Here is a 143,430-nt window from a genome sequence, read left to right as displayed (position 1 = left end):
CCCCCTCTAAAAAATTCCTCCCTAAGAGGAAGGGAAGACTAACCAGCTTGCATACTGCTAATTGAAGAGACAAAACCAGCAAACTTTGATGTTAGTTAAACAGGCAGTGATAATGACAGCAAATAAAGGGCATGATGAGATACGATGCATTAAAGGCAATGATACAAATGAAGCTATATTATACACAACAAGAACAGAGACAGCCTAATACCACAAACTGAGTTTGTGAGCATGCTCAGTTAATAACACTGCTAAGCACTGTCAGGTGTCTCAAGTATGACAGCTTACCATGAAGAGGAAAAAGTTTAAACAATGGTTGGATCATTTTATTTAAGTGTCAATGAAGAGAATTAGGCTGGGTTCTTAGTTAAGTGCACATAATTAAGGTGATGTAAAAACTTCCAGAATTAAGAGCTTAGTGAGACAGTCTTGATTACTTTACAATTAGGCAGATTTGAAGCAAAAGACCAAGGTGCTGTCATATGCAAAGAAGTTAAGAGCCGAGAGTTCAAACTGTACACAACAACTTTGCCTTGATCATAGCTACAGAATGTCTGTGTTAGCTCTCACAAAACGCAATCCATTCATCGAGAAACCACTGCAACACAAGCCAGTGCCCCATGCTTCTCACCACAGCCAAACAACACATGCACTCCACACAGCACCCTCACCAGAAGTCTCTTCTCCGTTATGTTTGACAAAGCAAAGTACAGGTTTACTCTATACTGCAAGTTAGCTCTTCCAACAGGCAATGTTTTATTTTCTTAGAGGGTTAAGGAAAAGAATATTTAGATCTCAGGTTTTTCTAGCTGGGAAGATTCCAACAAGGCCAACCCACTGGTGGTGGAAATGTTACCTGTCATCAAGAAAAAGCTGACCATGAGATGACTCCATGAAGATGGAATCTTCTAAGGAGCTGACGGCGTGCACCTGGTGAGTAACACTGCCTTCGTCGTCTGCTAACAGCATGGCACCCCACTCAGCTACACGGGCTTTTAACCTTTCACACACATGCACACGGTTGGCAGTGCAGGACTCACGAAAGAACGGGACTTAAAATAACATCTCTCAAGTAAACATCCTACATGTATTTTGGGTTGCTTTTCTATAAGATTGAATCTTATGATTTCTATATTTAAAATATATGCATTACATAAATAATTGCTGAGTTAAAAACACTCTATGTACTCTTAAAACATTCATACTCTGAACAAGGAAACCTGAAGCTGCTACATGCATCCCTACATATCCCTAGGAGGCTGGTCTTAGTATGAGACACTGAGAAAAACCCTTCAAACTACTACCATAAGCATTGCCTGACAACATAGGGTAACCACAGTAAGTCACTCAACTGATGTTCACAATTATTAGTCATGAAGTTATATGCTTAGAATTTCAGAATGTTGAAAAGTACTCTCCATGAAAAAAAATGACTCCAATATTCCAACCTGTTAGATCATCAAGGATCCATACTGAGATGAACAGAATTTGCATTTCCCATAAGGAGAGAGATGATTTAAAGCAGTGACTCTCAACCTGTGGGTCTCAACCCCTCAGAGGGAGGTGTGTTCAATGAGCCTTTCACAGGGTCGCCTAAGACCATCGCGAAACAGAAATTTACGTTACGATTCATAACAGTAGCAAAATTCCAGTTATGAAGTAACAACGAAAATAACTTTGTGGTTTGGGGGAGTCACCATAGAAGGAACTGTATTAAAGGGTTGCATGCAGCATTAGGAAGGTTGAGAACCACTCATAAATAGCACAGGCTGAAAGTGTATCAGAGCTTTTGTTTCAACTTGGAGTGTCTATTTTGTGGGTAATACTAGGGAATAACCTAGGGCCTTGTACACTGCATCACTGAGCTACATCCCCAGGTCTACTTTTTTATTTCCTGGCAGGGATTTGTGACGTTGCTGAGGCTGGCCTTGAGCCTGTCCTCCCACCTCTGCCTCCCAGGGCTGGATCACAGGCAGGAGGCACTGTGTCCAGACAGTTTGCTTTTGTGTTGGAGTTTTCTCCTCTAGTCTTCAATACACAGGTCCAGAGACGTTAGCCATGTCCGAACAATTAGTTCTGTCAGCATGACTTCTCATGAGCAGTCCTTAAATGAGCATGTGCTTTACAAAGCTCCGAGTGTCTGTCATTTTCAAAATGATTACTTGTGGGGGTAGGGAACGGGGCAGGGCAGTGCCTCGGCATCCATGTGGAGGTCAGAGGCCAATATGGAGTCAGGTCTCTTCTTCTATTTGGTAGATCCCAGGGACTAAACTCAGATCGTCATGCTTAAGTGGAGAGTGCCTTTACCCACTGGGTCATCTTGCTGGCCCTCTGTATTTGAGACAAGGTCTAATTCTGCCCCAGTTTTCTGAGTTTGGGATTTGGAGTGTGTGCCAACCACAGCCAGATTTCTTTTTGTTATATTTGTTGCGTTTTTAAACAGTTTATTAGACTGTTTTGGTTTTTTGGGACTATGTTTCTCTCTGTAGCCTTGGCAGTCCTGGAACTCACTCTGTAGACCAGGCTGACCTCGAACTCATGAGATCTGCCTGCCTCTGCCTAAATGCTAGGATTAAAGGCGTGCACCACCACTGGCCGTCCATATTGATTAGATTTTTTAAAATGTGTTTTGCCAGGGGCTAGAGAGATGACTCAGAGGTTAAGAAGATTGTCCTTAGAGGTCAGAAGGAGGGTATCATTATATAGGATCTTCTGGAATTAGAGTTCCAGATGGTTGTGAACCATGATGTGGGTACTGGGAATCAAACCTGGTCCTCCTCAAGAGCAACAATTGCTTTTAACCACTGAGCCAGCTCTCCAGTCCATCTGTTATACTTCCAGTATTACTTTAATATTCTCCTGTGACTTCTTAGAAAGGAAGCTGAAGTTTCAATCTTCATTCCTTTCATCTTTCCATTGACTCTTTCTAACTATAACTCACAGGAAACGAATGCACTAACAAAAGTGATAATTCTAATTTTGCAACTCCACTTGTGTATCTCAGGGATGAACCTTGAAGAAAATATTCTTCCGATAACTGTAATGCATGAATTTTTTTTTTTTTTTTTTTTTTTTCTGAGACAGGGTTTCTCTGTGTAGTTTTGCGCCTTTCCTGGAACTCCCTTTGGAGACCAGGCTGGCCTCGAACTCACAGAGATCCACCTGGTTCTGCCTCCCGAGTGATGGGATTAAAGGCGTGCGCCACCAATGCCCGGCCCATGCATGAATTCTTTGAGTTCTTAGGACACACAAGTATTATATACAGCCTTTCCCTTTTCCTAATTACATATTTCAAGTTGAAAACTACACCAAGGTTATCAAACTACAATCAACTTCTGTTTCTAAATACTCTACAAAACAAACAAACAAACAAACAAACAAACAAAAAAACGGTTTCTGAACCTCCTTGTTTCAATTCTCCAAGTGTTTTTACCTGATATTTCCTACATTACGTAATAATAATGCCATTATTGCTACCAGTTTGTTATTCTGATTTCAGTGTGTGTGTGTGTGTGTGTGTGTGTGTGTGTGTGTCTGTGTGTCTGTGTGTCTGTGTGTCTGTGTCTGTCTGTCTGTAATGCCAGGGATCAAAGCCTGGCCTCATACATGTGAAGCAAGCACTCTAACATTGACCTACAATTCTGGCCCTGCTAGTACAATTCTCCTAACGAATAGAAGGCATGAAATATTTAACAAGAAGTTTCTGAGGAGAGATTAAGAAATCAGTGCACAGCACCCAGTAGAGATGCACTGGGACAGAAATCATCAGCAAGCTGTTAACTGAGCATGCCTAATATTGACATACTATGGAAAAGAGTGTTGCTATGCACCAGTGTCAAGAAATGCATTCCCAAGTAGTAAGAACTCAAGTTCATAGATGACTTAGATACACAGCAAATGTGTAAAAAAAGAGCAAATCAGGCAAACTCAACCTTGTCATATTCTTTAACATATGAACCAAATGGAAAATAATCTGAAATCCTAATCATCAGCAGCTGACTGAGAATCTGTAACACAAGTTCTTGAGTAATCTTAAATTTAACTATAGGAGCTAAAGGAATGGCTCAGCAGGTAAGAACACAGGTTGCTCTTCCAGAGGATCTGAGTTCAAGTCCTAGCACCCACATGGAGGCTTACAACCATCTATAACTGTAGTTCTAGAGGATGACACCCTCTTCTGGCCTTCTCAGGCATCAAGGATGTACATGGTGGTGTACATACACACATGCAGGCAAAAGTCTCATATACATAAAATAAGATAAATTAAAAAAAAAAAAATGAACCTCACCTATGTGTTAGAGATTCAAAGACCTATCCTTAAAGACATATAAGCAAAGTAGATGATGCATACAAGTCACTAAAACAGGATTTCTCTGTACACATTACTTTACTACAGCATAATATTCTAAGAGCATTTAGAGTCCTGGTATTTATGATCCTATGAACAGATCCTTTTCAAAAGACAATTCTATGAAAAAGCAATTCCTTTTGGTCTGACAAAGAATAAAGTCCATTCTTTCAAAAGGACTAAATAAAGTAACATGAATTCAAACTTTAGAAGGGAAGAAGTTGGGTGATTATCAAAGTAACAGACAAGTGAAGTAATCTATTAGTAAACAGCTTAAAATAAACACCACATATAATTAGTTTTAAAATGTATTAAAAATACAATGGGGACAATGTCTATCCACACATCTTTTTTTTTGAATTGTTTTTTTGTTTGTTTGTTTTTTCCTGGAGCTGAGGACCGAAACCAGGGCCTTGTGCTTGCTAGGCAAACCCTCTACCACTGAGCTAAACCCCCAACCCTCCTATCCATATATCTTTTTTTGTTTGTTTGTTTGCTTGTTTTTCGAGACAGGGTTTCCCTGTGTAGCTTTGCGCCTGTCCTGGATCTCACTTGGTAGCCCAGGCTGGCCTCGAACTCACAGAGATCCGCCTGGCTCTGCCTCCCAAGTGCTGGGATTAAAGGTGTGCGCCACCACTGTCGGCTTATCCATATATCTTTAAGTCAGCAAATAGCATGAATTATGCATGTAGCTATTCACCAAACCTGAATAAATAATTTATATGGCTAATGCAATTAAAATGGAACGGGAAAAAAAAAAAAAAAAAACCAACCTAAAACCAAACAAAGCACCAAAGAAAATGGCACCAAAATAGTGAATTGTAAAGTAAACAATTATGATTAAATTGTAAGTTAGGAAAAGTGGGAAGATTACATACAGAAACCTTGCTTTGAAAGAGATTAAGACTATTTAAGAAGGGAGAAAGAACATGACCAAAATACACTGTATGAAAAATGTACAAGATGACCAAAAATCACTAAATAGCACAGGTGACTGAATGGAAAGAATACCTAAAGGACAGATCAACTCCCCAGCACTCTCCTATACATTAACTCCTATAGCATTACCATATAAAGCAGGAGTGTTCTGAATTAGAATAATAGGTACTAAGTAAGGACCTCTGAAGGAGCAGGCAGTGCTCTCTTAACCTCCGAGCCATCTCTCCAGCCCAATCTGACTATGTTATTATCCCTCAAATGTGTATTTCAGTTCATTCAATTCTTGTTATTCATCGTTGTTCTAAAGAAAAACACAAAACTATTCATATATAAAATATTGTCTCTATGCAGGCCTTGCTGTACTGGAATTATGTAAACAAGGCTGGCCTGGAACTCATAGGGATGCTCCTGCCTCTGCCTCTGGAGTGCTGGGATTAAAAGCAAGCGTCTGTGAGCCCACCACGTCTCACTTTCTTTAAATCAAACACTTCATGGAAAGTGAAAACCCTCCTCAGGAAATGAAGCTCAGTGAAAAGTCCTTCAATGACTTTTAATAAAGGAACTGGTCTTTTTCTGCTTACATTAATTATATTAATTAAGATTCGTTTAGCACTGCAAACCAATAGTGACCAATCCTCAAATTCTGTTAAAACCTGAGAAAATAGAGATGTTCCATTCTTGTCCACTGTCCAAATACTTTCTCTTGGGTAAGTAGTAAACTGTGGGGTGAAAAGCAGAGAAACTGCCACTCCTCGGGGGCCTTTTTTTCTGTCTATTTGTTTGTAACAGGATCTTGAACTTGTGGCAATCTCCTGCCTCAGCACTACACTATACTCTATTTGTCTCCATTTTCAGGGAACTTTATTTTAAAACTAGGACTGCAAAATGGCAGCTTATAAACAAGTTTTATCCTGGTAATTTCTAAAGTTTGTAATGGATATTTGCCAATTACCAGGAAATTTCATGTTGAATTTTGTTTTTGTTTTGGGGGGGTGTTGTTTGTTTGTTGAGATAAGATCTATCTCTCTATGTAGCCCTGGCTGTCCTGGAACTCACTCTGTAGACTGGCCTCAAACTCTGAGATCTACCTACCTGTGTCTCCCAAGTGCCTAGAATTAAATGTGTGTACCACTACACCTGGCTTTGTTTTGTTTTGTTTTCTCCTTGGTTTCTTGAGACAGGGTTTCTCTGTGTAGCCCTGGCTGTCCTGGAACTTGCTCTGTAGAACAGGATGGCCTCGAACTCACAGAGATCCTCCTTCTTCTGCCTCTGCCTCCTAAGTTCTGGGATCAAAGGCATGCGCCATAATCCTCTGGCTTTGTTTTAGCCCAGAAAGATTTAGAACTCATTCTGTAGCTCAAGTTGGCCTCAATCCCATAGTAATTCTCCTGCCTCAGCCTCCCTAGTGCTGGGATTAGAGACATGGGCCACCATACCAAGCACATGTCACATAAAAATGTTGATTCTTAATCTTTTATAGAGTCAGAAAGCCCTCCAACACCAGAACTACATGGCACAGGAACACAGCTGAACAGTAACTGCCTGTTATAGACAGACCTGTCTCAGCCACCATCTTTTCTCACACTTTCACATCACTCACCTAGAATTCTAGATCCTTAGGGAACGGAGTTTTGACCTCAACCCATCAACACTGCTTTCCTACAGCATTGTATACCTTGAAGAAATTTAGTACAGAACCCCTGAAGTTCAGTGCACTTCTACCCGATACATGGTGAAGCAGCAACCGAGATAAGGAAGGAGTCCTCTGAAACACACCCTGTTCTCCTCATCTCCCCGTTCTTGCTTACCAGATGTCAGTGATGAGCTGACACTGTTATTAAATTACTTCCCATTTTAGCAGATGTAACAGAAAAGGGCTGACTTGTTTGAGGATCGAAGTGTAGAGCAAGTACATTAATTTAAAGCATCTCCAAACTATCTCACCAGGAAACTGAATCAACCTCAGGGAAAATTGTCAGCAATGACACAGAAAATGAATCAGTCTGCTAGGATAGTGATTAAGAGCTTCTAGACCAGATAATGAATAGGTGGTTCATAATCAGTAATGAATGTAGGCCAAAATGGGTTCACCAAGAATAAGATATTAAACAGATGTCATTGCCTATTTAGTGGATAAAACAATCCATTGGTAAGTCAGGAGAATGCAATGAAAATTATACAGAGATTTCAGAAAAACCTTCCCTCAAACTCCTGATAGATAAGATACAATGTACACTAAGTAATAATATATGATTTATACTAGATAATATACTATTTATAATATGTAGTAATATGCAATGTATACTAGATAATACAATATACAATGTATAGTAGGTGAGAATGAATATTTTATTTTGATTCTTTGGTGCTAGGTTCTCAAAATGGAGTTCAGTTAAGCCTCAAACTTACTGGGTAAACTAGGCTGGCCTTAAACTGGAGATCCTCCTGCCTCAGCTTCCTGAGTACTGGTATTGCAGGTGTGTGCCACTGTTGTGGAATATTAACTAGGCAAAGATGTGTTACATTTGTTTATGCTGAGGAATATTACTTTTAACTATGTGTGTAGTGGGTAGCTGTTCTAAATATGACCCTGAATCACCGCCCCTAGTGAGGTAGCAAGTAACTGCTACAACTGCCTATGACCTTGAATTACATGCCCCTGGGATGTAGTCTCTCGGGGACCCTTAAGACCTGGGATGCACATACAAGGTGCTCTCTTCACTCCCTCATGGTTTGGATGCTGAGACTGACCAGGCAGATCTTGGACCAGGCAGATCAGTGTGGGACATAGCTCAGCTTTCCCAGACCCTATGATACATCTTCTGTGCCATAATAAGTTGTCCTCTAATAAATTCCTTTGCTCAGTAAATAGACTCTGAATTTCTCACATTAGATGTGAAGGTGTGTTACATTTGTTTCTGCTGCCTTTGTTAATGAAGTAAAGATGTACTACATCTGTTTGTGTTGCATTTGTTTAATTATGTAAACAAGTGTTGCATTTGTTTCACCTTGCCTGCCTAAGGCACCTGATTGGTCTAATAAAAAGCTGACTGGCCAACAGCTAGGCAGAGGAGGGATAGGTGGGGCTGGCAAGCAGAGACAATAAGTAGGAGGAATCTAGAGAGAGAGAAGGAGGAGAAGAGAATGATGGAGAAAGAGAGGGACATGCCTGGGGCCAGAAGCCAGGCAGCCATTAGCCAGCCAGCCATGGAGACAGCAGGAAAGCAAGAAAAGAAGAAAAGAGAAGAGAAGAGAAAAGAAGAGAGGAGGGGAGAGGGAGGGAGGGAGAGAGAGAGGAGAGGAGGGGGAGGGAGAGGGAGAGGGAGGAGGAAAGAGAGAGAGAAAGAAAAGAAAAGAAAAGAAAAGAAAGAAAGAAAGAAAGAAAGAAAGAAAGAAAGAAAGAAAGGGAAAAAGCTCCAAGGCAAACCATAGATAAAGAGAAACAGATTACAGGTGTATGCCCCCGCACACGGCTCAAGAACATTTTTTTCACTAGTTGAATTTTACATCACTCATTGACAGAGCTCCTATGGCTAGCTCACTTCTCTTTCTCTTCAGTCTCTGAGTAGTCGATATTATTTATCAGTAACTTAAAAACTAGAACACATTTAATCTATGCAATTCGCAACAACAAAATGACAGTTATATAATGGACAAATTATAACAATAATGTTTGAATGACTGAGCTAGAACAAATGGATTAAAAATAACATTTAGTAAAGAGATATGTGTACCTACATTTACATTTAAAATGTCAACTAAAATATTAAAACCACCATTAGAGAGGAAGGGGCATTTGCCTTAATAGTACTTCATATGAAGAAAAGATCCAATTTCAATTAACCCCAAGTTAATAATATATGTCAACAGTGGGATGGGGCTGATAAAAACTTTAGTCACACACTAGTCAGGTGCTGAACATGTGCACCTAATTTAAGTGAAAGCCAAAAGAAAATGGGGTGTTCTACCTGGAGAAGAGAAAATAAGGGAGACATGATGGTCATACTCGAGTATCGGAAGGATTGCTATGTTGATGGGGAGAGTGGTTATACGTTGTTCAAAAGGGCAGAACTTAAACTAACAGAGAGAAAGCTATAGGAAAAACATTTTAGCTAAAAAATTCAAAGCAAAAGCAAAGTCTCTGTCCAAAAAAGAAAGCCATAAGCAAATAGCTACCTCTCAGGAAGGCATGCAGGGAAGCATTCCAGAATCTTCCAAGTCTTAAGATTCCCAACATGAGAGCTCCTAGGTTTGTTTGGTTTGAAGTAGCCTTGCACTTCTGTCTGTCACCATGGTGGAGTTTGGTTACTCCTTTACAAATGCTCTCAAAGGACAGAGGCAGAGCAAGGTAAGTAATCCCTTCAAAGCAGAGCCTTCAGGGGACATTCTTATTTTGGAGCTGCTAGTGCACAAAGCCTCACTGAAACACTTACAGAATGCCTTCAAAACTAGCTTCCAACTCCAGGAGAACAGTCAGCATTTCACAGGCTCAGCTACTATGTTGGTGGTGACCATATACCATGATTATTTGATTCAGCCAGAGTCTAGCCAGGATATAGACATGGCTAGAGTATTCAAGGAAGGAACAATTAGCTAGACCATCTTAAACCAAATCTGTATTTAGCTTGACCATCTGTTTAATCAAGCCTGGCTCTTAATGATATTTAGATGACTTCAAAAACCAAATTCATCCTTAGATAGATACAAACTAACATTACGTAGGGCTTTTAAATAAAATAAAAAAAAAATCACTGATTTACAAAAGGGTAGCATGAGCAGAATGAAAATAAAGTTCACTGTTTTGAGAGAATGAATTCATCCCTTCCCCTTCACTTATATACTTACAAATACACTTATCAACTATGTCAGAGTTTAGCTTATTTTAAATGACTTCAGTAAGTGATCGGCCTGTTTGGAGTAAACAAAGCTAACAACCCTGGGGGAGGGGATTCAGAATACAGCACTGCAGCTCTTTTTTTCTTTTTCCATATTCCTTAAAGTCTTTAAGGTTGATTATTACTCTCATTTCCAGAAGCCATGTTCTTTCAAATAAACATTCCCCCAAAAGGAATACTGGAGTTATAAACGGTTTCAAGAAGAGAGAATCTGGTTCATATTAGTATGGTATGCATACAATTATCATAGGAACATGAACAATGTTTCTGATTTTGGATTGACATGTCTTTTCTTTACTATAAAAGTCCTACTAGTCTACAAATCACACCCAAAAGATCTATGTACATATTATCTTCTAAAATGGAACAGACAACTAACTTTCCTAGTGAAAAAGACTCAAAACCTTGTTTTATAGTTCCCAAAATAGACCTATTAATTTAAAAACCATTATTAATGATGATTACCAAACTAAACATTGTCACCACATTGAGACTTTCAGTGGGAGTTAGTAGGGGTCAGCTGCCTTGGTGCCTTTGTAGTGAGTAGCTGTATAATAAATAGTAATCCACTTTTTCTTTTGTATTTTAACAGAATGCCTGGTACCCAGTAAATAAAGTTAAGAACCTGTTAAGAACTGCAGTGAAGATTTTGTTCTTTACAGATTGCAGCAAGTCTGAGTTGAGGAAGTTCTGACAGATGCAAAATGTACACCTGTTGCAGGTGCACATACAGCGTAACCGGGCATGGCTGTGAAAACACACAGAAGGACAGGGTTGAGTTCTTTCTTATAAATATGGCACGAGTCGAGTGTGCCAACTTAAAAAAAAAGAAAGACTTAGGCATATGCAACACTCTTTGTAGAAAGGAAAAGGACAGTGTGGGGCATGCTAAAGTTGTGCAGAATTCCACATTTGCTGAAAACATAGTAAGTTGTAATAATTCTTCCTCCCTCCCTATAGAAAATCTAGGGAATATTAGCTATCACTTGAAAAGATGCTGGAGAGGGGAATGGAATCATTATTAGATGAGTTTTAGTGGAATAAATATGCACAGCTATAGATGGCACCCTCATCTAAATTAATAAAAATGAAACTTGAGTAAGCCATAGCGCCAACTGAAAGGACAAGGTTTGCTAGCATTGAATTACCACTCCCTTCTCTTCCTCCTCCCTCAGCATACACACATGCCTGAAAACCAGGAAGGAGAAGAGTCACAAAAACACAAAGTCAACAGACAAGTAGATTCAACCCTGAGAAGATATGAACAATATTGTCTTTAATTCACCAAGCACCCTGGCTCCCAAAGGAAATCGGAGTGCTTCATCAATTTGTACTACAAGAAATACAGGGTTAATTTCAGCTACAAAACACAGCAGCTATAAGTATGATGGATGAGACTCTGGTAAGGATGTAAAAATCTAGTGAGCCAATTGAATCCGTTATGAAATTGAAGGGTTTTCTGACTCCTTTCTGGTTGAATAAAGTGTCACTGGTTAGCACAGGCACATGGGGTGACCCATTTCACCTAAGCCCTGACTACAATGTGGGAACTTCCAATGATGCTCAGTGGTCAGACAAACAAAGCCATCACACCACCCACGATGAGGTACTGACTGGGAAGAGCACCATCTGATGAATTAAAGTCATCACTTCCTGTGACGTGTGATCATTTTTCGAGGCTTAGCTTGTGAGAGCTGATGAGACCACAGTACACAGTGGCATGGCTGTGGGCATTAGCAGCATCCCAACAGTGCCTAATTCCCAATATGAAGAAAAACAAGAATTTTGAGAATCAATGCTTAGGATATTTCTTTTTAAAACCTGGCTTGTGATGAGGAATTACATCACTGCTACCAAGACACTGCCAGCTGTCATACTGGAATCCATCTGTGATTTTATAAACTGAATCTGACTTCCACATCCACAAGGCTCCACCCACCAAAAAGGAGAGATGCAAAGTATGCTGAGCAACAGGGAGATGCTTCATGAGAAGTAGTTTGGTATCAATTACATAAGAAGTGTCTATGTATGTACATTTATCATATATACACACACACGAGTTAGCATGAAGTGCTGCAGAGATGCAGCTCCAGTCACACTGGCAGCTTCCTATGCAGCTGAAGAGGTACACTGAGGTTACAGAGACGGCACTCTATGGTACAGCTAGGCAGTGAGTCTGACCAAGCAGTGCGTTTCTAGATAGTTCTAAATACTAACAGCAAGGAAGGAGATCTGGCCACCCTATAAGAAAATGTAAACAAAATCCCACAGAATCATAAAGAAAAAGTAACTTACAAAGCAGTTTTTAGAAAGACCCAGATTTTTCTCAAATTCTCTATTCTATCAGTGCTGCCCATGTCTCGGGAGAGGCTGCCTCTGTAATGATCCTCTCTGTAGATAACATACATGAGAGTTTTAAAGCAAAGGTAAGACAGAAATAAGGTTTTTTAAATCTTATATTAAGACCTTTTGGAAGCTTCAGTCTTTGTTTACAACAATGTTTAATTATTACTGCTGTATTTGAGTATTGTATTGATTATACTTTATTCTAGTTTTCATGAAAAAAATTACTTCAAGGCTAAAAGAATAATAAACAGAATATGCTCTAAAGTCCTGAGAAACGCACTGCCTGAAAAGCTGTTTTGTTACAAAACAGAATTTATACAAATATACTGCTTGAGTAGGATGTCATTAAGATCATGCAACTTTAAGGCAGTCAGTGAACTATGAAGATAACCATAGTTATACGCATGTTCATATGCATGTATAGATATAATAAATGTACATAAAACGTGTGGCTATAATAATGCAAAATTTTATATAGTGGACAATCCATTTATAACCTTTTAGAGCACTTTAAAAAAGACAAATCCTGATTTCAAACATAAAATGTAAGTTCAATGTAAATTCTCAAAAGACTTTTAGAATTCTTCACACACCAACGCTCAATTAATCAACAGAAAAATTTAAAAATGAAATTGTGTTCATGTGGAAATGCCTTATAAGCATAAAGGAACAAGATGTCAACTCCATTTTATCATAGCAGGATTACTGTTCAATGCTGGGTGGTAGCTGTGCTTTATTATATTATCCTGTTAGGACAGCTGCAGCCTGCTCAAAAAACATACAAGTACTCTAGAAGCACTGTTGATATCATTTATGACACTCAAACCAAACTTGCAGTTGCTCATATTTGTCCCTTCTCATTACAAAGTTTCTTTCTGTTGCTGAACAATTGCTATGTGACAAAGATTCCCCATGGCTAATGGCATGCAATGTTACTGTGAACCATGCAACATGAAAATGAAGACAGAGCAAGTACTTACGGGTACATGGCCATTGTTGTCAATTTAACAAAGATATCCTTACTGGGTGCATCAGCAGTGTTGCAAGTGAAGGCTTGAGGTGGAGGCATTTTGTGTTTCCTGCAGAAATCAGTAGGTGAGATACTATGTTCTTGTTTAACTTCATGCAGGTCTGACTTTGCAGCTACAACTAAGCAGGGAATTCTGCTGTCCATAAAATGTTGCTATGGAATAAAAAAAAAAAAAATGAAATCAAATATTGATGGCAAGTTCAAAAATTACTTTTCTGGGTAGGTAACAAAACAGACCTCCCCTAATTCTCAAGAGTCACTGTCATTTTAACATGTCCAAATATATACTATTTTCTATACTGAAAAGTATCATTTTCTTTATATTGTCTCTAGACTTTCACAACATACATTTATATTTATACAGCTGCAGTTATGTTATACACAGCATTTAAAAATATAAGGCTGTATCATTTCTGCACTGTACAATGAAGACTACTGTTTTTAGTGTTTGCATAATGTTTCACAAGAGATTTATCTTTTCTAGAAAACCATTCTTCAACTGTTAGATATCTGGATTTTTCCTAAGTTTTTGATATTAAAAACAATACTAGGATACTTCTGCACATATAGCTTTCTCCTCCTTTGGACTCTTGTTGATACTGTCAAAGTGAATGATAAGTTTGCAAACCTGTGGTTTATTCTCTTGCTCTGGCTGTTATTCTTTGGGTAACTGGCAATATATACTTTCATTCCTAACAGCCAAGAAGAACTTCCATTAATGCAAAAGTTCTCAATCAAGAATACACACCAAAGTCACATATAGATAAAAACAGGTTACTACCTATGACTAGGACTTTATTAGTATAGAATGAAATGAGGATTTTTCAGGAATAGGGCACATAGATGTATATATTTAAAAAACCAACCAAACAACAACAAAAAAGCCCTCTGCAGTCTATTTTGTTGTGCTCTTCTGACTAGGAAACACCACACTGCAGATCCTTACAAACATATATAAAGTTATAATTAGTCATGGGCATAAGAACAAACCTTAAAAATCCTGGCACAGTATTCAAAGGATTTGGGATTAGTGACATCATATACCAGGCATACAACATCACAAATGATCTCAGTCTCAGTTAGAAATTCCGACTCTGAGATATCGTGCAGCTTGTGAAAAGAAAAAGATAACAGGAAACTAAGAATCATAATATTGACATAAAAATGACAAATTTCAAATAAAACATTAGGAAAGCTTGCATAGTCCAAAACATGGAAAATTATTTATAAAGAACAACATAAAAGTATTAATAGTCAGTAATGCCTCCTGAGTACTAATATTTAACACTATATGAGAAAAACAAACTCACAAAACCCTTATCAGAAAGAATGAAACATTATAATGTCATAAAATTTATAACATTTGTTTGATGTGATTATCTGAGAAACTATTTCCAAAAACAAAGCATGGATACACACACACACACACACATTTTTTTTTTCTTTTTGGTTTTTCGAGACAGGCAGGGTTTCTGTGTAGCCCTGGCTGTCCTGGAACTCACTCTGTAGACCAGGCTGGCTTTGAATTCAGAGGTCCATCTGCCTCTGCCTCCCACATGCTGGGATTAATAGCATGGCCACCACTATGGATGTTTTCTAATATTTGCTAGAAGCTCCCCATAGGAATCTAGCTGGGTTAGGAATCTGTTTCGTCACAGTTTATTGTGAACCAAGTCTGAAACTGAAACCACAGCACCCAAAGAAAGCACATAGCCTTTCTACTGTATTTCACCACTGTTTTTTTCCTCTTTTCTATATTCTATAATTTTCTATATTCCTCCCTGATAAACACATAAACTTAATTCAAGTATATATAAACCACCAAGCACCAGCATTGATTTCATACTAATTTCTAGCCAATAATATTAGAATTTAAAATTGATATTTTGAAGCAATTAGTTTATGGGGAAAAAAAAGCACTCAGGAGGCAGAGGCAAGTGGATCTCTGTGAGCTTGAGGCCAGCCAAGGATACAAAGTGAGACTCCATATCAAAAAATCCCAAACAAAACAAAAAACAAACAAAAGAGATTTATGTATTTGTGTATATGTGGGGGTGAAGTGGGTGTGAATGTTTGTACATGTGCATGAGGATGCCTGTAGAGACCAGAAGTGGGCACTGGATTCCCTAGAGCTGGAGTTACAGGTGGTCATGAACTTCTAGATGTAGGTGCTGGGAATCAAACTTGGATCCTCTGCAAGAGGAGTACATGGTCTAAACTGCTGAGCCATCTCTCTAGCAGTAAATTTCTAAAATCAAAATGGCAAAATAAAAAGGAAAGATTTTGTTTTGTTTTCCTTCTGAGTTTCTTTTTTTTTAATTTATATATTTTTATTGCTATTTTGCCTGTATGTATGCCTGTGTGGGGTATTGGATCCTGGAGTTACAGACAGTTATGAGCTGCCATGTGGGTGCTGGGAATTGAACCAGGGTCCTCTGGAAGAGCAGCCAGTGCTCTTAACTGTGAGCCCTCTCTCTGGCCTCCTGTCTGAGTTTCTTATTGTGGGGTAGCTAACATACAATTAAGTGCTAAATAGTTTTACTTTATGTATACCCATGTAATCATCACACAGAATCAATGGAATTAATTTGAGTAAACCAAAATGAAAAGTATCACATGCTGTGGGATGTTTTGTATGTCAAATGTGTTGCTCTGATTGGTTAATAAATAAACCACTGATTGGCCAGTGGCCAGGCAGGAAGTATAGGCGGAACAAGGAGAGAGGAGAATTCTGGGAGGTAGAAGGCTGAGGCAGAGAGACGCTGCCAGCTGCTGCCATGACAAGGGAGATGTAAGGTACCAGTAAGCCACGAGCCACATGGCAAAGTATAGACTAATAGAAACGGGTTAATTTAAGATAGAAGAAGTAGATAACAAGAAGCCTCCCATGGCCATACAGTTTGTAAGCAATATAAGTCTCTGTGTGTTTACTTGGTTGGGGTCTGAGTGGCTGTGAGACTGGCGGATGAGAAAGATTTGTCCTGTCTGTGAGCTAGGCAGGACCAGAAAAACTCCAGCTACATTCACACACATTCTACATACAGCCATTAAATGAAAGCTTATTTGTTTCAGACACATTTAAACATGTACCCAATACTTCAAGTATCCCAGAAGATCTTACCAACAAGTATTTCTCTTGTCCATATACATAGACAGTGTTAATTGCATAATAGGACTTATGATCATCACGGATTTTCTTCTGTCTCTAAAAACAGAACCAAAAATCTCAGTTAATAATAAAATATTAAAGTAATTTCATCTGCACATACCTTTGTCCTTGTGTGGGTGTATTAAAAACAAAAAGACATTCATCCCTCTCTGTATTGCTATTTATCAGTAAAAATGGGATATAGGTTTTATATTTCTTATTTCTAAGGGTCTTAGACAAAAGGTGCATTTATTTTGCATAAAGTAAAAACAGTAGCTGAAGAGGAAGTAAACAGGATTAGTGAGCACAGATTCTGGAGCCATCTGCTGGCAATTCTCATAGTACACTCTGGTCTCACATGAGAACCCTAAGTAAACAGTATTCTTAGTCATGGGAATAGTCAGGACTAAGTATCATCACTCCTTTGATACATGAACTTCTTTTTTTTTTTCCTTTTTTCTTTTTTTGAGCTGAGGATCGAACCCAGGGCCTCATGCTTGCTAGGCAAGCGCTTTACCACTGAGCTAAATCTCCAACACTGATACATGAACTTCATGCCACGCTCTGTTAGGTGCTTTCATGTGTGCAGTCATTGAATCTCTGATTTTCTAAGACAGCTAACACCAGTGAAGCAAGATAGATCTTCAACAGGATTACTGTTACTTTGTTTGTTAAAACACTCTCACTAAGTAGCTCAAACTGGCCTGGAATTAGCTATGTATCCAAGGCTAGCCTAAGACTCTAAATCCTGGGTGTGTACCTATTGTTACAGTTTAGATTGTACAGCACTAATATAAGTAGACCAATAACTTCTAATAATTACCTAAAAAGGATAATGCCCATAAAAATTTTTGTAAACTTATTATTATGAACATTTGATAGAAGAAATTATATTCTGACAATCCTCACCATTAGGTTTCTTCCAAGGAGAGCCTGAAGAACTCCGCTTTTCCCACAGCCTTTCACTCCAATTACATTACATCTGAACACATTTCTCTGAGTCTGTTTTTTCTGCAGGTCAATCTTTTTATCTCTCGTTACTAAAAAGAAAAACAAAAAACACAAACTTGTACCACTAAGACTCACTAAGCCTCTATTCAACTGTCTATAAAATTAGGTATTGGTGCACCTTTTAGAAATGTTTGATTTACAAACAAACATAATGCTGGGTGGTGGTGGTGCAAGCCTTTAATCCCACCAGATCTCTGAGTTGGAGCACGACAGCCAGAACTACACAGAGAAACCCTGTCTCGACAATACAACAAAAGAAAACAAGCCCGAGCTCTGCAATCAGTACAATAAGGCACCGCATTTCTTTCTTTGGGGGTAGGGTACGGTGGGGAGAGTTTGAGGCAGGATTCCATATCACCTAGACTGGCCTCCAGCTCTCTACTCACTGAGGATGACCTCACCCACATTTTTATCACTAGAGCACTACTGAATAGAAAGCCAAAGAACTCTATCCCTCTTGATAAATAATAAAAGAAATTGCCAAATTATGAGCAAAATGAATACAGACACAGAATGAGATGAGCTTATCTTCACTCTTTGTCATATTTGAATCTATTTTTTTCTTTTTTGGCCTCTTGATAACTTTGTTCGTATTTCTGAATCCCTTTTAAACATTTATATTAGTATATATTAATTGCTATAGTCATGGGTTTTGTTCTCACACATGTATATAGTGCACTGTGATGATATTCATCCTCCTATTTCCTTCTCATTTCTCCCCCACTCCTGCTAACCCTTTTCCTTTCCAACCAGTCTTTCATGTCTTTTTGTTTAATTGGTTTTTTATTTCATGTGCATTGGTGTTTTGCCTGCATGTATGTCTGTGTGAGGGTGTTGGGTCCCCTGGAATTAGAATTACAGACAGTTGTGAGCTGCCATGTAGGTGCTGGGAAATGAACCCAGGTCCTCTGGAATAGTAGTCAGTTCTCTCAACCACTGAGCCATCTCTCCAGCCCCATTTTCATGTTTTTATTTATTTATTTATTTTTTAATGGCCCATTAGTGTTGCTTTCAGAACACAAGGGGTTATTTACAGGGATTGGCATCTCACCACTTACCAGTGGGGCTACACCATTGAAGAAAATGTCTTCTTTCCTCAGCAACTATTAACTACATAGACATCCTTAGAGAAGGGTGAGGTCTTGTAAGCCCCCAAGAGCTTAAAAAATTATTTATGTGTAATGAGTGCTTTGCCTGCATATATGTATGTGTGTGCCTGGTGTCCATGGAGTTCAGAAGAGAATGCTGGATCCCCAGGAACAGTTACAGATGGCTCTGAGACACGTTGGGGGTGCTAAGGACCCAACAAGGATCTTCTGCAAGAAAAGTCAGATCTCTTTACCACTGAGCCATCTGCCCAGGTCCCTGTTTTTTATTGAGACAGGGGTCTTACATAGCATAAGCTAGACTCAAACTGGATCTGTAGCTGACAATGACCTTGAACTTGTGCTGGTATTACAGGTATGCACCACCATTCCCAGTTTATGCAGCACTAGGGATAAAACCCTCATGTACACTAGGCAAGCATTCTACCAACTGAGCTACACTCCCTTCCCCCTAAACTGGAGTTTAAAAAAAAAAAAATCATAGTCATGAGCTGAATGGCATCCATATATGCTTACCTGTAATGGCTGAAGCTTGAGACTCTTGTTCCGTCAGTATGGAATAGCCTAGATAGCCCAAATACTCCAGGCAACGCTGTACATCTAAGTAGGTTGTGAGCCTAAAACCAGGAAGTTTACAAGGCTTATGTCCTAAATGAACATTCATAAAAAAATTCCAATAACTTGAAAAAAAATTACCCACTGTTAGGTTTCAGATAATAATTGTCAGGCTGCTTTACTGTCTTATGTGTCCAACTATGACTCTGTGTGCATGTGTATGTATGTACATTAGTGTAAAAGTGCACGTGTGCAGGCTAGAGGACAATCTTTGGTACTGTTCCTCAGGAGCTGTCCACCTTATTTTTTGGAACAGTCTTTCACTAGTCTGAAACTCCACAAGAAAACTAAGCTGAAGGCCAGTGAGATTCAGGAATCGTCTGCCTGCCTCCACCTTCCCTGAGTGGAAGAAAAGGACATACCCTAAATCTCCTGTTTTATATGGGCTCTTAAAATAAAACTCAGGTCCTTCTAGTCACTTTCCAACTGAGCTATGTCCCTAGCCTCTCCAACCATAACTTTTCCTACACTGCCATTCCTGTAGTAAAACGGTAGGAAAATACGGGATAAAGGTGAATTCCTCTATTCCACCTGCCAGAGAAAGCAAGCCTGTGCAATGTGGTGCTGCGCAGACAGAGGCTGGTATAACCGACAGCACGGACAGACAGAGATATTATCTGCTTCCCAGGCTAACATAATGTCCTGCACACAATAACCAGACAAAAACTAAGCAGATATGAAAAGGTTTGACAAAACAGCAAAATATTCCTCCTGAGAGTACCTGAAATTGGTCCTTCTTATATACTTGGGGGATTGAAGTTTGGGATGTAGCTCAGTTGGTAGAATCCTTAGTTTGATCCCTAGCAGCACATAAAATGAGCATGAAATCCCAGGTATTTATGAGGTAAAGGCAGAGGATTGAGTTCAGGGTCAATCTCAGCAACATAGTAAGTTCCAGGCCAGCTTAGGATAGGTAAGGCCTAAACTTGGAAAAGGAGATATGGCTCAGCTGTTAAAGACTAGGCTCACAACTGAGAAAAAAAAAAAGTACAAAAGGGAAACAGTGGGAGGAAGGAGGGAGAGGGGATGGGAGAGAGGGGAAGGGAGGGAGGGAGGGTGGTGATACAGAGAAGAGGGAAAGAGAGAGAGAGGATGTTGAAAAGTCTGCCTCAGGGGCCCTTCCTGGAGGTGAAGCCTGATTTTCCTCAACATATCTACCTCTGCTATAGAAAGAAGTTTTTCTCAACAATGCTAAAGTAATGATGACATTTTGTAAGAACAGAGAATTCCCTAATGCTCTTAGCACAATGCCAACCTTGCCCTGAGTAGATTTTAGACACATCCTCATTAAGTTTTATAGAGAATTAATTAAAAATCATTTAAAACACAGAATGCCAACTCCAGTGCTTCTCTCCATTTGCTGAAATAGTAACAGCTCCAATTTTCTTATCAAACTAAAAGTCCAAAACTTAGTTTCATTTTGATATAATGCTATTATTTCCTACAACATCACGAGAAGAAAACAGGCCTTTCTTGAAAACCTTACGAAACCTCCATGGTTCATCTCAGAGGCACGCTGCTTAGAGGAAACTAGGAAGGAAGGATTGCTCAAACTTAACAGACACACAAAATGACAAGTCAACACTACCATAACGGAAAAGTAATTGTGACTCTAGAGCAAAGAGGTGAGCTCATACTCACGTCCACTGGGAAAGGAATCCCTGGTAGGTTATCCAGCCTCTTTCATTTGTGCAAACTGTGTTATTTACATCTGGTCCCCAAGGTATGTAAGGGAAAACTTTGAATAAATCTTTAAGTTCATCAGGTGACAAAGCACAGTCTCTGTCCTGAAGACACATAAGGAAGTATCATAACATTCAGATTCTGAGAGAAAAATCTCCAAACAAGCTACCTAGGATAGTAAAGCTATGCTTTGAGAACTTATGCCAGGCATGGTGCAACACACCTTTGATCCCAGCACTTGGGAGGCAGAGGCAATCGGATCTTTGTGAGTTCAAGGCCAGCCTGGTCTACAGAGTGAGTTCTAGAACAGCCAGGGATGCACAGGAAAATTGTCTCAAAATCAAATACGAACTTTTTTGTGTTTTTGTTTGTTTTTCATGACAGTGCTGGGATTAAAAGTGTGTGCTACTAGCACCTGACCTAAAATAAGAACTTTTATATATTTTATCAAGACAGTTCCTTGAGCTGGGCAGTGGTGGAATGCACTTTTAATCCCAGCACTCAAGAGGCAGAGGCAGGCAGATATTTGTGACTTCAAGGCCAGCTTAGTCTACAGATTGAGTTCTAGGACGGTCAAGGCTATTACACAGAGAAACCTTGTCTCGGGGGAAAAAAAAAAAAAAAAAAAAAAAAAAAAAATCAAACAAAAAAGACATTTCCTCACATTATGAAACAGTCTACTGGGAAACTAGACTTTTTCATCCTAAAAAATAAATAAAATAAAATCACTGAATTAAAAAGCTTAAAGTTTGGATGAGATATCAACACTGGGCAGCTCAAAGAATAAAGGAAAATCACCCATACAAAAATATTTGACTATGTACTTTAGAAAACTGCAGGCAAAGACTTACCAAATCATGTTTGTCAAAGGTGCTTTGGAGAAACAAATATGCATGATGATTTAATTCAGTAGTACAATCAGGAGGTATTTTTAGCCTGTTGATGAAAAAAATTTAAGAATAAATCATTAATCAAATATTAAAATTTAATCTGAGAAATAAATAAAAAATTGAAATTAGTATTTTTGTGGGATAATAGCATGAACAAAGAAATCTCCAAAGTCATATAAAAATTCTCAGGGAAAAGTCTCTCGGGTCGTTATGGCATTCCTCAAAAGAATCATTAATGTTTGTCCATTCCAAAAAGACATATGCACATTTTTCCTAAATATTATTGGGGCAGACTGAAATACCAAATTTACAAATTCCGATTACAGGATGGAATGTGGCTTAACTGGGAGATGCTTGTCTATGTACAAAGCCTCAGCTTGATCCCCAGAACTACATAAATGGGGGTGACAGCATATGTCCATAATCCAAGCACTCAAGAGGAGGCAGGAAGATCAAGCATTCAAGGGAATCTTTAGCCAGCCTGTACAGCAGACTCAGTCTCAAAACACGAAAGAAAAAACATTTTTTTAAAAAAGATTTATTTATTTATTATGTATAAAGGAGAGGGCGCCAGATCTCATTACAGATGGTTGTGAGCCACCATGTGGTTGCTGGGAATTGAACTCAGGACTTTTGGAAGAGCAGTTGGTGCTCTTAACCTCTGAGCCATCTCTCCAGCCCGAAAAAACACTTTTTAAATAACTTATTTATTCTTATTTTATGTATTTGGTGTTTTGCCTGCATGTATGACTATGTAAGGGTGTCAGATCCTCGAATTACAGACAGTTGTTAGCTGCCACATGGGTGCCGGGAATTGAACCCCAGACCTCTGGAAGAGCAGTCAGTGCTCTTAACTGCTGAGCCATCTCTCCAGCCCCCAACAAAAGAAAATTTAAAAAGGAGCCTGGAGTTGACTTAGCAGCTAAAAACACTTGCTGAGCAAGCCTGACAACTGAAATCTGAATCCATGATATCTATATTTAAAAAAACAAGGGCCAACCAGGTAGTGATTGTCTTTGGTCCCAGCACTCAGGAGGCAGAGGCAGGGGAACCTCTAAGTTTGAGGTTCCAGGATAGCCAGAGCTACACAGAGAAACCCTGTTTTGAAAACAACAGCTAGGCAGTTGATCCCAGCACTTGGGAGGCCGAGACAGGCAGATCTCTGTGAGTTCGAGGCCAGTCTGGTCTACAGAGTGAGTTCCAGGACAGGCACCAAAGCTATACAAAGAAAGAAACCCCGTCTCGAGAAAAAAAAAAAAAAAAAAAAGAAAATAACAACAATAATACAGGGGCCAAAAGATCTGTAATCCCCTGCTCACCCTAATTAACTAACTAACCAACCAACTAAACAAATAAATATACTAAAAAACCAAAAAATACATTTTAATAAAAAAAAAAAAAGTAGATGGCAAACACCAACACCTAAAGTTGTTCCTTGATCTCCAAACATGTAGCATGACACACACCTGCCACCATATATAAACATATACACACATATGACACACACACACAAATAAATAAATGATTATTAAAGGTAGGGCTGGGAGATATCTCAGTCAGTAAATGCTTGTCATAAAAACATGAGAACCTCAGCTCCACCCCCAGCACAAAGATTAAAAAGACAGTTGTTTTGGTTGTTATTTCCTTTGTGTATCCCTGGCTGTCCTGGAACTATCTCTTGTAGACCAGGCTGGCCTTGAACTCACAGAGATCCACTTGCCTCTGCCTCCCAAACACTAGAATTAAAGGCGAGCTTCACTACGACTAGTAGATTTTATACTTTCATCATTGAATTCTTACTCTATTATGTATAAACAAATGTACAGGTGGGTACAATATAATATGCAGAAAGAAGAATGGTCAGGATTAGGAGGTGAGGAAGGACTGAGTATAGGTAAAGAACAGAAAGGTTTTCTAGTTCTAAGTCTTCATGAATTTTTCATTTTTTAGTAGATTTTACACACACACACACACACACACACACACACACACACACACACACGATTTTTTTTTTTTTTTTTTCCAAGACAGAGTTTCTCTGTGTAACAGCCCTGGCTGTCCTGGAACTCACTCTGTAGCCCAGGCTGGCCTTGAATTCATAGAGATCCACTTGCCTCTGCCTCCCGAGTGCTGGGTTTAAAGGCATGTGCCACAATTGCCCAGCATGTAGATTATATTTTTATACATTTACAAAAGTATGCTCAGGGCTGGAGAGGTGGCTCAGCAGTTAAAAGCACTTGGCTGCTCTGCCAGAGATCCTGAGTTCAATTCCCAGCAACCACATAGTGGCTCACAATCATCTGTAATGGGATCTGGTGCCCTCTTCTGGTATGGATGAAAACAAAGCACTCATATACATAAAATACATGAATAAATAAATCTTAAAAAATATATATGAATTCTTAGGGGAGGCGGTGGTGATCCATTCCTTTAATCCCAGTACTCAGAAGGCAGATGCAGTCAGATCTCTGAGTTCAAGGCCAGCCTGATCTACTGAGTGAGTTCCATGACAGCCAAGGTTACACAGAGAAATCTGTCTCAAAAAACCAAACCAAAACAAAGAAAAAAAAATATATTCAATGGTGTAAGTCAAAACTATGGGCTTAATATTACTGGCAACATTGTAACGAGTTGAAATAATAACAGTTTTAACAAATGTCAAATGCAATCAATGAGTTAGTTGCTAGAAAGACAAAAACAAAACATCCTTCTTACTTTAGAATTTTTAAAAATTATTTTTGTTTATTTACTGCTTTGGAGTTTGTCATTTGTTCATTTGTTTTTAATACAGGAGGTCATAATTAAGACAAAGCTGGCCTGGAACTACACAGATCAAAATGACCATGGACTCTGTGAAGGGACACTAGCTCACTCCAGCATGTGGCCCTGGCAGGCCTTGCCCTTCTCCCCGCTTCCCTCTGCCTCACTGAAAACCGTTAGATTACATTCCTAAAGCTAGCCACCAAGGTCCTTCTAGCCTCCACTTCCTCCTCCTGAGGCGACTACCAAGGTCCAGCTATCAAAGTATTGAAGTCCCATCAGAAGCCCCCTTTGGCTCCCCTCATTAACATGCCCAATTAAAATTAGATACTCCATCCTAACATGGGTTTCCCCCTGTACCTTTATAAACCGCCATTTTCCTATGTTCCATGTCTGACCTCCTCTATCCAAAGGCAGTCCTTTGTCCTCTGGGACAAATACCCCTGCCCTTTCCCGTACTCTCTTCCCCTCCCCCTCTTCCTCCATCTCCTGTCTTTGTCTCTTATCTCTGCCCTTTTCCCCTAGGGGCAAACAAATACCTGTGCTGAGAACTTGGTCACTGGGGGTGCTGAGCTGACATTTTCCCTTTCGTTCTGAACACTGTCTCAGCCCCCGAGTGCTGGGATGAAAGGAGTACACCACCAAGTCTTACTGATTTTTATTTTCAGGTGTGCTCGCTGGTTTACAACAACTTGACACAATAGAGTTATTGGAGAGGAGGGAGCCTCAACTGAGAAAATGCTTCCATAAGATCAGGGTGTAGAATGGCCGGGTGGTGGTGGCGCACGCCTTTAACCCCAGCACCCGGAGGCAGAGCCAGGCGGATCTCTGTGAGTTCGAGGCCAGCCTGGGCTACCAAGTGAGTTCCAGGGAAGGTGCAAAGCTACACAGAGAAACCCTGTCTCGAAAAACCAAGAAGAAGAAGAAGACAAACAAACAGTTAAGAACAATGACTGTTCTTATATATGATCTAGGTTCCATTCCCAGCACCTATGTGGGCTGAACCCAACTGTCTGAAACTCCAGTTTCAATGGATTCAACACTCACTGCCCTCCATGGACACCAGGCACAACTGTGATGTACTTATTTACATGCAAACATTCATACACATGAAAAAAAATCTTTTTTTTTTTTTAAATATGGAACGCTTCATGAATTTGCATGTCATTCTTTGTGCAGGGGCCATGCTAATCTTCTCTGTATCGTTCCAATTTTAGTATATGTGCTGCCGAATCAAGCACGGAAAAAAAATCTTTTAAAAAATATTTCATCTCCCGGTGGTGGCGGCGGCGGTGGTGGCGGCACACCTTTAAACCAGGCACTCAGGAGAAAGAAGCAGGTGGATCTCAGTGAGTTCAAGGCCAGCTTGGTCTACAGAGTGAATTTCAGGACAGCCAGGGCTATGCACAGAGAAACCCTGTCCTGAAAAACCAATAAATAAGTAAATAAATTATTTTTTCATGTCCAAATAAACATTCTATTAAGGAATTATATTCATGGGGTTGGGGATTTAGCTCAGTGGTAGAGCGCTTGCCTAAAAAGCTCAAGGCCTGGGGTTCGATCCTCAGCTCCAAAAAAAGAAAGAAAAAAAAAAAAGGAATTATATTCATATAGCACTTTAATTATTTATTATTACTATGTATTACTGTGTATGTATGTTGAGTGTGGGTGGTGGAGGTCAGAAGACAATTTTGTGAAATCAGTTCTATCCTTTCAACTTTATGTGGCTTCTGGAGTTTGAACTCAAGTAAGCAGGCTTTCATGAGAAGCACCTGTATTTGCTGAGCTACCCTGCCATACTTTTAAAGAACTGTTTATTTGGGGCTAGAGAAATGGCTCAGAGGTTAAGAGCACTCTTCCAAAAGTCCTGAGTTCAAGTCCCAACAACCACATGGTGGCTCACAACCATCTGTAATGAAATCTGGTGCCCTCTTCTGGCCTGCAGGGATAAGTGCAAACAGAACACTGTATACATAATAATAAATAAATCTTAAAAAAAAAAAGTGTGGTGTGGCTCTTATGATCAGTGTTGCAGTACACAAGGAAATGATGATTCCATTTCCATTATATATGATATCAGTGGTGGGAACGCTGGGTCATACAAAACTTTACTCTTAGGTTTCTGAGGAACCTCCTTGTTATTTCCTCAATGATGTACTCATTTGTGCTGCCATTAACACTACATCAGGGTTCCCCCTCTCCTGCACTATTACTTATTTTTTTGGCTTTGTTATACTTAAAGCTCCTTAATTCTAAGGAATCATGTTCAAGTGGGAAGTGAACCACAAAGGGCCTTTACAGGACAAAGTGTGTGTCTATATGTGGGTTTGTGCACATAAATGCAGGAACCTGTAGAGGCCAGAAGAGAATGTAAGAATTCCATGGAGAAGGAGTTACAGGCAGTTATGAGCCACCTAATGTTAACTGCTGGGAACTGAACTCAGGTTCTCTGAAAGAGCAGCACCAGTTCTTAATCCCTGAGCCATCTCTCCGCCCTGAAAAGCCACTTCTTAAGACCCAATTATGATTTAATAAGCCCGGCAGTAGTGGCCTACATCTTTAATCCCAGCACTCTGGAGGCAGAGGCAGGTGGATCTCTGTGAGTTCGAAGACAGCCTGAGTTTCATTCTTTTGAGAAATGGTTTCTGACTGAACCTAGAGCAACTGTGGCAGTCAGCAAGCCCCGTGACACTCTTCCCTCCACCTCACCCCACCCTAGCCCTAGGGTTATAGGTATTTATGTCACCATACTCAACAATTTTTTTATATGAATGGATAGTTTGGCTTCATGTATGTCTATGCACCATGTGTATGTCTGGTGCCCATAGAGGTTAAAAGAGGGTATCAGATCCCCTAGAACTAGAATTAGAGCAGATGGTTGTGAGCCACCAGTGGGTACTGGGACTCAAACCAGGACCCTCTGGAAGAGCAGCCAGTGCTCCTACCTGAAAAGCCTTCACTCCAGCCCCCAACTATTACCCCTTTTTGTTTGTTTTTGGTTTTGTTTTTTTTGAGACAGGGTTTCTCTGTGTAACAGCCCTGGCTGTCCTATAACTCACTCTGTAGACCAGGCTGACCTTGAACTCACAGAGATCCAACTGCCTCTGCCTCCCAGGTGCTGGGATTAAAGGTGTGTGCCACCACCGCCTGGCTGGAGGTTCAATTCTTTTTTTTTTCTTTCAAAGATTTATTTATTATGTACACAGTGTTCTGCCTGCATGCCAGAAGAAGGCGCCAGATCTCATTACAGATGGTTGTGAGCCACCATGTGGTTGCAGGGAATTAACTCAGGACCTCTGGAAGAGCAGCCAGTGCTCTTAACCGCTGAGCCATCTCTCCAGACCTGGAGGTGCAATTCTTAAACAGAAAAATGTCGCCTTGAAGGTAATATATGACTAGAAGGTAAGAAAGAGAGGCCAGAAGATGTCAAGACCCAATTATGACAAACCATAATTCCCAAAAAGAGAGAAGAGGCACCCAAGACCAGGCAGTCTCTTCCGAGAGGGCATCACTGAACCCACATTTAAATACATAAGATTCAAACAGCATTACCAAAGGAAAATAACTACACATATATCAGTTGTTTAGGAAAAAATACTTAATGTGAACTAAAAACAAGCTATAGAAGTGAAGGGGAAGAAATAATAAAGAAGGGGAAATGTTCAATTTTTCTCATCTTTTGACTCTAAAACTATGATTACCCAATATCTTTTTTCCCTCTGTTCTCAATAAAAGTTTTTTTTTTTTTTTTTTAAGTTTTGCAAGGTTGAGTATGATGGTCTACACAGTGAGAACCCATCTTAAAACAACAACAACAAAAATTCCACTAAGTGAATACATTTAACTCCAGCATTTGGGAGGCAGAGGCAGGTGGATCTCTGTGAGCTGAAGGTCAGTCTGCTCTACAAAGTGAGCTGGTCTACAAAACAGCCAGAGCTGTTACACAGAGAAACCCTGTCTCAAAAAAAAAAAAAAAAAGAAAAGAAAAGTGCTTATTACGTCGTGTTATATTAAGTACTGGCTCTCAACTGTGGGTGATTTTGCTCATGAGAGGACATTTTGCTTGTCACAACTGGAAGAAGAGGTGTTACTGTCATTTAAGGTTCTGCTCACCATCCTGTAGTGGAGAGGACAAGGTAATATCCACAATACAGAATTTTCTGGCGGGCGTGGTAACACATGCCTTTAATCTCAGCACTTGGGAGACAGAGGCAGACTCAGGCAGATCTCTGAGTTCTAGGCTAACCTGGTCTACAGAGTGAGTTCCAGGACAGCCAGAGCTACATAATAGAGAGACTCGAAGAACTCTCTGGTCCAAAATGTTCAGAGTGCTTAAGTTGAGAAACTGCCTACAATTCTAATTAATCACAAGGCACTTAAAAACTATGCATAAATTAAACTTAAAGATACTTGGCAAGTGAAATAAATTAGAAAGCTGAGGTACATACAGGGGGAATAAATACTCAGGTGTCAGATCCAGATCATCATCATAACCAAATCGTCGAAGTACAGTCCACGTAGTCTCATGCCTCCCCCTCTGGATAAAAAGTGTATGTAAAAAGAGAAAACCTGAAATAAAGTAAATCAGTAAGTACAGTTGGTGTGAAGAGTTAACTGTGGCAGGTAGGAAAGCATACAACGTGAGCTGGATTTGTGAGAACTCATGTACTAGTTTCACACAGAGGAACAAGGGGTCCCGTGTGTCTGAAAGCTCATTCCAGACTCACTTCCCATAAACACCCAGCTCTGCAAGCGCAAGCAGTGGACAAAAGGAACAGTTACATCTCAAAGAGCACAATGACAGCGAGAGCTACATGTTGAAAACAAATGAGAACGGTGTGCCAGTCCCCTCGCTTACTTCTGTAACAGATAAGTCTGGGTTTTACTGCACCTTTTATTAAACCTAACTCTGCAATATACTCAACAAAGAACACTATAATTGGTAAATCTGACTCATATACCCAGTCCCTAGAAGTAATTTTTGCCTAAAGATGGCTTAAGAGTACTAAGATGTTTGTTACATCTCTATCTTTTCCTCATATGACTGTCTGCAGAGCTGATCTAACCAATTTCCCTACCTCTAATTTACACTGACAGTAAAGATAATAATCCCCCACCAATACTAACATTTCCTTAATGTATAAACAATGCTATTTGAAATAACATGTAGAAGGCCGGGAAATGAGCTAGAAATATGATTAATGAGTAAGGCCCTAGGTTAACACCCAGCACCTGGGGGAGAAAGTGATGAAGAATCCATTCCCTACCTCTCAGCGTCAACCCACTGTCAGCCACACCATCACTTAAGTGTTTTCTAACCACGTTCTTGACATCTTCCAGAGCTTGAGGAGCTAACGGAGTGTTGAAACAAATTCTCTAGTAAAAACATAAAATAAAATAAATTTAAAAACAAACCAGAATATAAATCCACAAATAATATAAAAGTGTTAATCTACAAAATCAAAGTGCTACAACCAAAAGAAACAAGTAAATGTTGTCTCTATTTCCTATTATTTAAGTGAAGTATGTTATGAAAGAAAGAAAATTATGTATGTCAAGAAAGAAACCTGCTTAGCAAGAGCAAGGCCCTGGGTTCGATCCTCGGGAAGGAAGGAAGGAAGGAAGGAAGGAAGGAAGGAAGGAAGGAAGGGAAGGAAGGGAAGGAAGGAAGGAAGGAAGGAAGGAAGGAAGGAAGGAAGGAAGGAAGGAAGAAAGAAAGAAAGAAAGAAAGAAAGAAAGAAAGAAAGAAAGAAAGAAAGAAAGGTGCAGCACTTCTCACTCTGTTTCAGAAATAAAGTCTCTGTGTGGTCACATAACATTCAAAAGTCACAGTGACTTCAGAGTTTGTCATTCTTTATACACCCACTGAATACCACAACCTCAAACTATCAAAAAGTCTCAGTTCCTAGGCATAATAGGCTTTTCATATTTTAGGATTTAATAGTTGGATGTAATAGTTTTACAGATAAGAGAACAGATTGCTTAGTGGCATACTGTTAATCTGAAGCTCAAGACAGTTACCTGAAAGAAGTTGAGTTCAGCATCATTCAGAGTGCCATCATTATCTTGATCAGATATTTTAAATATACGAGTGAGGGCTTTTATACAAGCTGGTTTCATCTATACAACAGCAAGAAAAGAAACAAAATAATTTAAAATATAATTTTCACAAATAATACTGAGAAAGCTTCTGATAATTTTTATTTAACATCAAAAACTGGTAACACAAAGAAATGAACTAAAGCCAACCATTTACATTTTTTATGTACAGAGGACGGAACCTATGGCTTTGAACTCAGAGATCCGTCTGCCTCTGCCTCCCAAGAACTGGGATTAAGGGTGTGTACCATCAAACCTGGAGGAAGATTACTGAAGTTTATTTAAACTTGGAGGTAGATTCATTCATATACCCTCTCTCAGAAAGAGTATGTCATATTCAATACAAAACTGCAATAATCTCCGTAAGGTCATTTTCAGTACATCTTTGTCATAAAGAGTACTTAATATATGTTTTACATTTAGTTCCTGGAGGTAGAGTCTTATGAACTCATTTGAATCAGAGAACAAGATGCAGGATGAAAAAGCATATTCATTCATTTATAATGTAATTCCCAGAATTATCCAGAGCTAAATGGTAATGGTAACAGTTGTGATTGTAATATGAAACTGAATTGTAGAATTTGGGGCTGGCAAAATGGCTTAGCCTGCCTATTAGCCCAATGACCTGAGTTAGCTCATCAGGACTAACACGGTGGAAAGAAGAGAACAAACTCTCAAATGCTATCCTCTGACCTCTATACTCACTCACACACATACACATGCAGACACACACACTTGTGTATGTATACACAAATAAGGGGGGGAGCCTTTAAAAGTCTTTAAAATTTTTATTTTTTTTTATTTTTAATTTTGTGTATTTGCCTGTGTATAAGTATATGCATTTGAGTGTGGGTGCTCTTAGAGGCCAGAGGTGTCAGATCCCCCTGCAGCTACATTTATAGGCAGTTGTGAAATACTACATGTGAGTGCTGGGCACTGAACTAGGTCCTCTGCAAGAATAGTACACACTCTTAACCTCTTAGCTACCTCTCTGGCCCCTAAAAGAATTCTTTTTTTGTCATTTTGTTTTGTTGAGACAGGATCTCTCTACATATCCCTGGTGGTCCTGGTACTCACTCTGTAGACCAGGCTGGCCTTGAACCCACAGAGATCCACCTACCTCTGCCTCCTCAGTGCTGTGAATAAAGTCATTTTTTGAGGCAAGCTCTCAAAAAAAAAAAATCTAGTAAAGCTTAGACTTAAAGCTTATACACATATAAAACAATGTGTAGTCTAAAAGTTGAAAATTTTGTGTGGTATTTTATTTATTAGATATACCTGAGAACTGAATAGCAGATGGCTTTATTCAGTGACTGAGGGAAGGGCAGGGGATCAGCAGATTAGCAGGACTATTACTAGGCCTAAGAACAGAGCAACAGTTAGAGACTCCAGAATAAAATAAGGTGGTAGTGGCACACATCTTCAACCCCAGCAATCTATGGTGAGTTCCAGGACAACCAGGGCTACACAGAGAAACCCTATCTAGGAAACACCAGTTTAAAGATAACTTTAAAAAACTTAAGGAATCATAAATTAAGAATAAAAATGAGAAACAATGGTCAGATTAAGGGATAACTCAAGACTAATTATTTTTCTGTCAAGACAACATAGGAGATATTTTAATATGCAAATCACAGATAACATGTGGTTTTTATTTACATAGCATGAATTCCCTTTTTACTGACAACATTTAAAATGTTAATGCAGTATCAAGTGAGTACAATTTTGTAATTTAGTCACTAAAGAAAATAGAATTCACTGGGTAGTGGTGGCACACACTTCTAATCCCAGCACTTGGGAGGCAGAGGCAGGTGGATCTCTGTGAGTCTGAGGCCAGTCTGGTCTACATTGTGAGTTCCAGGAAACCAGGGCTACACAGAGAAACCCTGTCTCAAGAGATTAAAAAAAAAAAAGGAAATAGAATTTGCAGGGAGGTGGTGTTATATTCCTGAGGTAGATGGATCTCTGAGTTTGAGGCTAGCCTGATCTACAGATAGAGTTCTAGGACAGCCAGGATTACTGAGAGAAATCCTGTCTTAAACAAACAAACAAACGAACGAACAAACAGAATTCTCCTGAAGGGATCGAATTTTACTAACGGGGTTCAAAGTTAGTGTTTTCTACTGGAAGATCAGCTTTAAATGCTTATCCATCACTGCTGATCTGCAATGAGATATCACATTGCCTCTTAAGATTTTTTTTTGTAGTGATCTGTTGTCAAATACTGATACACATACACACACACACACACACACACACACACACACACACACACACACCATGCTTTTGGTTTTTTTTTTTTCTTTCTTTGAGACAGGGTCTCTATATGTAGTCACTATGTAGACCAGGATGGCCTCAAACTCAGAGCTCCTCCTTTCTCGGCCTCCCTAGTGCTGGGATTAAAAGTGTGTGCCAGCACATCTAGCTGCAAAATAGGTTTTGTTGTTTTTTTTTTAAATTATCTTTATTTCTTTGGGAGGGGGAGCATGACAGTACCACAGCACATGCATGTAGGTCAGAGGACAAGCCGCAAAAGTGGTAGAGCACTTGCCTAGCATGCGCAAGGCCCTGGGTTCGATCCTCAGCTTAAAAAAAAAAAGTTGGTTCTCTCCTTCCAGCATGCAGGTCCCAGGAATTGACCTCAGGCTGACAGGCTTAGTGGCAAGGGCCTTTATGCACTGAGACATCTCACCAGCCCTACAAACATGACTTTAATTGGGAAAATCCATGACTTGGAAGGCATCTATAGAGTTGTATTAGACTCTTTCCTTGGCATCTTCCCCATCCCACCCCACCCCATATGACTACACTGCAGATTCATCAGTTCCAGTTAGAGATCTGGGAGAAAATCAACTACAGAATTAGGTGGACTATGAAATATGGAAATTTCCTTGAACTTGCATCAAAGCCTAAAAAACAATGCTGCAACTAAAGCCTGGGTTTATGAACTGTAAGTGCTTTGCTATTCAAAATCTCCTTGCCATTTGTCTTGTCCTGGAATAGGATGTGGCCCTTGGGAAGTGTCATAGCACACAGCGGTAAGTGGTTCACTAGGCAGCAGTGGGGCTGACAGTACTAAACTTCAGCACTGCTCAAACCACTCACAGCCACCACAGTATAAACAAACAATGGCTGGTAAGCCAATGTAATATAGTTTTGACATACCACAAAATACACTTCCTTTTCATTTTCTTCAATAATTAAAAATACACAAAATGCCAGGCGGTGGTGGTGCACGCCTTTAATCCCAGCACTAGGGAGGCAGAGCCAGGAGGATCTCTCTGAGTTCGAGGCCAGCCTGGTCTACAGAGCGAGATCCAGGAAAGGCTCAAAGCTACACAGAGAAACCCTGTCTCGAAAAACAAAAAACAAAAAAAAAAAAACAAAAAAACAAAAAAAAACAAAAAAAAACCCACAAAATGGCCAGGTGATGGTGGTGCGCGTTTTTTAGTCCCAGCACTCAGGAGGCAGAAACCAGCCTGGTCTACAGATAGAGTTCCAGGACAGGTTCCAAAGCTACACAGAGAAACCCTGTCTCAGAAAAAAAATACGTAAAATGTATTAATAGCTCATATGTTGTACAAAAGCCAAGTTTGGCTAGGGGGTCTCAATTTGCCAACTACTCAACAATATTATAAACTGCAAATTTTTATGTATCTTTAGATTTATTTCTATGTGTTTATCTGTCTACATGCCACATATATGTGAATACCTGAAAAAGACAAGGATTTGGACACTAGAATCCAAACTCAGGACTTCTGGAAGACAAAGAAATGCCCTTAACCACTGAGCCATCCTTCGAGCCCTCCAAAATTTTATTTCACTTTTAATCCTAGCATTGGGAAGGCAGAGGCAGGCAGATACTACAGAGTGAGTTCCAGGACAGAGAAAGCTACACAGTAAGATGGGGTGGGGGGAGATGACACATGACACCCTCAGGGTTGGAGAGTTGGCTCAGCAGTTAAGAGCACTTGTTGCTTTTACAGAGGACCCAGGTTTAATTCCCAGCACACCACACTGGCTCACAATGATTCAGTTACAAGGGATCTGACATCCTCTTCTAACCTTCTCAGGCACCACGTATGCACATGGTACACATACATACATGCAGGCAAAATACTCATACACATAAAATAATAAGTAAATCTAAAATTGTTTTTAAAAAATCCTCAATAAAAAATTAATGTAGGGCTGTAGAGATGGCTCAGAGGTTAAGAGCACTGGCTGCTCTTCCAGAGGTCCTGAGTTCTAGTCACAGCAACCACATGATGGCTCACAAACATCTATAATGAAATCTGGTGCCCTCTTCTGGCATCCAAGCATATATGCAGGCAGAACACAAGATATATAAATAAATCTTAAAAAGTAAAATGAAGCCAGGCAGTGGTGATACATGCCTTTAATCCCAGCATTTGGGAGGCAGAGGCAGGCAGATCTCAGTGAGTTCAAGGCCAGCCTGGTCTACAGAGTGAGTTCTAGGACAGGCTCCCACAAAGAAACCCTGTCTCAAAAAACTAAAATAAAGTAAAATAAAAATTAATCTAACTAAACAATGGGCACAGGTCCTTGAGAAGATATTTTGCCAAAGTAGATACATAAATGAGCATATAAAAAGTTGTTTAGGGGGCTGGAGTGATGGCTCAGTGGTTAAGAGCACTGACTGCTCTTCCAGTCAATTCCCAGTACCCACACAGTGGCTCACAGCTGTCTGTAACTCCACTTAACTCCAGGTCCGGGGGACATGATGACACCTTCACCTAGACATATATGAAGTGAAGGCAAAGCACCAATGCAAAGAAAATAAAAATAAATTTAAAAAAGATTTAAAAAATTGTTTAAAATCATTAGCCATCAGGGTAATATAAATTAAAATCACAATGAAATAAATGATATTTATTTTTTAAATTTATTATTATTTTTTTATTTTATGTGCATTGGTGTTTCGCCTTTATGTATGTCTGTGTGTGATGTGTGTGGCTGTCAGATCTTGTGAGTTAGACCGTTGTTAGCTACCATGTGGGTGCTAGGAATTGAACTCAGGTCCTCTGGAAGAGCAGTCAGTGCACTTAAATGATAATCCATCTCTCCAGCCTCTAAAGTGATATTTTCTAGGAAGACTATAATAAACCAAAAGAACAAAAGCATAAATGACTGCTGGCAAAGATGTAAATAAGTTGGAAATTTCATCTGGGTATGGCAGTGAATACCAGTAATCTTAACACTTGGGGAGAAAGGTAGGAGGATCAGAAGCTCTAGGTCATCGTCAGCTATACATCATACACACACACCCTGGGATACATGAGAATGAGAGGGTGAGGGGAGAAAGACAGAGCAAGAGACAGAGATGGAGTGCTGGCACACACCTTTAATTTCCCACTCTGGAGGCAGAGGCAGGTGGATTTCTGAATTCAAGGCCAGCCACATCTACAGAGTGAGATCCAGGAAGGCCAGAGCTACACAGAGAAACCCTGTCTTGGAAAATAAAACAAAAGAAAGCAAAACAAACAACAAAAATTGGATCTTTATACATGACAGGTGGGAATGGACAATATTTCCTGCCACTGTGGGAATACCTGGTAGTTCCTCCCTTAAACATACAATGGTCCTGTTACTCCGCAACACCACGGCTACACATAGATGGTAATGAATTGAAACCAGGTGTCTCAAGAAAAAAAAAAAAAACAACTTACATGTGAACAAGTTAACAACAGCCCATTCACAATAGTCAAAAGGAAGAAACTACTTCAGTAGTCGTCAAAAGATAAAGAAACAAAGAGCTGCTCCTTCCATATGATGATATTTTATTTATCTAGAAGAAATGAAATATTGATACACACTACAGCATGAGTGAACCTTGAACACAGTGCTGGTGAAAGAAGACAGAAAAGCCACTCACTGGTGCCTCCAGTCAGGAAGCATCCAGGAGGACAAAGAAAAGCCACTCATTGGTGCCTCCACTGTCAGGGACCACCCAGGAGGGACAAAGGGAGCTGAGGAATGATTGCTAATGGCCACAGGGTTTCTCTGGGGAAGTATATAAGGCAGGGGAGCTAGGTCAGAGGTAGGTCACTTTCTGAATATACTAAAACTCACTTAATTGTATGCATGAAAGAGGTGAGCTTTGTGTCATGTTATATTTTTTAAAATTGCAAAATTGTATTAGATTCTGGGTATTTCTTACCTATGAAAGTATATCCAGTCTACATCACATATACCCAGGACAAAAAATTATAAGAGGTCTGAGAATGTAGCTCAGGGGTAGCACATTCACTTACTATGCACAGAGACCTGAGATCAATTACTGACACCAAACAAACAAAATCACTACCCAGGTTTTTGCTTAGATTCACAGATTGTCAGGGCTGCTGTGATAGATGGATTAGTGGGTAAAGAATACTTGCTACCAAGCCTGACATCTGATCCAAACAGTGGAAAGAAAGAACTGATTTCCTCAAGCTGTCCTCTGACTTCTATGCACGCCATGGCATACACTCACCTCATAAAATAAATAAATAGAAAATGAAGGGAAAAGTTCACAGATTAATAGCTGCAAAGTAAGGAAACAATTGAGTCTTGGCTGTTCTGTGAGGGTCACCAGTGGCAGTGTCGCTGAACCAGAACGCTCAATTTAACAATTTAATAGGCAAAACAATTCTTTTTTTTTTTTTCTTTGGTTTTGGAGACAGGGTTTCTCAGTGTAATTTTGGTGCCTGTCCTGGATCTCGCTCTGTAGACCAGGAACTCACAGAGATCCGCCTGGCCCACAATTCAATTTCAATAGCTTCATCTTTATAAAAAGCTGAACATCACTATAGCCCATGACCACACCGCATCATTCAGGCCCACGGAACACAGCCTGGGGTTACCTCTTTCTCCTCTGGGCAGTACAGAGGCCCTGTAGGATGAAGAACAGCTTTCTGTGCATAATAAAACAGCTCTGATATATTCTTCAGGTTTTTTGCTGAACACTAAAAAAAAGTAAACAAATAAAAAATGAAAGTTTTCAATTTTATACTCTAAAATCAATTATGATAGCTAAAAACAATTTTTAAAGTGTCAATATAGGATATTCCTCTTTTGGACTCCCTTCCACTCCCAGGAGTTTGCTCTTTTTCTCTTACTACATCTACATCCATTTGGTTAGCAGAAAAAAGAAAGGCAGTAAGGTAAGAGTAAAGCTCCTTGATGAGACCAAAAAACGAGTTTTCCTTTGTAGACAGGGCCAACTTATAAAGAAACTTAGAGCTAATGAAGAAAACCTTTAAATTCTGTTTTATTTGGTTTCTATGACTTCACAAAGAACAGAAAATTTATTAGATTCCACATAATCCCCCCTTCCCATGAGACATACCTCCACACAGGTTTCTATTTCTGTATATTGGTTCATAATAGGAAGGATGGTCTCCATACTACTATATTCCACCAAATCAGATTTGTTCCCAACTAATATCAAAGGCAGCCTGAAATAGGGCATTAATGCAAGAAAGAAAATAAAAGATGTTAGATTTATATTTTCACCTACATCATTACCCATTCTAACTAAAAAGCTTAATCTTCCAAACGTAACTTGTCCACTATACTCTTGTTCAAGGCCCCCAGACAGTAGGTTCATTCAGTCAGTCAATGCCCGTTTATAGAGCACCTGTTTCAAGTTACACACTCTTCTAAGTATTAAGGGCATTAAGAAAAAAGTTCCTCGGGGCTAGAGAGATGGTTCAACGGTTAAGAGCACTGGCTGTTCTTCCAAAGGTTCAATTCCCAAAACCCCCATGATGTCTCACAACTGATTGTAACTACAGTTGCAGGAGACCTGACACCCTCACACAGACACACACATGCAGGCAAAACATCAGTGCACATAAAACAGAATAAAAAAGAAGAAAAAGGTGCCTCTCATTTGAACAGTGAAAACCAGAAAATGAGTAGTAACTAATTTCAAACTCAGTGTCATGAATGAACTAAACAGGGAGGCACAGGACAAAATAATGGGAGGGAGATGGTCTTAAAGTTTCTCTTCAGGGAATGGTGTTTGAGTCAAGGATTGAGGGACAAGATGAAAATCTGCCACATGGAGGGCAGGGAGAGTTGGCTGGGAAGAAAAGAAAGCATGAACATCCTGGTGGGGTCAGAGAAGAGGAAAAGCATGTCAGAATGGAGAGTGATAAACAAGGAAAAGGTAAGAAATGGGTTACACTGAGGATGAAAGGCCAGACACATTAAGACTTATACGCTGTGATAAGGAATGTAGGTTGTATCACTAGAATAAATGAGAAGCCAATGAAGAGCTATAAGCAGGGGCAATATCTGATCTAATCAATGAATTTATTTATTTTTTTTTTAGCATTACTATTTGAATGTATCTGATACCACTGAACTCAATACTTAAGTTTTTGTTTTGTTTTAGTTTTTTATGTGTATGAGTGTTTTGCCTGCATATGTATGTATGCTATGTGCATGCCTGGCACCCAAAGAGATTAGAAGAAGACATTGGATTCCCCTAGAACTAGAGTTACAGACAGCTGTAAGCCACCATGTGGGTGTTCAAAATCAAACCTGGATCTTCTGTAAGAGCAGCCAGTGTTCCGAACTGCTGAGCTATCATGTGAGTTCTCAGAATGTGATCTTCTATTTTTCAGAGATACATAGTGAAATACTTACAACTTGGTATGATGTCTGTTTGCTTCAAAATGGTCCCAATGGGGTACATAAACAAGACTGGTCCTGAATTAACTGTTGAAGCTAGGTGACACTACTGACACACACTCATACTCACTCATATTCATAATCTCTCTCTCTCTCTCTCTCTCTCTCTCTCTCTCTCTCTCTCTCTCTCTCTCTCTGTTTCAGGGTTTCTCTGTGTAGCCTTGGCTGTCCTGGACTTTGCTCTGTGGACAAGGCTGGCCTCGAACACACAGAATCTGCCTGCCTCTACCTCTCAAGTGCTGGGACTAAAGACCTATGCCATCATGCCCAGCTAGTCTCTCTTTCTTTATGTGTGAACTTTTTCATTAAGAAACAGCCTTGGCAAAACACAAGTTCAAGTGGATCAAAGACCTCAACATAAATCGTTACACTAAAATTGATAGAAGAGAAAATAGGAAGTACTCTTTAACATATTGGCACAAGAGATCACTTCCTAAATATAACACCAGCAGCACAGACACTGAGAACAACAATTAAGAAATGGGACCTCTTGAAACTGAGAAGCTTTTGTAGGGCAAAAGACATGGTCAATAAGACAAAAAGCCTACAGAATGCGAAAAGATTGTCACCAACCCCACATCTGACAGAGGACTGATCTCCAAAGTATATAAAGAACTCAAGAAACTAGACATCAGGGGCTGGAGAGATGGCTCAGTGGTTAAGAGACTGACTGCTCTTCCAGAGGACCTGAGTTCAATTCCCAGCAACCACATGGTGCCTTATAACCACCCATAACAAGATCTGGTCTGCAAGGTCACATGCAGGTAGAATACTATATACATAATAAATAAATATTAAAAAAAAGAAACTAGACATCAAAATACTGATGGGCTAAATAAAATAAAATGGGCTAAAGAGCTAAAGAGAGAATTCTCAAAAGAAGAATATCAAATGGCTGAAAGACATTTAAAAAATGCTCAATATCCTTAATCATCAGAGAAATACAAATAAAAATGACTCTGAGATACCACCTTACACCGGTCAGAATGGCTATGATCAAAAACACTAATGACAGTCTATGTTGGAGAGGATGCAGAGCAAAGGGAACAATCTTGTACAACCACCATGGAAATCAGTATGGCGGTTCCTGAGAAAATATACCCAAGGAATGCTCAATCATACCACAAAGACACATGCTCAACTATGTTCATAGCAGCACTATTTGTAATAGCCAGAACCTGGAAACAACCTAGATGCCTGTCAGCTGAAGATGGATTAAGAAAATGTGGTATATATACACAATGGAGTACTACTCAGCAGAGAAAAACAATGACAGCATGAAATTTGCAGGCAAATGGATGGAACTAGAAAATATTATCCTGAGTGAGGTAACCCAAACCCAGAAGGGCAAATATGGTATGTACTCACTCATAAGTGGATATTAGATATAAAGCAAGGAACAATCAGACTGCAACCCACAGAATCAGGCTACATAGCAGGGGGGGGGCCCTAGGATGACTGTGGCTTTTGGTTTTACTCAATTACTGGGCAAGCCTCAGTGAAACATTTCACTATTAGGATAAGAATTTGTACTGTATCAAGCTGATAATAGGAATAAATAAATAGAAAGAAAGAGAGAGAGAGAGAGAGAGAGAGAAAGCCTTGGGCAGGGCAGCGATGGTGCATGCTTAGTCCCAGCATGTGGGAGGCAGAGGCAGGCAGGTCTCTGAGTTCGAGGCCAGCCTGGTCTACAGAGCAAGATCCAGGACAGGCACCAAAACTACAAAGAGAAACCCTGTCTCAAAACAAACACAAAACAAACAAACAAGCAAGCAAGCAAGCAAGCAAGAAAGAAAGAAAGAAAGAAAGGAAAGAAGGAAAGAAAGAGAGAAGAAAAGAAACAGCCTTGGAGCCAGGCCCTGGAGGCGCACACCTTTAATCCTAGCACTGGGGAGGCAGAGGCAGGGAGGAGGATCTCTGTGAGTTCAAGACCAGCCTGGGCTACCAAGTGAATTTCAGGATAGCTAGAGCTACATGGAGAAACCCTGTCTCAAACAAACAAACAAAAATAAAAAATTTTAAAAAAGGAAGAAAAAAACCTTGGCTGCTAACTCTCACAAACACAGTGAATGGTCCTAAGAGCCACCAGACTTTCTGCAAGAAATGTGGCAGGCACCAGCCCCACAAAGTAACACGATATAAGGAAGAGAAAAGAGGGCTGCAGAGACACCTCAGCAGTTAAGAGCACTGGCTGCTCTTCCAGAGGTCCTGAGTTCAATTCCTAGCAACCACATGGCGGCTCACAACCACCTCTATGAGATCTGATGCCCTCTTCTGGCATAAATACATACATACACATATATGAGTGCAGATAGGACACTCATATACTTAAAATAAAAAAAGGGAGGGAATCTATGTCCAGGTCAGTGTAATTACGATAGGGAGCTGAGCAGCTATGGTGGGCAGACTATGCTTATTTTCCACAAAAAGGCTGAAGTTACAAAGACTGTACTTGAGTGTACTGAGCCTGACTTCGATTTAAGAGGATGCTGGTTTTCAGAGGTGAGAGCATATGACCTGGGAGGTAGTAAGAAGAAAAAAAGCCAAGTGATCCAGTTCTAAGATGATTTTAGGGTTTTTGTTTTTGTTTGTTTTTCAAGACAGGGTTTCTTTGTGTAGCCCTGGGAGTCCTAGAACTCACTCTGTAGACCAGGCTGGTCTCGAACTCAGAGATCCACCTGCCTCTGCCTCCTGAGTGCTGGGATTAAAGGTCCACCACCACTCAGTTAAGATAATTTTGTTGTGGAGACAATAAAAAGGTAAAATAACTAAAAAGGCTTTTAAAAATTTTTCTTTACTACATTTATGTGCGTGTGCGTGCATGCGTGCGTGCGCCCGTGCGCCCGTGTGTGTGTGTGTGTGTGTGTGTGTGTGTGTGTGTGTGTGTGTGTTCATTCAAGTATGCCATGTTGAAGGGAAGGTCAGGGACAACTTTTTGGATTCATTTCTCCTTTTCCACCACGTGGATCCTGGAGATCAAACTCAGGTTGCCAGGCTGTGCAGCAAGAGCAACTGTGCCATCTCAAAGTCTGGACAAAGCTTTTATTTATTTAATTTAATTTATCTATCTAGTCTGTGTGTGTGTGTATGTGTGTGTGTGTGTGTGTGTGTGTGTGTGTGTGTGTGTATTCTAGGGGTCATCATGTCATCAGGGTTGTTGCCTTTAGCGACAGAACTATCTCATCGGCCCAGAAAAAGCATTTTAGCAGGGCTGGAGAGATGGATCAGTTTCCAGCACCCACATGATGCTCACAACTGTAACTTCAAAATCCAAAACACTCACACAAGCAAAACAGCAATAAAATAAAATTAAAAAATAAAAATAAAAATATGGTGTCTTGAGGGCTACAGTGATGGCTCCATGGTTAAAACACTCATAGTTCTTGGAAAGGACCCAGTTCATTTCCCAGGACCCAGATGGCAGCTCACAATCATCTGTAACTCCAGTTCTAGAGGATCTGACACCCTTTCTGACCTCTGGGGGTACCAGGCACACACATGGTAAACAGACATGTGAGTAAACATTTCCAGGCAGAAAGCATACAGAGAACTTAAAGATCTTGTTTTGGGTAAGTGAAATCTGAGAGGCCTATGGGCAATCAAAATGGGTTATCAGAGACATCAGAATAGAGGAGACTGTTACTTTTGAGTTTGAAATGACAGCCTGGAGGCAAATCATTTTACTAGACTCCAGACTCCCAATAGACACACCTGCAGCATTCAGTTAAACAGCCCTTACCTTCAGTGTGATTTTTATTGCTTATAGTGCCCAAGTATAGACTGCTAACAAAATTAGGAAGAATTAAGAACCATAGTAGCTTATAACAAAATTGTGCATCAGAATAATTTTTAGAATGTTAAAAAAAAAAAAAAAAGCATGTTTTACCCCAATTCTGAGTGTGTCAGTTCTAAAATCCCAGGCTAAAATCCAGGCTGTAGTTTTTTAAGTCTCTCAGATGACAGTGTCACTGATTTAAAACTAAGAGACACTGATCTATAAAGAATCCTAAGGAAGAACAGGCATGCACCGAAAACAAACTGCAGACATGAGGCTCAGGAAAGTTACTGGAAAATATAGGGTTCATACAGGCATGGCAGTGCATTCATGTAATGCCAGCAACTGGGAGGCTGAGGCAGGAGGATTTTGAGTGTAAGATCAGTCTACACTACTCAGTGAGAACCTGTCTCAAAACAAATAATAATAAAGTCAAAAGGTACTGCAATTTGGGAAAAATCAATACTCAGGAAAGTAAGTGTCCTCATGTGCTTCAAGAAAAAAAACACGAACACCAAGGACAAGCTCACCCATGACGGCACTACACACACTACAGCTTCAAGTACCCAAAGACATTTGCATATGGTACCATAAAGGCCACCAGCAGAGAATAGTGGTGTATACCTTTCATCCTCATTAGCTGTAGTTGGAAACAGGAAGATTACAAGTTTGAGAATAGACCAGGAAATATAGTGAGATTCTATGACTCTAAAATGAAATGAAATTAAAAATAAAACAAGGCCCACAAAGTAGGCATAGTATTTTAGTGACAATAAAGCCAAAGTTTCTAAATTCCATGACATAAATTGGTAATTCATAGATACTGGCCAAATATGGCCAAATACTTCTTCAGAGAGGTCCTCCTAGAAATAGCTCCACAAGGAGAAAGGGCCAAGAGCTTGTGGGTGTCAGGGCCTTTAAGGCATCACTGTCCAATACAACAAACTATGATGATGGTCTTCTTTGTTTGTTTTTTGAGACAGGGTCTTTCCAAATATTTCTGGCTGTCCTAGAACTCACTATATAGACCAGGCTGGCCTCAAACTCACAGAATCCCTTGCTGGGATTAAAGGCATGTGCCAGGGGCTGGGTAGGTGGCTCAGCAGTTAAGAGCACTGATTGCTCTTCCAGAGGAGCTGGGTTCAGTTCCCAGCAACCACATGGCAACACACAGCTATCTGTAACTTCAGTTCCATGGGACACAAAACGCATGGTAAAACACTAATAATATAAAATTTTATATTGCCTTGCTTGCTGACCTTGACCTTGATATCCTCCCTATGCTAATTCCATGCGAAATTCCACACAGACAAGGGAAGCTCTTTGTCTCTGTATCCAGCATATTGGGCGTTAACAGCTTAGATGCAAGATTGTAAAACATCAGAAGTGGGGTTGGGGATTTAGCTCAGTGGTAGAGCACTTGCCTAGCAAGCGCAAGGCCTGGGGTTCGATCCTCAGCTCCAAAAAAAAAAAATCAGAAGTGAACTTCTGCCCTCCAGGGTTCTCCTATTGTGCTGTAAGTCTGTATTTAAGACCTCCTCCCTCCTTCAATAAATGGCATTCGGCATTCAAAAAAAAAAAAAAAGAAGAAGAAGAAGAAGAAGGGGTCAAGATCATGATGGGGAAACCCACAGAGACAATTGACCGGTGCTAGTTGGAGCTCACTGACTCTGGACTGACAGCTTGGGAACCTGCACGGGACCAAACTAGGCCTGCTGAATGTGGGTGACAGCTATGTGACTCGATCTGTTTGTGGGGTCCCTGGCAGCATGGCCAGGACTTATCCCAGATGCATGAACTGGCTTTTTGGAACCCATTCCCTGTGGTGGGATACCTTGCTCAGCCATTGATACAATGGGGAGGGGCTAGGCTCTCCTTCAACTTGGTATGCCAGACTTTGTTGACTACCATGGGAGGCCTTACCCATTCTGAGGAGTGGATGGGGGCAGAGTGGGAGGGAGGTGAGGAGGCGGGAGAACTGGGGTTGGTATGTAAAATGAAAAAAATTTTAATAAATAAATATATTTAAAAAATTTTTAAATGTAAAAAAAGCATGTGTCAACACCTTCTGAAATGATGATGGTCTTTGGTTGCACTATTACCATAACCACTAACCACAGATAGCTATTGAGCTTCTGCAATGTCTGAGAGTATATCAGAGGAACTCAGACTTTAGTTTTATTTCACTTTAATTAACTTAAATTGCCACAAATGACAAGTGGCTAATAGCACTAGACAACTGAGAGATTCATTCTCTTCTTTCAACTTTGTCTTTTTTTTTCTTTTTTTCCCGGAGCTTGCTAGGCAAGTGCTCTACCACTGAGCTAAATCCCCAACCCCTCAACTTTGTTAGTTACTCACTACAAAGTTTAAGAAACAATGAAGAGGAGTTATCACAGAGCTGAAGGCCCCTAAGTCATAGTTTCCTTTTCATAAATAAGACAGGGCATCAGATTTCCTGAGTCTGAAAGAACAAAAATGCCGGAAAAGGGATTCTGAAAAACTGAGCAAAGGGCCAGATGTGTACAATGAATATTTAAAACCTGATTTTCCTAACATTCAAAAAGATTAAAATGGGGGCTGGAGAGATGGTTCAGTGGTTAAGAGCACTTGCTGCTCTTCCGAAGAACATAAATTTTGTTCCCAGAACCCACATGGTAGCTCACCAACAATTACAATTCCAGGTATAAAGGATCTGATACCCTCTTATAGCTTCTGCAGCACACACACAGTGCAACAAACTTCACACATACACATAAATAAAACCAAGTAAATCAATCATTTTTTAAAAAAAGATTAAAATGCTGGGCCAGGAGTGGTGGCACAAACATTTAACACCAGCACTCAGGAGGTAGTCAGATCTCTGTGAGCTTGAGGTCAGCCTGGTCTACATGGGGAGAACCTGTCTCAAAGGGAAAAAAAACTGAAAGCTGGGCATGAACACACAGAGGCATACACTTTAACCCCAGCACTTGGGAGGCAGAAGCAGGTGGAACTTTGTGAATTCAAGCCAGCCTATATTTTATATAATGAGACTCTGTGTTTAAAAAAAAAAGAGAGAGAGAAAGAAATAATAAAAATAACGTTTGACCAATTAAATATTGGAAGGAAAATGTTTTCTTTTGACTTAAAATTGGAAACCTTTATGCAGAGAACTACCATTCTATTTAGACACACACCTTGGGTCCCAGCACTTGAGATCTCATGACTTTAATCCCAGCACTAGGGAGGTGGAGACAGGAAGTGACATGGCTGGGCAGAGAGAGGGAATATAAATCAGGAGGAGACAGGAGCTGAGTTCTCCTTTTTGGCTGAACATTTCGTACAGGTAAGAACTACTGGCTGCCTGCTCTCCTTCTCTGATCTTTCAGCTCTCACCCTGACACCTGACTCTGGGTTTTTATTAATAAAACCAATTAGGATTCGTGCTACAAACAACTGTTCACATTATGAGCAATCAACAATTCCATGCTTCATTAAAGAAGCAACTCAAGAAAGGACATACAATACAGGCAAAGGCAGACTCCCAAATAGACTCCAGCAGCAGTTTGTGATCAGAAATGCAGGACTACTAAAATATTCAATCTGTCAATAATTACGAATCTTTACAATGTCAGAGCTGTTTTCTGCTTTGCTTTCAAGTCTATTTACTGTTTCCAATCACTCCTGCCCCCACAAAGGTATGCAGTGGTGTATGAAGGCAGGTGAACAGAGAGAAACTGATAAAAACAAATGTAGAGGGCCAAAGACATGGCTCAGCAGGTAAAGGCACTTACCGCCAACCTTGAATTCCATTCTGGAATCAACACAATAGAAGGGGACAACCAAATCTGTCTTTTTCTTTCTTCCAAGACAGGGTTTCTCTGGAGCTCTGGCTGTCCTGGAACTCGATTTGTAGACCAGGCTGTCCTTGAACTCAAAAGATCCACCTGCCTCTGCCTCATGAGTGCTGGGATTAAAGGCGTGCACCACCACCGCTCACCTAGATTTATTTTTTTATTAGTTTATGTGTGAGTGTTTTGCCTGCATGTATACCTGTGTACCACACTTGTGCTTAGTGACTGAGGAGATGGTGGGCCCCTATATGGACACTGGGAATCCAACCCAGGTCCTTTGAAACAACAACTGTCCTTAACAACTTCAGCCCTTAATCCTGCACATTGTACTCTGATACCTATGTATACATGCATGCACACGTGAGCATACACATACACACACACACACACACACACACACACACACACACACACACACACTCAAACAGATACACACAAATAAATATTTGAAAGAAAAACCAAATGAGGAACATGTTAACAACCAGTGGACCTAGGTAAAGGCTTCACAGATATGTTTGTTAGTATTTCTTACATCTTTTCACTAAGTTTGAAATTTTCAAAAAAAAAAGTTTGAAAGAAAAAATACCTGCTGTCTTTGTCTGTTCTTTCATTTATGAGTGGAATCCATCGGCTTGTTACCTAAAATGAAAATAAGTAAGAGTTAAGCCATGATGCAGATCTTTGAAAAGCCTCACACCTTTACTTCTGTCACTCAGGAGGCAGAGGCAGAGGCAGGGAGATTTCTGAGTTCAAGGCCAATCTGGTCTACATATGGAGTTCCAGGCCAGCCAGAGCTACATAGTGAGAGTCTGTCTTTTAAAAAACAAAACCAAAAAAAAAAAAAAAAAAAAAAAGTGGCAGGACAAAAAAAAAAAGCACATTTTCTAAAAAAATTATTTTATGCTAATGGGTGTTCTGTCTGCGTGTGCATGCCTGGTACACAGAGGCCCCTACAACTAAAATGGAGTTACAGAAGAGCAGCCTCTAAGCCATCTTATCTCTGAGTCATCTCTCCTCTATTTTGTTAAGAGTCCTTAAAAATCTCACTGGAGGGTCAGCTTTGATTAGATTTGTCCCGTTAAAACTAGGCATGGTGGCACACATTTGGAATCCCAGACTAAGGCACGAATCATGAATTCCATGCCAGCTTAGGCAAGACACTACCTTGAAAACAAAACAAAGGGTTAGGGATTTAGCTCAGTGGTAGAGGCTCTGGGTTTGAGCCTCAGCTCAAAAAAACAAAAAACAAAACAAAACAAAACAAAGCTGGGGCAGTGGTGGAGTACGCCTTTGATCCCAGCACTTGGAAGACAGAGGCAGTCGGATCTCTGTGAGTTAGAAGCTAGCCTGGTCTTCAGAGTTCCAGGATAGCCAGGGCTATATATAGAGAGAGATCCTGTCCCAAAAAAAAAAAAAAAGAAAAAGAAAAAGAAAAAAACTTGAGACAAGAGGACTGCAAGTTCACTGCTACCCTAGGCTAACAATTTCAGATCTAAGCTATGTAATAAGAACCTGCCTCCATGAATGGTGGTGGCGCACACCTTTGATCTCAGCACTCGGGAGACAGAGCCAGGCGGATCTCTGTGAGTTCCAATCTAGCCTGGTCTACAGAGCGAGTTCCAGGACAGTCAAGGCTACACAAAAAAACCCTGTCTCAAAAAACAGAAACAAAAGAATCTGCCTCAAAAAAGTAAATAAATAGTATCATATTTAATTTAAATATAGAGAAAATTTAAATATACCTTATCAATAGAATGTTTGTTGTTAACAGCATAAACTATGCAGATGACATTAGCCTAGAAGAAAAATTAACAAATTAGTGGTACTTTGAAATAAAAAAGACACAATAGGATTTAATTATCAACTACCTAAGATTTTTCAGCCAAAGGTGGAAATTTTTTGAAGAAGAAAAACCTGCCTATAAGAGGAAAGTATCCCTAAAGAACTAGAGCAAAAATATAGACTCAAGGTTGGGGATTTAGCTCAGTGGTAGAGCACTTGCCTAGTAAGCGCAAGGCCCTGGGTTCGGTCCTCAGCTCTGGCAATAAATAAATAAATAGATAAATAATATAGACTCAAATACCAATGACAATAACAAAGAGTTGAGAAATTCCTGGTAAATTTGAGCATGGTAGCACACACCTATACAGCATTCAAGAAGAGGAGGCAGGGGGATCAAGACAAGCCCCAACTACACTGAGAATTCAATGCCAGTCTGGGCTACAAGAAACTGTCTCAATCCCCAACTGGCTCTCAGAAAAAGCATATTCTTGGTAACAGAACTAAAAAGATAGACTCACAGGATTATCACTGTTCATGTACACGTGTACACACATACACACACACACAAAATGACTTTTTTACACATACCTGTGATATTTCTTGATGAAGTTGTTCATCACTCTGTTCTGCTTCTACAAATGACAAAGTCAGCATTTTGTATTTTAAAAACTTTCATAACAGTCAAGCAAAAAAAAAAAAAAAAAAAAAATCTATGTAACATCCACCTAAGAAAATTGACACAGCTGGTTCTGCAGTTAAGAGCACTTGTTCTTTCAGAGGACCATGTTTGGTTTTCAGCACCTACATAGCAGCTCTTAATTATCTATAACTCCAGATTCAGGGGAATCCTACACCCTCCTCTGCTGTCCATGGGCACTAAGCATAAACATGATACATTTACATACCTACAGGCACAGATACATACTCATAAAATCAATAAACCTTCAAAATGATATAGTGTAGAACCAGACAAGGTACTAAAATAAGAATGATCCACAGGAAGAAAAAGCTGAACTAAGATAAGAAAGCTGGTTAGCAAGGAAGAAATATTCAAGAGGGTAATTCCAGCACAGAAGGGCAGAGGCACTGTGTCAAAGATCTAGGCCAATATCTAATCCAGAGTTGAAAAAGGATCAGATGGCTGGGCAGTGGTGGCACATGCCGTTAATCCCAGCACTCAGGAGGCAGAAGCAGGCAGATCTCTGTGAGTTCGAGGCCTGCTTGTTCTACAGAGAGAGTTCTAGGACAACCAGGGTTACACACAGAAACACTGTCTTGAAAAAGAAAGAGAGCTGGAGAGATGGCTCAGGGCTTAGGAGCACGGACTGCTCTTCCAGAGGACCCCAGGTTCAGTTCCCAGCACCCACATGGCAGTTCACAACTGTCTGTAACTCCAGCTCCAGATCTGACACCTTCACACCAATGCACATAAAATAAAGTTAAATAAACTATTAAAATAAAATAGAAAAGAAAAAGATGGGTTGGGGATTTAGCTCAGTGGTAGAGCGCTTGCCTAGCAAGCACAAGGCCCTGGGTTCGATCCTCAGCTTAAAAAAAAAAAAAGAAAAAGAAAAAAGAAAATAAAAAAGAAAAAGAGTCAGGCAAAAGAGATCAGCAACTCGAGAAAGAAGACTGAGTACTTCAGAGCCAGAAGCTCAGACAGGACAACAATCTGGACACTATCAACATAGTGGGTAGGAGTAACAACAATAAAGGTGCAGGGGCCACACTGTAGCCTGACAACCAAGAAAGAAGAGTTTCCCTTCAGGCTGATAGGATGGCTCAGTAGGTAAGAGCTCTTGTTGCCAGGCTGAGTTCGACCTCTGGAACCCAACATGGTGGAAGGAGAGAATCAAACCCAACAAGGTATCCTCTGACCCCCACACATATTGTAGCACACTGATGTCCACACACACAGTGAATAAGTAAATAAAGTCAGTAATATGTATAGTTTAGAATTATCAGAAACAATAAGATGGACTGTGTGTACATGTCTGTGTATGTACATACATGTGGAAGCTAGGCACTGAGGTCAGGTGTCCTTCCTCTACCTCTCTCTCTGTGTTTTTCCCGACTCTTCTGTTTCATAAACCTGCAGCTCACAAACTGGCTCAACTGGCTGGCAGTGAGCTCTGAGATGTGCCTGGCTCTGCCTCCTCCTAGAGCTGGCGATCCACAGTGCCCAGCCTTTATGCAGGTATGAGTACCTGCACTCAGGTCCTTATGTTTGCTCAGCAATCTCCTCAGCTCCCAAAGTGACCATTTTTAATTCAGTTTTTAATTTGAATTTATATTTTTGTAACAAAGATTGAGAAATTTAAGAACATACACAGAGGTCAACAAATCATTATATACATGTTTGTGTATTATTCTGGAGATCAAAACAGGGCTAGGAAAACATTATGTAATTAATTATATCCTCAGTCCCTAAACGAATTTTAAAATTCAGAATCTCCTCACTCTTTTTTAAGTACCTGTGTGTGCATAGTATACACGCATATGTCTATGCCTATTCATATTTGTGTGACTGCAAGTGTATGGGTGTACAGGCCACATGAGTCTGTGGTGGTCAGAAGCACTGATAACCCTGGAGTTACAAGAGGTTGTAAGCCATCTGACGTAGGTGCTGGGGATTGGACTCAGGTCCTCCCAAAGAATAGTATATGATCTAGTCAAGTAGTGGTGGTGCACACCTTTAATCGCAGCATTCAGGAGGCAGAGGCAGGTAGATTCCTGAGTTTGAGGCCAGCTGGTCTACAAAGTGAGTACCAGGACAGCCAGGGCTACACAGAGAAAACCTGCCTAGGGGTAGGGTGGAGGGGTAGAGAGTAGTATGTGATCATAAATGCTGAACTTCTGAACATTTTTAAGAGCTTAGTGAGGTTCTGTTTGCAAGGCTATTAAATTAACTCCAGAGTCTCACCCACAAGAGACCACCAATTACCTGAGTAATCAACAATGTGTGTTGGAACTCTCTCAGGGGTGACATCAGCTGGAATGGTGATTTCTTCTGCCCGAGGAGGAACCTTTATTTGAAAACAAATATAAAAAAAAATGTGGAGAAATTATCAATCAAACTTACTAATAGACCATGTAGATTTATCTATATCAGGCCCTTCTTCCAAAACTATTCTTGCAGGTAGATGAAGACTGGAGTCTTCATCTTGTTAGCTCCTTAGTTAAACTTACTTTATATAGTATAACCTAAATAATTCTAAATTAATGTTAATGATTCCACAATACACTCCATTTTTCAAATTAAGGAATTACTATTTGATTTTTCAATGCTGAAAGGAACAAAAAAAATAGCAGCCATAGAATTATAAATGTTGCCAGGCAGTGGTGGCGCACGCCTTTAATCCCAGCACTCGGGAGGCAGAGCCAGGCAGATCTCTGTGAATTCGAGGCCAGCCTGGGCTACAGAGCAAGTTCCAGGAAAGATGCCAAAGCTACACAGAGAAACCCTGTCTTGAAAAAACAAACAAACAAAACCCCAGAATTATAAATATTGAAAATGCTATCAATGAGAGATATAGCTCAGCAGTAAAGCTCTTGCTTGGTATGCACAAGACCCTGGATTCTATCCCAACCACCACAAGAATCCAGAAAAACAAAGACACTGCCATACGACACATCAAATTCCTAGCTCAACAATAAACCTGTAAGGCTATTTCTTTCTAAATAAGAGTGAAGAAAGGTAAATGTGAACTCTAATTTTATTTTTCCATGTGTGTGTACATTTACACCTGTGTATAGGGAGGGAGTGGAGTGCAACAAAAGTGTCGATGCCCAGGGGCTAACGTTACAGCTACAATGTGCCACCACACACATGCTGGGAAATGAATGCAGGTCCTTTGGAAGAATAGCAAGTGCTCTTAAGTCCTGAGCTCTCTCTCCAGCCTCAAACTCTGACATTAATAAGACTCCGGAGAAACAAAAGATAAGCCAGACCTGTAATCTCAGTATTTGGGAGGGAGATGTGGAAAGACCAGAGAAAAGTCACGGTCAGCCGTGCCGACATAGTAAGTTCAAGACCAGCCTGTACTATACGGACTGTGCCTCAGAAAATAAACCAAATTAACTAATGCTGTTGCAGAGATGCAGTATTCTCTAACAATGTCCTAACTTTACAGCATCTCCTCACACTGGGATATCCCAGTATGGTGGTACATACATGCAATCACAGTACCAGGGAAGAGGTAGGAAGATCAGGAGTTCAAGGTCATCCTGAGCTACATAATAAGTTTGAGGCTGGCCTGAATTACACGAGACCCTGTCTCAAAATACCAATAATAGATATATTACATATATTATTAGTAATAATACCACCTTGTTTCTGGTGGCACTTCACTACTATTAATTTACTGTCATACACAAGTCTTTGGATCTATAGGCAAAACAGAATGAACTCATTTCTAATTTATAAAATGAAGCAGGCAGATAATATTAGTTGTGTCAGAATTCTAGTAGTTCTGACAAAAACATCTCACAGACTGACAGCACCAGGCAGAAGGCAAGTGGTACCCAGACCCTAAATCTAGTTTTAATTCATACAAAACTCAGCCTCTCCTTCACGTTTGGTGTTCTGGAAAACATTTTAATTCTAAGAACAGGATACACAGGTGATCCTTTTTGCCACCATTTCAAAAATGAAACAACCTTAGTTGATGACATAAATGACAAAGCCATTGGCTGGTAAGATAGCTCAGTGACCTGCCAACAAGACTGTTGATCTAAAGTCGATCCTTAGGACCCCCAGGAAAGGAGAGAACTGACTCACATTAGTTGCCCTCTGATAGCAAACACACATGCATGCATACACACACACACACACACACACACACACACACACACTCACACACACACGCACACACACAATGTAAAAAAAAAAATTTTAATGACAAAGTCAAAGGCACAAAATGAGAACTTAGGCTCTTTCTTAAAGTGATGTCCTCTATAAACTAATATGAGCTTTTTAAAAGTACTGACTATTGGAGGCTGGAGAGATGGCTCAGTGGTTAAGAGCACTGGCTGCTCTTCCAGAGGACCCAGGTTCAATTCCCAGCACCCATATGACAGCTCACAACCATCTGTAACTCCTGCCCCAGGGGATCTGACACCCTCACACCAATTCACATAAAATAAAAAACAAAACAGAAAAATCCTGACTGTTGAAGAAACACGTGAAGGTGGCCCTGACATATCACTTTATTTTTTATTAATTAAAAACATATACACACTAAATAAGAAATTAAATGTTTACCTCTTCTGGAAATTCTTCACTGACCAGAGACATAATCAGTGATGTCTTCCCAACTCTAGCTGTTAAAAGAAAAAAAAAATTATTTAATGAACTATTTTGGTTCTACAGGAACTCAAATCCAGTAACCACATAGGAGTTATTAGCAGTTTGGGAAAAGGCAATCATAAGCCCATTTCACAGTATCACAAAAGCCTCCTGCAGCTCAGGCATCTTAGCATTTGCCTGTGATTCTAGCTGCTTGGGGAAGCTGAGGAAATAGGATGTCAAGTTTGAGGGAAGAACAGAAGAGAACACAGTAACAAAAACCTTCCTGCATTACCTACTGAGAGTTGTCTAAGAACCAATCCCATAACATGAACTGCTTAACGTTCCCAAAAATGAACATTAAGATCATTTCTAAATTTCACCTTTATGAATAATGTTGTAATTCATATTCTACAACATAAATTCCTTGAAGTGCAATTCAAGTTAGCACCTGAGCTGCTTTATATTTAACTGACATTGTTATTATGTTCACAAGAGAATACATCAATATACATCCTCACCAACACAAGGAGATCAGAGTGTCTATATTCCTACATGTGTACTTTCTTTCTTGTTTGTTCTGTATTTTAAGGGTTGGTAACAAGGTAAAAAAAAAAATTCTGTCCCATTGATCTTTTTAATAAAGGAAAGTTAAAAATCTCAATCTTTATTCTGAAATCTGACTTCTCTACTCCAGTAACTTTTCTGATCATATAATTTCTACAGTCAAATCTAAGTGCTTACCAACCAAGTCTGTCCAAGCTACTAGAGGAAAACAGATACCTACCTGTTAGTATCTGCCACAGTGGCAAAGTACAATTTCAAAAACAAGTCCAAATGTGAAAGATGGTAATTTCTAAGAATTAAGAACAACCTCAGTCACTTCCTAAATGATTATAAAAGAAGAGTAAACTGAACAAGTCCGATCCTGGAAAATGATGAATGACTAAAACACACAGAAGAGTGCACTGGTCCAAACAGCACAGAGAGTTTATGCAAGTTGAGAGACAAACTCTATGGTCTCACAGGTAGTGTTTCTATAGACTATTTTAAGAATGCTTTTTTATTATTTTATGTGTACATGTCTACGTAGCATGAATCTTAAATGGTCTTATTAATAAGAACAAACCCGGAGCCAGGTATTGGGGTGTATGCTGAAAGATCAGAGTAGCAGAACAAGCCACAGCTACCTCACTTCACCAATTCCTCAGCTGACCCTGTTTCCACAGACTGGAAGCTTCTGAGTCCTCATCCAAATGGACCTCAGCTGAACTGATGCTCAAAGCCTAAAAGCTTAACCAGCTAAAAGCTTCTAGTTTCTGGTCTTCATGCCTTATATACCTTTCTGCTTTCTGCCATCACTCCCTGGGATTAAAGGCTCACTTTTTGGGATTAAAGTGGTGTGTCACCATGCCTGGCTGTTTCCAACGTGGCCTTGAACTCACAGAGATCCAGAGGGATTTCTGCCTCTGGAATGCCAGGATTAAAGGTGTGAGTGCCACCATTTTCTAGCTTCTGTATCTAGTGGCTGTTCTGTTCTTTGACCACAGATAAGTTTATTAGGATGCACAATATTTTGGGGAACACAATACCACCACATGTCTATATGTGTGCAGGTATATGTACATGTGTGTGGCTACCCCCAGAGTCCAGAAGATAGTATAGGATCACCTGGGTGTGACCTGCCCCGTGTGGGTGCTGGGAAATAACTGTGTCCTCTGGAATAACAGCAAGCACTCCTAACTACTGAGTCATCTCTCTAGGTCCTCTATATACTTTTTAGTTTTCTTATGTCAAAAAAGACTTTTGACATGTGGCTCACAACAAGTTATTTCTGGGTTTTTGTTTGTTTGTTTGTTTGTTTGTTTTTTTGGTTGATTTTTCGAGGCAGGGTTTCTCTGTGTAGTTTTGGTGCCTGCCTCGGATATCTCTCTGTAGACCAGGCTGGCCTCGAACTCACAGAGATCCGCCTGCCTCTGCCTCTGCCTCCTGAGTGCTGGGATTTTAAAGGCATGAGCCAACACTGCCTGGCCAAGTTATTTCTGTTTTGAACACAGCCAACATTACAAAACTCCTAGAATCTAACAATACTAGCTTATACAGCTCTCCATAGTTTTCAGACAGGAAATGTGTGACTCAGAGACAGTGATTTCCTTAAAAATCTCACTAAAAGATGAGCAGTGGACCTAAGAGAATAGCTTGTCTCCTGATGGTCAAGCCAGTACTCTCTTTTGCCATGCTTTTAAAGACTGCGAAGAATACAGAAAGGGAATGTTAATCAAGAGTCAGCATGCAGCCCTCACAAGCAAGTAATACACTTCAGTTAAAATAGTCACTGGTTCACTGGCGATTAATTAGAGTAACACCCACTCTTCAAGGCTGGTGGCAGGCACCTTTACTCACTGAGCCATCTCACAGGCTTGCTTTTTCCCCACTTTGAGACAGGGCTTCACTCTATAGTCTAGGAACTCAGAGTATAAACTAGACTGGTTTCAAACTCAAAGCATTCTGCCTGCCTCAGCCTTAATTTTATTTTCTTCTTTTGGTTTTTCGAGACAGGGTTTCTCTGTGTGCTTTGTGCCTTTCCTGGAACTCGCTTTGGAGACCAGGCTGGCCTCAAACTCACAGAGATCCACCTGCCTCTGTCTCTGCCTCCCGAGTGCTGGGATTACAGGCATGCGCCACCACTGCCCGGCCTGCCTCAGCCTTTTAAGTGCTTAAAATACAGGCATATACCACCATGCTGAGTCTATACCTATCCTTAACCCACATTCCCCACATAACATGTAACACTTTATAGTGTGTGTGTGCATTATCCCTTATCTGTCTCACTCTTACTCCAGCAGTAGATGTGTCTACTACATTACATAAGCTTACCAACTAATGACTGGCTAGACACAGAGACACAGGACCATTTGAGAACAATTCTACCTTTTGGAGGGAGGCATGTAGGCCCGCAGGCCAGAAGAGGGCATCTAATCCCATTATAGATGGTTATGAACCATCATGTGGTTGCTGGGAATTGAACTCAGGACCTCTTGAAGAGCAGGCAGTGTTCTGAACCTCCAGTCCCAATAATTGTATCTTAGTGTGTATTTCCTAAAGGCAACCTTATTCTCCTATGTAGACAAAGTACCATGTCACAGATAGGAAATTAACCACAAATATAGTACCATTTTCCAATCTATTGACTTTATTCACTACTATCCTTTATAGAAAATGAAAAAAGAAAGTTGGGCGGTGGTGGCGCACGCCTGTAATCCCAGCACTCAGGAGGCAGAGACAGAGGCAGGCAGATCTCTGTGAGTTTGAAGCCAGCCTGGTCTACAGAGCGAGATCCAGGGAAGGCACCAAAACTACACAGAGAAACCATGTCTGGAAAAACCAAAAAAGAAAATGAAAAAAAAAAAAAGGCTGTAATGTCTCTTTAAAACTGGAAGCATTGCTTGTTTTGAGTCAGAGTTTCATGTAGCCTAGGCTGGCCTTGAATTCACAATGTGTGTGTAGTCAAGAATGAATGTGAATTTATTTTTTTCTTTTTGAGATAGGGTCTCACTATGTAGCTGTGACTGTCCTGGAACTCACTATGTAAACCATGTTGGCCTTGGGCTCAGAAATCACCCTGACTCTGACTCCTGATTCTTGGGATTAAAGGTATGTGTCACTATCCCTGGCCTTTCATATTTTCTAAAATAAAATATATGCCACTAGAAACTGCCAAATAAGTACTATTTTAATTTATTTTGGTGTTTAAAAATTGGCAAGTTCTAGAGTTACAGATATCAGTGTTGATCTTAAATATTGACAAATGAAAATGAGATACCTTCTTTTTTTTTTTTCCCCGACACAGGTTTCTCTGTGGAGCTTTGTGCCTGTCCTGGAACTCACTCTGTAGTCCAGGTTGGCCTCAAACTCACAGAAATCCACCTGCCTCTGCCTCCCAAGTATTGGGATTAAAGGCGTGCAGCAGCAGCACCAGCAGCACCAGCAGCACCACCCTCCCATCACCATCCCCCCACTCCCCCTCACCCCACCCCCACCCCTGCTAGATCCCTTTAGATCTTTTTATGTCTTCTTGTGCGCATGGAGTGTGTGTGCTGAGATCAAACCCTAGGCCTTTCAAATGCTGCGCCAGTGCACTGCCCTGAGCTCTATCCCTAGACCCAGCAGATATTTCTGGAGCACTTCTATATGTCTTAGGTGTTCACAACACTGCACAAAGCCACAGACACACACTACATCCAAACAGGCTTTAGAGTAACCATCAACAAAGTCAACACTTTCTACACAGCAGGATAAACTGCCATCTCTGACTTGGCTTCTTATTTTGCATTGAAATTCTGTTAAATTTTTCTCATTGCTATTTAGAGGAGCCTTACTACATAGGAACTCCTGGGCAGTCCTCCAAGCAATCCTCCCACCTCCTGAGTGCTAGAACCACCAGCACCTGCCACACTGGACCTAGACTGAGGTTTTTGTCTGTCTCTGCTTGCCCTTCTGTCTAATTCTGGTACTTTCTTTTTTTTTTTTTTTTTTCCAGAGCTGAGGACCGAACCCAGGGCCTTGTGCTTGCTAGGCAAGCGCTTTATCCCCAACCCTGGTACTTTCATTTAGACATTTCCCATTTCCCAACGTTCTACCTTCATTAATCTACCAACAATTGTCAATTCCAGTCAGGTGGTGGTGGCGCACGCCTTTAATCCCAGCACTTGGGAGGCAGAGGCAGGCAGATCTCTGTGAGTTCGAGGCTAACCAGATCTACAGAGTGAGTTCCAGGGCAGTCAAAGTTGTTACACAAAGAAACCTTGGGGTGGGGGTGGGAGGAGTCAATTCCATTTTTTTACACAGCCTTCATTTTCTAACTCGGTTTTTTTGATTCTCAACCTCCTACCTCACTACACTAAAATCATTCTCTTGAAAAGTAGCATCATCTAACTGCAGCTCACCTACCTAATCTCGTTTCCCACTGTTGTCCACTTAGGCAATTTGCACAAATAATGTTTCACACAGGCACAAGCACTAACTAGCCACAATGAGTCCCATCTCCCTCCTCACATGGTTTTTCTCACCCAAAAACCATTCCCTGTCCCTTCTGTACTCTTGCATATTAGTCATCTCTTCAGGGCTTTTCAGTTCTACCCGAGCCTAAGACCCCCCGAGAGCTACCAAAGCTCGCACTGCCTCCACTGAACTAATTCTGTGCCGTGATCTGTATTAAGACACCATGACTATAACAGATATATGTACTTACCATGTGTGAGTCTACATGGACATATAACCAGATACCTGTAAACAAAGCTAGTGAATGGAATCTTCTAATTTTATGAGTGGAGGGTCTCAAGCACTCTCTGACTGGATGTCCATGCCCAGGTACAGTAACCATGCCAGGGAAACAATGTCTGTGTACCAACCCGTTTCAAACACCTTTTTTTGTTTTGTTTTGTTTTGTTTTGCTTTTTTGAGACAGGGTTTCTCTGTAGCTTTGGAGCCTGTCCTGGATCTCACTCTGTAGACAAGGCTGGCCTCGAACCCACAGAGATCCACCTGGCTCTGCCTCCCGAGTGCTGGGATTGCAGGCGTGTGCCACCACTGCCCGGCTCTCCTTTTCTTTCTTAAAGACTTATCTTCTTGTGTATTGGCCTGAACATAGGCCATGCATCACATGCTAGTACTGCATGTGGAGGCCAGAAGAGGGTGTCGGATCCCCTGGAACTGGAGCTACAGATGGCTGTCAACTGCCACATGGGTGCTGGGAATGGAACCCAAGTCCCCGCTCTAGAAGGATGGCCAGTGCTCTTACACACTCGGCCACTCTCCAGCCCCCCAAAGCTTTTCTTAAGAGTGAGTGAGTTTCTGGACTTAAGGCCCACACTGAACTAGAGGAGGAACAGGGAAGGTAACTACTGCACACTGCGGGCCATCAAGATGACTCAAGGGGGTACAGGCACCTGCTGCCAAGCCTGACAAGCTGAGTTCAATCTCCAGGACCCACACAGTAGAAGAAAACTGACTCCCACAGGTTGTTCTCTGACTTTCATACGTGCATACATACTTATGCACATACACACAGATAAAAAATAAAATAATAATTAAAAAATAAACTCTAGCCAGGTGGTGGTAGCTGTGCATGCCTTTAATCCAGCACTCAGGAGGCAGAGACAGATTTCTGAGTTCGAGGCCAGCCCAACCTACAAAGTGAGTTCCAGGACAACCAGCACTACACAGAAAAACCATCTGATAAAACAAAACAAGGGGTTGGGGATTTAGCTCAGTGGTAGAGCAATTGCCTAGCAAGCTCAAGGCCCTGGGTTCAGTCCTCAGCTCGAACAAAAAAAAATATCTCTCTCTCTCTCTCTCTCTCTCTCTCTCTCAAATCATTGTATCTAATGCGTTCTTAGCAAAAAACTAAGGTTGGAATTTCATAAAACAAAGTGGAGTGTGAAGCTGTGACAAGGAGCTTCAAAATCCCTTGCTATTTCCTAACAATAGCTAGGTCTTTTCTTATAAGTAACTATACAAGTCCATATTATAAAAAAAAAAACGTAAGGAGATACAGACAAGATAGCTTCAGAAATAAAGGTTGGTCACCAGAAAAATCCAACCTCATGGGTAGAGAGTTGGGACCTTCAGCCTCATCCTAAAACCTAGAAAGTTTGAAAAGGGGGACTGGAGCTTAGTCCAATCTTATGTGGCAATGGTTTAATTGTACCTACAAAATGAGACCCCATATAAAACCTCTAACCATCAAGTCTCAGAACTTCCAGGTTAGTGAACACACCAGTAAGGTTATATACCTTAATTCCACCGAAACCCCAGACCCTTCCAACCTTCCTTGTGCATCTCCCCATCTAGATGCTCATTCACATGAGCATAAGTATAACATTTTCTAGAGAATGAGTAAGTTTGAGGGAGCTGTGAGAAGCCCCCTTTTAACTGTTTGACTAAAATCCTACTTGTACCTAGCATCTAAAGTAAGAGCAATCTTGGGGGCCATGCCTTTCAGTTTGTAAGAACTGATACTTACTCTATGTAGCATTAAAACTGAGTAGAACTTTTCAGGACACCAAGCTGATAACAAAGAACAGGTATCAGAATGCAGAGGGCATGAGAATTTCATGTTTATCAAAGTGCAATATGCCTCAAAAAAAAAAAATGAGAAAAAAAAAAAGCCAATTGGTGGTGGTACATGGCTTCAATCCCAGCACTCAAGAGGTAGAGCCAGGTGAATCTCTGTGAGTTCAAGGCCAGCCTGGGCTACAAAGTGAATTACAGGACAGCCAGAGCTGTTACACAGATAAACCCTGTCTCAAAAAACAAAAAACAAAATAAAAAACCTGAGAACAACAAATCTGGTATCCAAGAAATCTAGTTCCACACAAATACACGTGTCTCCTGAACTGTTTTCCTCAAACTAAGAAACACTGGAAGAACATACAAATTTGAATTTCTGCTTTCCAAGATTCATCTCTTATGCAGACCCCTATTAGTTCATTTGATAACTATTTGCATGATTGTCTACATATAAATTTAGTCTTACATACTACATGGAAATAGTCACGAAAACGTATTAAATAAGACAAACCAAACTGTCATAAAAAAGGGACAAGCACTGTGTTCAACCCCTCTATTTAAAAGCAGGGGAAATGGGGGAGCAGAGAGGACATGAGAAAAGAAAGAAATCTGCTTCTCAAGTCTGTTGAAGAATATTATTTTAAGACGTGTTACTTTTGTTCATGTTGCATTTGTTTAACTCTGTGAAGCTGTGTTACTGTGCCTGTCTAATAAAGAGCTGAAGAGCCAACAGCAAGGCAGGAGAAAGGACAAGTGGGGCTGGCAGGCAGAGAGAATATATAGAAGGAGAAATCTGGGAGGAAGGAAGAAAAGAGATTTAGTGAGAGGAGGAGGAGGAGGAGGAGGAGGAGGAGGAGGAGGAGGAGGAGGAGGAGACGACTCCAGGGGCCAGTCGCCCAGCTACACAGCAAGCCACAGAGTAAGAGTAAGATTTACAGAAGAAAGAGAATGGGAAAAGCCCAGAGGCAAAAGATAGATGGAATAATTTAAGGAAAGCTGGAAAGAAAGAAGCCAAGCTAAGGCCAGGCATTTATTAAGTAACAATAAGCCTCTGCATGTGATTTATTTGGGAGCTGGGTGGCAGCCCCCCAAAAGAGCCAAAAAACAAACAACAGCACACGTCTGTAAACAACAATATGTCAGGAAACTCATCTGTGGCTGTGGTATAAGTCTGTGGTAGATCAACAGCTTAACATGTACAAGACTCTGGGAGGGGAAGGAGGAAGGGCCATTTAAAAAGAAAAATGCCTTTACTCCCAACAGAGACAGACTCAAAAATCAAAATAAACTGGGTGGTGGTGACACACACCTTTAATCCCAGCATTTAGAAGGCAAAGGCAGGTGGATCTCTATGAGTTTGAGGCCAGCATGATTTAGAGTGAGTCTTAGGACAGCCACAGCTGTTATATAAAGAAACCATGTCTGGGGTGGGGGGGAAACAAGCAAAAAAACAAAATAAATAGACAAACAAACAAATAAATGAAAGAAAAATCAGTAATTTGGCCTCTAGGAAGAAAAAAATATCTGTTGATGTCCTGAAGACACATGGATTCTTTTGTGTGGTTTGGGGATTCTGACTGGAACTCGATATACAGAATTGCCTCAGATTTGCAGTAATCCTCCTGCCTCTTGCCTCCTGGGAACTAGGATTACTGGAATGTGCTACTGTACAAACTCAAGAAATGTATATTCTTTTTTTTTCTTTTTTTCCCCAAAATGTATATTCTTAAGAGTACTGCATCTGTATAAGACCCAGACAATCCTCCATCATAACAACAGTGGGCTCCTGAGTTCTTCCTAGTCTTTGATAAAAATAGGATATTTCTCACCAGCTACTATGCATTTCCAGAAAATTTCTAGAAATTCTCAAGAGCAGAGACTATTTGCTATTCACTACAGCATCCCTAGCACCAAGGAAATCAAATGGCAAACTCATTAGGACCATCTTCTTCCTAGTCATAGCAGCCTTCTTTACCCTCAGACCCACTGGGCCCCTGTGTCTCAGAATAGAGAGAACAGGATTATGAGGAAAGTCAGATTTCTTCGCTGTTCAGCCCAGTAGTCCAAAGGGCAGTTCTGGCTGCCTGAACAGTAGCAGGCTCCTATCAAACTACAGACATATTCAATAGGGGAGGCCTCTAACACAGCAAGAGTAAAGACCACAACTGAACAACTTTACTGATGCTTAAAAACGGACACACAAGACAGTGGGCCCAAGGAGTGTGGCTAACTCAGTTAAAGTCATCTGTATCATTACCACTTCTCAGAGTGTGATTTTATTTATTTGCTCATCTAGAAAACAATCTGGGGCAATTTAACTCACTACATTATAAAAATTCCATCTAGAGCTAGACATGATGGCACACTTTTAATCCCAGTCCTTAAGAGGCAGAGGCAGGAGGATCTCTTTGAGTCCAAGGCCAGCCTGGTCTACATAGGGAGTTCCAGGTCAACCAGAGCTACAAGTGAGACCTGTCTCAAAAAGAAACAAAACATTTTTCTTTCAACTGCTCCAGAAACATTTCCATGAGGAAAAGAAATCCTCAATTCTTCTTTAAATATTATACTAGTTAGAATTTATATTTACTACAAAGATTACAGTATAAATATTATATAAAATACATTTATAATAAAGTCCATAACAATGTATTACAAATAAAATGTTATAACCAATATATAAACTGCAATGTAAGTTTGATATACATATTTAACACATTAATATGAAAGATAAAAATTTTCTTTTGTTAGCCAACTATCTTATTTTGCCTGAGAAATAATTAAGTGACTTATAAAATGCAAGATTATAGTTATTCTTAAAGACAGAGGTCTCCATTATAACACACCACGGGGGGTGGTGGAGCACACCTGTATGCCTGCAATCCCAGCACTTGGGAGGCAGAGGCAGGTGGATCTCTGTGAGTTCGAGGCCAGCCTGGGCTACCAAGTGAGTTCCAGGAAAGGCGCAAAGCTACACAGAGAAACCTTGTCTCGAAAAACCAAAAAAAAAAAAAAAAAACAACCCCAAAAAAACAAAAAAACCACCTGTCTGAGACTACATGCTTCTAAATAGTCCCTCCTTGGAAAAATATAATATAGAACAAATTATCTAGATTTATCTGGGTTTGAAATTTGTCTTTTTATCAGCTCTTTTGATCTAGTTCTAAATGACAGAAAATTCCTAATATTTATGAAAGAAAAATAACATTCTGCCATTCCAATTATCACCCTTCCAGTCATATTGGCTAGTTTTCTTGCTAACAAACACCCTTTTGTTCAAATGACAAAAGAAATGGTTCTTTTTATTTTATGTTTCTTTTTTATATTAAGAAGTCTTGGGGCTGGAGAGATGGCTCAGAGGTTAAGAGCACTAGCTAGCTATTCTTCCAGAGGTCCTGAGTTCAATCCCCAGCAACCACATGGTGGCTCACAACCATCCATAATGAGATCTGGTGCCCTCTTCTGGCCTGCAGGTATAGATGCAGGCAGAATACTATATACATAATAAATCTTAAAAAAAAAAAAAAAAGTCTCAGTTCATCAGACTGATGGCACACATCTTTCATCCTAGCACTCAGGAGGCTGACGCAGGTGGATCTCTGTGAATCTGAGGTCAGCCTGGTCTACAGAGTGAGTTTCAGGACAGCTAGGGCTACACAAAGAATCCCTGCCTTGAAAAACCAAACACACACACACACACACACACACACACACACACACAAATAAATAAATAAATAAATAAGAAAAAAAAAAGAAAAAGAAAAACCAAACACACACACAGGCAAAAGTGTTGATTCTTCCTAAACAACTGTAATTAGAATAAAATGGGGAGGAGGGGGACTATGAAGTTACATTTATTAACTACTAACCTTTAGCATTTGGATAACTAACCCCAGCAAGGACCTGCCCCATAATGGGAGGCTAAGGCAGGATAGCCAGGGGTGAGGCCAGCTTGGTCTACATAATGGCCTTCCAAACAAACCTGGTCTACAACGCGATACTTTCTCTCAAAAGGAGAGAGGGAGGAAGGGAAGGAGGGGATGACTGTGTTGTTCCCAAGGAACAATTAAAGGTATGGTGGTTTAGCCAAATGTGATGGTGGTGGTGCACACCTTTGGTTCCCAGCACCTGTGAGGCAGAAGCAGGTGGATCTCTATGAGCTCAAAACCAATCTGGTCTACGGAGTGAGTTCACTAATCATAGGTAGGCAATGGCATGGAGGACAATTGTTGTCCACACCTATATACCTTTCTCCAAGTCTGATCAACACAGTACCAGGAGAGCAAACAAGACACTGGAGAGCAGGAGTGAGTGCGTGTGTGCGTGTGTGCGTGCGTACACATTTGGGCACTCTCAAGTGCACATATTCGCCACAGTACATGTGTGAAGGTCAGAGGGCAGCTTTCAAGAGTTGCCACTCTCCTTCCACCATGTGGGTCCAGGGACTGAGCTCAGGTTGAGAGTTGGTAGCCAGCACCTTTGCCCCATAAGCTATCTTGGCTGGTCTGATTTTTTTGTTTGTTTGTTTTTGGTTTTTTTTTCCCCCGAGACAGGGTTTCTCTGTGTAGCCCTAGCTGTCCTGAACCTCATTCTGTAGACCAGGCTGGCCTTGAACTCACGGAGATCCACCTGCCTCTGCCTCCCAAGTGCTGTGAGTGCACTTTTAAAGACTTTTAGGAATATGTTTCGTGATAATAATAATTCACTTTTGATCTGAATGGTATTTGAAAAACAATAATTAAACTATAACATAAATAACATTTAAAATACTTTGTTATTCTCTGAGAGCAAATTGCCTTAAGATTTTACAGGCAGCCTAAGTTCCTTCATCTTTTCACTAAGTAGAAAGCAGTTAGTTAGCATGATGCCTCAACGGGTCATAAAAGGGCCAAGAAAATACCCTTTTCACCTCAGCAGTACAGCAGGAGGAATGGGACAACACAATATTGAAACTATGTACCATTTCAGAGCAATGAATGAAGTTGCCACTGCCTGGTTCAGGGGCAGACACTGACAGGAATACAAAGTAACAGAACAACACAAAAGAATAGACTTGAAATCCACAATACCAGAACCGGTGGATGTTTCTTTCTCTTTGCCTCCTCCACCCCCAACCATCTTAAGGCAACTAAAAACTAGATGTACTTAAACAAACACGTTAAAAGCTCAAATCATAACCACTTTTTTCTAATACTACAGGAATAAATGTGTCAGATCTGTATTACAATACTCTGACACACATTTACCTACTATTTAATCATTAAATATTTAAATCGTGCGTGTGTGTGTGTGTGTGTGTGTGTGTGTGTGTGTGTGTGTGTGTGTGTTTAGCTAGTATCTCACTATGTAGCCTTGACTGACTTGCCCAGAACTCACTAGATAAGCCAGATTGGTCTTAACCTGTAATATCTTCTCCCTCCTGAATGCTAGGATGACAAGTGTATGCCCAATCTAGAATTCAAAATGTTACAACTTGGCTAAAGGCTGACAAGTATTTACGTTAAATCTCAGAAAGTCGGGCCTGTGAGACTGCTCAGCAGGTAAGAGCACTTTTGACAAAGCCTAACTACCAAAGTTCAGTCCCCAGATCAGACATGGCAGAGGGAGAGAACAAACTCCCATAAACTGCTCAGATTTACACACAAATAAACAAAGGTAAAAGTAAGGTTTAGACTGGGTAGTGGCAGCACACACCTTAATCCCAGCACTCACTAGGCAGAGGCAGGTGGATGTCTGAGTCTGAGGACAACCTGGTCTATAAAGCAAGTTCCCGGACAGCCAGCGCTACACATAAAGAAACCCTGTCTTGAAAAACAAAAAAAACAAAAACAAAAAAAAAAAGAAAGAAAGAAGTAAAGCTTAAAAAGACTTTCCTACCAAAACCAGCCATTAAAATTACTGAAATCCTACATTTCAATTGAGTATAACTATACTTTCAACATTAAAATTTGAAGATATATGAATACAAGAGTGGAGGAGCTCACCTGAGTACTTTCCAAGCAAGTACCCAGCCTCCTGGTTTGATACCAAGAACAGTATCAACTAAGAAGGGTGGCACAGGCCAGTAATCCTAGCCTCCTAAGTGCTGGGATTAAAGACATGTGCAACCACACCCGGCTACAGTTTATCTTAATAGTGGACAGCCTGAAACTTTGGCACCAACCTTCCGCTGCGTGTCTGCAGAGATTAAACCTAGGGGCTCAGGTATATCAGGCAAGTGCCCTACTACTAAACTATATACTCTAGAATTTTGATTTGCCATCCTCCTGCTTCAGACTCCTGAGTAATGGATTATAGATGTGTGCCATCAGCACAGTTGGTACCACCCTTTAGGGGAAAAAAAGTGTCTCCCTCAAAAACTAAAGCTTTCTCTTATATCAAGTTTCTCTGTATGATCAGAAAACTTATATATAGTTATACCAATTCTGCTGTTTGCTTTTATTACTAATAAATTTTAAACTTCTGCATATTCCTAAATAATACTGTTAAAGTTGAATACAAATGTCCTAAGAGTGACACTAAATCTTACTTATATGGCATTTCTATTCAGATAGTTTATACATTAATGCTATATAATTGATTCCTATATTCAACACTAAATCCAAAACACGTACCCATCTTTTTGAAAAACTGATTTTAAAAAAAAGTACCAGACTTTTATAAAATACAATTAAGGGGTCACTGGCTCACTTCCCCTAATTTTGCTCCAAATCTATCAGCACCAATCCAATCATACCTTAAATAATAATGCCTCCTTTACTATCTGAGAGCTTGATGAAAAATACAGATTAAGATATCATTATAAACAAAACCTAAAATTCAAAACTGAAAGCCAAAAAGCAAACGATGCTTAGTTAGCTAAGCTTACTTCCAAATTCTGACTAAAGATTTCTCAAAAAAACAAAACAAACAAAAAGCAACCTACAGCTACATGGGTAAATAGTCCGTTGTAGTAGTCATGCCCACCCCCCACTCCTTTTTGAGGCCAGGCCCACTGTGCCCAGACTGGCTTAGAACTCTATCGTAGACCAGGTTGGCACTGAACTCACAGCAATGCTTCCTGTCTTAACTCTTCCAAGTCCTGGTTTTACAGACATGAGACGCCACACTAGGTTTCTCCAAGAACACTCTAACCATAGTAAAAATGTGCAGACCTGGGGCTGAAGTGGTTAAGAGCAGAGGACCAAAGTGCAGTTCTCAGCGCCTAGCAGGATGGCTCAAACCACCAGTAACTCTAGTTCTAGGACTCCTGATTCCCCGTCTGGGTCCCAAGAGCACACCCTACCCAAAGTCAAAAAATAAAAAAACAAAAATGTTAATATGTGCATTTTCCTCCTTTGGGATGTATCACAGTGACCTGTAGAGGCTACTCCAAATGTAACGTGGCTTGGAATAAAGAACGGAATACCAGCAATGGCAAAACATTAACCAACCAAGTTTTAAACCGATTCAAGTCCTCTCGCCCTCTTTTCAATAACTGAGTCATGTAACTTGCAGTGAGAGCGGGAGTCCCTGGTGTAATGTCATAATGTCAGCCAGCAAAAACGCTATTGTTGTTATTGTTGGCTTTTTTTTTTTTAACTCGCAAAAAAGTAAAACCTAACAATCCTTAGGGAGTCTTGGCCACGCGTGTATATATTATGCCTGCTCTTGTTCATAAAATACCACCTAACTACGGGATGGCTAACAAGGAGCGAAATTAAGACTTTTAGGTTCCTCCACTAAAGGTTCCTTCCTAGTTAAGTGCCGTTCACTAACTACTCTCTCGTATTAACCTGAAGTTGCGAGTAAATTTTTGTGGAAATATCGCGACTACCAGGAGTTACTCCAACGCAAGGCACAAGCATGGCAAAAGGTAAAAACAAAAGAAAAAAATGTTTAACTAAAAAACAACAACAAAAACCCGCTACCTTAAACTTTGTCTTTTTTCTCCCTTGTGCTGGAGCCTGTAGGTGATCGAGCTCTTCTACTGAGCTACACAAGCAACCCAACGCTCTCTCTTAATGCCCATGCACAGTTGCAGCGAAGACAGCAAGTGAAAAAAAAATTTAAAAAAATTCCAGAAACCTGACCTTGCCCACAAGTCGCCTAGTTCTGCACTCCTCCCCCAGTGTGCCCGCGAGCCGGTTCCCGCAGTCCCAAGTGCTCAGTCTGCCTGTCCAACATCTGCCTGGCAGCGAGTGACAGGCGATCAGAGAGGGTCCGACAGGAGGTGGCCCGAGAAACGCCGAGGCCCAACAGGAAAGGACTCGAGGAGGCAGGCGAAGGCGAGAACCTTCGCCGCGAAAGGGTCGGGCGTTAGGGAGTAAAGGGGACAAGGCCTGCGAGGAGCACAGAGAGGACTGGGCAGAAGCCTGGGAAGGGGTGAGCTGAGGGGCTGGCAGGCTTAGAGGGGGCACGGGGCTGCGAGGCCGGGCAGGGCGCGGACTCACGTTCTCCCACTAGCAGGATCCGCACGTCTTTCTTCATGTCGGAGGCTCGCAGGGGCCGCGCTCGGCCCGCACGCATGGAGCGCACGCCTCACGCCGGGAGCGCCCAGCCCGTGGCGCCGCTCTCCCCGCGCTACCACCGTCTCCTGCCAGCCTCTCAGGCCTCTGCGCCCGAGCCTCGGCCTCCCTGACTCGCCGCACCGCCTCCTCGGCTGCCGCTCCGCTCTGGAGCCGGGACAAGCCAGCTCCGCCTCCTCCGGCTCCGCGGACGCGGGCGGCGGCAGGCGCGGCGGCGGGGGCGACGGCGTGCGGCGAGGGACACGCGCTTTCGGAACGCGAACGCTCTCGTGGCTGGAACAGCGCCCTCGCGGGCAGGCTGACGGTAGCGCAAAACCCGAAAAGTTTGTTCGTTGGAGATGTGTCAAGATTCCATAGTCGGATCCCCTACCCCCGCCCTTTTTTTTTTTTTTTCCCTTACATTTAGCTAGGTTTTCTTTATTTATTTATTTATTTACTTCCTGTGGCAAGTGCTCTATCTGCATGTACATCTTTATGTCAGACGAGGGTATCAGATTCCATTTCAGATTGGTTGTGAGCCAACATGTGGTTGCTGAGAATTGAACTCAGGACCTCTGGAAGGGCAGCCAGTGCACCTTAACCTCCGAGCTATCTCTCCAACACCACATCCTACTAGTTTTACAGAATAAGAACAGAAGTTCCTTGTCCAGGGTCACAAAGCAGGAGCTTCGTCTTGACTCAGACCAGGGAATCTTCTAACCTTCAGCCTTACAAGGTCCAGGAGGACAAGTGACCCGCCTACCTGTTTTTTCAGAATGATTTATTGAACAAGGTGACTGGCTCCCAGGGTGTGTATCCTCCCCAAAGCCCATCACCCTGTTTGTTAAGTATGACGTATGTATTTGAGTGCCTTCCATGGTGAGTGTGTGGAGGTCAGAGGACAGCCTTCAATGAGTTGGTTCTTTGCTGGTGTGATTGCACACACCTTTAGTTCCACCACTCCGGAACAGAGGCAGGTGGATCTCTGTGAGTTCTGGGCCAGCCTGGTATACATAGAGAGTTCCAGGACAACCAGGGCTATGAGGACAGACCTATCTCAAACTTCCACTTTGGATTCCGGGGTCAAAACTCAGGTCATCGGACACAAACAGAAAGCACTCTTCCTGCTACCATATCACCTCCCAATTAATTACTTTTTTAAAAAAAGTAAGACATGATAGTTAATGCCTATAATCCCACCATATGGGAGGCTGAAGCAGAAGGATTGTCATGAGTTTGGGGCCAGTCTGGGCTATAGAATGAGACCTAAATAGGCATGGTGATACACCCCTGAATAAAGTGGAGGCAGGAGGGATAAACAGTCAAAGCTATCCTCATCTGCACAGAAAAATTTCATACTACTCGGGCTACAAGAGACTTTGTTTCAAAACAGCACACACACCAAAAATTATACCTATATTATACATACATGAAACTAAAGGGATTCAAATGTGCATATGATCTCTATAAATCATATGGTGTGCAGCAGTTCAGAGACAGCTGAGCAGTTTCCTGGGTTTCAATCCAGATTCCATCACCCAATAGGTAGTAGGTGATCCTGAATAAGGCCTCTTACTTCCCGGAGCCTAGTCCTTCTCATGTGGCATGGCAGTGATAGTGACACCTTCCTCCTAGGTGGCTGTAAAAAGAAAACTCTGTTTTGTCATGTCCAGCAATTCTGACAAGACCAGGATGTGCTCTACTGATCTCAGGCAGCATCAGGATCATAAAAGTCCACAAATGGTCCTTCACAAGCTTGAAGGCAAATGCCTCTTCACTACTGTAGGTCATCATCTTATTTGTCTGATTATATATATATATATATATATATATATATATATAATAAAATATATTATAAATAAAATAATATATAATCAGACAAATAAGATATAGATATGGATATAGATACATAGAAGAAAATCCTTCCTAAAAATTATCTGGGAAAGCAGGTGTGGTGATGTATTCCATCCCATCCTGGTACTCAAGAGTTGAAGCAGGATCATGAGTTGGAAGTCAACCTGGGCGACTCAGTGAGACCATTCCTCAAACAGCAAAAGCCCACCGTGTGATGTGACGAAGAGGTGAGATGGGAAGAACACACCTCTTACTCACAGGGAGATGTCCCTAGAAGGGTGGCTGTAAAAAAGCTCACAGGGCTCTAGAGACTCATGTCACCTCTCCATGCCTATTTCCTCCCTACCAAATGAAGACTTCAGATCCTTCCTTGTAGAATTGTTTGGAGCAATCTCATGAGTAATATACAGATGCTCCGATATTTCCTGATGGAATCGCATCCAGATAAACTCACTGTAAACTAAAATAATCTAATCCATCTAACCTACCAAGTGCCATATTTTAGTAACACGGCTGTGTGAGAGACTTGCTGCTGCAGCCCTGCATCTTACTAGCCCAGAAAGATGTCAAAAATTCAAAGTTCTGAAGTACAGTTCTACTCACCATGTTATTACTTGGGTACCATGATGTAATAGTTGACACTATTACAGATTGTTTTAAATCTAGCTGGGAGTGGTGGTACATGCCTTTAGTCCCAGTTCTCAGGAGGCAGGAGCAAACAGATTTCTATGAGTTCTCCTAGTCTATCCAGTGAGTTCCATGACAGCCAGAGCTATATAGAGAAACCTTGTTGTCTCAAAAGAAAGGAAAAGGAAAAAAAAAGAAAGAAAGAAAAATTTAAGTCAAATCATAGCATACCCATAAGGTTTTTCTGTATAGCTCTTACCTTCCTAGAATTCGCTCAAACTCAGAGATTCACCTGTCTCTGCCTCCTGAGTACTGGGATTAAAGGCCTGTACCACCACTGCCCAGCACACCCAAAACTTTCATTTAGAAAAAAAAAGTTACACAAATACCAGATCATTAATCACGAAGGCCTTCTGAAGGCCATACACTTTAAGGAACTGCCATCTCAAGCAACATTTTGGAGAGGGCCATGACCTCAGGAGATCTGTGCACCACTGCAGTTGATAGCAAGCAATGTTGATTCTAATTTTGCAGGGCTTCTGCAGGAGTTAAAAAAGAAACACCTTGTAGATGTGTACTGACTAAAGCTTTTACCTTTTTTTTTTTTTTTTTAAATCAAGGGAAAAAGTCTGCTAGGCAGACATCTAGGGAGAAAAGTTGATTTGGGAGGACAGTGCAGACATTATTATGAAGAAGAACTTTGTAAATGACACTAGCTTTAAAATCCAAGCAGAGGGTTTGGATGGCTCAGAGGTTAAGAGCAATGGCTGCTCTTCCAGAGGTCCTGAGTTCAATTCCTAGCAACCACATGGTGCCTCACAACCACCTGTAATGAGATCTGGCGCCCTCTTCTGGTGTGCAGGCATACATGCAGGAAGAACACTATTAACACATAATAAATAAATGTTAAGAAAAAAAAAAAATCCAATCAGAAGGGCTGGATCAGCAGTTAAAAGTACTGGTTGCTCCAGAGACCTAGGTGTGGTTCTCAGAACCCATATGATGGCTCACAACTGCCTGTAACTCCAGTTTCAGGGGATCCGGTGCCCTCTTCTGACCTCTGAAGGCACTCAGCATGCACACAGTACACTGCCACACATGCAGGCAAAACAACCCATACATAAAATAATCCAAGCTGAATGTGGTATAGTCTCAGCACTCAAGAGGCTGAAGCTGGAGAATTGTGAGTTTAAGATCAGCCTGGGCTGATCTAGACTCATAGGAAGGAGGCAACACCAAGTGATCTCAGCTGGCAACATTTATGGACGAGTACAAACCAAGGCCAGCACTTCATTAAAGGCCCTGAGTTCAATCCTCAGTTAAAAAACAAAAAAACAAAAAACAAAACAAAACAAAATACATATATATAAAATAGACCTGAGTGAAGTAACTTTTTGTTTTGTTTTGTTTTTAAGACAGGGTCTATGTAGTCCTAGTAGTCCTGGAACTCAAATATGTAGACTAGGCTGGCCCTGAATTGTGTTCTGGCCTGCCTCTTCCCTCAACTTCCAGGGCCACCACACCCAGTTGAGGGAAGTAACTTCTGTCTACCTCTCAGAGTCTGAGGATCAAGCCCCATGATAAAATACACAAGCACAAAACACATGGCAGAAGGCATCTTTGGGAGTGAACCCTACCGTGGGGGACATCACAGATTTATTAAGAGTGGATTAAATAGATTGGGTGAAGCCAAGAGGACACGCTGGCAGCTCAAAGGCACTGATGGACTTTTCCTCCAGTGTGCTAATGCAGAGCTCTCCTTTACAAAGTCGGCCTTTATGCCACTGCCCTGCAGAGACCAGAGAAGTCAGAGCAAAGTGCGTCTGCTGAGAGATAAGAGGATCTATCTTTTGTGTCCATCAAAAGGAGAACTTGCAACACTACCTCCTCAGTCCAAGGAGGGTGCAACATCCCAGGCTAGTAGACAGGCCTGCTGGGTAAAATTATTAAAATTTTCTTACAACTTGAAGAGATGTCACATTGGTGGATGATCTTTTACTTCTCCTCATCAAGGGGTTTCTCCTGTTGGAATCCAATTTTTATTAATTTTGTTGGTATCCATAGCTTCTCTTCTCCTGTGGAAACAAAAGCAAAACCCCTTCCCCAATGTAGCACATATCCAGGTTTCCATTCTGAGGTCAGCACATCTTTGAAATAAACCGGTTGGTTTAGCTCAGGAGTTTTGTCTGTTGTCCAATGTCTCTCCGCGGCTGTTGTTCCTTTCTCATCAGCACTGAGAAAATTCAAGGTTAATAAAGCACTATGCAATCTATTTCTAGGAGTTTGTTACCTGTTGTTGTTTATTTAGCCTATCCTTTAAAGTTCGTTTGGATCTTTCTATGACTGCTTGGCCTCCTTGGTCACCTTTCCTATTTCAGAAGGGGGAGCTCCACCATGTTGCCCAAGTTAGCCCTCAACTCACTCTGTAACCTAAACAGGTGCAATCCTCCTGCCTCAGCCTCTCAAGTAGCTGGGATTGTTCCTGCGCCACCAGGAGCCTGGGGGCTCCTTCTTCATTTCTGTTCTTTATGAAGGCTTATTGCTTTTCCTACCATGCCTGTTCTGATGCAGCAAAAAAGTCCATGACTTAGTGTCTGATAAATATTCTCTAAACATTCAGCAAAGTTGATCTTGACTCAGTGTTCAAACATGCCCTCTACATGGCCCTGAGAAGGAAAGCCCCCGCAAGGAAGCTATGTCTGCAGAGCCATGGCTGATTAGAATTTCAGTACTATGGAAAGACTGGAATGTTGCAGGTCTAGAGGCTAAGTTCTGGTTCTCTGGGACAGCCATTCCTTGTCCCCTCACCCCACCCCATTTGGAACTAACATCTTGAGACAATAGATAAGCCTCTTGCAATCTACTGGCTTACAGTCAACTAGCTTCTACCAATCCAAAAGCTAAGAATGCATCCTGACCCATAGAAAAGATTCCCTCATCTATAGATACCTGTGTCTCCTATGTATCCACCAATGTATTATAAACTTGCCTTGATTTATGACTTTCTCTTTCTGTAAAACTATAAAAACTTCATGAAACTGCTTCCATATTAGAATGTGGGATATTTGGGGAGACCTAAATCTGTGTTCCTGAGCTATGGTCATTCAAAATGACTCCAGAATAAACTATCTCTTATTCCCTTTAAGAAGAGAACTGTGGTTTTATGTACCAAGGGTCAGCCCAAAAGTACAAAGTCTCTGCTTGGTTTGACTTGAAGGTGCATTACTCAGCACAATTACTCACTACAAAGGACTTGTTCCGGTTGGGGATTTGGCTTAGTGGTAAAGCACTTGCCTAGCAAGCGCAAGGCCTTGGGTTCGGTCCTCAGTTCAAAAAAAAAGTACTTGTTCATAACGATGTTGGGAGAGACTTTTGTTTTTTTCTAGACAGGGTTTCTTTGTGTACCCTGACTATCCTGGAACTCACTCTGTAGACTAGGCTGGTCTTGAACTCACAGAATTCTGTCTGCTTCAGCCTCCAAAGTGCTGACATTAAAGGCGTGGGCCATCACTACGTGGTGGGAGAAACTTTTCAGACCTCATCTGTTGATTGGGACACATCCGGGTTTCTTCTGTTTTCTCAAGCTCCTTCAAATACGGTGGCAAACAAGTGCTCCTGATTAAGAGATAATTAATATTGAAACTATCTGACCCCACCCCCACAAATGGCCCAAATTCCCTTAGGAGGTAGTTAAAGGCACAGACTATAAATTCTGCATTTCTTCTCTAATGCGTTGCCAGCTGTTCAGCACTAGGCAAGTAGCATAATGTCTCTGGAATGCATGACCCTCATTTACAACCAAAGCTATCTCATGGGCTCTCTTTGAGGAGGAAATGATGCTGGCGAAGCATTACTGCAGTGCTTCACATGGGGTGTGGGCTCACATGTCACAGCTAACAGTCATTTTCAACACCAAATTCGTTTGCTGACTTCACTAGCTCCCCCAGGGCAAAGTGACTAGCTTACCCACAACACTATACATTCTAAAAGGCAAATGGGTGTAATTTTTAATCACCTAAGGCACATTAAAATTTTTTGCTAACACGTGATTTTCAAAACAATGTAGGTCACTGGACATTTGGGAAAAAACAAAGAAATTCCATGGGTAGTTCATTGATACTTTTTGCTTATTTCTCAGAAGAAACCATCAAAATTAAATATACCCCTAGACAGTAATCAACAAGAAGAAATATATACACTTATACAAATATATATATATTTAGCTGTCATTCAATATAGATGGATGGAGTTGGTTCCAGGATTTCTCTCACATACCAAAATTAGAGGATTCTCAAGTTCTTCATAGAAGACTCATGATGCTTTTACCTAATCAAATCTTCTTGCATTCACTTATAACACTTAAGATTATGTAATTTCTTCAGGTGATACCATGTAGGAAATAATGACAAGAAGTCCATAGACAGTCAGTACAGTCATGACTTATTCTAAATTTTTTTTGTTGTTACTGTTTTTTGAGACAGGATTTTTCTGTGTAACAGTCCTGGCTGTTCTAGAACTCTATCTGTAGACTAGGATGGCCTCAAATTCACAAAGACTCACCTGCCTGCTGGGATTAGAGGTGTACACCACTATGCCTGGGTGTTTTCTAAGAATTTTTCATCTGTGGTTGGCTTACTATGGAGACTTCAACAGAACCTGATAATAAATATTGAAGAAGCCAGGCAGTGGTGGCACACACCTTTAGTCTCAGCACTTGGGAGGCAGAAGCAGGCAGATCTCTGTGAGTTTGAGGCCAGCCTGGTCTACAGAGTGAGTTCCAGAGCACTCAGATCTACATATAGAGACTCTGTCTCAAAAAACAAACAAAAAAAACAAATAAAACAAAACTGAAGGTGATTGTACTTGGTAAAAGCCATCATTAAGTTCAGATTGGCCATCAAATTCTGGCTTTGGTACCAGGAAAGGCTGAGGACAGAACCTAAGGCTTTGTGTGTGCAGAGTAAAGGCTCTACCACTAAGTTACACAGCCCGTATGTTTTGTTTTTGTTTTTTTGTTTTTTGTTTTTTGAGCTGAGGATAGAACCCAGGGCCTTGCGCTTACTAGGCAAGTGCTCTACCACTGAGCTAAATCCCCAGCCCTCCATATGTTATTTTAAAACACTAAATTCATGGAACTGTTATTACACAGCAATTGCTAAGTAGCATACATCCCTTTTTTGTGGGTCCTTACAGTCACCATCTGCTTCCAAGATCACTACAAGGACAAACTGAACTCAGCACAGCTGTGATACTCATTGCGACACTCATGATTTCAGTTTATTACATTGAAGGCCACCGAATAAAGGAACAATAGCAAAGGCACACAAGGTTAGGTCCAGGAAGGCTCCCTCTCACTACTCACTGGGCCGTGCTCTACCCTCCCAACAGTGGTACGTGGGGACATACACAGTGTATGCTAGCTAGGGGTGTTTACCCAGCTATGCTGTGAGATTGGGCTTTTAATTAGCCGTCAGTCATGTAACACTGATTGAACCAACAATCCCAGATGAGAACTAAGTGATAGAGAAGGGTCCAAAGCCTCTATTAGGCAGGCTATTCTGAGGCCTTAGAGGTCACCTTCAGGAGACACCCCAGGCCAGCCTTTTCTCTGAAATGCCCAAGGTTCAAAGAGCTCAAACCCATTTAGTTAATCTTATCCCACACACAAAGAAGAATAACTTCAAAAGTGAGAGGAGTCATACCATATAGTCCAAGCTGGCACTGAACTCCCTTTGTTGACCAGGCTGGCCTCAAACTTGCAGTGATCCTCCTGCCTCCACTTCCCAGGTGCTAGGGTTACAGACACGTACTACCATATCCAGTTTCCTTAAGTGGACTTCTCTAGTTGCCTCTAAACAGAGAGACTAGGAAGCCACTGCTCTAACCCTGGGAGTGTACCTGCTTTATTTCCAGGTAGTTTCCAGGACTTAAGCCATACAGCCAGAAGGCAGGATGCAAAGGGCAGGAGGCAGAGACCTCACACTCATACAGAAGCCTCTCCTCATCAGAGACTGAGTAGAAGGCAAGCTTCCCCAGCTCAAAGTCCAGCCACACACCCACAACCTCAGGGCGGCCTAAGTGAAGGTCTGTTTTCTTCACCATGGCCCAAGCAGAGAACTGGCCAGGCCCTTTCCACTCTATACACCAAGAATCCATAGTCCTTCCCAGCATCTGGTCCCGCTTCATGCCCCACGAAGCCACCCCAACAGCCCAGTGGTTGCAGTTCCTAGTATCCACTTCCCAGTACTTCTGGCCAGAAGAAAGGGCCTGGGAACATAAGACCTGGCTAATTAAAAATCTCTCAGGACTGCAATGATAGGGCTGCAGACAACGAGACACCGTCACAGTCCGGCAATCGTTGGAAACCTCCAGGCTACAGGAGAGGCTCCCCAAGTCAAAGGTTGGACTGATGGCATCTGGGAGAAATAAACACAACAAGAACACGAACAGTCAGTTATTTTTCACTTTTATTTATTTATTTTTTTTTTTGAAGCTGAGGATCGAACCCAGGGCCTTGCACTTGCTAGGCAAGCACTCTACCACTGAGCTAAATCCCCAGCCCCTATTTTTCACATTTATATGTATGAGTATTTTGCCTGCACGTATGTCTGTGCACCACACACATGCAGTGACCACAAAGCCAAGCAGAGTGTGTTAGATCCTCTGGGACTAGATTCCAGACTATTATGAGACACCAAGAGGGTGCTAGGAATCAAACCCAGGTCCTCTGGAAGAGCATCCAGTGCTCCTAACCATTGAGCGGTCCCTTCAGGCATGGATAGTCAGTTTTTGATCATCCATGCTGGAAGTCATTCACTCAACAGAAAAAGTAGCATTTTATATTTTGGAGTGTTTACGTTAAATTGATACATATACTTGTAGAAAAATCTACATAATTTTCATGTTGTATTATCAATGCCCCGTTCCTGCTTTTCTTTTCTTTTTTTTTTTTCGAGACAGGGTTTCTCTGTGTAGCTTTGCACCTTTGCTGGAACTCACTTGGTAGACCAGGCTGGCCTCGAACTCACAGAGATCCACCTGGCTCTGCCTCCTGAATGCTGGGATTAAAGGCATGCACCACCACTGCCCAGCTTTTTATTTTCTTTTACCTCCGATCTGGAAGCTATCTCTTAATCCCACGCAGTACAAAGTCATTCTCACTTTTTTCAATACCTGTGCTTTGTGAGTATAATGGCTATGTATGCCCAGGTCTATGTTTTATTCATTTACATACAATAGTTCCCTCCCTCCCTTCCCTGCCTCCCTCCCTCCTGTCTGTCTAGTGCTGGGAATCAGACCCAGGGTCTTGCACATATTAGACAAATACTCTACAACTGAACCACACTCCCCTACTGTTACGTGATAATATGTGAATATCGTCTTCTCTACTCCAGGCACTTCTCTCCCTCCCTCCCTCCAGATCTACCATGTTATTATTACCATTGCAAAGAAAAGAGAAAAGAGGCCCTAGAGGTGACTTGTCCAGGCCTGCACTGCTATCTATCGGAGCTGCTGAGGTCAAAACCCGGGCTCCAGGGTGCATGTGCTCTTAAGGACCATCTAGTCTGTGACAGCAAACAGTATGTATGTAAGTGGGGAAATAAACAGGTGTAACTGATGACATCAGCATGGATGTGCTTGGGATCTAGTGCTCAAGGACCTAGTCTAGACTAGAATTTGGGAATCTGGATTGGAGAATCCTCTTTGATCCTCTTTGTCTTTTTTTTTTTTTTTTCTTTTTTTGGTAGCTGAGGATTGAACCCAGAGCCTTGTGCTTGCTAGGTAAGCGCTCTACCACTGAGCTAAGTCCCCAACCCCCTCTTTGTCTTTATATTAAGCTCTCCATATTGAGGGGACCTAGTCTAGAAGAAAAAAAATCCAAGGGTATGAAGTCAAAGATTAGGTCCCACAGTAAGGAGGTGAGCACAGCATATTTAAGTCCCTCCATTCTACATATAAGTAGTTTTATTTTTATTTATTTTTTTTCAGATTGAGTTTCATGTAGCCTGGGCTAGCCTCACACTATGCAGTTAAGGATAACCTGGAAACACTGATCCTCCTGCCTCTACCTCCCAAGTTCTAAAAGTTCTAGGATTACAAGTATGTACCATCACACCTGGTTTATGCAGTGCTGGGGACTGAATCCGGGGTCTTTGTGCATGCTAAGAAAGTACTCTATCTACTGAGTTATTCTGTTGTTTTGTTTTGTATTTCAAGAGAGGTTTTTTGTTTGTTTGTTTGTTTTTGTTGGTTTGTGTGTGTGGGTGTGGGTGGGTGTGTGGGTGTGTGCGCGCGTGCGTGCATGTGTAACCCTGGCTGTCCTAAAACTCACTCTGTAGATCAGTCTGGCCTCAAACTCAGTGATCCATCTGCCTTTGCCTCACCACCACTCCTTGGCTGATCTACTGAGTTATATCCCAGCCCTAGTATGTTTAAATGGACCTCATACTTACATAAGGCAAACCGAGAAGCTTTCCTGGGTACAGGACTCCTTTGGTCAGGCAGGCATAAGGAAGTAGATGGCATTTCTAGGAATTAAAAGAATTGGGAGGAAGAAGCCCCCTTAGCAAAAAGGAAACCAAAGGTATCCAATTGTCATGATATGGGTATAGGCCTGCATTCTTGGGTTTTTTTTTTTTTTTTTTTTTTTTTTTTTTTTTTTGGTTTTTCGAGACAGCCTTTCCTGGAACTCACTTGGTTCCCACCTGCCTCTGCCTCCCGAGTGCTGGGATTACAGGCGTGCTCCACCACTGCCCGGCGCTTCTGATGTTTTACAATCTTGCAGGGAATTAGCATAGGGAGGATATCAAGGTCATGTCAGCATGCAAGGCAACAGTTACCCAAAACGGAGGCCAGGGCCCTACAGGTCCCCCACTTTTACTAAAAAATGAGCTTCTGACTTAGGTTGTGTGGGACGTCAGCAGGTCACCTTACCCATCATGGAGACACCTGCTCAGGCCACACAGGCGTTCTGTCTTAGGTTGGTGAGTGCCCCCCCAGGTATTACCAGGCTCTGAATACTCACTATCATACAGGCTCAACCATGTGTGAGCTGCAAAGTTAACTGCTGCCAAAGATCTCAAAGTGGCGCTGAGCTTGCAATCTGTGTGTTTGACATAGAAAAGTCCTAACCCACCCATAGCCAGTAGGCTAAAGGCAACTGAGCCATTCCCTTCCTTAACGAGACTTATTGGAGTCCTTGTAAGATGGTATCTAAACTGGAAGTCTTACAAATGTGAGTTTTGCTTTACTCAGGGCCTGGGCTACAGAAAACACCTTGTGGTCGTATTCCAAAATGTACACAGCCACAACCATGCCTCAGCCCACTCCTATTCAACTTACACCACCATAGCAAAAAGCAGCCATGGTCTGGGCCCGTCCCCAAAGAACAAAGCCAGGGGCATTTGACCATTCCCACCAACTTTCTCAACCAGTTATGCTCCACTAAATAACGTCAGCTCACCCTGAACTTGTTCTCCAGGAGCATCTGTCCGTGGGACACTCCCTTGTAGTTTTTCCTGAATTTCTTTTAGGTTATGGAGAATCTCTCGAATTTTCCTCTCGGATGCATTGGATGTTACCAGCTTTGGCGAACTCAAGGAATGTTCCTCCTCAGAGGAAGGAGCCTATTGATCAAGGAGTAAAGAACAAGTGAATGAAAGTCAACCATGGAACTCATCAAATCTGCTCAAGATCTGCCTCCCATCTATAGTTTTTCTCATTTAACTCTAAACAGGCTTTTTAAAACAACATTAGGGGCTGGAGAGATTGAAAATTTATTATTTATTTTTATTTCATGTGCATTGGGGTTTTTGCACATATGTTTGTGTGAAGGTATCAGATCCCCTGGAACTGGAGTTACAGACAGTTGTGAACTGCCATGTGGTTGCTGGGAATTGAACCTGGATCCTCTGGAGGAATAGTCTTAACTGCTGAGCCAGCTCTCCATGATGATTAAGAACAACGGCTGTGATTCCAGAACCTGGGTTTAGCTCCCAGAACCCACATAGCATCAGGCATACATGAGGGCACAGACATACATGCAAATAAAACACCATAAACATAACAAACAAACAAGTAATATTCCCTAGCAAGAAGTGGTGGCTCATGCTTGTAATCCAAGCATTTAAGAGTCCTGAATAAACCGGGCGGTGGTGGCGCACGCCTGTAATCCCAGCACTTGGGAGGCAGAGGCAGGCGGATATTTGGGAGTTCGAGGCCAGCCTGGTCTACCAAGCAAGATCCAGGAAAGGCACAAAGCTATACAGAGAAACCCTGTCTCGAAAAACAAAAACAAAACAAAACGACAAAAAAAAAAAAAAGGTTGGGGACTTAGCTCAGTGGTAAAGTGCTTTGCCTAGCAAGCGCAAGGCCCTGGGTTTGGTCCTCAGCTCTGGCAAGAGTCCTGAATAAATCTTTAAAAAACAAAAGTCCTGAAGCAAGTGCACTGCTATGAGTTCAAAGCTAACCTGGGCTACAGAGTAAGAGCCTATCTTAAACAAACAAAAACCATCACGCTCAAGCAGTTTGTTTGGTTTTTTTCACAATCTTTTTTTTCAAGACCAAATTTCTCTATGTAGCGGCTGTCCTAGAACTTGAGGCTGGCCTCAAACTTAGAGGTCCACCTCCCTCTGCCTCCCAAGTTCTGCGATTAAAAGTACGTGCCATCACCACCTGGCACATTTTTCTTTTTATTTTATATTTATGAATGCTTTGCCTGTGTATTTGTGTGCATGTACCACACGTGTGCCTGGTACCTAAGGAAACCAGAAGAGGACATCAAATTCCCTAGAATTGGAGATACGGGTGGCTACGAGCCACCATGAGGGTGCTGGAGATCAACCCCAGGTCACCTGGAAAAGCAGCAAGGGCTTTTAACTGCTGGGCCATCACTCTGGCCCCTTTGTGCACAAGATTTATTATTTATTTCTTAATGTATTTTTTATGGTGCTAGGGATCAAATCCAGAGCCTTGTGCATGAACTCTACTTCTAAGGCACATCCCCACTGTAAAACCCTTTCATTTTTGTATATATATTTGTTGTTATGTATATGTGGTGTAAGCGTGTGGGGGGGGTGTAATACATGCACATGGAAAAGGACATCAGGGTTCCTGCTCTGTCACTCTCCACCTGATCGCCTTTAGACAGGGTCTCTCACTAAACCTGGAGCTAGGCCAATGATAGTAATCTCAGTCCCCCAGGCCTGCTACCCTTGTAAACCCAGTTCCAAGATCACAGTAAGATCACTGTGTCTGTCTTGCCCAGGTTCAGGGAGAGACTCTGCTCAGCCTCTGACTGCACGGGTCAGAAGGTTGCCCCTGTAATCACAGAGACAAAACAAAAAGCCCATGGAATCCTGAGAGCCTCTGCGGGGAATCCGAGGCATTCAAGGCAGTCAGTGAAGGCCCCTCTTCCAGATGACTTAGGGTATGAAAGAGTGTAGTCATCCCCTAGGTGATGGATAAAGGAAGCAAATGTTTCAAAGGCATCCATCCCACAGTGGGAAGAAACAAGACAATCTACAGGAACTGACTGGACTTCGGTGGCTAGGCACACGGAGCCAGAAGGTCAGGAGGGAGGTGGTCAGGAGAGGATCCCATGTGGTTTTGCTGGTTCCGTGAGGATCTGGCTCTTAATCCCAAACAGGCACTGCCACAGTTTAGATCATACATGGCTCCTCCAAAGGCCCAGCTGGGAATGCTTAATCCCCAGGGCATTCTCCATAATAGGAGGCAGTGGATCCTTCAGGAGGTGTGGAGTACAGCAAGGTCTTTAGGCCACTGGGGGCACAAGGCGCTCCTTTCCTCTCTCGCCCCTGCTCCCTGGCATGGGGTTGTGAAGTTCTGCTCTCCCACGTTTCTGCCGTAAGCAGCGACCCAAAATAACCTTTTTATTTTCAAAAACTGATTGTCTCAGGTTAAGCAGACATCATCAGAGTATTTCAAGCAGATGAGTTACATGGTCATATTTGTGTGAAGAAAGGTGACTAAAATAGAGTGGGACATTTGCAGGGCCTGGTGGCTATCCAGGCAAAATATTATCGTGGCTTGGACTAGAGAATTCTCAAGAACTCAGAGGTCAATAGATTTGGAAGATACTGCAGCTGGCCTCGGAGCTACAGCGTGCTGCTAGGCAGGTTAGGGCAGAGGAAGTGACATGACATTCTGGCTATGTATTTGGGAGAATGAGACCAAGGCTGTGAGGGAGAATCCCCAGAGGAAGTATAGTTTGGGGCATTTAACGGTTTTGTTTCTGAGATACCCAAGAGGAAAAGTTGAGATGCAAGAAAGCAGTGGAAGCAGGAAGATCAGGAGTTCAAGGCCAGCCTAGGCTAGAGATCCTGTCTCATAAAACAAGCAAATGAAAGCAGCCTGGAGACTGAGCACAATGGGGATACTCAGGCAGCTGGTTCAGGAGGTCCATGAGCTCATGTTGAAGAACAGCCTGGACAGCAATAAAATTCCATCTCAAAGGGAGAAATGGGGTCTTAGCAAGATGCTCAGTTGGTAAAAGTGCCTGCTGCACAAGCCTGACACCCTGAGTTAGATCCTGGGACCAAGTGGAAGATGAAAATGGGTTCCTGAAGGTTGTGCTCTGTCCTCCCTACACACACACCCTCCCCTACACATACACACCCTCCCCTACACACACACACCCTCCCCTACACACATACACACATACCCTCCCCCACACACAAACTCTCCCCTCTATACAATAATGAAATATCTTTTTAAAGGTCACTGAATAGGGCTGGAGAGTTAACTTGGCAGTTAAGGACATTTGTTGCTCTTGCAGAGGAGCAGAGTTCAGTTCCCAGCAACCACATGATGGCTCACAGTCATCTCTAACTTTGATTCCAGGGGATCCAACACCCTCTCTGACCTCTACAGGGATCAGGCATGCATATGGTAAATATATATTAATAAATACAGGCAAAACACCCCAGACATAAAAGATAAATACATCTTTAAAAAAAATTGAAGGTTAGTGAAGATGACTCTCAAATCCGTGGGATTTACCGCGAGCTTGTTGGTGGTTTTAGAGACAGTGGATTGGGTAGAGTGGGAAGGACAGATCCCAGCCTACCGGAAGCTTCCAGCAGGGAGGTGGTGGTGCACGCCTTTAATCCCAGCACCCGGGAGGCAGAGCCAGGCGGATCTCTTTGAGTTTGAGGCCAACCTGGTCTACACAGAGAGTTCCAGGAAAGGCACAAAGCCACACAGAGAAACCCTGTCTCGAAAACAAACAAACACAAAAAAAACAGCAACAAAAAAACCCCTCATGTCCTTCATGCCAGATTTCCAATCACCCACATTTGGCAGACAATAGTAAAGGTGATTGCATTCCATGTGTCTCTCATACTGCTCTAGCTGGAAGCTGCCCTTCACCCTGGCCCCTCCTTTCCCACCTGAACCTACCGTGGCCAGGATGCCTAGTCCATTGTCCAGTCCAGATTCCAAGTGAGATCTTTGCGTTTGAAGGCCCTTGACAACGTCTACAAGCTGTTGGAACAATTTTGTCAGCTCCTGGATGAATTCTGTGGTGCTTTTCTGTACCTTTAAAAGAGCAACACAGGGCTTCTAGTCCCCCAAAACTGGACCAGGACCCACCACTCAATACAAGGGCAATAGTGGCATGAAAGACAGCATCAGAGCAATGGAAAAGAATAGAGAGCCGAGAATCAACCTTCAGATACACAGTAAAATACATTTGTACAAGAATGCCAAGACTACTTAAAGGGGCAAGGAGTCCCATCCCACCACCACCACCTATCCACCACCACCACAACCACCACCACACACACACACCCCCACACACACATACAAAAAGGGGGGGGACAAGGAGTCTTTTCAACAAACACTAACTAGAAATATATATTCCTATATCAATGAATAAAGTTTCTTTGGTTTGTTTTTGTGACAGGATCTCTCTACATAGCCCTGGCTGTCTTGGATCTCTGTATGTAGACCAGGCTGGCCTGAACGCACAGAGATCCAACTGCCTCTGCCTCCTGAGTGCTGGGGTTAAAGGAATGTGCCACCATGCCCTGTTTGAAGTTGGATTCTTACCTAACATGATATAGAAAACTATAGGAGGAGGCTGGGGGAGAGTGCATGCCTGGTACATCAGCCCCAACTGAAGAGAGTCAAGTTGAAAACAGGAACTCGATTGTAAGATAATGGACACCGTAGCAGTAGCTACAACAGTCAAATGCAGAAACAATCCAGATGTTCATTACTAGATGAACTGATTGGAAAGTGGTGTATCCACACAGAGGATAAGACAGCCATCTAAAGCAAGCGTGCTCTGACCCATGTTACAAGAGTCAGCAGGGCGGTGGTGGCGCACGCCTTTAATCCCAGCACTCGGGAGGCAGAGCCAGGTGGATCTTTGTGAGTTCGAGGCCAGCCTGGGCTACCAAGTGAGTTCCAGGAAAGGCGCAAAGCTACACAGGGAAACCCTGTCTCAAAAAACCAAAAAAGAGTCAGCTCTGGAAATATTATGGGAATGAAAGAAGTTAGTCACAAAGGGACATGGAATGGCCCCCATTTACATGAAACATGCAGAACAGGTAAATTCAGAAACATAAAATACATAGTTGTGGCATATTACTATAACTAGGTAAAGATGTGTGACATTTGTTTATGCTGTGGAATATTAAACTGTGTAAAGGTGTTTTACACACACACACACACACACACACACACACACACAGGGGCAAGAAGTCAGGCAGCCAGCCACCCGCCAGCTAGACAAGAGAAGCAGGGAAAGTAAGATCCACAGAAGTAAAGAAAAGTAAAAAGCCCGAGGCAAAAGGTAGATAAAGAGAAACAGGTAAATTTAAGTTAAAAGAGCTAGCCAGAAACGAGCCTAAGCTAGGCTGAGCATTTATAACTAGTAAGACATCTCGGTGTCATGACTTGGGAGCTGACTAGTGGTTCAAAAGAAAAAGGCTGGTACAGTAGATGAGATGTGTGGAGATTGGACAGGAATCAGGTGTCATTGCTTAGCGGGTACAGAGGTCCTATTTGTAGTGATGAAATCACTTTGGAAACAGCGTTGACAGATGCATAGTATTGGAGACATGACAAATGCCATCGATGTGTACACTAAAAAAAAAAAAAAAAAAAAAAAAAAAAAAATCGACAGGGCTGGAAAGATGGCTCAGAGGTTAGGAGCACTGGCTGTTTAGAGGTTCAATTCCCAGCAACCACATGGTGGCTCACAACCATCTGTAATGAGTCTGGCGCCCTCTTCTGGCCTGCAGACATACATGCAGACAGGACACTGTAAATAAAATTTTAAATAGCAGACCTGAGTCCCAAAGCCAGACCTTCTGGTGTTGCAGTCCAAGAAATGTGGTCTGGCCTTCTCAAAAAAAAAAAAAAAAAAATGGCTGGCCGATCATGGTGGCACACGCCTTTAATCCCAGCTCTTGAAGAGCAGAGGTATGCAGAGCTCAGAGTAGGTCCATTCCTACAATCCCAGACTTGGAAACCCAAGGCAGGCAGAGATCCTTACTTCAGGTTCATGGCCAGCTTGGTCTACACTAGTTAGATGCTGTCTCAATAAATAAATAGAATTAAACAGTGTTAAAACTTGCATATATACTACCATACTAAATATTTTCAGACATCACAGAAAGACTGTCGGAAAAATGGAAATATGCAAGGTTGCACCACACCTCGGTTGGATGGGATTTAGATTAACTACTGTTTGCGAGATTTTTAACTATTGTTTGTGACTAGACCTTACTATGTAGCTCTGGCTGGTGTGCGGGAAGCCCCTAGCTCAGCCTCCCAAATCCTGGGATTACAGGTGTGCGGTCACCACGCCGGGCTTTTAAACTTCTTTTTTTAAGTTTCTCGAGACAGGGTTTCTCTGTGTTGTGTTGGCGCCCTTCCTGGATCTCGCTCTGCGGACCAGGCTGGCCTCGAACTTACAGAGATCTAAAGGCCTGTGCCACCGCCTCCCGGCCCACTTTTCAACTTCTTTATACAACTCTAAACTTTCCAAAGATTCTCCCCGAAAACAGATCAAATTGATAAAAAAAAAAAAAAAAAAAAAAAAAAAAAAAAAAAAAAAAAAAAAATCACGTAGCGGAAGAAGAGGTCGGGAAGGCAGGAGAGGCCCAAGAGGGCGGGCTTCTTACCGGCGGCGGCGCGGGGCGACGAGGCGGCGCGGGCACGGGCGTGGGCACGGCTTTGGGGCCAGCCTCGAGCTCGTGCGACGCTTGGCGGTACTTGTCCGCTAGGTCCTGCAGCAGCGGGTTCTTGCGCAGCGTGGGCTTCGCCTCCGGGCCCTCCCGGCACGTAGGGCAGGCCCAGGGGCGGCCATTCACGCCCGCGCGCTGCGTGATCCACAAGCCCTTGAGGCAGCGGAGGCAGAAGCTGTGGCCGCAGGGCAGCGTGGTGGGCCAGTCCAGCAGCCCTTGGCAGATAACGCAGCCCAGGTCCTCCTCGCTCAGCCACACGGGGACCGAAGTGGCTAGCACTGGGGTCGCCATACTGGGCGGCGGCCAGAATTCCCAGTAAGCCTCCGCTGTGCCCCACCACTACCCTAGTTTTGCCCCGCCTGCCGCATCGCCCCGCCCCACCCGCCGCATCGCCCCGCCCTACCCGCCGCATCGCCCCGCCCCACCTCGCAGTCTTCCCAGCCTATAAAAATGCTTGCTAGCTGGCTGGCTGGCTGGCCTGCAGCCAGGAAAATCATTTCTCACAGTCCTCTGGCTCCTGCTCCTGTCTGTCCATCAACATGCATCATCCCCAACAACTTAAGCTATGAAGAGGGTTCGCTTCAGGAACTCATTTTAGGGTTGCGCCCACCAGGCGTCACATTTTATTTTCTGAGATCTGTGCAAACAAAACAGAAAACAACTGCAGTGCAGCCTAAATTGCTGTGTATTTTGAGACGTTGAAGATGAATTCAGAATTTTGTTGTTTATTTTGGTTCTCGAGATAGGGTTTCTCTGTGTGTATCCCTGACTGTCCTGGAACTTGTTCTGTAGACTAGGCTAGCCTCGAACTACCAGAGAATTACCGTCTTGCCTCTGCCTCCCGAATGCTGGGATTAAAGGCATGTGCCACCAATGCCCAACTATTTTTTTTATAGTTATCTGTCTATATGTGAATTGGTGTTTTGCCTGCATGTGCATCTGTTGGGTCCCTGGAACTGGAGTTACAGACAGTTGTGAGCTGCCATGTGGTTGCTGGGGATTGAACACAGGACCTCTTGAAGAGCAGGCAGTGCTCTAAACCGCTGAGCCATCTCTCCATCCTCCAGAAACTATTTTTAATAATCTCCCAAAAGGCGTTTATTGGGTTAAAAAAAAATGCTGTATTTTAGGCTGGACGATGGTGGCACACGCCCTTAATCCCAACACTCGGGAGGCAGAGGCAGATGGATCTCTGTGAGTTCAAGGCCAGCCTTAGTTCCAGGACAGTCAGGACTACACAAAAAAGCCCTGTCTCAAAATAAACAATAAATAAATAAATACGAAAAACAACCAAGCAACCAAGCAAGCAAATGAACAAAGTTTACTCTTTTATTTCTGAGGAATAATGCCAAAAAAACCCCTTTTCTAAGGCTTGTCAAGTGGTTCTCAATTCTAAGCAGTTAAACTACTTAGAGATATTTTTGTTTACCCTGATATATTCAGAAAGGAAAATTAGAGCATTGTTCATTTCAATACATCGTTGGCAGTCTAATATTCTTGGAAGGATTTTATCTTACATGCTTGAGATATGTTTGAAAGTTTGGAGGAGTCAATTGAGCTCATTGAGTTTATGAAGAATATTTACCACTTTAACTAAAACCAGCCTGTCAAATCAAATCCATCTGCTGTTCAGTTAAAAAGGGGGGGGGGTGCTGGAGATGTAATGCAGTTGGTAGAGTGCTCACTTTGAGTATGAAGCCCTGGGTTTGATCTCCAGCACTGAGCATGGTGCCACAGGCCTGTGATCTCAGTACTCAGGAAGAGGGAAGATCAGAAGTTCAAGGTCATCCTTAGCTACCCAGTCAGTTGGAGGCCAGCCTGGGATATATAAGAACTCTCAAAGAATAAAATAGGGCCAGGCAGTGGTGGCACACGCCTTTAATCCCAGTACTTGGGAGGCAGAGCCAGGTGGATCTCTGTGAGTTCAAGGCCAGCCTGGTCTACAGAGTGAGTTCCAGGACAGGCACAAAGCTACACAGAGAAACCCTCTCTCGAAAACAACAGCAAAAACAAACAAACAAAAAAAGATAGCCTCAAAGACCAAGACAGAGATCCAGACAGAGGTCAGGAGCCAAGCTAGACCAGACCATGGTGCTTGATCTCACTGGGATTTCCTGTCAGTCCTAGTCTGTCCTCTGAGGGACACACTCACCTGGAGACCCTCTGAGGGACACACTTACCTGGAGACCCTCTGAGGGACACACTCACCTGGAGACCCTCTGAGGGACATACTCACCTGGAGACCCTCTGAGGGACCCCTCTCCCTTGCAATGAGCTGCTGTATGTACTGCTGCTTATTTACGTCCTTTTGGGCGGTGAGTTCCTTGGCCATGGCAGCTGTGACTTTACTGATTCCCCCATCCCAGAACTTAGCCACGTAGACCCCCAAGGAGCGCACAGTGGTGGGAAAGGCAGATGCATGCGCTACGGTGGCTCTCACCCTTCCTAACGCTGCAACCCTTTCACACAGTTCCTCATGTTGAGGTAACTCCCAACCATAAAATTCTTTTCATTGCTACTTCATAACCATAATTTTGGTGCTATTATAAATCGTAATAAAAATATTTTCAGAGGTAGAGGGTTGGCAGTGGGGTGGTGAGCACAGGTTGAGAACCTCTCCTCTAGGAGTTCCTGCAGCAGATATGTCCGAAGAATGTAGTAGCTAGAGACGACCCACCTCCCCAGGGAGCTTCATTCTGGGAAGAAACATTCAGATTTTGTATTGCTACTTCTTTGGGGAATTCAAAGAAAGTCCAGTAAATTTAGAGAATTTCACCAGACATGAAGGCACATGTCTGTTCTCCCAGCACTCAGGAAGTAGACAAAATCTCTGTACAGTGGAGGCCAGCCTGTTCTTCACAGTGAATTCAAGAATTCAAAAACTGGCAGGGCTACATAGAGAGGCCATGTCTATTAAAAAATAAAATAAAATAAAGCAAAATCAAGGCCAGCCTTGGCTATATGAGACACTATCTTTCTATCTATCTATCTATCTATCTATCTAGAAATAGATATATAGATGTACGTATGCATGTATGTATATATAAAATCTTTTAAAGACCAGCTCAGTCTGTTGGAGAGACGGGAGAACATCCAATACATCTCTCCATTTTCTTTGAAAGGAGAAGAAACAACAGACCACTGAACGTGGGCATCTGTTCACATTTCAGCCACATATGAAATTTCTTTCAGTTCTCCTTTCCTAGCTTGGGGCCTTTGAGCATTTTCTTTCCTCAACTTGAATTATTTTCCTAATCCCTTCCCTTTGATTAGCCCCTACACACTTTGGAAATTTTCAACTTTAACGTCACTTTCTTGAGAGGAAGGAGGCTTCCCTCTTCCTTAGCCTGCAGCTGGCTGGTTGCCGCCCACGGCTCTCACGGCAGCCTGAGCACTTCGCCGCTTGCTGCCCCCTGCAGGCTGCAATATGCAACAGCAGGGACCGCTCGCACTTGCCTAGTAAACAGGGATCAGCCCAGCACTTGGGAAGAGATCAAATACAAGTAATTTACATCGAGTTTCACCAATCAGTGCAGCTTCCTCTTATTTTCTTTCTTTCTTTCTTTTTTTTTTTTTTTTAAAGGTTAAACTTAATTTTTAGGGTTTGGGGATTTGGCTTAGTGGTAGAGCGCTTGCCTAGCAACCGCAAGGCCCTGGGTTTGATCCTCAGCTAAAAAAAAAAAAAAAAAAAAAAAAAAAGAGTTGTGGTGTTCAGGCCAGGAGGTGGTGGCACACGCCTTTAATCCCAACACTCGGGAGGCAGAGGTTGGCGGATCTGTGAGTTCGAGGCCAGCCTGGTCTACCAAGCGAGTTCCAGGAGAGGCGCAAAGCTACACAGAGATAGCCTGTCCCGAAAAACAAAAACAAAACAAAACAAAACACCAAAAAGACAAAATCAAACCAAACAAACAAACAAAAACCAACAACTTAATTTTTAAACATGTGTGCACATGTGTGTGCCCATGGAGGCCAGAGAGGATGGATTCCCCTGGAGCTGAAGTCACAGGTTCTTCCTTGCAAGCTGACTGATGTGATTGCTGGGAATTCAAATCCTCTTAACTGCTGAGCCATCCAACCTCCCTGACTTACTCATTTTAAATATAAAAATAGTGAAATGACTTTACTTATGTTCTCAAGTTAATGGCGGAACTGGACCCAGAGAAGTCCTCAGCCTTCCAAAGCACCGTGGTAATGAAGGCGGTATCATTTTTTCATTTTCCGAGTTTCCATTTCTTCTCAAATGTGCACAAAAATGGAGTTCTCTAAGGAACTTTTTTGTTTTCTTTTGTTTTGTTTTGTTTTGTTTTTCGAGACAGGGTTTCTCTGTGTAGCTTTGCGCTTTTCCTGGAACTCACTTGGTAGCCCAGGCTGGCCTTGAACTCACAGAGATCCGCCTGCCTCTGCCTCCCGAGTGCTGGGATTAAAAGCGTGCACCACCACCGCCCGGCTTCCAGAACTGTTATGAGGAGGGCGGGATGGGGGGAATGGACCCGAGGGTATCCCGCGGGTGCAAGGAAACACGCTGGCATGCTGGGCAGATGCAGTAGCACCAAGGGGAGGGATCAGAATATTGGACCCAGGTGGAGCTCCGTATGTCCAGTTGTCGAGAAGGAGGAAGGACTGTAGGAGCGTGAATTGTTGAGCCCAGGATTGGAAAAAGCACGGGACGAAAGGCCAGACCAATGGAAGCACATGAATTGTGAACCAAAGGCTGTGGAGCAGGCCTTCTGGATAAGTGAGACAGTTGATTAGCTTGAACTGTTTGGGAGGCTCCCTGGCTGTGGGTCCTGGACCTGTCTCCTTAGTGCATGAGCTGGCTGTTTGGAACCTGGGGCTTACACAGGGACACATGCTCAGCCTGGAAGGAGGGGACAGGACCTGCCTGTACTGAATCCACCAGGTTTAAATGAGTCCCCAGGGGAGTCTTGGCCCTGGAGGAGATGGGAATGGATGGGAGGAGTGGGGTAGGGGGGGAGAGCGGGAGTGGGGAGGACAGGGGAACCCATGGCTGATGTGTAAAATTAAAACACAAATATAATTTTTAAAAAGGGGGAAAAAAGAATATTAACAAGGACAGCCAAGGCTACACAGAGAAACCCTGTATCAAAAAAAAATTTTTTTAAGCTTGGCAGTGGTGATCAGAAAACCCACCCTATTTTCTTCCTTTTAAATTTTTTTATTTTTTGCCAGGTGGTGGTGGAAGCAGAGGCAGGAGGGATCTCTGTGAATTTGAGGGCAGCCTGATCTACAGGGCGAGTTCCAGAATAGCCAGGGCTACACAGAGAAGACCTGGCTCGAACAACCAAAAGTGAAAAAAGATTTAGTTTTGTTGTAGGTGTATGTTTGATCCACGTGTATGTAAAACGTAACTTGTGCGTGCAATGCTTGTGAAGGCCAGAAGAGGGCGCTGGATCATGCGGAACTGGAGCTAGCATTGGGAACCTCCACGTGGACGCTGGGAGCTAGAATCCTCTGTCAGCAAGTGCTCCTAAACACAGAGCTGTCTCTCCAGCCCTCTTGGGGAAAAATTAAAAACTAATTACTATTTTATTTAAGTGCTAATGATTGAAGTATGGTAAGCATAGTGGGGGAGGGCGGGAAGCCTAAAACTTCAAGGAGAAATTCCCACACTTTAACAACCAGCCCCTGACAGTTTGGAGCCTGGCCCCAATGACTTGTGATTCCTTATACAGACATTCAGAGCTTAACTCTAATGACCCAAGAATAGCCAGTCTCATGAAGATCAACGGGCGCTGGAAATGTACTACTAGCCAGCAAGATGGAGAATGTCACTTATATGTACAGATATTCATACAACAACCAGCGCCGGAGATGAGATCGAGTAATTCCCCTTAATTGTTATGCAGGAACGCTCTTTCCGTGGGCAGCAGAGGAGTTCTCTCTGAGATGTCTCCAAGTCTCTGACTCTTGAAGCATTTTTTTTTTTTTTAAAGCTGAGGATCGAACCCAGGGCCTTTGCGCTTGCTAGGCAAGCACTCTACCACTGAGCTACATCCCCAACCCATTGAAGCATTTTATTTAATCTTTTTCTATCTGTTCTGGTTTGGTAAATACTTTTACCCCCTTTGGTCGCCTCTGTTCCTGGCAAAACTCAAGTAAGCATTCTCCCACGGAGCTGCGCCTCCAGCCCCTCCCAGGAACATTGAGACAATATCTCACCAGGTGGCCTGGGGTGTTCTCATACTCTCTGGCACAAGTGGTCCTGACGAACCCCCCTCCCCCAGTACTTGAGTCTGCAGATGTACCTACCCACCATGCTGGGCTCCAGGGATATTGGATTCTTGAAGGAAACCATTGTCTTTGAGGAGTGAAGACTGGGTGTTTTATCAACTTTTTAATATGAAAACTCAAACCTATATAAAATGTTCACAGGTAGGAAAATAAATGTCCATCTACATTTCATCTAGACTCGTCAGTGGTGTGCTCTGTGTATAGAGATATAGATATGCACACACGTGCATTCTATTTGTGTACATGTCTACATATACTGATTTTTTTTTTCCAGCTGAACCATTTAAAAATTGGCTGCAGTCATCATTTAGAGTTTACTTCAGCACATGTCCCCTAAGTACAGGAACATTCCAAACAACACATCTCGATTGTCACAATTTTACAGTACTGTTAGCTAATATTGCATTCAGGTCCTCATTTCTCCAACATCAATTATGTCATTTACAGTGACTTCTTTAAAATAATTTTATGTGTATTGATGTGAGGGTGTCAAATCCCCTGGAACTGGAATTACAGTTGTGAGTTACCATGTGGGTGCTGGGAATTGAACCCAGGTCCTCTAGAAGAGCAGCCAGTGCTCTTACTGCTGAGCTATCTCCCCAGCCCCAAGGCTTCTCTTTTTTAATTAATTTATTTTTATTATTTTACGTGCATTGGTGTTTTGCCTGCATGTATGCCTGTGTGAGGGTGTCAGATCTTAGAATTACAGATAGTTGTGAGCTGCCATGTGGGTGGGCGCTGAGATTTGAACTCAGGTCCTCTCTGGAAGAGCACTGAGTGTCCTTAACCACTGAGCTATCTGTCCAGTGCCCCCCCCCCCTTTTATGTGTTTTGCTTGCATGTCTCTCTGTAAGGGTGTTGGATCCCCTGGAAATGGAATTACAGACAGTTGTGAGCTGCCATGTGGGTGCTGGGAATTGAACCCAGGTCCTCTGGAAGAACAATCAGTGCTCCCAACCGCTGAGCCATCTCTCCAGCACCTCCAGCCCCCTTTTTAAAATCCAGATTCCAGTCAAGAATCCCAAACTGCATTTGGTTGCCATGACTGGGTATTGGCTTTTGTTTGTTCTTCTTTGAATGGGGTCTCATGTAGCCCAGGTCACTCTTGAGCTCTCTATGCGTAATAGCAGCATGTCCAGCCAATTTTATCTTTTAATATTGATATTTGAAGAGTCCAGGATAGCTGTATAGTCCCATGTAAGCAATATTGGAATGTCTGATTATTTCTGCTTAGTTCGGTTCAGATTAAACTTTTACATTTTTTTTCTACTTGCACAATCTTGATGCTGAGGATCCTTTTTTTTTATTGCAATGTTTCCACCTCCTCTCTGTAGTTTTTATTGCTGTTTGTTTGCTTGCTTTTGTTTTTGTTTTTTGAAACAAGGTCTTGATATAGACCTCAGGCTGGACTTGAACTCCCTGTATGGTCTAGGCTGGCACTGAACTCAGGACACTCCTGCCTCTTGACAGGCAGGCATCACTGCACCTGTCTCTCTTCAAGATTTCTCAGCTTGGAGAGCTAAATTTATCCTGGTACCAGCTCCCCACGCCTGGGAGATGTTTGCTGGAAGGATCCTGGGAGCCGGAAGATAGGAAGATAAACCACATCCTTGGTCTTGACAGAGTTCACTGACAGGGGCAGCTGCTGGCCTCGGGGCTTCCTTCTGGACAACCAGGGAAGAGGTGAACACTTCTCCAGGATTTCAGGTGCGCAGTGGCCAGCCAGCTCTTCGGAGACCGGTCACCTGAGGCCACAGCCACTCTCTGCTGATGCAGCTGTAAGGGAGACCAGAGGGCTGGGGAAGGTGCTCATGCTAGTGCTGCCCTGCTGGAAGAAAGGAATAGCCAGGGGTGCGTGTGAGGTGACAGAGGGAGCCAGAACAGCACTGAAGGCAAGAGGAAACTTTAAATGAGAATAAAATGGAGATCGCCAGGAGACAGACACATAAATAAAAAGGGACACAGGTTCTGGTGCACAGAGAGCAGCGACCGAAATGCATCATCATCTCCTGTGTCTTTGGCTTTGGGAACTGGACAATGAAGACAGTTGTGGGATGGGGTTTTTGTTTGTTTTGGTTTTGATTTTTTTGAGACAGGGTCTCACTGTGTAGTCCTGGCTGTCCTGGATCTCCATCTGTAGACCAGGCTGGCTTCTACCTCAGAGATCTACCTGCCTCTGCCTCCCAAGTGCTGGGATTAAAGGTGTGCACCAGCTCCCACGCCAGGCTTAGGGACAGTTGCATTTATACTGGGAGTCTAGGAAGGCACGACAGCTTCCCCCAGGGGCTGTTGGGGTCACCTGTTCAGTCTGTACTTTCCCAAACCCCAGAAGCTCGGCCCTGGCCCAGATGCTTCCTCCTTAACTCAGCACATCTGCTTTTCACAGGGCTGGCAACAGATGGGGACAGTCTCCTTGTGACACTGGGGTAAAGAGGAGGAGCAGGGGAGGGAGACAGACAAAAGAGAGGGGTGAGGAAAGGGAGAACACTAAAAATAGCCTACCCTCGGGATGGGGAGGATTCCAGAGTCCTAGGAGGAGCCTGGCAGGGTGAACTCCCGCTAAGGGCGGACACCAGGCCAGCATCATCTTAGGAGAAAAAGGCCAAGGGTGTAGGGAATCTGAGCGGCTGGGTAGGCATAGTGCTGCCAGACCGGACTCCTCCCGAAGCTTGTGAGGACAGCTGCAGAGGAACTTGTGCAGAGAGAACTTTCTGGCAATAACGTGCAATGTGTGTGCTTTTTTTCTGACAGGAAGTAAGGGCAGCTCAGAACGCTGAGTCAGGCCCTTCTGGGACCGCAAAGAACCATTTTCTGTCCTCACCCAAAAGAACCACCAAGCCCACCCCCACCACTTCTCACTGAGGAGGTTGATGGGTGACAGGGGACTGGACAGGACATCCCGCAGACAATCCAGCCATTCCCGCTGTTCCTTCTCACTGGAGCAGGTGAAGATGAACTTCCGCTCTGGAGTGGTGACAGTGAGTCCAGCCTTCCAGCGGTTCCCTCGGATACCCTTGGGCAAGTCCTCACACACCTCATATCCCTGCTCATGACTTCCCAGAAAAACCTGGCCCTGCTCAAAAGCATCCTGAAAATGAAAGGCATGTGGTTATCAGAGGGTGTCCTGGGGTGGAGGGGCCCTTGCAACCCTGCCAATCCCAAGGTCAAGCTTGGTAAAGAGATGTGCATGTCATTGCCAGATAGGACTTTGAAACATTAAAACCTAAAGTATATTGCATATAGTGGAAGCACTAACATATAGAGAATACACTAGGCACTGGGAACTCAAAGGCTGTACTTTTTTTTGCTTTCTTTCTGGCACTGAGGATTGAGTGTAGACTCTCAAACATGCCAGGCAAACCCTACTTCGGAGCCTAGGCTCCTCCCCTCTCTCTTTAATTTTGAGACAAGGTCTCACTAAGTTACACAGGTTGGCCTTGAATTTATTCTGAAGCCCAGGAAGTCTTTGAATTTGCCATCCAACTGTCTCTGCCTCCCCAGTTGCTGGGATTACAGGGTGGTGCCCCCAGACCCAGCTCAAGTGGTTTACATGTTTACAACTTCTATATTCGTCATGGCCGCCTCTGAGCCAGGCATTCTTGCTAAGCCAATATTTTGGTAAGAAGGGAAACGCAGTATAGAGAGCTAAGTGCATACCCAGAGCCCAGGGCAGGGCTCTACAGTGGCAGGACAGAGCCCAGAGCCCAGAGCCCAGCCAAACTGGATCCTGAGCCCACAGCCCTAACCAATCCACTCTAGACCTCCTGGTTACAAGGGAATGGTTGGTTACACCTGACTTGAACCAGTTGTCAGCACTGGGGATCCTGAGTGGAGCTCAGTGAGAAGCGGGGGTGGGGGGGTGTCCACAGGGGAGAAGCAGGGGCACAGGGAAGAAGTGGGGGTACACGCTTTCCTGTCACAAGTTCCCCTGTCCTGGGATTCTGAGAGATGGTCTTTCTGTACACTCTGAGATCAACACTAGGCCACCTGACTGGGAACATGCTAAGGAGGTGTCAGGAACAGCTCTTACCAGGGGGTTCTTATAATATAGCAACCTCCGCTCCAGGGCGTCCAGGGCAAACCATCTTTTCTTGAAGGGTTCTCTCTGCTGCAAAAGGAGGAACCTCTTACCAGACGTGACAAAGCCAGGCACAAAATCAGAGCCAGCTCAGAGGTCATCACACTGATTCTCCAGCCTGGCTTCTGCAATCAGACACCACAGCTTCTCCCAGGGGCCAGCTCTGGGAGTGCATCCCCTCCCCAGATGGCGGCCATAACAGCAGGGCTGGACTGGAGTCCAGCCAAACTGGTTCTAGGGTCCACAGGTCTGAACACCGACTCAAACTCTGAGGTGTTTGTTTGTTTGTTTGTTTGTTTGCTTGCTTGATTGTTTTGACACAGGGTCTCACTGTGTTGTCCTGGCTGGTCTGAAACTCGCAGGGATTCCCCAGCTTCTACCTCGGGAGTGCTGGGATTAAAGGAGTGAGTATACCACCATGAGCCAGCACCTGCTCAGACTCCGAAGGCTCCACCCAGCCCCTCTCTGCCCACCCTCACCTCCCTCTCTGTTAGCTGTGCTGGGCACTGCCAGGTGCTGCCCATGAGTGGAAGGGGCACTTCCCTCTTTCTCCGACTGCAGAAAAGAAGTCTCAGAAAAAAGGAAGCCAGGAAAGTCAGAAGTGGCTTCTGCTCACAAAGTTGAAAGTGCTGGCTTTGGTTCAACCTAGGTCAGGGAGGAGAAAGACCTGAGGCAAGAACCAGAGACTGTCTGGCTCCTGAGGGAAGGAGGCTGCACACCACCGTTTGACCAAGTTTCCAACTCCTGAGGCTGGCTTTGCTTGCTTGCTTCCTTCCTTCCTTCCTTCCTTCCTTCCTTCCTTTCTTTTCTTTCTTGCTTTTTTTTTTTTTCAAGACAGAGTTTTTCTGTGTAACTCTGGCTGTTCTGGAACTCACTCTGTAGACCAGGCTGGCCTTGAACTCAGAGATCCGCTTGCCTTCCGAGTGCTGGGATCAAAGGCGTGCACCACCACCGCACAGCTCCTGAGGCTTTCTTTCACACTGTCCTCCTTTCAGGATCCTCCTAACAACCATCCTGTACCGCATTATAATTGTGGTTTTTGCATTGAACCCCTGCACTTACGCATGTTAGGAAAGCCCTTTACCTCGAGCTACACACCACACCCTACCCCATCTTACTACATTTTTTTTTAAATTTAAGATGAGAGGGGTGCTCACTAAGTGTAGACTGACTTTGAATTTGTTATGTAGGCCAGGCTAGCTCGCATTCTTCTGCCTCAGCCTCCCGACAATCTGGGTCTGTGCAACCCTTGTCTGGCCTACAGGAAACCCCAGGCTCCTCCTCTCAGGGGCAGCGCCTCTTCCTCCTTAGATGAGTGAGAAGGCACAGGCCCTGGTGAGGGAGTGTGGTCATGAAGAGCCGGGCTGAGTGGGAGAAGAGAGGATGATACATGGCCGTGTGTTTTCAGACTGGCCTGTGTCTCCCTGACACTGTGGACTCTGTGGATTCAGAAACATCCGCTCCAAGCTCTCTCTCTAGGGAATGCCTTCTCAACATCGCTTTCCCAGGGTTTGCTAAAGCCTGATGGTGATCAGAGGAAAGACTCGGATGGAGATGACAGAGTGGTACAGGAGAGGCAGAAGCACCGAGAGCAATGCTGGGTCCCACAGCAGCCGACTCCTGGTCTCTACTCGGCCCTTCAACACAGAGACTCACAAATATTACTATTCCTCCTCCCCCTCACCCGTGCTTTCCTGCTTTATGAGAGGCTGGGATAGGGCCATGTGAAATAACCCAGAAAATGTACCTTTGGACCAGTCTTCTCCATGAAGCCTTGTTTGAGGTAGTTCCTGGTGATGAGCGGCAGGAGCTGTGGGGAGAGACAAGGCTGACTCCCTGTTCACCCAAAGCTTCAGATTGAACAAAGGAGAAGTTGGGAATGGAGAAGGGAGTGTACTACTCATGTCTGATGGGTTATATTCGGAGTGTGTGCTGGATATGATACAAATAGTTCAAGAAAGCCAGTCAATGGGCCCCGATATGTCTGGAGAGTTTTTCCAGCATGGCCCAGTCATGATTTAAGTACTTCATTCACCCCCGATTATAGATTCAGGCAAGGCTGTCAAGAGACCCACTTGTCAACAGATGTGGTGGCAAATGCCTTTAATCCCAGTACTTGGGAGGCAGAGAGGCAGGCAGATCTCTGTTTTTGAGGCCAGCTGGGTCTACAGAGTGAATTCCAAGATAGCTAGGGCTACATAGAGAAACCTTATCTCAAAAAGCCAAAAAGAAGAAGAGGAGGAGGAGGAGAAACCCACAATTCCCAACCACCATGGGGAGTAGATTTTTATCAGCCTCACCTTACTCACTAAGAAACCAGGCCACAGAGATGTGAGCAGAGACTTTGCTGAAGTCACATGGCTGATAGATGAAGAGGTGGGAGTCACACTTAGGGCTGACAGGCAGCAGGCCTGTGCACCATCACACTATGCTACCAACGCATAAAGATGGCAGAGCTCCTTCCCCAGACCCCTCGCCATGCCAGCTGAGACCCGCTCACAAAATCTGACACAGGCCATGAAGAGGCAATAGCAGGATGCACAAATAGAGAAAACTCTGGACTTGGTGTTAGGAGACCAGAATCTGGGGTTGGGGACTTAGCTCAGTGGGTAGAGCACTTGCCTAGCAAGTGCAAGGCCCTGGGTTCAGTCCTTAGCTCCTTAAAAATAAATAAATAGCCGGGTGGTGGTGGCACTCGGGAGGCAGAGGCAGGAGGATCTCTGTGAGTTCGAGGCCAGCCTGATCTACAGAGCTAGTCCAGGACAAGTTCCAAAGCTCCAGAGAAATCCTGTCTCTAAAAACAGGAAAGAGAGAGAGAGAGAGAGAGAGAGAGAGAGAGAGAGAGAGAGAGAAAGAAAGAAAGAAAGAAAGAAAGAAAGAAAGAAAGAAAGAAAGAAAGAAAGGAGACTAGAATCTTAGCACCACTCTACCTTCAAACAAGTGTTACCTTGGTAAAGGTTCTGTCTCTGGGGGTCCAACTCCTACCGTGACCTCCAACAGCCCTCACAACCTGCTTTCCTATGCTCAGAGAAGCTTCCAGAAACTGACCATGACTTCTTATGCTTCCGGGAAGTGGGAAGAGGGGGACTGGACAAATCCAGGGCTTCAAATGGCATCCTAGACTTCTAAGACCAACAGCAGGGTCCCTGGAGTTACAGGGGCAAAGCTGAGGTGGGATGTGGGGAATCATGACAGGGAACAAGAGAGGAGTTGAAGCCCAAAATGACTACTCCACTGGACAGCTCCATTTCTCCTCAATACAGTCTTAGGATTTATTCTCTGTTTGGAGAAACTAGGACCCCCAGGGTTCCGGACTCCGAGTTTGAGCCAGCACAGGGCTAGTCTAGGCCTAGGGGAACAAGAAACAAGGGAGCCACCTGGCGGAGCTCTCCTTCAGTGTCCTTTCCTGTCCTTTCCTGCACTCCAGACACTGGCTCCCTCCGTTTTCATGATAGACTGGCAGGGGGATCGGGCCATGGTGACATGACAGATGAGCACACTGAGCTCATGGGTGATGTCATGTGCTGGGCAGCACCCTAGGCGCTGACTCCAGGGTGTTTACTTCCTTCATTCCCCTCCTCCATTCCTCCTTTCCTTCCTTCCTCCACCCTTGACGGGTTTTCTGTGTACCCAGAGCTGGCCTGATTTTGAACTCACTGTGTAGCCCAGGCTGGCCTCAAGCTTTCTGCAATCCTCCCACCTCAGCCTACAAAGGGATGGGACTATAGGCCACCAAGTCTAGCTTCTTCTTTCTCCTCGTGCCAAGAGTGGGGCTCAAGGTCTAACACAAACGAGGCCCGCGCTCTACTATTGAGCCACACCACATTTCAGATGAAAGCATGACAACTCGGCAAAGGCTTCCTGGGGTCCCAGCTCCAAATTCTTAAGCCTGGGCACCACACCTAAACATAGGGAAGACAAGAGAGGTAGGCGACGAGGGAACATGGAGGACACTGGTCAAAGGCTAACTTCTGCCACACAGGTTAGCAAACACAGGAAACCAGGCCAGATTAAATAAGGCTGAACACCTACTCCACCCCCTCCCCTCCCCTGAGTCAGCAGTCAGCACTCCTGAGCCAGCAGCAAGCAGCTCTGGGTGCTGACTAAGCACAGCGACTTCAGCTTTGGGCCCTGACCTTTGGGCCTTGCTGAAACTGCGCCTAGGGAACTTCTAAATGGGTACATCACTGAAGTCGACCCTATCCCAGACATCCAGCTCCCTGTAAACCCTGGGAAATTGAGGGACATTTAGGCTTTCAGTGAACGTCTGACAGATGAGACTAAGAAACTCCAGGATCAGGCTGAGGAGATGGTCCTGTGGGCAAAATGCTTGCCATGTGCTCAAAGGATACAGCTTTGGGCAACAGTACCCACATGAAAAACTGAGCATGGTCGTGAGTGTGGTAATCTCGGCACTGGAGAGACACAGACAGGAGGGTCCTTGGCTCTCTGGCCAGCCAAGCCAATGAAGAGAGACTGTCTCAAGAAAATAACAGTGGGTGGCAGCTAAGGAATGGCACGTGAGGCTGATGTCTAGCCTCCCCATGCATATGTGTACACACACACACACACACACACACACACACACACACACACACACACCCATGAGACCCCAGGAAGATTGCTTAGTGTACACACAGGTTAAATAAATATATGTCAAAAACTGAAAAAGAAAGAAAAAAAAACCTCAAGAAAAGAAAGTTCGGGCTGGAGAGATGGCTCAGCGGTTAAAAGCACTGGCTGTTCTTCCAGAGGTCCTGAGTTCAATTCCCAACAACTACATGGTGGCTCACAACGATCTATAATGAGATCTGATGGCCTCTTCTAGTCTTCAGGCAAAGCATGTAGGCAGAACACTGTAGATATAATAAATAAATAAATAACTGGGCGGTGGTGGCTCACGCCTGAAATCCCAGCTCTTGGGAGGTAGAGGCAGGTGGATCTCTGTGAGTTCGAGGCCAGCCTGGTCTACAGAGCTAGTCCAGGACAGGCTACAGAGAAACCCTGTCTCAAAAAACAAAAAATAAATAAATAGATAGATAAATAAATCTTTAAAAAAAAAGAAAGAAAGAAAAGAAAGTTCAGGATTTCAGGGTGTGATGACGGCTTGTAATATCAATATTTGGGAGGTGGAGGGAGGAAGATGAGGAGTTCAAGACCATCCTCAGTTACATAGTGAGTTCTAGGCCAGCCTCAGTTATAAAAGGATCAGCATGGTCCCTTTGTCCCTATCACTTAGAAAAAAAATTCCTTTTATCAGGAAGCTTAAATGTCCTCAAGGCTGGTGTGGTGGCGAACACCTTTGATCCCAGCACTCAGAAAGCAGAGGCAGATAGATCCCTGTGAGTTCCAAGCTAGGCTGGTCTACAGAGTGAGTTCTAGAACAGTCAGGGATACATATAGAGACTCTGTCTCAACAAACAAACAAACAAAAACAAACAAATAAAACAAAAAGCAAACCTACATCTTCAATTACAGAACCTCATAGGTAGAGGGACCCTGAAGGAGACCTGGACCACTGTTTTCCTAATATGAAAATATGCTCAGAAAGGCCCGTGATCTGTAAGGGTCACATAGCATGTCAGTGACAGGGCCTAGGCTTCTTGGCTTAAAACATCATCCTCTGGCCCATGCCATTCCAGCTTCCCCAGACAAGACTTCTAGAAATAGATGGAGGTCCCAAATATCTGGGGACAATCAAAACGAAGTTCTCAGCTTACTGTTACCTTTACCACCACAGGCAGATACACTCCCGTAACGAGGAGGGCCCCAACATCTTCCCAGGGACAGGACACCACAGCACACAGTGGTGATCGCCAGGGAAGGGTTCATTACCCCACTAAACAGGAATAATCCCCCAGCTTGATGGCCTGTTCTAAGTAATTACCGTATAGAAAGAGTTATGAGACAAAGTGGGTCAAAAGCACTTTGCATGTAGCATGTAGGGCACATTTGCATATTTTAGCAGGAGAGATCACAAAGATGTTCGAAGGCTGAGATCCTGGACCCTGCAGAGAATTGTTACCCTCCAATCTCCCTGGCTTTACCTGCAATAAACCTAGTCTAGCCCCTGAGTATATCAGGGTTATCAGGACACAGGAAGAGAAAAGGGGAGGGGAGGGGAGACTCAGAAGCCAAGCCCACATTTAGCTCACCTCAGACTCTGGGAGATCAGGAAAGGCCAATTTTAGGTATTGCAGGCGGGCTGCACGGAGTGCATTGAACCAATCCACTATCTCCTGCCAGGGAAAATTCAAAGTACACACAGTGGTGAGATGGGAGGCTGTGGGAGGACCCTGGTGGCAGGGCTGGAGGTAACAGGGTTATAGCACACACACCTGCGGTCAGCAAATATACCTATCACACAGGCCCATTTAGGGACATCTGGATAGGGTGATGTCAGAGCCCAGGGGACTGCCCTGAGCTAGTCGGAAGTCACAGACAGGAAGAGCTCCCAGCCACGGAAAGAGACCAGTGTGAGCTGCACAAAATGGTTTAGTGCACTTCCTAAAGCTTGTGAGAATCACTTGGATTCCTATTAGGAGACTCATGGGTGTGAAGTGGACCTGAGACTGCATCCCTTTACCCTAAGACTTTCAGGTGCTGCGATGCTGGGGGCTGGTGGGACACACACTTCTTGGGGTATGGTGGGAGCTGCATATAGAGACACTCCTCCATCAGAGATGCTCAGGACCTGGCATGCTCACAGGCCACAACTGCATGGACTTGTATGTTGTCACAGTGAGAGACTACAGCCTTCATAATCATGGAGCAACATCATCTCGCCTGGAGATGTTCCAAGGCGTTCTCAGCTGCTCTCTAGTCAGACATCCTTCCTCTTTTCCTCATTCTACCCCCATGCTTTCATTTTATGTGCATGTGTGAGTGCCTACATGTATGTATGTGCCCCCAAGTGTGTGTTGCCTGCAGAGAACAGAGAAGAGCCTTAAATCCCCTGTAACTGGAGCTATAAGAAGCTGTAAGCCACCATGTGAGTGACGAAAACAGAACCCAGGTCCTCTGCAAGAACAGCAAGTGTTCTTACGTGCTGAGCCGTGCCTCCGGCCTCCCTGCTCTGCCCCTTTATACAGTATCCAGGGAAGCCCACGCAACCGATCTGTATCTCTAGGGCCTTTTTCACCTTTTTGTTTGTCAAAGTACAGTCTCTTGTAGCCCAGGCTGGCCTCTTCAAACAGCTAAGTAGCAGAGGCTAGCCTTGACCTGTTGATCCTCCTGCTTCTTCCTCCCACATCCTGGGATTGCAGGTGTGCACTGCCACACCTTTGTACTTTGTTGTTATTTTTGATACAGGGTCTAGCTATGTAGCTCACACTTGCTCCTTGTTGTGATTCTCTTACTTCTGCCTCCCAAGTACTAAGATTATAAATGTGTTATCATTCTCGTCTTCCCTTCCTCCCTGCCCCTCCCTGTCTCTCTGTCTCTTGCTTCCTTTGTTTTGTGTGTGTGTCTGTGTGTGTGTGTCTGTGTGTGCGCGTGTGTGTTTTGATATAGGGTTTCCCTGTGTAGCTTTTGCACCTTTCCTGGAACTCACTCTGTAGCCCAGGCTGGCCTGGAACTCACAGAGATCCACCTGCCTCTGCCTCCCGAGTGCTGGGATTACAGGCGTGCGCCACCGCCACCACTGGCTTCTCTCTCTCTTTCCTAAAGAAATTTTCATTGAAAACTTCTACCAAGGCTGGGCATAGTGGTATACACCTTTAATCCCAGCACTCAGCAGGCAGAGGTAGGTGCATCTATATGTATTTGAAGCCAGCCTGGTCCACATAGTGAGTTCCAGGTTAGCCAGAGCTACATAGTGAGATTCTGTCTCAAACAAACAAGAAGAAAATTTATGCTGAGACAATTGGTAGCTTCAACGCAGAGCAAGGGGTTGGAGAGATGGCTCTGTGGTTGAGAGCACTGTCTGTTCTTGCAAAGGACCTGGGTTTGATTCCCAGCACCCACATGGCCGCTTACAACCATCTGTTACTCTACTTCCAAGGGATCCACAGTCAGTGCATGCACATGGCACAGAGATAACACACACAGGCAAAATACCTATACACATAAAATAACACACAAAATGAAACACACAGTAAGATGGTGCCAGGAACACAGTGCAATGTGTTATTTTATATTGTGATGTCTCCAGGTATTCTAATCCTGAGATCTCTTCTGACCTGAGACAGTCACTATACCTTGCATAGGGACCTAAGAGCTATTATCAAGCAAGAATTATAATTTAAAATATAGAATACAAAGATATATAAAAATGTAAAAAACATGAACAAATGTATTTTACATATAAAAATACATATATATTTATATATACAAATATATAAAACGTAAAAATATGAACAAATATATATTACATATAAAAATACATATATATTTATATATACAAATATATAAAATATAAAATACTCGACAACACCTGGTGCATGGACTGTAACATGTCCTAGGTTCTCCATTGCAACTCTCCTGCATGCCTCCCTCAACTGCCCACGTTCCCACCACCTCCTGCGCCCCCCTCCTGATCCCTCCCTCTCTTAGCTACAACAGTACAGTCATTTCATAGGTTAGTTTCGTTGTCAGTATTCGGCCCCTGCCCAAGCTTTTGTAGTCTGAGAACTGCCAGCCTGATCCTCAACCCCGCCAGCCTGATCCTCAACCCCACACCCTGCAATCCCCACCCTGTCTTAGCTACAGCAGCTGGACCAGCACAGAGGCTGGACTGGACGTATCGGCTATGCTCTCTTGCAGGAATTTGGGATGAGGAGGCTGAAAGACTTGCTCAGACAGCTGCGGTGCAGGCCTTTGAGGCACTACGGTGATTGAGAAAATCGTTTGACTACAGTTTCAACAGGATGCAACAAGTTCCTTTCTACCCCCAGGCCAGCCAGGGGCCTGGTCCCCTGGACTACTGAGCTCTCCTACCCTGGTGTTTAAGGGCTTTCTTGGCAGGGTATGTTGGACTATGTCTATAATCTCAGCAGGAGGAAGGCTGAAGCAGGAGGATTGCTCCAAGTTCAAGACCAGCTGGGCTACATAACAAAACATGACTTCTCCTGAAAAAAGAAAGAAAAATAAAAGATGAAACACAAAAGTTCTTGGGTCTTAGGCACTGGGTAAATGGGGCCACCCCAGAAAAAAAGTACCCAATAAACACAGGGTCAAGTTCCCAGCACCGAGAAAAGAAAACAAGGAAGGCGGAGGTGGTGAACACCTTTAATCCCAGCTCTCGGGAGGCAGAGGCAGGCGGATCTCTGGTCTACAGAGCGAGTTCCAGGACATCTAGAGCTAGACAGAGAAACCCTGTCTTGAAAAACCAAAAAAAGGAAAGAAAGTAAAAAGGAAAGGAAAAACAGCGATTGCCTTCAACATTTGCTCCAATCCTGAGCAAGTAACTAAAAAACTGGAAAAGAGTAACTGCAAGACACTATTGCCCCCCACCGCTGTGAAATACGTTCACACCGGTGGTGCATGAAGGCCGTGAGAGCCAGGTGTTCGGGTGTACATCTTTAATCAGCACTCAGATGTGTTCAACCTGGTTTACACATCAAATTCCAAACCATAAAGGGCTCCCTAGTAAGACACTCTCAAAACAACAACAACAAAACCCTAACCAAACAAAACCAATTAATAAGCAAATGAAAACAGAGGTGGGCACTAGAGAGCAGGCCAGAGTCCCCTCGACAGTGAGATGCACGCTTAGAAAGGCGGCTCATCTAGCTCCAGATATCTGCTCTCACCAGCAGAATCACACATAAAACAACACGAAGAAATTTAATTTTAAACAAGTCTTTAGCCAGGCATAGTGGAGCTCGTCTTTAATCCCAGGACTCGAGAGGCAGAGGCAGGTGGATCTCTGTGAGTTTGAGGCCAGCCTGGTCTTCAGAGTAAGTTCTAGGACAGCCAGGGCTACACAAAGAAACCCTATCTCTATAGAAATGAAGGATAACAGTCACCAAGGGCATGTCTAGCAAAGTTAAATGACCCCAAAACATCAGCCAATGCTTCCCCCATGGCCACTTAGCATCTCCATCCTGTTCCATCACTGACTATGCTGAGGACCTGAGCCAGTTCATTTCACATACACCCTTTTGCCTGATTACCCTCTGCTGATTGGGCTGATTTCCCAGTCTTGCTATGTATCCTAATTATTTGGCCTCAAACCCATGATCCTCCTGCCTCAGCCTGCCAATCCCTGGGATTACAGATGCATAATGGTTCTCAAACATTTTTTGTATGTCCTTGGTGCCCCAAGACTAGTCCTTTTATTTATATATTTGGGGGCTGGACATATGGCTCAGCAGTTAAGAGCACTGGTTGTTCTTCCAGAGGACCCAGATTCGATTCCCAGCACCCACACAGTACCTCACAACTAATAATTTTCTTAAAATTATTGGGGTTGGGGATTTAGGTCAGTGGTAGAGAGCTTGCCTAGCAAGCACAAGGCCCTGGGTTCAATCCTCAGCTCCAAAAGAAAAAAAGAAAGAAAGAAAATTTATTTTGTTTTTACTTAATGTCTATAAGTGCTTTGCCTGGATATATTTCTACAACCACATAAGTGCTTGGTGCCCACAGAGGCCAGAAGAGGGCATTGGATGCCCTGGAACCGAAGTTGTGAACCACCATGTGGGTGTTAGGAACGGAACCTGGGTCCCCTCCAAAAGCAACACAGGCTGCACCAAGCTGTTCTTCCGGCCTGAAGACTCACAAAGTCTCAGGTAACATCGGTCCAGTGTGTGACGTGTGGAAAGAAAGGCCCTGGCCCAATTTATCCACCTTTCCTTCCGAGTCACAATCTCTGGCCCTACCCTCATTGTTCATTTGGTGTGTCTGTGTGTGTGTGTGTTTTGTCATCTCTCTATGTAGCGCTGGCTGGCCTAGAACTCTGACGTTGCCTCCTGAGTCCTGGGGCCTGGTGTGTGCCACCACAACCATCACATTTGCCATTTCTGGCTCTGGTCCCCTCCGCTAGTTTTTCTCTCACTGATGACGGTGCACTGCCCAGATAGATTCCCAGTACTTGCGAGATTCATCTCCTACGCCCCGTTCTGCCTTCCTCAGGTCTCTGACTCGGTTACAGAGTGGGAATAGATCCAGGCAAGCAGAGGCGGCGGGCGGGTCTCAAGGGGCAGCTGAGCAAGCACATGGCAAAATGCGCACTGGAGGTGGTGAGCAGAGCCCAGAGGACTGGGTGCCATGCGGGAGACTGCAGAAGCAGCTGAGCCATCTCACCTTCCCACTGTCATGATACACAAAGAGGTTCCTGATGCGGCCCTCTCTCCTGTAGGTGATCTGTAGCCCATGGGGATGGCCTATCTTCTCCGTCTGGAAGGTGGCATTCAAGTCTTTGATGTTGATGACAGCCTTTGGGGCTTTACCCTAGAAGAGAGAAAGACAGTTCTCAAGATACTGGTGGCAATAGGTGCCTTATTGTAACCTTTGCCAAGGCCTTTAATACACTCAAGCCCCCAGTACATAGCCCTGGGTTTCTCTAACAGCCAAAGGCACAGCTCTCCTATCGATGGCCTGTGCTCATCATCCTCTCCCTCCCTAGTCCCTCTGAGTTGGAAGCAGGTCTAGAAAGCCTTCCCTTTGGACTCTTCACACGTGTCAGCCACAGAAACTTTCCTGGAATAAATCAACCACTGGCATGAAATAAACAGTCAGACAGAAGCAGTCATGGGAGCTTGGAGCACACACACACACACACACACACACACACACACACACATCCCGACACACATTCTCTGTGCCTGTCCCTTGGGCTCTGACACAGGGTGGAGCACTAAGTGATACACGAAAGGGCTCTGACCAGAAACATGATGATTCCAAGCCCCTAGACCTGCAGGAGCCACACTGAACCATCTCTCTGGCCCACAGTTTTTTAAAATACAATTTAAAATTCCATTCTTAGTCCCACTCAGCCTCATGTCACTAGTCAGCTAACACTAATGGCTGTGAGAACCAGACAGGGCATACACAGAATCCTTTGTCACCAAGGAAAGTTCTATGGAACCATTCTGGAAGGAAACTTGGACATATTCATTAAAATGTTGAAGTGATTATTGTTGTTGTTGTGTGTGACTGTGGGTACACATGTGCCACAGTACACTTGTGGAAGTCAAGAGGACAGCTTTCAAGGGTCAGTTCTCCCCTCCCACTAACTGCTCCAGGATTTGAACTCAGACTGTCAGGCTTGTGGGGTAAGCACTTTTATCCACTGAGGAGCCATCTTCCTGACCTGAGTGTGTTGTCTGACCTACAGTTTGCATCTAAGAATCTACCACAAGGAAATAACTGCATGACTATGCAAACACACATTACATAGGCAACAAAAAGTCTGGGGAATGTAGCACAGTGATAGAGTGCTTGCCTTGCATGCCCAAGGCCCTAAATTCAATCCCCAGCACCACCAGCATGCACACGCGCGCGCGCGCACGTGCACACGCACACACACACATACACACACACACACACACAGACACACACACACACCACAAAACAACAAGGGAAACAAATTAAATGTTATCAATTATAATGGGTTGAATTAAACCATAGTATAGGCACACAACGGAATACTCCAGAATTAAAAAGATAATTAAAAGCACATGCCTATACTCTCAGTTCTCGGGAAACTAAGATTGGAGATCTGAGCCAGACTGGGCTCTAGAGCCAGATGCTGTTTCAAAATAAAACACTGACAATGAAACTAGCGCCTAGGATGCCGCTCAGAGGCACAGCATCAACCCATCTCAATCACTGTCACAAAGATTTCCCATCAGGCGGTGGTGGCGCAAGCCTTTAATCTCAGCACTCGGGAGGCAGAGGCAGGAGGATCTCTGCTGTGGATATCACTCTGTATAAATAAAATGCTAATTGACCAGTAACCAGGCAGGAAGTATAGGCGGGACAAGCAGAGAAGAGAATTCTGGGAAGTTGAAGGCGGAGAGAGAGACATGGCCAGCCGCAGCCATGACAAGAAAAAAAGAAGGCACTGGTAAGCCATGAGCCACGTGGCAAAGTATAGATTAATAGAAATGGGCTAAATATAAGAGTAAGAGCTAGACATGGTAGGCCTGAGCTAATGGCAAAGCAGTTTAAATAATATAAGTGTCTATGTGTTTATTTTACAAGTGGGTTGTTAGACTAATAGGGTTTGGTGGCACCTGGAGAGAAGGTCTCCAACTACAGACCTCTGTGAGCTCCAGGCTAGCCTGGGCTACAGAGTAAGTTCCAGGACAGCCAGGACTGTTCACAGAGAAACCCTGTCTTGAAAAACCAAAAAAAAAAAAAAAAAAAAAAGATAATTTTTTTTTAAAGATTTATTTATTATGTATACAGCATGTATGACTGCAGGCCAGAAGAGGGCACCAGATCTTGTTACAGATGGTTGTGAGCCACCATGTGGTTGCTGGGAATTGATCACTCAGGACCTCTGGAAAAGCAGTCAGTGCTCTTAACCTCTGAGCCATCTCTCCAGCCCAAGATAAGATAATTTAAGTAGAGTATTTTCTCTAATTTTGCCAAATACAAATGGATTGGATATTGTCATTCTTACTTGATAACTGTTTTTGTTGTATCTATGTTAAAGTTAAAAGCTTCCCTTTTTATTAGACAAAAAGCAGAAAATGCTGTGGAACAATCTTTGTATGCTGTAAATATGTATTACTCTCCTTGGTTAATAAAAAGCTGACTGGCCAATAGCTGGGAAGGATAAGATTGAGCAGGAGAGCCAGACTAGGAGGATGCTGGGAAGAAGAAGCGCAGAGTCTGAGGAGTTGTGAGGAGACATCAAGAGACACAGAGTACATACACGAGGTAAACGAACATCAGGGCAGCACAGAGATGAATAGAAATGGGTCGATTAAAGTTGTAAGAGTTAGTTAAAACAAGCCTAAGCTATTGTCCGAGCATTTATATTTAATACTAAGTCTCTATGTGGTTATTTGGGGAGTGGCTGGTGGGGCAGAAAAGTGTGCCTACAATGTATGCCTGAGGCTCTAGGCTCTGGGTTTGATCCTTAACAACACACACACACACACACACACACACACACACACACACACACCATTACTAATAAGATAATTTCTTTCACTCAAGCTCACTCCATCCTTTCTCCTTCTGCGTTTCCCAGAGGCAGACAGTCATGAGTTTAATGTCTGCTCTACTTCCGTTCTCATACTTGTACAAACACATAGACTCACAGGCATGTATCTAGGAACAACTTACAGTATTGTCATATGTAAGTTTTTAATTTGCTTTGTGGTCCTGGGGACCAAGCCCTGGACCTTGATCTTACTAGATGAGTGCTCCACCTTATAGGGATGCCCCCAGCTCCCTTTCATTATTTGTTTATTTGTTTGTTTGTTTGATGTTGTGGCACTAGGAACTAATCTAGGGCTTCACTTACTCTCTCACCGAGGGTTTATTGTTGTTGTTTTTGTTTTATGTTTTGTTTTGTTGAGGCTGAATTTCTATGTGTAGCCCTGGCTGTCCTGGAACTCACACCATAGACCAGGCTGGCCTTGGACTCACAGAGCTCGGCCATGGGATCTGGTAGTGTTTTCAGGTATGCAAATGTAAGGCCGGGTGGTGGTGGTGCACGCCTTTAATCCCAGCACTTGGGAGGCAGAGGCAGGAGGATCTCTGTGAGTTCGAGGCCAGCCTGGTCTACAAAGCGAGTTCCAGGAAAGCACAAAGCTACACAGAGAAACCCTGTCTCGAAAAACCAAAAAAAAAAAGCAAATGTATACGCAGACAAACATCCATATACATAAATAAAAATAATTTTTTTAAAAGGGGGAAAAAGAAAGAAAAGATGTGTGATAGATAGTTCATTTTTGTTCTGACAAATAAAGCTTGCCTGGAGATCAGAGGGCAGAGCTAGCCACTATTTAACCATAGAGGCTAGGCTGTGGTAGCACATATCTTTAATCCCAGCACTTAGGAGCAGGAAGAGCAGGCGTTTGAGGCCACTCTGGGCTACACAAGATTGAACCGCTCCAAAAATGAAATAGAGCCAGGCCATGGTGGCTCACACCTTTAATTCCAGCACTTGGGCGAATCATGCCTTTGATCCCAGATCATGGGAGGTGGAGACAGGAATATATAAGGCTGGTGGAGACAGGATCTGCAGCCTGTTCAGTCTGAGGATCTGTAGAGACAACCCTCCCCGTCCCGCACCCCTGCCCCACCTCCACCCCATCCCCAACTCCCTCTGAGAGTTTGTATAGGTAAGAGGTCTCTGGTGGCTGGCTGCTCTGCTTTCTCGGATCTTTCAGCCTTCCCCCTTGATATCTGACTCTGGGTTCTTACTGCTCGGACTAATTAGGACCACGCTTCAAGAAGTATTGAAAGAGCGTGTGCTCAGACTTTAAAACTGCAGGCCCCGTCTCACGTGGAGGCCTACCACTCTCCTCCTCCAAGGCTTTTCACTCAGCCGCAGACCGTGGCACAGCGGCTCGTCCCTCTAGCACAGCCTGTCCCTCTAGGAAAGCGACAGAGGAAACACACAGACCAAAGACCTCAAGTGCAAGCTAAAGAGCCAGCCGCCACCCCCCTGGTCAGCTGCTCCTTCCCATTACTTGGTTAGCACTTTTTCTTTTTCTGTTCTCCAATTCTGGAATGCCCCAGGGTTCAGCGCGGTAGCTGGCCTCCAAAGATGTCCTCACCACTTCCTTCTCTCCCAGTAGGCCCCATAAGCTCTACCCATAAGGATGTAGAACTGTATCCCTTCCCTTTTTTCCTCTCCCCCGAGACAGGGTTTTCTCTGTGTAGCTTTGGAGCCTGTCCTAGAACTCACTCTGTAGACCAGGCTGGCCTGGAACTCTATATGTAGATCAGGCTGTCTCAGAACTCATAGAGATCCACCAGCTTCTGTTTCCAGGGTGCAGAGACTAAAGGTGAGCACCACCACATCCAGCAACAATCACTTTTGCTTAGAAAACAGCCTTGGGCTGGCGGTGGTGGCACACACCTTTGATCCCAGCACTTGGGAGGCAGAGACAGGTGGATCTCTGTGAGTTCCAGGCCAGCCTGGTCTACAGAGTGAGTTCCAGAACATCTAGGACTGTTACACAGAGAAACCCTGTCTCAAAACAAAAAGAAAAGAAAAAAGAAAGAAAACAGCCTCTATGCCATAAAGAAATCTGTGCTTGGGATGAGCTCAACAGGGTGCTGATCTAGGTTGTACAAATCCTTGTCCAATTCCTAACATCACAAGGGGAAGAAAAGAGAAGAGAAAGTCACTGTGACCGTAGCGGTTCTCCAGGGCACTGGGCCAGTGAGGGAGTTCTGTTTTATTTAATTTTTAAATACCTAGTTAGTAAGTTTTGTTCTTTGAGACAGGGTCTCTCTATACAGTCCTGAATGTCCTGGGACTTACTATGTAGACCAGGCTGGCCTCTAACACACATATCCACCTATGTCTGCTTCCTGAGTCCTGGGATTAGTGTCACAAACCACTCTGCCCAACCTCATTTAAATGAGTAAATGACATTTGTAAATATATCTCGATAAAACTGGTTTGGGCCGGGCATGGGGGCACACTCCTTTAATCCCAGGACTCAGGAGGCAAACCCCAGCGGCTCTCAATGAGTCCAGGGCTATCCTGAACTACATATCAAGTTCTGAGCTAGTAAGGTCTGCACAGTGAGACTCTGTCTCAAAAAGAAAAAAAAAAATCAGAGAACAATTAACAATGAAATGGACCAACCTAAGTGATCTCAAGTGACCAGAGTGTGGTTGTGTAGCGGACTGGATTGACAGTAGCCAAGGAAAAGTAGGAGAATGTCCTGTTTGCCAGGGCTGAGGTTCTCCCTAAGACAAGGGGCTGTCCACGAAGGCCTTAGTGAGCAGAGTGCCCCCGAGGAAGCACAGGCAGCCTGGCCTCTTACCTCCTCTTTGGTGTAATACTTCAGGAGGCCCTCTCTCGCCAGAAGGACAAACCTCCTTCTCAGGAACTGTGCGTTGTCGCGTCCCCGCTTCCACAGGAACACTTCTCGGTCACCTTAACCACCAAGGGCGAGAAGAAGTGAATCACAAAGTCAATGCAAATAAGCTAAAGAAGGCCTCAAGTTCCTGGGGTAGGAAGAGCCCCCATCTGCCACTCAAATATAGCCGATCTAACGGGGCTAATTCAGGTGCAGGACACAGGGTCCTATCTGTGTAGTGGGAGTTCGCTCTGCCAATGACCTTGGGATGTCTGGGCTGATAGAAGTGGTGCTTCTTATCTGCCTACAGGATCTTTTAAAAGGGAGGAGAAAGGGGTCTCCTTTCTTGGATGGTGAAGACTGGATCAGTGTCGTGAAGCAACAGCAACGTGTGATCAGTCCCCAGCTTTCCAAGGACTCTGCAACTGGATTTACCTTATCCTGTATCAGTGAGTCTGTTTCCCCCCACAGGACCCCTTAATACACACATACACACACACACACACACACACACACACACACACACACACACACACACACACCATTGAGGTTCTCCTTACATATCTGGGGCCAACCTTATATAATTTCAGTCTCCACCTACTATGCAAAACCTTTCTGCCTTGACTCTCCTGAGGTCGGTCGGCTTCACTGGAAGCCAGGTGTGTCAGGGCCTGTAATCCTAGCACTTCAGCTGGGGAAGGAGAGTGGTTATGAGTTCAATGCTTGTCTTGGCTACATAGCAAGACCTTGTCATGAGAAAGAAAGGAAAAGAGGTTGGAGAGATGGCTCAGCAGTTAAGAGTACTTTGCTCTTGCAGAGGACCCAAGTCCCGGCAAAGTATCCATAACTCCAGTCCCAGGGGATCAAACTCTCTATTCTGACCTCTGAGGGCACCAGTATCTCATGGGGTACACATACATACACTCAGGCCAAACAATCACACAAATAAAAATAAAGTTAATTTTTTTCTTGTTTAGGGCTTTCTTTTTTAAATTTAGGGTCTTTGGTGGGGATACACGCCTTTTATCCCAGCACTTGGGAGGCAGAGGCAGGAGGATCTCTGAGTTTGAGGCCAACCTGCTCTACAGAGTGAGTTCCAGGACAGCCAGGGCTACACAGAGAAACCATTATTCGTAGAAAAAGAAAAATTGAATTACGAAAGTGACCTCAAGACACTAGTTTGAGGAATGAATAATTTACATCCTGGAGATCCTGAAAGCTTTGTTCTTTCATGCTTTGCCCTAAGATCCTTGAAGACTTTTGTCCCCAGGGCAGTGACAGCCTGAGAATTCAAGTCATAGGAGCGATCACTGCTCTGAGTCAAGGGCTGCCAGTGACCTTGTGCCCTGCATGAGTGTGGAAAGAGAGGCTCATCACCAAGCCTACCTCCACCTTCCATTTTTCTAGAGCTCATTAGAACATAGGCCTCAAAACATTAAGATGGTAACTTTAAGGCTGCAGAGATGACCCAGTAGTTGAGAGCACTGGCTGCTCTTCCAGAGGATCCAAGTTCAAATCCCAGTACCCCCATGGCAGCTCACAACTGTCACACTCCAGTCTCAGAGGCTCCAGTTCCCTGTCCTGGCCTTTGGGTGCGTTGCATACATGTGGTGCATATACATACATGCAGACATCATAGCAACTTTACCTGGGGGCGAGACAGCTTTCTCATGAGCCATAAACTCCTGTCTTTCATACTTGGCTCGAATCCATTGCTCCTTTAAGACCCTAAAAGAGAAATTTTGATCAGCCATGTCTGCTGCAGTGTCTTCCCGTTCCCACAGTGACTTTCCAAGACCCTACAGAGGAGAGTGGGACAGCCCAGGCAGAAGCTGCCTTCTCAGGATACCCAGACATTCTCGGCCTTAGGACAGTTAACATCGGTGCTGGCTGAGTCTCTGTAGTGGGGGTGGGGACTGTCTGGTGCTTTATGTAGTGTGTGAAGGTACCTCTGGCTCCTACCTCCTAGATTCCAGGAGCTTCTGCTCTCCAGACGACACACCAGGAAAATTTGTCTTCTAGTGGGTTGAGAAGCACTGGACTGTCCCTCAGCCCTCTAAGTCAGTGATCAAGGTATGCACTCCCTCGACACTTACCCTGTCCCCCAACACTCCCACCCGTAACTCTCTGCTCGTGAACTTGAGCCAAAAATGTCCTGGACCTGAGCCAAAAATGTCCTGGACCTGCTGGTTGACTATGAGACACCACACTGCATAGAGCAGACTGGCCTAGGGGATCCCAGGCTTACTCCAGGTGTCTAAAGTAATTAATTGAGAATGACTTTGAACTTATGATCTTCCTGCTTCCACCTCCCAAGTACTAGATTACTGGTGTGTGCCACCACACCCAGCTTTATGCAGCGCTGAGGATCAAACCCAGGGCTTTAAGCATGCTAGGCAGGCACTCAACCAACTGTGCTATATCTCCAGATCAAATTACTGAACATCTCTAAACTTCGGAATGAGCCAGTAACATACCTGCCTTCCCTAGTGCTGTTCAGGTGGGTTTTTTGTTTGTTTGTTTGTTTGTTTGTTTGTTTGTTTCAAGGCAGGGTTCCTCTGTGTAGCTTTGGAGCCTGTCCTTGAATTCACTTTGTAGACCCGATTGGCCTCAAACTCACAGAGATCCATGTGCCTCTGCCTCTCGAGTGTTAGGATCAATGGCGTGTGCCGCCGCCACCACCGCCACCGCCGCCACCACAACTACCACCACCACCACCACTTGGCTTGGGCAGTTGTATATAAAGAATCCAGCAGCCGAGCGGCGGCGGCGGCGGCGGCAGCGCATGCCTTTAATCCCAGCACTGGGGAGGCAGAGGCAGGTGATCTCTGTGAGTTCAAGGCCAGCCTGGTCTCCAAAGCAAGTTCCAGGAATGGTACAAAGGAAAAACAAAACAAAACAACAACAACAAAAAGAATCCAGCACCATACTCAACACACAGTAGGGTTTGTTGTTGTTGACAGGGTCTTGCTATGTAGACTGGCTATGAACTCACAGAGATCTTCCTGCTTCTGTCTCCTGAGTGCTGGGATTAAAGTCGAGCACACAGTAGATTCTTTTTTTTCTTTTTTCTTTTTTTTAAATTTTATCCTGGTGTGATCGGACACCGAACAGCCAGGGAATTGAACCTGTTCCTCTGGAACATCAGCCAGTGCTCTTAACCCCTGAGCCATCTCTCTCCTCTCCACAGTAGATTTTTTTTATTTTTATTTTTTTAATTTTTCGAGACAGGGTTTCTCTGTAGCTTTGGAGCCTGTCCTGGAACTCGCTTTGTAGACCAGGCTGGCCTCGAACTCACAGAGATCCACCTGCCTCTGCCTCCCGAGTGCTGGGATTACAGGCATGCGCCACCACCTCCCAGCCACAGTAGATTCTTAATGCTAATGTTAACCAAATATTATTCTGCAGTAAAACTGTGTATGTGACAACAAACTTACTTTCATTGTTTGTTCCTTCTTATCTTTTCCAGGTACACGTTTCAAAGGTTAGCTGACCAAATGCCCTGGGAATGGGAAAGACCTGGAGCTGTGCATCTGGCCTAAACTGGTGACTTGGAGCTCTGGGTTGCCCTGGGCTGTCAGGGGTCAAAGGGACCAAAAGTTAAGAGACCGACCAGAAGTGCTCCCTGGGCTGTGCTGGGTAATGCAGCTTGAACCTGCAAGTAGATTGCTGTCAGCTGCAGGAGGAGTCTGGCTAAGAGGAAGACAGAGGACAAGTGACATGAGAGGGTGAAAGACCGGGTGACGCGGGAGCCTGTGTGCGCCTACCATCTCCCCTCTCCCTTTCCTTGGTCATGTTTGAGCTCCTGGATCATCCTCCTCCTCTTCCTCCTCCCTCTTTTTCTTTTCTTTTTTTTTTTTTTGGTGTTTCGAGACAGGGTTTCTCTGTGTAGCTTTGTGCCTTTCCTGGACCTTGCGTTGTAGCCCAGGCTGGCCTTGAACTCACAGAGATCCGCCTGGCTCTACCTCCCGGGTGCTGGGATTAAAGACGTGTGCCACCACCGCCCGGCCCTCCTCCCTCTTCTTTCCTCTTTAAAAAACACATTTATTTATTTATTTAGTGTGCACACGTATGTGTGTAAGTGCACACTCCACAGTGCAGGTGTGGACGTCAGGACAACTTGTGGGAACCAGTTCTTTCCTTCCTTTGTGTGGACCCCCAGAATGAAACTCAGGTTCTCGAGCTTAATGGCAGGTGCCTTTACCCACTGGGCCATCTTGCAGGCCTTGGCTGTTGTTGTGGTGAAACAGTGTCTCACTGCAGTTCAGCCTTGTCACAAACTCACACTAGGCCTCAGCCTCCCTAGCCTCCTTAATGCCAGGATTACAGGTGTGTACTACAGTGCTTGGTTTGGCATGATCCTTCTTGAGGGTGGCTTCATACCTGTCCTTCCTGGTGTCTGATCTTCAGAACCCCCAAAACCTTTTGGTGCCTGGGCCAGCTTCAGTTGGAATTCTGTCCCCAGTCATCAGTTCTTTCTAGGTTTGAGGTGTAGCTCATAGATAGAGTGCTGGCCTGATATGCACAAGGCCATGGTTTTGACCCAAGATCTTCCTAAGGCACAGCCTTCCCCATGGGACAGTGAAGACGGCACCAGACCCAACATGGTGGTGGGAATCCTGGGCCATAGAATAAGCACTAGGGGAGAGACTAAAGATGAGTTCTAGTCCCAGAGGTAAGGAATGCAATAGTTATAGAACTGGAGGAGAGCAGCCACCAGCCCTCAATCAACAGGGATTAAAATGCAAAGACATTTGTAGGAGTCATGATAAACACTGCTGGAGAGGACAGGGTAGAAAGCCCATGGAAGAGACGCTGATCAGGAGCTTGGAGCAGAGGCTGGAAGGTGGTAAGGGGGAAAGATGGGACAGGTTCTTTCAAGTGGTGTCCAACACAACCCTCAGAGGGATGAGGGTCTTGGTATCACTCTAAGGCTGACACTAAGAAGTGCATTAAAACTACCACACTAGGTGACATGGGAGCTGCTTAACAAATGATGACCTCTGATCTACATTACACTGTAAGGCGAGTTTTGTTGTCTGCACTTTTGAAAAGGGTCTTGGACTACATAAAGAGGGACATCTAAAAGGCTTGGTGGCTTGGCCACCCTCTTATAGCTGGGTAGCAGTAGAGTTGGGGGAGAAAAACCTGAGGCCTTCTGCATACAAAGCTTTGCCTCCCTGCCTCTCCACATGGTATCAGTAGCCCTTGGATCACTAACTGCAAAACTACAGAACTACTCTGTGGTTCAAATACAACTTTCCAGTCATGCCCGCATGAGACTGTGTCTACTCGGAGGGATCCCTTTTCCTGAGTACACAGGACATTGTCTGACAGCCCTGAATGAGGCTGAGTCCCTGAGAGGGAGGCCCAGGATTAGGGAGTCAGCCTTTCAGAGATTTGGGGTGACTAGGTTCTGTGGTCTTCCTCGCCCCTCACATTTACAACCCTCCTGCTATACTGGGTTTTCCTAATGTCATGCTACCATTCCCTGGAATCAGATGATCCGTTCCTTCCCAGCTCTATGCTCCTTCACACCCATCATGTTCTGTCTCTGAAACACAGTAGTAGTCACACTTGCAGAGTAGCTGAGAATGTTGACAATAACACACACAGCTTTTAGAGCTTTTTAGAGCTTGGCATATGGGTAAAGCGCCACAAATATTAATGGCCTTTGTTTTGTGTGAGGCGTAGTCCCAAATAGCCTAAGCTGGCCTCTGACTCACAATGTAGCTGAGGCTGACCTTGAATTCCTGATCATACCCTCTTTATTTACCCCGCTATGCACCAGAATTACAGACTCCTGCCACCATACCTGGTTTAAACCAGGATTCCTACGAGCCCTCTGTGATGATACCAAATTCATCCTTGAAAGAACCAACCAGGTCACAGGAGAACTCACCTCAGACAAAGGTTCCAGGAACAGAGAAGGGCTGGGAAGACCTCTCCCCAGACCCGAGGGAATCACTCACTTACAGGCAGTCGCTGGCCTGAGGGACATAGTAGAAAGCTGGGACTCTTGCTTCAAACTTGGCTTTCACGTTGAGATTCCCATTGCTGGTCATGAACTATAAGACAAGAGCAAATCATCATAATTGTAGAACTTGAAAAAAAAAATGTGAAATGAAGCCATGGTCTAATCAAAAGACTGTGGTTGCTGGGCATAGTCCTGCACACACACCTTTCATCCCAGCAGAGGCAGATGGGTCTCTGTGAGTTCAAAGTCAGCCTGTTCTGCACAGTGAGTTCCAGAAGAGTTAGGGCTATGTAGAGAGACCCTGTTTCAAAAATAAATAAATAAAAAGCCTGTGGTTTTCACTGGCTCTGAGGCAGGGCCAGGAGAAACTGCCTCTAAGGAGGCATTTCACCAGGCATGAAAAACCCTATTTTGTCCTATTATTGGGACTGATAACCATGCCTCAGATAGGAATATCTCTTTACAGTTCTCACACGAGAGTTTATTGGGTCTTTTCACTATTTTAACACTCCTACTATGTTTTTAAAGAGGACACTGGGCTCAGAGAGGTTAGGTGGCTTGCTCAAGGCAGCACAACTAGTTAATACAAAGTGGTGATGTCAACCCATTTCTGCTGGACCTCAAAGCTCAGGGTCTATCTCTTCTTCCACTGACAGCCCCCTCACAGCCCTTAAAGTCTACAGGAGACCAGGCTAGCTGGAGCATGCAAGTGGCTGCCAGCCCCATAGAATACCCAATGTCACCTGAGACTCACAGTGGACATTCTGTCCAGTGATACGCTGCTGTGCCAGTGGGCAGTGACAGCTGGCACAAGAGCAAGAACAGCAGATTGGTAATTCCTATCTGTGGACACAGTGAACACTATCTTCCTCCCTGGGGGCTCTGGAGCTGTGGTGTAGACATGTATTGCCTGTGGACCCCAGCAGAGCATGAGTGACTCTGGGGAGCTCATCTGTCCCAAGGAAGACATAGCAGGGGATTTAGAAGGCAAAAACCTGTGGGTGTGTGAGCTGGCTGGCAGCATCCCTGTGTTTCCCACACACAGAATGTGAGCCTTGACTAGATAGCCACTCTGTCTTGTCAATGTGTTCTTCCCCATCAAGGACATTACAATTACATATGTGTGGTCTGGATAGTAAAAAGTCCGGTCCAGATCCTGCCATGGAATGGGGATGCTTAACGATGTTACCTGCTTCCCCAGTGGCCCTTGGCACTCTCAGTTCATCAGTGAGATGTAAACCTGTCTGCTCTCCTCAGGTTTTTCTGGCTGAGGGCTCCTCTATACCAACTGAGCAGGCAAACAGAGTGGGCTAGGGAGATGTGAAGGACCTTGGGCTATGAATCAGGACATTTCTCTTCCTCAGTTCCTGGCTCCCATGAATGTTGACAGCATCTGTTAATTCACTGTGTGTCTGTGCTGAACCTGTTTTTTTGTTTGTTTGTTTGTTTGTTTGTTTGTTTTTTGTTTTAAGCTGAGGATTGAACCCAGGGCCTTGCACTTGCTAGGCAAGCACTCTACCACGGAGCTAAATCCCCAACCCTGAACCTGTGTTTTATTATTATTTTTTTTTCTTCTGTTTTTTCCAGGCAGAGTTTCTCTGTGTAGCCTTGGCTGTCCTACAGGACTCTGCTCTGTAGATCAGGCTGGCCTAGAACTCTCAGAGATCCGCCCGCCTCTGCCTCTGGAGTGCTGGAATCAAAGGCACGTGCCACTACTGCCCGGCTGTTTTATTCTTACAGCAACCACATGAGAGGGTGGTTCATGTCCATAACATGGGTGTGGAGGTGGAATCTGTAGCTAAGATTAAGGAACTAGCCCAAGGGCTAGAGAGATGGCTCAGTAGTTAAGAACACTTATTGGTCTTGTAGAAGACCTGGATTCAATTCCCAGCGCCAATATGGCAGCTCACAACTGCTTAACTCCAATTCCAGGGGATCTGATAACTTCTTCTCATCTCTGTGGGCTCCTGCATACATGTGGTTCATATACATAGACTCAGGCACACACATATCTTTAAATACACACACACACACACACACACACACACACACACACACAATTAAAGGCACAACTTAGGGCATCGCCCCTTGTAGAATTAGCTAGGATTTGAACTCAGGGCCTTTGTCTAAGCCACCACCTACTAGTCTATGCTTCCTCTCATTAGCCATTGCACCTCTCTGGGCTCTATTTCCTCCTCGGTGGAATAGGAAGAACACCTGCGCCCCGCCTCCTCTCCCCAAGCCCAGTTCCAAGAATCTGCATGTGCACGCGGTTCTACCTCCACCATACTGTCGTCCCAGAAGTCCAGTCTCACGGATTTAACTTTGCTGACATCTGGGAAGTTGCGGTGCACACCAGAGCAGTGGAGACAGATGAAAATCCCCAGCTTGTAAGAGGCCCAATCAGGATCTGCGGGGTGGAAGGGCAGGATCTTCGCTGAGGCGGACCAGGACTGGGCTGGGGTGCAGAGATAGGCTGGGTCGGAGGCCAGCTCTGCCCACGCCGGTAATCCTTTCTCTTTTGATCCCCAACCTTGGACAACTGAAGTAACACCACAAACCGTGCCGAGCCCACCCTTCGGCGCAGCGACACCCAGGAGACCTCGGAAGGAGGAACCGAGAAGAGGGGGCGAGTGAGGGACCCACTCGGAGGCTGAGGGCAGGGAGCCGCATCAGCATCCTCAAGGGTCAACGCGCCGCAGTGAGGGTCGCGGGGGCCCAGGCGGCATCGGAGGTGAGGACCTCAGGGTCCGAGGGTGCGGAAGGGCCCAGGGTCGGAGATGATGTCCAGGGCCGGTTCCTGGGTTGTAGGATGCCCGGTGGGAAAGTGAGAGAGACCCCAGGGCGTGGACCGCATCTGGAGCGGAGCGAGGACTGAGGTCCTGGGCTTCGGGAGCAGGGAGACGGAGGACCGTCGGGGCTGCCGGAGACGCTCCAGCGAGAAGGCCTGGAGTCCCAAGCGAGGAACGTGTCTGGGTCGCGCGTGGATGGGATCCTAGGGAAGGGGCCGGCAGGCCAGGGCCAGGGCCGTGCCTGGCTGCACCTGCCCCGCACGCCGCGCCCTTACCCGCAGCCCCGCAGTCGGCGCAGTGCGTGTTGCCGGTGCCCGCGGCTTGCAGCAGCTCCAGCAGCCGCTTCTTGTTGCGCTCGCGGTCGCCCATGGCCGGACCGGAGGTCCCAGCTGGGCTCAGCCCCGCCGCCTTCGCACTTCCCGCTCCTGGACGCCCATGGTCCTGCCTTTGCCCGGCGGCTGGAGAAGGACTCAGCTCGCCAAACCTTCAGGACTGCGCGGCCGCCGGCCCCGCCCCTGGGGCAGCATGCCCCGCCTCCAGGTCCTCGACCACGCCCCTGGACCATATACCGCTCCCCAAGGCCTGCAGTCTATTTCCACTACCTGAGAGGCGGGACCCGAGTGCACCGGATGTAATCCTGACTGGCTACTTGCTAACTGGGAGACCATGGTTTATTCGCTCTTTCTAGGCCTCAGTTTCCACATCTGAAAAAGAGGCATATAAGGGTAGCATAGGGGCTGGAAAGATGGCTCAGGGGTTAAGAGCTCTGGCTGGTCTTCTAGTGGGCCGGGGTTCGATACCCAGCACCCACAGGGCAGCTCATAACTGCAACTCTAGTTCCAGGGGATCCAACGCCTTGACGCAGACATATATGTAGGCAAAACACAAATACATATGAAATAAAATAAATAATTAGTTAAAAAGATAAGGGCAGCGTAGCTATTTCCTCAAACTTTCCGCTCTGGGGGGAGGAAGGCAGCTCATAAAACTCAGGGAGTTCAGGAAGTAGAAGATTCACAAGGTTGAGGGGAGAAGACCCATTTTTGCTTTTTCATGAACCGGATTCCTGCTGGGTTTGCTCTTTGCAACGCTGTTTCTTTTGAGTCACTACGCTCCTGTAAGTAGCCTTAATAAACTCACTGGTTTGTCAAGCTAGACTTGGGTACAATCTCTTTGGTCTATCGTTGGTGTCCTACATAGGGTGAAAAGACTCTCCATGTCTCTCCAGGAAAAGTATACAACAAGCGTGTGTCTGCACTTCAGGGCTCCTTGGAAAAACTGAACATGCTCTAACGTGTGTTAAAGTGTTCTGCAGGTCTTAACCTCTGTTTGGAGACAGCTAGACACAAATGCTCCCTCCTCAGAACACCTCCATGATTCCCAGTCTCCAGCACTCCATTGGGCCTGTTACAATTCCTTAATAGGGTAAACTCTCCTCTGTGGCCACCACATCTGTGATCCATGCCACATTACAGTAGCGTAGACACCTGTGTTCATTTCAATCCCTGTGGCCTCACTAGAGTTCAGGGTCAATAGTCTATTCTGGGGAACAGAATATTCTGTTCTGGGAAACAGCCTCTATCTACTTTCTGAAATTGAAAGTTTCATGACTGGATTCACCAGGAAGTAGAGCAACCTGGATAGAGCTGGAGCCTGTGAAATTCCATCTCTGTGAGGTGAGCAGGGCTTAGGGGGTTTTGAACCTATATCACTACATCCCATCTCTTTGACACCATCGCCAATAACCCACTAGACTCTGTCATTCATCCATGACACACATAATGCTTAGTGCACAGAGATGTTGGGTTTCTATTCTGAAGGACCTGAGACCTCCCCATACCCACATCACACACACACACACACACACACACACACACACACACACACACACACACGGTAGCATGATGTAGTGGGATGAACTAGGATTCCACAAATTCAAGATATGAATGTTGGCTCCGACTCCATCCTTCCCTAGCTGTTTGTGAAGGCAGCTTGTTCCATGACTTCTCTGAACCTCGGTCTCGTGTGAGATAAGGACTTTGAGGAATGCCGAGATGGCACAGCAAGCTCCCAGAACCCAGAGCTTGCCTTGCTTCTCCTGTCTCTTGGTCAGCTGGTGAGACTCATCTGGAAGGCGAGGTTTCATTTCCCATCATTCCACCAGACCTGGAGAAGAAGCACATTCCAGAATCGGCCAGTCCTTGACTATGTTTTGGGGTTGGGGGTGGCTAGCCCAGGAGCATCCATAAAGGAACCAGTAATTGAGACAGCTGGGGTCAGCAGGCATGAAACTATTTACTAAACAAACCCAGAGATGATTCATTTCCGCTGCATTAGATAAAAAAAGAGACAGAAATAGGTCTCCCAGGAGGAGGATGGGAAAGACAATAATGTAAGGTATGAACAGAGGGGTAGGGGGAAAGAGGGCACAAGCCAAGGACATCTGTCCTCTGCTCATCCTCAAGGCAAAGTTGGGCATTTGGCACCCCAGCCTTCCTCAATCTCCTGTAGCATCTGGACTCTTAACTGTCCCCTCCCTGGAAGCCCCAGAATGAATCGCAGCAGCAGTCAGTTCAGAGAGAAGTCCAAGACTGAAAGGTTTACCTTCCCATCCTCATTTTTGGAGGTTTTAGTTTAAAAGTTAGCAAAGACTTAGAGTGGACTTGCAGCTACCCTAAGAAGGAAAACTGATAGTGACCAGGTTTCTGCCTTCCCGCCTCTGTGTTGGGGGTGAGGAGGTGAATAACACTGGCTGGGTGCTCAGCAGACCATGCTCCAGATAGTGAGGCCTTGAGCTGTGGGATGTCCCTTGGTGGGCAGCAGGCATTTCGTTTCACAGAAGAGGCTGAGGGCTAAACTCCAGGGGAGCTCTTACCTAAGGTCTTCTGGTCAAATGGTGTGTGCAACAGGGGCCTACAGCCAGATTTCCTGTCATAGTACCATTTAATGCTATTTATTTCATGAAATGCTCTTCCTTCTCATCCTGGATTTTTGTTTATCTTCCTGTGCTGGGGATTAAACCGATGGCATTGCTGGGTAAGCACTCTGCCACCGAGCTGTAATTCCACTCCTTATCCTTTTGTATGTACACCCATAACACGTACAAAGTGATGATTTGGTACACTGTGTAATGATCATCATATTCAACACTTCCAGGCTGGAGAGATGGCTCAATGGTTAGAGCACTGGCTGCTCTTCCAAAGGACCCAGGTTCAATTCCCAGTACCTACATGTTGGCTCACAACTGTCAGTAACTCCAGTTTCAGGGGATCTGGTGCCTTCTTCTGACCTCTGAATACAATCATGGACAGACACACGGACATACACATAATTTTAAAAAATTAGCCAGGTCGATCTCTGTGAGTTCGAGGCCAGCCTGATCTATGAAGCAAGATCCAGGAAAGGCACAAAGCTACACAGAGAAACCCTGTCTTGAAAAACAAAAACAAAAACAAAACAAAAAAAATTAACCTTGATTTATTTTATTTATTTATTTATTTTTGAGCTGAGGATCGAACTCAGGGCCTTGCTAAATCCTCAACCCTAACCTTAATTTAAAACACACACACACACACACACACACACACACACACACACACACACCACCACCACCACCACCACCACCACCACTACAACAACAAAAACCCACACCCACCACCAGCCTTCTTATAACTCAGAGTTTGTACTCGGTATTTTTACTGCTGATTTTCAAAACATGAAACATGTTCATCACCCCCAACAGAAACTTTGTTACCTCCTCCTGGATTTGGCGTGATGAAAGCTTCGCTCTGTTTCTGTGTTCAGAAATCACAAGTCAAGGGGATGTAGCAGTGGTCCTTCCATCACAGCCCAAGAGGCAGAAGCAGAAAGATGGAGGGTTTGAGGCGTGCTGACGTGCACAGGGAATTCCCAACCCACCTGAGCAAAGCCTTGTCTGGAAATAGAAGCAAAGCCGGGTGGTACGAGCGCACGCCTTTAATCCCAGCACACGGGAGGCAGAGACTGGCATATTTCTGCAAGTTCCAGGCCAGCCTGGTCTACAGAGTGAGTTCCAGGACAGCCAGGGCTACATAGAGAAACCCTGTCTCAAAAAAGCCCCCCTCAAAAAAAAAAAAATCAAAAACACAACAACAACAAAATAAAATAAAAAGTAAAAAAGAGGGGCTGGAGAGACAGCTCAGTGGTTTAGAGTATTTACTTGCTGGTCTTGCAAAGGAACCCAGTCAGGGTTCCCAACATCCATGTCAGGTAGCTCACAACAACTTGTAACTCAAGCCGTGTGGTGGTGGCGCATGCCTTTAATCCCAGCACTCAGGAGGCAGAGGCAGGTGGGTCTCTGTGAGTTTGAGGCCAGCCTGGTCTCCAAAGGGAGTTCCAGGAAAGGCGCAAAGCTACACAGAGAAACCCTGTCTCGAAAACAGCAACAATAACAACAACAACAACAAAAAACCCAACTTGTAACCCCTGCTACACTGACACTTTTTCTTCATCACACATACACATTTTACATACATACATACATAAAAGTAAACCAAATCATTTAAAATGTTTATATTATTATTTATTGTATGTGCATGTGTGTGTAAAAATAAATCATTTAAAATATTTATCATTTATTTTTAAATTATGTGTATGTGTTTGTGAGTGCTTTCGTATATATGAGTGCAGATCTTATAGAGTCCAGAGACATTGGATCCCCTGGAGGTAGAATTAAAGGTACTTATGAGCCACTGTACAGGAGAGGGATCCTAACTCAGGTCTTCTTAACTGCCGAGCTATCTCTCCAGCCCTAAAATTAATCTTTTTTTTTTTTCCTTCATGAATTAACACATTTGTATCACAGCACCTACAGCCAGTTTCCCCATCCTACATAATTATCACTTCCAAGGCCATGTGCAGTTGGGTAGATGGGAATGCTGAGTCTTAGGGGTCCTCCCCTGCTGGTGCCACTACATAGACCACACTTCACTGGTCTCGGGAGAACAGTCAAACCCAAGCCAACCCAAATGTGCATCATAATTAGGATGTGGGCTACCAGGATGAGAAGTGTGGAGTTTTTGAAAGGCTGTGTAGATGGTTCAGTATGTATGGGTGGTTCAGTATGTATGTGGATGGTTCAGTATGTATGGGTGGTCCAGTATGTATGGGTGGTTCAGTATGTATGGGTGGTCCAATGTGTATGGGTGGTCCAGTATGTATGGGTGGTCCAGTATGTATGGGTGGTCCAATGTGTATGGGTGGTCCAGTATGTATGGGTGGTCCAATATGTATGAGTGGTCCAGTGTGTATGGGTGGTCCAGTATTATTGGGTGGTCCAATGTGTATGGGTGGTCCAGTATGTATGGGTGGTCCAATGTGTATGGGTGGTCCAGTATGTATGGGTGGTCCAGTATGTATGGGTGGTCCAGTATGTATGTGGATGGTTCAGTATGTGTGTGGATGGTTCAGTATGTGTGTGGATGGTTCAGTATGTGTGTGGATGGTTTCAGTATGTATGTGGATGGTTCAGTATGTGTGTGGATGGTTCAGTATGTGTGTGGATGGTTCAGTATGTGTGTGGATGGTTCAGTATGTGTGTGGATGGTTCAGTATGTATGTGGGTGGTTCAGTATGTATGGGTGGTTCAGCAGGTCCCTGGTGAGGTTACAAAGGCCACACCTGGGTCCCATGGCCTTAAGTCATATCTGCACCTGTCCTGACGACGACCGGCCACGTGGCCAAGAGGTGAGCCTAATTTTTCCTGGCTTCTGGATCTGGAAAATGAGAAAGGACGGATAAGCTGCTTGTATTTTCCTGACCCTTCTGAGTGCCCCTCCTCCCAAGAAAACCCCAGTTCCTACATACCTCCAGCTCCAAAGTTGTGTCTTGCTAAAATGCTGACCATGCAACCCTTTGGTGAGTCCTTGAAATCTCCAACATTGGGGTCTGGCTAAGGGCATCAAAGCCAAACCCAGTGTCATCTCACCATAGCTCTGCACCATGTCAGGCTATAACCATCCTTGGTGCTCACTGGCTTCTGAACACTGAGCATAGAAACAGCCACTTGCTCTTGGCTCTGATGTCCCAGACACAGCTGAGCAGCTGTGCCGTGCTTGTGGTGCTGAAAAACCCAGGACAAAAGATAAATTGTAAAGAAAAAAACAAAGTAAAAGGAAAGGAAGGGCATTTGCCTAGTACACTTGAGACCCTAAGTTCAATACCCAATGCTGGCAAAAGGGAAAGGGAGTGGGGGATGGTGGGGGGAGGTGGCTCAGGGGTTAAGAGAACTTGCCGCTCTCACAAAGGACTTGGATTTGGTTCCCAGGACCCAAACAGCAACACATAACTGCTAGCAACTCCAGTCCTGGGATCTGACACCCTCTTTTGGCCTCCAGACACTAGGCATACATGTGGTACATATAACATGTGTGAAGGGATAACATTCATACACATAAATAAACCTAAATTTTTTGTTGTTGTTGTTGTTTGTTTTTGTTTGTTTGTTTATTCGGAGCTGAGGACCGAACCCAGGGCCTTGCGCTTGCTAGGCAAGAGCTCTACCACTGAGCTAAATCCCCAACCCCTAAAATATTTTTAAAAGAAAGGAAGGGGAAGGGGGAGGGGTCAGAGAAAAGAATTTAGAAGCTGTTCCCAAGGGAAGAGGACTTAGCTAGAGGCTGCACCGGTTACTGCTGATGACTGACTTGGGGGTGGGCTGAGGAAGCCTCTCTGGGGTGCTCACTCTCTCCAGACAGCAGCTGCTCGGGTGATGGAGAAGCCAGGACCCCGGGACAGAATGTCCTCTGTAAACAAAACTCCCAGGGCTCCTCAGGACACAAACATCAAGCGCTGGTCGAAGTTCATTGCTGTCCAGCTGAGATGAGCCACTGCAGGCCTGGAAGAAAGCTTTCCATTAAGTTCCCAGGAACAGGCTTGAGATCCCCAGGGAATAGAGAGAGCCTGACCCTTTGAAAATGTATAAAAAAAAAAAAAGATATTTATTAGTCTTAGAAGTTTCAAGGAAACTATAATTATAGGGAATTTGGAAAACAGAGTGACAGAAAACATCATTCCCGCTGAGGGTCCATGGGTTGCAATGTGCCAGGATGCCAACATGCGCAATTTCATTTTATCTTTGCCACAACCTCCGGATAGAGACTAGTTGTAAGCTCATTTGGTGAACAATGCAATTGTAGCCCAGAGACAGAGCAATTTAGTTACATTGATTTGCTACATTTAGTTACAGGTCACATGACTAAGATGAAGCATCCTGGGTGGGGTGCAGCACTGGTACGGGGGTTTAAATCCAGTTTGCCTTGCCAGAGCATCAGGTTGAGTTGTGAACCTAACCTCCAAAAAAGGCAATGACAGGCAGCTGAGCCTCACACTACATATGCTTGTGTGTGTGTGTGTGTGTGTGTGTGTGTGTGTGTGTGTGTGTGTGTGTGTGAGTTTTCTTCTGGTCTTTCACTTATAACTTGAGGTGATCCAAGCCATAGTTTTCATACCATTTGACAGCCCTCTAAATTTTTATTTTTGTATTTTTTAATTTTTAATTTTTTGGGTTTTTTGAGACAGGGTTTCTCTGTGTAGCTTTGCACTTTTCCTGTATCTCACTTGGTAGACCAGGCTGGCCTCGAACTCACAGAGATCCGCCTGCCTCTGCCTCCCAAGTGCTGGGATTAAAGGCATGCGCCACTGACGCCCGGCAAATTTTTATGTTTTAAAGATTTATTTATTTATTATTTATACAGCTTGTATGCCTGCAGGCCAGAAGAGGGCACAAGATCTCATTACAGATGGTTGTGAGCCACCATGTGGTTGTTGGGAATTGAACTCAGGACCTCTGGAAGAGCAGTCAGTGCTCTTAACTTCTGAGCCATCTCTCAGGCCCCTTTAAATTTTTATATGTGTCTTTTTTTTTTTTTTTTTTTTTTTTTTTGGTTTTTTGAGACAGGATTTCTCTGTAGCTTTGGAGCCTGTCCTGGAACTCGCTTTGTAGACTAGGCTATCCTTGAACTCACAGAGATCTGCCTGCCTCTGCCTTCCTGAGTGCTGGGATTAAAGGTGTGCGCCACCACCTGGCAGAGAACTAATTTTTAATATGTTTACAAACAAAATTAACTTGTTCCAAGGACAATTATCTGGAAATAAGAAGAGGGAAATGAGAAGGAGCTGATTTCAGGAGGAAGGTGACTACTTTCATTTTGAACAGCCTGGCTCTGGTTCGCAGTAAATCATGAGGACTTGGCTGTCTCTGCCACCTCCAGGCTCTGGTCAAAGTACAGTTCTGAATGGTACAACTCTGGTGAGGACATTTCCTCTCAAGGCTATTAATCATTAGTTCTGAAGAACAGGTGATGCTGTGTGAGAACACTAGTGCTCACCGAACCTACATTGTACACGGGTTCTCTGCATCTCTGCATCCAGTTCCTGGTCAAAGTTATCAGCAGTTCTGTGAGGCAGGCGCTTCACTCTCCAATTTACAAATGAGGAAGCTGAGGTCCAGAGAGGAACTCTCTGCTAGCAAGTGCTAAGTTGGGTTTTGCTCAATTGCCACATCTCTCCAAGCACCACCAGGACTCCTGTGTGAATGTGTGTGTCATAGAGCTGCTGAAAGGAACCATGGGAAATTTATTCTCTCACAGTTCAGGGGTCTAGAAACCTGAGAATGTCAGTGGGGTTGGTCCCTTCTGAGGACTCTGCAGGAAATCCGTTGCATGCCTCTCTCTGACCTTCAGGTGACTACCTTCCTGGACATACAGATTTGTCACTCCATCGTCACCAGGCATTCACACGGACATCTCATAAGGACAGCAGGCAAGCTGGGTTGGCCACCACTCTAGTCCAGTGTCACCTCATTTTGGTGGAGGAGGTGTTTTGAGATGATAGGATCTTATTATGCTGCCCAGGGTGCCCTTGAACTTCTGGGCTCAGGGGATCCTCTCACCTCAGCCATCCAAGTACCTGTGGCCATGTTCTGTGGTCATGTTCACTCTTTTGATTGTGCAGTGCTAGAACTTGAATCCAGAGCCTCACCTGCGTGAGAAAAGTACTACTCACACCCCAACTTCACCTTATTTCAACTAATGACATCCACAGTGACATTGTTTCCAAATAAGGTCAAATTCTGAGGTACCAGGAGAAAATTTCAATATATCAAGCCGGGTGGTGTTGGCACACACCTTTCAATCCCAGCACTCAGGAGGCAGAGGCAGGCGGATCTCTGTGAGTTTGAGGCCAGCCTGGGCTACAGAGTGAGTTCCAAGAAAGGTGCAAAGCTACACAGAGAAATTCTGTCTCGAAAAACAAAAATTTTGTTCCTTTACGTATGATGGGATTGTGCACATGCACATTATGCATGCATGGTGGTCTGAGGACAATTTATCAGACTTGGTTCTCAGCTGCTACCATGTACGTCCCAGGAATCAAACTCAGATTACCAGACTTGGTGGCCAGCTCATCAGTCTATTAAATATTCTAAAATTAAAAAATAAAATGGTGGGGCTGGAGAGATGGTTCAGAGTTAAGAGCACTGACTGCTCTTCCAGAGGTCCTGAGTTCAATTCCCAACACCTACATGGTGGCTCACAACCATCTGTAATGAGATCTGGTGTCCTCTTCTGGACTGCAGTCATACAGGCTATATATACATAATAAATAAATAAATCTTTAAAAAAAAGAAAAAAAGAAAAAAAAAAAAAAAGCCATCCCAGCATGCCTGCTGTCCTTACAAAATATCCGTGTAAATGCCTGGTGACGATGGAGTGATACATCTGTATGTCCAGGAAGGTAGTCACCTGAAGGTCAGAGAGAGGCATGCAACGGATTTCCTGCAGAGTCCTCAGAAGGGACCAACCCCACTAACATTCTGATTGCAAGTTTCTAGACCCCTGAACTGTGAGAGAATAAATTTTCCATGGTTCATTTCAGCAGCTCTATGACATTCACACATGAAACAATGCTTTTTGTTTTTTTGTTTTGTTTTGTTTTTTTGTTTTTTGTTTTTGTTTTTTTAGTTTTTCGAGACAGGGTTTCTCTGTGTAGCTTTGGAGCCTGTCCTGGAACTCACTCTATAGCCCAGGCTGGCCTCGAACTCACAGAGATCTGCCTGCCCCTCCCTCCTGAGTGCTGGGATTAAAGGTGTGTGCCACCACTGCCTGGCCAATGTTTTTGTTGTTGTTGTGTTTTGTTTTGTTGTTTTTCGAGACAGGGTTTCTCTTTGTAGCCCTGGCTGTCCTGGAATTAGCTCTGTAAACCAGGCTGGCCTTGAACTCACAGAGATCCACCTGACCCTCCCTCCAGAGTGCTGGAATTAAAGGTGTGAACCACCACTGCCTGGCTTTTTTTTTTTTTTTTTTTTTTTTTTAAAGACAAGATCTTGCTGGGGCTGGAGAGATGGCTCAGCAGTTAAGATCATTGATTGTTCTTACAGATAGACCTGGGTTCAATTCCCAGTACCCATATGGCAGCTCACAACTGTTTGTAACTCCAGTTCCAGGGAATTTGACATCCTCACACAGACATACATGTAGGCAAAACACCAATGCACATAAAATAAAAATCAATCAATTAAAAAAAATTTTTTTTTTCAAAACAAGATCTTGTTATGTAGCAGGCTGACCTGGAACTCATCTTTGAATGCAGGAATGTGCACCACACCAGATGCTCTTATGAACAACTTTTATTTTAGACTTTTTTTTTTTTTTTTTTTTTTTTTTTTGCCAGAGCTGAGGACTGAACCCAGGGCCTTGCACTTGCTAGGCAAGCGCTCTACCACTGAACTAAATCCCCAACCCCTATTTTAGACTTATTTTATTTTATATGTGGTCTACATGTATGTCTGTGTGTCACATATGTGCCTGGTGCATGTTGGATACCCTGGGCCAGGAATTATACATGGTTGTGAGCTGGCATGTGGGTGCTGTTAACCAAAGTCAGGTCCTCCACAAGAGCAACAAGTGCTCTTAATGGGTGAGCTGTGAAAAACCATTGTTGTTGATGTCTTTTGGGACAGGGTCTCAGTTTGTAGTCTAGGATGGCTACAAACTCTCCATGTAGCCCAGGTTGGATTCAAACTCACAGCAATTCTCCTCATCCTCCTAGGTGCGAGGATCGCAGGCTAGCTACCATGTCTCATAGAAACATAAGCCCACTTACCTTCCCTTCCTCCTGAAAGCCTATTAAAAAACAAAAAAGGTGAATAAAGTACCCCGCCCCACCTTCCAGCAAAGACCCATTTCTTTCCACTCTTCTTCCATCTCCCAGGTTTCACTTCCCACTGTTCATTCTGCTTTGGCAAGATAATCACCTTCCTGATTCCTCTTCTTGCTCCCAGGCTCTTCTCCAATTCGGCCTCACATTGACTGCAAATGACTCGGGTTTTTTGTTTTTTTGTTTTTGTCTAGAAACCCCCTCCAATCTGGCTTTGTAACTAAGAAAACAAGCGCCCGGTTTTTCAACTGTTCCATGCAGCATTCCAAGGATCGAGTGTGGCTCCAGACTAACGACCCTCCGTGACAACAATGGCCAACAATGCCTAGCGTCAAAGTGATCTCCTCCGTCGACCCTCTTTCCCTTTGCTGTGCATCTATCCTGGTTACTCCTCCAACTCAGCACAGGCTATCTGTGTGCGTACAAGCACAGGCTATCTGTGTGCGTACAAGCTCCTCACAGTCCTCTCCAGGCTGTCTCTGTGTGTCTGGAAACCCAGAGAAGTCTCGCCCCAAAGCAGGACTAAACCTGGTCTAGTCCTTTCCTTCTCGGAGATCCCGCCTGCGCGCTTTCAGACCATCAGCCATCAATCTCTAGGAGGAACTCAGGGGCATCTCTACCTGGCGCTGAGCCTCGGACCGTCCCTTTCGCCGGAACCCTTCGCCTAGCCCTAGTCGAACACTTTTAGTTGGAACACACACAACCGGAAGTTGGTGGAGGAAGACGAGCGGGAGAGAACCTGGCGATGGCTTGGAGGACTAACCTTGCTTGCCTCATCAAGGCCGGAGGTAGGGTCCCTGGGCACGAGGTTGACTGCCTACCTGCCATTAGCCTGTGGCCTGGAGTGTTTTGGTCCTGTCCCGTGCCTGGTTCTCCCGCGTGGACCTGTAGGGGAGCTTAGGGGCGTTCCCTTCCCGAGCCCCGGAGCCCGTGGGCTCAGGGTCCGCGTGCTCTCCATCCAGGGCCGGGCGCCCGGCAGTGGATTTCGACACTAACAGTAGCGTGCTGCTGGCTGCATTTCCCTCTGTGGCCGCTATGTCAGAATGACTTTCCACTGTTTTACAAAGTTATCCATTGCATGGTGTATGCTTTGCTTGCAACAACGCAGTCATGGTAGAAACACTTTGAAGTGTGTAGAACAGAATAAACCCCCTCTACCATTTAGTTAATACCACCAGCTCCCGCCCTCCCCAGACAAAGCTCCTTGTTGCCCAAGCTGGCCTGGAACTCTCTGTGCATCTGAGGATGACCCTAATCCTGATTTTCCTGCGTCCACCTCCCAAGTGCTAGGATTACAAGCGAGGACCACCACTCCTGACCAGTTAAAACATTTACTATAAACGTATAAAATTGAATTTTCTTTAGTTCCATCAAAGGAGAAACTAGTGAAAATGGAAGTGGAGATACATCTTAAACAAGGTTACAAAAAAGATCCTCTTGCCGGTGGTGGCATAGGCCTTTAACTCACTCGGGAGGCAGAGGCAGGCAGATCTCTGAGTTCGAGGCCAGCCTGGTCTATAGATCGAGTTTCAGAACAGCCAGGGCTATACAGAGAAATCCTGTCTCAAAAAAACCAAATGAGGGAAAATGCAAATACCAGAAATATCAGACATTTGGAATAATTTTAATCTAGTGCTAGTATGGAAACCATGGCCTTGCTAGGCAAGTGCCCTATCACAGAGGTCTGCCTGTCTTTGTTTCTCAAATGCTGAGATTAAAGGTAGGCTACACTATATCTGGCAAACAACAAATTTTTTTTTTTTTTTTTTCTTTTTCCTGACAGGGTTTCTCTGTGTAACAGCCCTGGCTGTCTTGGAACTAGCTTTGTAAACCAGGCTGGCCTTGAACTCACAGAAACCTACCTGCTTATGTCTCCCCACAAACTACAGTTTTTTATCTTAACTAATTTATTTTTTGGAGGCAAGGTCTCATGTAGCCCAGACTGTTGGCAAACTTACAGAGTCTTGCCTGGAATCTCATTCTCCTGCCTCTGCCTCTCAGTTGCTGAGATTATAGACCCGTGGTTAAAGTGCCAGGCGACTACAACTTCTTCCTTAAGTAAGGGCCTCTGTGTAGCAGTGACTACCCTGGTGCAGGTGGATTACTGTGAACTCAAGGCCATCCTGAATTTGATGCCAGTTTGGACTCTCTAGTGACACCCTGTCTCAAACAAACAAAAACAACCCACCCCCAAAACTACCAATAGCCAAAATCAATCAAACAAACAAACAAACAAAAACCCTCAAATGATAGAAGTAACTATACCATTCTGAAACTACTCTTTATGTTTTGTTTTGTTTTGTTTTTTTGGTTTTTCGAGACAGGGTTTCTCTGTAGCTTTGGACTAGCTCTGTAGACCAGGCTGGCCTCGAACTCACAGAAATCCACCTGCCTCTGCCTCCTGAGTGCTGGGATTACAGGCATGGGCCACCACTGCCCAGCTTGTTTGGGTTTTGATACAAGGTTTCACTGTGTTGCTCTGGCTGTCCTGGACTAGCTCTGTAGACCAGGCTGGTCTTGAACTCAGAGATCCTCCTGCATCTGCCTCCCTAATGCTGAGATTAAAGGCATGCACAATTCCCACCAGCTTTACACTTCTTTTACAGACAGTTCCCTGTGATGTGATTTATGCGCAAATCTGTATGACTGCACATGCTTGGAAAGTGATACTCAAAAGAGAACATCCCAATTTAAATTTTCTCCATTTTTCCTTTAGGGAGGTGGAGATGGCTTCCAGTCCCAGAGCACTCATTCCTGCCTCCAGCCCTAAATAATATCTGCTGTCAGAGAAAGTCTACTGCACCTGAGAAAATTGTTGCCAATGTTGTTTTTGATACAAATGGAAAGGAACCTGGGGATGCATTGGACAAGCTCTTCTCCCTGGAGCAACAGGCTTCTATCTTGCATGTGTTGAATACTGCCTCTAATAAAGAACTGGAAGCTTTCAGATTGCTTCGTGGAAGAAAGTCCGTCAATATTGTAGAACACAGAAAGAAGTTTGGGCCATTTCAGAGTTTGGAGAGTTTGATAGACGTGCCCTTGATCCAATATAAAACTGCTGTTCAAGTTTGTAACTCCATTCTTTGTCCAGAGAGTGGAAGGAAAAAAACGTCACAGGAAAAGTGGCTGTTGGGAAAATTCATCAAACCAGCCGTACAGAGAGAGAGACTTAAGGTGCATTCTCCCTCGACCACCTACCCTACCCTTTGAGAACTTACTGTGGAAAGTGCCGTTCCCAGTAGTGGGTTAGAGACACGGTTTTTTTTGTTTTGTCTTTAATTACGAGAGTGTGTGTGTGTGTGTGTGTGTGTTAGAGGACAACTTTCAAGAGTCCGTTCTTCCCTTCTGCTGTATGGTTCCTGGTCAGGGGTGGTGGTGAGCGCTTCAACCTTCTGAGCTATCTTACTGGCTCAAAACAAGATGCTTTCGGTTTAGTTAGGAATCTAGATCTACTGGTATTAATAATTGATCCGTCGCGTTAAACGAAAGGTACAGACAGTTAGTTGCCAAGTCAGAGGGAATGCTGTGAGGTAGAACGTGGGGGAAGTTTAGTGAGAACTCGAAGATGAGGGTGTTCCAGATAGAAAACATGATTGATGAGAAGTGTGTCTATACAAGGTTTTTGTTTTGAAATTTTAGTTACCTTTATTTTTATTATTGTTTATATGTAGGTATGAATGCTGAATGTGTGTGGGTACTCATGTCATGGGGTCCCAGACATAGAACTCAGGTTGTCAGCCTTGGTGGCAAGCGTCTTTACCTGTTGAGCTCTCTTATTGGCCCCTATTTTTCTTATTCTTTTTCAAGACGAGCTCCCCCCTTTAGCTCTGGCTGTCCTGGAACTAGCTCTGTAGACCAGACTGGCCTCCAACTCAGGGATCTGCCTGTCTCTGCCTCCTGAGTGCTGGAATTAAGGTGTGTGCCACCACTGTCCGGCTGATCTTATTTTTTGAGACGGTCTTAGTCTGTTGTCCAAGCTGGTTTGGAACTATTAACTGGGCTGGTCTCGAACTTTTGACGAACCTCCAAGCGACAGCGTGTGCACTGGTTCCCTAGTGCAGGGATTAACAGGTGTGCATGTCAGGCAGGGTTTATTTAGGACAGTCAGGCAGATGTGCAGCTCTGACAAGAGGGTACATGGGATATTGAGCTGCAAAGGTGTGTCGGCAAAGGAGTGACCCTAGAAAATTATGGCGGTCTTTCTAGTACAATTTAAATTGTTCTATGCTGAGCACAGTGGCACACACCTTTACACATACATGCCTGCCTGAACAGTACTGCTGTACATACTCTACACACAGAGCACGAAACACCCATACACCAACTTTAAGATTCAATTATAAAACAATCTGTAGTCCAGAGAAGGGCTGTGTGCAGGCAGGATAGTAATTTCCATGCACCGTAAACCAGGTCCTTACTTCAAAGATGCCGCTCTGGCTCTGCCATTTTCATTATGTTTATTTACTTTTGTGTTTCTGGTGTGTATGGACGCTCCAGGGCATGTGTGAGGGAGGTTAGAGAATAATCTGAATGAGTTAGTTTTTTCCTTCCACCAGGTGGGTCCCAGATATTAAATTCAGGTTGTTGACTTAGTGGAAAGCAGCTTTTCCCACTAAGTTATCTCGCCAGCCCAATTAATTTTTTTTTTTTTTTTGAAACTGGAAAATATTTTTTCTGTAGAAAATAGTAAAAATGATAACATTTCTGATTAATTTTTTTTTTTTGTCTTTTTGAGACAGGGTTTCTCTCTGTAGCTTTGGAGCCTGCCCTGGAACTCACTCTGTAGCCCAGGCTGGCCTCGAACTCATAGAGATCCACCTGGCTCTATCTCTGAGTGCTGGGATTAAAGGTATGTGCCACCACCGCCTGGCTCCAGTGAATTTTTATGTATGTGTATATGTGTGCAGGACACGTGTGCCCAGCAGGACTTTTTAAGGTGGTGGTGATTCTCCTCTGCTATCTTGTGATTTTTTTTTTTTTTCATTTTAATTGCATTTTTATTTGTGTGTCCCTTTCACAGTGGAAGTCAGAGGATAACTTAGGGGAATCAGCTGACTTTCCATCCACCATGTGGGTTATAGGAATCAAACTAAGGTTGTCAGGCCCAATGGTGGCAATTGTCTTTACCCACCAAGCAATCTTGCTGGCCCAATGTTATGTTTTGTTTTGTTTGTTTTTTTAAACAAGGTGTCTTACTTTCCTTTCCGTTGCTGTGCTAAAACACCAAGACTAAAAGCAACTTGGGAAAGGGTACCTTTCATTTTTGAGGTCTCAGCCCATCAAGGGAAGCTAAGGTATCTGGAGAACTTGTGCATGTACAGTACACGCGCACACACAATAAAACAATCCTTTATTTATTTATTATTAGTTTATTTGTTTTTGAGATTCCCCAGCCTCTGCCTCCTACGTGCTGGGATTAAAGGCGTGCGACACTGTGCCCAGCTTGTAAATGAACAAGTTTTTTTGAGTTTGGAGGTTGTAGAGCTATAAGGTGTTTTCACTTGTAATGAAATCAGCCCTTTTCCCTTAGGCAGTTAATAGTGTCGTATCTATTGTTTTTGGTACTCGAAGAATTGCATGGGCTCACCTTGACCGGAAACTAACGGTGCTGGACTGGCAGCAGGCTGAGTGTTGGAAATTAACGAACAGAACATTCCCATCATCTGTCTATCTGGAAGTGGTAAGGCTCCTTGTTTTCTGTTTTGTGCCTTCCTACATGGTTCCTTGTACAGTTTAGAACGGCAGTTTCAAAAGGAATGTAAGAGAAAACAAACAGTGAAGCTGCTCTTTGGGGTACTTTTTTTATTCCCCATTGGAAACCTTGTCTTTAAGTACAGTCTTTTGTCTCCTTCAATGGGCAGGGATTGCTGTCTTGTGGCAGGATAACAAAAGGCTTTGGCTAGCACCATGCCACCAGCAGAGACTCTGGCTAGAACCAGTCCTCTGCTCCACCTGGGAACATTTCAGATGCTTACGTTTCGCTGGCCGAGTCCTGAAGCCAGCACAGACGTCAGGGCTGAGGACAAGACTGTCACAAGAGCCAGCTTAGCTTCTTCCTGAGAAGCTGTTGTTACTCCAGGGTTGTCAGAAATGGGACAAACACAAAACATAAACGCTTATTTTTCTTTCTTCTTGTTCTTCTGCTTTTTTAAGATTTCTTCAGTCATTTCAAAGATACCTAAAGCAGATCTCTACATTTTGGAAAAATCAGGACTTTCCATTCAGAACACAACTCTGTTTCCTATACTGTTACATTTCCTCATCACGGAAGCCATGCTGTATGCCTTACTCAACAAAACTTTTGCTGAGGATGGCCAGCATCAGGTGCTGAGCATGAATCGGAATGCTGTGGGCAAGCACTTCGACCTGATGATTGGCGATACAAGGACAAGTGGGAGAGAGCTTGTGAAGCAGTTCCTCTCTGAGTCTGTGCTGAAGAAGGAGCCTCGGGTGTTCTTCCCACAGGATCGAGTAGTCCGGTACAGACAGAAGATTCTGAAGGCCTCCCAGCACATCGAAGAGCTGTACGATTCATTGTTACAAGCTGTCGCCTTCTATGAGTTAGTGCTTGGCAGAGGCTCAGAGCTCAAATGTTAATGTGCTTGCTCTCGTGTTACATTAATTTACTAAACCAGCTGTTCCCTCCTCCATGTCAGTGGAGAAGAAAACATTTGGAGTATATTTCCTATGTTTATAAAGCCAGAGTTTTGGCTATGAGATAGTATACATGAGCCAAGGCCAAATCAATAAATATTTTATGAAATTTTATGGCTTCTGTGTTTAAGTGCTAAATAGTAAGATGCCACTCACACAGCCAAAAGTTACCTCCATTTTAAAGCAAGGACCAGGCTTCCGCATTAATAGCTCTTGCTGCCTTTCCAGAGGACCCTACTTTGGTTCCTACCCCCATTGCAAGTGCTCACCATTATCTCTAAGTTCAGTTCCAGGGATCCTGCACAACACACACACACACACACACACACACACACACACACACACACACACACACACGAAGCATTCACTTACATGTAAAAAAGAGGTCCTGAGTTCAATTCCCAGCAACCACATGGTGGCTCACAACCAAACTAATCAGATCTGGTGCCCTCTTCTGGCCTGCAGGGATACATGTTGGCAGAACACTGTATACATAATAGATTTATTTATTTCTCTATTATGTACACAGTGTTCTGCCAGCATATAACCCTGCAGGCCAGAAGAAAAAGCAACTGTTTAAATGATGGCACAAGCCTTTAATCCTACTTGGGAGGCAGAGACAGGGGGAATCTCTTGAGTTTGAGGCCAGGACATCCTTCAAAAATTAGTAAGAGGAAGAACAAGCTGAGCAGATGGTTCCACCTGTAATCTCTGCACTCAGGACAAAAAAGCAGGGAGATTGTGTGAGGTCAGTTTCGGATTATAGTGAGATTCTGTCCCAAACACTTTGGCCCACCCCCATTTAGAAAAAAAAAGGCGGGGGAAATCCTTAAGGACAGGTTGGGTTGTAGCTTGGTAGTAAACTGCTTGCATAGGTTTGACACCTAGTAATGGGAAAAAATGTTCCATCAAGCAAGAAACCCTACTCAGCCAAGTCCTTGTTAAGGAGGGAGTTTGGATAGCTTGAACAGTTTCATAATTTACATCGGTTCATCGGTTGTTGAGATGGTCAGAGTCCCTAATAATAAAGCACCTG

The 143,430-nt window shown here is 43.7% G+C and overlaps 4 protein-coding genes and 2 non-coding genes across 14 annotated transcripts in view; 1 reads left to right on the top strand and 5 right to left on the bottom strand.

Moving 5' to 3' along the window:
• Rhot1 (ras homolog family member T1) overlaps positions 1-70,033 on the bottom strand; it is a 71,568-nt gene extending 1,535 nt beyond the window's left edge. Inside the window, exons 1-20 of one of the 4 annotated variants that reach the window (XM_036196064.1) lie at positions 69,754-70,033; positions 54,230-54,288; positions 51,911-51,992; positions 49,555-49,598; positions 48,927-48,980; positions 47,771-47,823; positions 38,222-38,330; positions 37,737-37,838; positions 30,793-30,891; positions 30,039-30,147; positions 29,220-29,340; positions 21,973-22,057; positions 21,080-21,225; positions 19,340-19,440; positions 17,616-17,746; positions 16,680-16,763; positions 14,549-14,668; positions 13,509-13,711; positions 12,478-12,573; positions 10,808-10,930 (exon numbers count right to left, since the gene is read on the bottom strand). In XM_036196064.1, coding sequence (XP_036051957.1) covers positions 10,808-10,930; positions 12,478-12,573; positions 13,509-13,711; positions 14,549-14,668; positions 16,680-16,763; positions 17,616-17,746; positions 19,340-19,440; positions 21,080-21,225; positions 21,973-22,057; positions 29,220-29,340; positions 30,039-30,147; positions 30,793-30,891; positions 37,737-37,838; positions 38,222-38,330; positions 47,771-47,823; positions 48,927-48,980; positions 49,555-49,598; positions 51,911-51,992; positions 54,230-54,288; positions 69,754-69,829 — 1,997 coding nt within the window. In that variant the 5' untranslated portion in view covers positions 69,830-70,033. The remainder of the gene's footprint in view (positions 1-10,807; positions 10,931-12,477; positions 12,574-13,508; positions 13,712-14,548; positions 14,669-16,679; positions 16,764-17,615; positions 17,747-19,339; positions 19,441-21,079; positions 21,226-21,972; positions 22,058-29,219; positions 29,341-30,038; positions 30,148-30,792; positions 30,892-37,736; positions 37,839-38,221; positions 38,331-47,770; positions 47,824-48,926; positions 48,981-49,554; positions 49,599-51,910; positions 51,993-54,229; positions 54,289-69,753) is intronic. The other 3 variants (XM_036196067.1, XM_036196065.1, XM_036196068.1) reach the window with 3 other exon arrangements.
• Positions 25,905-26,012, bottom strand: LOC118590588. Its single transcript, XR_004945855.1, has one exon. It is a non-coding gene; the product is annotated as a U6 spliceosomal RNA (small nuclear RNA).
• Positions 70,034-77,539: 7,506 nt separating the features above from the next.
• Rnf135 (ring finger protein 135) lies at positions 77,540-88,855 on the bottom strand. Its single transcript, XM_036196373.1, has 5 exons — positions 88,443-88,855; positions 85,708-85,845; positions 81,752-81,914; positions 80,742-80,816; positions 77,540-78,704 (listed from the first exon to the last, which is right to left on the bottom strand). Exons 1-5 carry the CDS (start codon positions 88,794-88,796, stop codon positions 78,169-78,171), a joined length of 1,266 nt encoding a protein of 421 aa, XP_036052266.1. The 5' UTR covers positions 88,797-88,855; the 3' UTR covers positions 77,540-78,168.
• Positions 88,856-96,160: 7,305 nt separating this feature from the next.
• On the bottom strand, positions 96,161-125,158 carry Adap2 (ArfGAP with dual PH domains 2). Of its 6 annotated transcripts, none has more exons than XM_036198161.1 (11): positions 124,823-125,158; positions 124,035-124,165; positions 121,755-121,846; positions 117,427-117,506; positions 115,743-115,855; positions 110,080-110,226; positions 104,991-105,074; positions 100,583-100,645; positions 98,788-98,865; positions 97,260-97,845; positions 96,161-96,585 (listed from the first exon to the last, which is right to left on the bottom strand). In XM_036198161.1, the coding sequence occupies exons 1-11, from the start codon at positions 124,914-124,916 to the stop codon at positions 96,572-96,574; spliced, it is 1,482 nt and encodes a 493-aa protein (XP_036054054.1). In that variant the 5' UTR covers positions 124,917-125,158; the 3' UTR covers positions 96,161-96,571. The 6 variants fall into 6 exon arrangements, with proteins under 6 accessions (XP_036054054.1, XP_036054056.1, XP_036054057.1 ...); XM_036198163.1 differs by having other exon boundaries at positions 97,617-97,845; positions 124,823-125,153; XM_036198164.1 differs by having other exon boundaries at positions 96,161-96,582; positions 97,617-97,845; positions 124,823-125,153.
• A 5,366-nt stretch (positions 125,159-130,524) lies between these two features.
• Positions 130,525-130,666, bottom strand: LOC118590524. The gene has a single exon (XR_004945814.1). It is a non-coding gene; the product is annotated as a small nucleolar RNA SNORA43 (small nucleolar RNA).
• Positions 130,667-136,434: 5,768 nt separating this feature from the next.
• On the top strand, positions 136,435-142,508 carry Tefm (transcription elongation factor, mitochondrial). The gene is made up of 4 exons (XM_036194466.1): positions 136,435-136,528; positions 138,457-138,914; positions 141,271-141,420; positions 141,894-142,508. Exons 1-4 carry the CDS (start codon positions 136,486-136,488, stop codon positions 142,335-142,337), a joined length of 1,095 nt encoding a protein of 364 aa, XP_036050359.1. The 5' UTR covers positions 136,435-136,485; the 3' UTR covers positions 142,338-142,508.
• The last annotated feature ends 922 nt before the right edge of the window (positions 142,509-143,430 follow it).

This window comes from Onychomys torridus, chromosome 8 (genome assembly GCF_903995425.1).
Source record: "Onychomys torridus chromosome 8, mOncTor1.1, whole genome shotgun sequence".
NCBI classification, from domain to species: Eukaryota; Metazoa; Chordata; class Mammalia; order Rodentia; family Cricetidae; genus Onychomys; species Onychomys torridus.
The sequence above is the reverse complement of the archived record's forward strand: the minus strand, read 5'-3'. Positions and strand labels throughout refer to the sequence as shown.

Excerpts from the sequence above, each read along its gene's own strand:
- Rnf135 (XM_036196373.1), bottom strand. The coding sequence starts at position 88,796 with ATGGCGACCCCAGTGCTAGCCACTTCGGTCCCCGTGTGGCTGAGCGAG. Across the intron at positions 85,846-88,442 it reads GTCGCCCCGCGCCGCCGCCG|GTACAGAAAAGCACCACAGA; the intron begins GTAAGAAGCCCG and ends GCTCTTTTAAAG. Across the intron at positions 80,817-81,751 it reads TCCTGGAGAACAAGTTCAGG|AAATGCCATCTACTTCCTTA; the intron begins GTGAGCTGACGT and ends TTTAATTCCTAG.
- Adap2 (XM_036198158.1), bottom strand. The coding sequence starts at position 124,916 with ATGGGCGACCGCGAGCGCAACAAGAAGCGGCTGCTGGAGCTGCTGCAA. Across the intron at positions 117,507-121,754 it reads CCTCAGGCCAGCGACTGCCT|GGTCTTAAAGGAGCAATGGA; the intron begins GTAAGTGAGTGA and ends TTTCTCTTTTAG. Across the intron at positions 115,856-117,426 it reads GAAAGCTGTCTCGCCCCCAG|GTGACCGAGAAGTGTTCCTG; the intron begins GTAAAGTTGCTA and ends TTGGTGGTTAAG.
- Tefm (XM_036194466.1), top strand. The coding sequence starts at position 136,486 with ATGGCTTGGAGGACTAACCTTGCTTGCCTCATCAAGGCCGGAG. Across the intron at positions 138,915-141,270 it reads TACAGAGAGAGAGACTTAAG|GCAGTTAATAGTGTCGTATC; the intron begins GTGCATTCTCCC and ends CTTTTCCCTTAG. Across the intron at positions 141,421-141,893 it reads CATCTGTCTATCTGGAAGTG|ATTTCTTCAGTCATTTCAAA; the intron begins GTAAGGCTCCTT and ends TGCTTTTTTAAG.